Source organism: Filicampus tigris, chromosome 3, assembly GCF_054856515.1.
Source record: "Filicampus tigris isolate MCC_2025a chromosome 3, RoL_Ftig_1.0, whole genome shotgun sequence".
NCBI lineage: Eukaryota > Metazoa > Chordata > Actinopteri > Syngnathiformes > Syngnathidae > Filicampus > Filicampus tigris.
In genome coordinates this window covers 31,247,926-31,386,577 of record NC_141219.1, presented here as the reverse complement: position 1 = coordinate 31,386,577, position 138,652 = coordinate 31,247,926, and the positions used below count along the sequence as shown (strand labels likewise).

The 138,652-nt window shown below is 44.6% G+C and overlaps 2 protein-coding genes and 4 pseudogenes across 3 annotated transcripts; 5 read left to right on the top strand and 1 right to left on the bottom strand.

Annotated features, from left to right (window-relative positions):
* Positions 1-20,112: 20,112 nt before the first annotated feature.
* On the bottom strand, positions 20,113-110,181 carry abhd17c (abhydrolase domain containing 17C, depalmitoylase). Its single transcript, XM_086026416.1, has 5 exons — positions 110,141-110,181; positions 95,087-95,232; positions 54,057-54,231; positions 22,479-22,531; positions 20,113-21,779 (listed from the first exon to the last, which is right to left on the bottom strand). Exons 1-5 carry the CDS (start codon positions 110,162-110,164, stop codon positions 21,716-21,718), a joined length of 462 nt encoding a protein of 153 aa, XP_085882542.1. The 5' UTR covers positions 110,165-110,181; the 3' UTR covers positions 20,113-21,715.
* On the top strand, positions 22,879-24,222 carry LOC147150646 (uncharacterized). The gene has a single exon (XM_086026415.1). The coding sequence runs from the start codon at positions 23,477-23,479 to the stop codon at positions 24,218-24,220; it is 744 nt and encodes a 247-aa protein (XP_085882541.1). The 5' UTR covers positions 22,879-23,476; the 3' UTR covers positions 24,221-24,222.
* On the top strand, positions 24,526-26,677 carry LOC147150645 (uncharacterized; annotated as a pseudogene).
* LOC147150644 (uncharacterized) lies at positions 25,927-29,599 on the top strand (annotated as a pseudogene).
* LOC147150643 (uncharacterized) lies at positions 76,971-80,675 on the top strand (annotated as a pseudogene). The gene is made up of 5 exons (XR_015086283.1): positions 76,971-76,992; positions 77,518-77,643; positions 77,830-78,143; positions 78,371-78,511; positions 79,669-80,675. The product of XR_015086283.1 is annotated as an uncharacterized LOC147150643 (transcript).
* LOC147150642 (uncharacterized) lies at positions 81,076-82,351 on the top strand (annotated as a pseudogene).
* Positions 110,182-138,652: the final 28,471 nt, after the last annotated feature.

Genomic DNA, 138,652 nt, shown 5'->3' with positions numbered 1-138,652 from the left:
CTAACAGTAGAATGATGGTACAGCTAATAGCAACAACTAGCTTCAGGCAGTTAAAACAAAAGGCGTTAGCACAACAACATTAGCTCCTTACTGTCCGTGCAGCTTGTGGAGGTGATTATGAGCCTGCGTCTTCATGTCGCGGGGTTGCCTCCCAAGCAGTCGCGTGCGTTGTCCGACACCGCTTGCAGCCGCAAGAGTGAAGCGGCGTCAGAGTGAGGTAAGACCTCATCCAACACCGGGGGTGTCTTGAACGTGCGCGTCCGACTCCACAGCCGAGTGTGGCCGCATTGGAATGCACCATTTTGGCTGTTACGTTCCATTGGACGGCGTGTTGTCGGTCGAAAAATTGTGGCCATTCCTCATCCAAATAAATGTGCACATCCACTCATTCCCACTTCAGTCTCTGTAAATATCCTGACTGGTGTTAAATGCCTCGCTCGTCCTAACTGTGATCAGCAGTGTTTTTTTTTTTTTTTTTTTCTATAGCAAAGAAGAGTGTACGCTCGTCGCAGCATAAATCTATGTTCGTTGCATCGTTTCACTTCCAAATTTCCTCATTCTCATATAAATCAGCCACGGAGAGGTTAATCCTTTTGATATGTTGAAGTGGTCATTAGTATCAATCAATCAATCACATTTTATTTATATAGCACTTTTCATACATAAAAATGCAACTCAAAGTGCTTTAAAACATTCAAAGCAAAACATAGAATTATCTTCAATCAAAAGAAAAGATAAATTATTTAAAAGTTGTTGAAAGCCAAACTAAAAAGGTGTGTCTTGAGCTTCCTCTTAAAAATATCAACAGTCTCTGCAGACCTGACATCCTCTGGCAGGCTATTCCAAAGGTGAGGACCAAAATGGCTGAATGCAGCCTCGCCATGCATTTTGGTCCTCACCCTTGGAATAAATAAAAGGCCGGCGCCAGAGGACCTCAGGATCCGCGAGGGCTGGTATGATAAAAGCAAATCAGATAAATAAGATGGCCCAAGACCATTAACACATTTATAAACTAATAAAAGTACTTTAAAATCGATCCTGAAACACACAGGGAGCCAATGCAGCAATTTCAAAACTGGCGTAATGTGCTCCCGCCCTCTGGTTCTCGTCAGCACCCGAGCGGCTGAATTCTGCAGTAGTTGCAGTGGTGAAATGCTCTTTTTCGGGAGGCCAGAGAGCAGGGCATTACAGTAATCTAAACGACAGGAAATAAAGGCATGCATCAGCACTTCCGTGTTAGCCTGAGAGAGAAACGGGCGGACTCTGGCGATATTCTTAAGGTGATAAAAACCAATCTTGGTTACATTTTTAATATGAGGAATAAACTGAGCTCAGAGTAAAAAATGACGCCAAGGTTCTTCACACAGTGTGAGGGATTAAAAATGTGTAGTTTTGGTAAAAGCTTCTCTCTCTGACCTTCGGGACCGATAACTAAAACCTCAGTCTTGTCCTCATTGAGCTGTAGGAAATTATCTGCCATCCATGACTTGATATCTAAAATGCAATTTAAAAGGGTATCAATGGGTCCTGTGTCATCAGGAGACACGGCAATATACAGCTGCGTGTCATCAGCATAGCTGTGAAAGCTGAAGCCATGTCCCCTGATGACATCCCCGAGGGGAAGCATATAAAGATTAAAAAGTAAGGGGCCTAAAATCGAACCTTGAGGAACCCCACATTTAATTTCATGAATTTTAGAGGAACAAGTATCCATACTTACAAAGAAATATCGGTCTGTGAGATAGGAATAAAACCAGTCAAAAACAGTACCAGAGATGCCCACTAGATTTTTAAGTCTATTTAATAAAATTTGGTGATCTACTGTATCAAAAGCAGCGCTTAGATCCAGTAGCACCAAAGACTGTGAGTTTTCTCACGTCTGCAGTGCACCTAATATCATTTAAGATCCTTAAAAGAGCAGTCTCCGTACTGTGGTTCATCCTAAAACCAGATTGATATTTCTCCAAAATATTATTTGTATTTAAAAAATGATTCAACTGGATGAAAACCAGTTTTTCTAAAATCTTACTTAAAAACGGTAAGTTGGATACGGGTCTGTAGTTATTAAAAACGCTCGGGTCAGAACCGCTCTTCTTCAGAAGGGGCTTCACCACCGCCGTTTTAAAGGCAGCGGGGAAGACGCCTGTCTGAAGAGAGCAATTGACTATATTTAAAATTTGTTCTTCAAAAAATCCATAAAATGTCTTAAAAAGAAATGTGGGAATTGGATCCAAAAGGCAGGTTGTTGGGTTTACCTGGGAGAAAACTCGAACAAGTGTCCTTGCATCAACCAGGGCAAAACTTTCCAGTGTTTCCTCATGTAAATATGATTGTCCGGGTTTATTAAAACTTGTGTTTTGACGGGCTAAAAGACTGGATCTTATGTCATCGATTTTACTTCTGAAGTGGTCTGCAAAGTCCTCACAGAGAGCATCTGTTGGTCTCTGTGGGGACTTATTAAAATCAGAACTAGTTAAAAGTTCAAAGGTGGAGAAGAGAACCCTGGGGTTGTTTTTATTGACTGTAATGAGGTTTGAGAAATAGGAAGATCTTGCCAGTTTTACTGTTTTATTGTAAGATTTCAGTTGTTCGCATAAAATTTCATAGTGTACTGTAAGTTTACTTTTTCTCCACCTCCTCTCTGCACTCCTGCATTTTCTCTTTGATATTTTGATAGCATTGTTTCTCCACGGGGGTACAGTCTTTGTTTTTGTTGTTTTAATTAAAAGTGGAGCTACTGAATCTAATGATGATTTAAGATGTAGGTTAAAATTGTCAACAATAAGATCACAGGGTGCAGGTAAAATGTCAGCAGGAGTGTTTTTTAAGATCTCGATAAAATTTGCTGCCACCTCAGAAGATAGGTAGCGTTTCTTCACTGTTCTGACCGGGACTGCTAGATGGTTAAAACTGGCGATGTTAAAATAGACACAGTAGTGGTCTGACACTGCCAAGTCAACAACAGAGGACACACCAGCAGACAAGCCATAGGTTATAACCAAATCCAGGGTGTGTCCTCTGTTGTGAGTTGGCTGCAAGACGTGCTGTTTAAAATCCAAGCAGTTTAAAAGGTTTGAAAAATCTCTGGATAGTGGGTCCGAGATGTTGTCCATGTGTATATTAAAATCGCCAGTTATTAATATCCTGTTATAACTGGAATATAAAATGGATAAGAATTCTGAAAATTCTGTAATAAAAGAAGTGGAATGATGGGGAGGTCTATAGACGGTAATGCAGAGAATAGGGGGACTGCTAAAAACAAAGGCATGGTGTTCAAACGATAAATAGCTGCTAAAAATGATCTCCTTTGATAAAAGAGTATTAATAAAAATTGATGCAGTCCCGCCTCCTCTTTTGCCATCCCTTGTAGAAAATAAAAAGTTAAAATTCGGTGGGCAAGCCTCGTTGAGAGCAACTGGAGCATCTGTACCAAGCCATGTCTCAGACAAAAGTATACCATGTAAATTATTGTCTAAAATCAGGTCGTTTATGATAAAAGTTTTGTTTAAAAGGGAGCGCACGTTCAGCACGGCCAGATTAATTATTGTGCTGGACGTGCGCTCATGGTGGTACGAATGAGCAGTATTAACATATACTAGATTACCACTGTTAAAACCACGTTGTTTGTGTGTGCAAGGGAAGCGTCTGCCGGTGATGGTTTCAATGGGAAAATTGTCCGATAGTGGTAATGAAAATGAGGGCCTGCAGGGGGAGCTAGTGAGGGTGGTGGTACTGTGAGCAGCTGGTATTGGCCTGTAAGTGATGGTAGTGACATTGTCATTGCAGCGTTTATGAGTAGAAGAAGAAATATGATTGGTAAACAAGAGTCAGCTGGGAGTGGAATTGGTTACGACATGGTGGATGTTAGCGGCTAAAATCTTGCTACCAAGAGAGTTCGGATGAACACCATCCGGCTGGTAAAAAGACGGGCGATTCCAGAATAGGTTAAAGTTGTCAATAAAAGCAAAGTCAAGGTGGCCACAAGTGCGTAGGAGCCACGTGTTCAAGCTTAAAAGGCGGCTGAAGCGCTCGGCTCCGCGAGACAATGCCGGCAAAATGCCACTCACCCAGACCGAGAGACCGCAGGTTCTTAACAAGGCAAAGAGGGCGTGAAAGTCTCTCTTCGTCTGCTCAGACTGTCGGCGTATTGTTTGTCCCAACGTGAACGATGAGCCAGGTAATGGATGATGGCAGAGAGTCAAGAACACCCGGCAGGATGTTAACTATGTCCATGACTTTCGCTCCGGGAAAACAGCGGGTGACGCAGCCGGGATAGTGAGTACGTCTAATGGTGCTGTCGCCAATTATAACGGTGGTCGGTGGGTGACGTGAGGAGGGAACGCCAAGGGACTCACCACCGGCGGAAGATTCACGACCCCACTGTCCAGGATGGCTCCGCCGAGGCCGAGGGAAGACGGTGGATGACACCGATGAGTGTAGCCGATGATGCTGGTGATGACGACCACCCTTGTACCGGGACACCGCGTCCCAGAGCAGCCCGACGCGTGAGTGGACGGCCGTGTCACCGGCGGACCCGCCAAACATGGGGTTCCCGGCCGAGGTCGTCGCCGTGGGTGGCGGGGAATCCGAGGGAGCACCTGGGAGCACAGCCCCAGCGTCGGACGCAGCAGTCGGTGTCTCCGACTGCTGTAGTGCAGTGATGGGAACAGGAGACTCACTCGCCAGGGCGGCGAACCGATTCCCCAGGACCAGTTGGGGGCGGTGGGGTTGCTCCCCGGCCCTCCGGCCGCGGGACACCACCTTGACCCAGGTGTCACTCTGCAACGGTGTCGAGCAGGATGGCCCCGGGCAGGCAATTGGATCCCACTTCGCCGTGTCCGAGAGGCCAGCCGCCTCAGCCGTCATTGTCGCCGACAGGATTTCACGAGCGCGCCTTCTCATGACCACCGCGGAGAGTTCGGGGAAACGGGTCGCGAAGCAAGAGATGACCGATTCCTTCTCATGGAGCTCCTCTGAGAGACGACGAATATCCCTTCTTAGGTCAGAGATTGTCTTATTTGCCTTCTCCAGCAGGCCATTGTGTTCGTCGCTGTCGTCTGAAGGCATTTTAATACACTAGCTCCAAGCTAGCCCCAAGCTAGCCCGTTTCCGTCTCACGCTAGCTGTATGCTAGTCCGCGAGATCAAGCGACCCAGAGATTAACAAAAATTTAAATAAATAAAAAATAAGATAAAAATAGTCTCCAAAAATTAAAAAGAGTAAAAACGCAACGCGCAGGTGAGGTAGATTCGAAGGCGAAAGTGCAGAAGTGCAATCGATACCATCCACGTCCAAACTCTGACGTGGCAGGAGAAACGCAAACGGAAGTGACGTTTTTTTCTAACCTGCAACCTCAACCTCAATATGTGCTCATCAAAAGCATGAACTCCTGACAATCCATTTTATTACAATAATTCATGTAAATATACATTTCAATGATTATTTTATTTCTAATGGCTGGAACTAGAACACAGAAGTGCTACACACCATCGAGTAGGGATGTCCAGATAAATTTTGGTGCCAATTAATCACCGTTTTTGGACGTTATTAGCAATGAAAGTACAATGATTTCCAATGGAGGGTTTGTAATTGGTTCCTCCAGTGACTCCGGCCGAACAAGGATACAACGTTAGGGGGCGCGGCCATTCTCCTCATTAACAAGGGGCGTTATTCATGAAGTCACGTATTTCCTAATTTCTCCAAAATGAATGGATAAAATAGAAAATGACAACTCTTTTCATTTTCCTGATCAAAAAATGTATCAAATGAACTTGTTAGTGAAAACATGGCCATCTGTAGGGCCTTTAACCATCCCTTTAAGTGTGTCACTTACGCATCTTCATGGAAGGAACACGGTGTGGAGCCGTCTTGAAATGAGGGTGTTTCCTTTTCATACAATACCGCAGAGCTGCACTTACCAACGGGCTTCTTGAGCCAAGGGGCCTATGGAAGTCGGGGGCCTATCAGAATTTAAAAAAAAAAATGATGCTGCTTTTTCTGTCAATTGCTTTACATTCTGGTCATGAACCCACTCCAGTTTGCATACCAGACTGGCATCAGTGTGGATGATGCCATCATCTACCTCCTCCACACTTCACTCTCCCCTCTCCCACCTGGAGAAGGCGGGGAGCACTGTGAGGATCATGTTCTTTGATTTCTCCAGTGCTTTCAACAACCCACCCTATTGGGAGACAAGCTGGAGCGGGCGGGGGTTGCCCACCATCTCACCACATGGATCCAGGACTACCTCGCAAACCGGCCACAGTATGTGAGGACTGTGTGTCTGACGTGCTCCTCTGTAGCACGGGGCCCCCGCAGGGAACTGTCTTGGCTCCCTTCCTGTTCACCCTCTACACCTCGGACTTCAATTACAGCACCCCTACCTGTCACTTGCAGAAGCTCTCTGACGACTCTGCGATTGTCGGCCTCATCACAGGCAGAGATGATCGGGAGTACAGAGACCTTACTCAGGGTTTTGTGCAATGGTGCCAGCAGAACCGCCTCCTGATCAATGCGGGGAAATCCAAAGAAATGGTGGTGGATTTCGGTAGGCGCCATCACTCTGCACCTGCACCAGTGAATATCCGGGGAACAGATGTTGAGAGGGTCTCAACTTACAAGTACCTGGGTGTTCATCTGAACAATAATCTGGACTGGAGCGACTCTTCCTCTATCGGAAGAGTCAGAGCAGACTCTTCCTACTCAGGACACTGAGCTCTTTTGGGGTTCAGGGGACACTCCTCAGGAACTTTTATGACTCGGTGGTTGCATCGGTCATTTTCCAGGGAGTGGTCACCTGGGCAGGCGGTGTCTCGGCCCGGGACAAGAAGCGGCTGGACAAACTGGTCAGGAGGCTGCTCCCTGGACTCGGTGGACTAAGTGGGGGACAGGAGAAAGATGGCCAAGCTGTCATCAATGCTGGACAACCAGGCCCACCCCCTCCAAGACACCCTAACAGCACTCCACAGCTCCCTCAGTGACAGACTGTTACACCCTCACAGTGCAAAGGAGAGACTCCGCCGCTCCTTCTTGCCTGCTGCTGTCAGACTCTTTAACAAGAACATTGTGTAGTCCCTACAAACTGGCGGACATTAGTGCAACCGTGCAGTCCTGCACCTGAGCTTATATCGTGCAATACTCAACATTCCCCACTACTGTTAGTCTAGTTTTATTTTTATCCAATGCTGTTCCTTACATTTCACTGCAGCACTGCAGCACTGTCACTTACTAGTATTTTTCCTCTGTACTATGTACAGGCTAAAATGAGTGTTCCTCATACTTTTTATGTAGATGTATGTTGGTGTGTATATACATGTGTATATACACATAGTTACTGCGTATATTTACATAGGTTTGATCCTTAATGTTTGCCGTTAATGTTATACATGTTATATAATGTTATACCTGTGTGACCTATATCTTTGCTGTAACACTGAAAATTTCCCCACTGTGGGATCAATAAAGACCTTCTTATTCTTATTCTTATTATTGACCAAGCCGCAGGCGATTCTGTGCAACGCTGTGACTGTAGAGAGGGTCACTTGCTGCTGCAGTACACAAAGTCCGCTCTAGGGGGCCTTTCGGTATGGAGTAAGATAGATGTCAAAAAGGCATATGCATGATTAACGATTCGTATCCGTAATAGTAATAATTTGTGAGTACAAATTAAAATTGTGAGGGTTTGACCTCTTTTCTTGAGAGTACGAATCAAAATTGTGAGGGTTTGAATTCAAAATTGTGCGGGTTTGACTTCTTTTCTTATGAGTACAAATAAAAACTGAGTGTGCGTTGTTTTTTGAATACAACTCTCGCTTCTACGACTATGAATCTTCAATACGCACAAATTGCCAGCTGAGGATACGAATCACATTGTGAGAGGACGAATCTGCACAACATGCAAATTGGATGACCTCACGCAGGCCACAGGCAGGTCCCAAGGGGACCTAATCGAGCCACGATTCCTTCCCCTGCACATGCGTAGAGAAGAAAACAAAGATGGCAAACCAGAGTGGATCGGACGGCACTTTTTTACAGCTGGTAAAGTCAGCAATGTGCATATCCAATTTATTAATATTTATTTCAAAAGGTTGTTCTATTTCAAATAATTGCTTTGGACTCACAGGCTTACGGCGATATACTGCAATCTAATTATGCGTTTCACTGTTAGTATTAGTACGTGGGTATGTAGCTTTGTTTTCAACGTTTAGTCATAATTGTCACCATACTGTAGCTTAGTCACATGTACTCACAATTCAGCACGTCAACAAAAATGTATGTATTGTATGGATGCTGTTAATAGCTCTTGCTAAATTGGTCGCTCCATTTTTATTGATTAATTTAAGTAGTCTCACAGAACACACAAAAAACAAGGACATTGCAGTGTTTAATGCAAAAGAAAAAAACTTAAGCAAAATGTCCCATAATTTGTCCTGGTTTGTAGACATGTCACTGAGTCCGATTGTCTTTGAGCTATCTTTAACAGATTTGTAGTGACACAAGAGGGGAGTGAGGTTTATCTTCGAACAAATTATTGATTGCCATTGATATTTTTGTGGTACAAACTTGTAGGTGGGGGTACTTATATATATTTGTTGGTTGTATATAGAGCTGTCCCGACTAGTCGGCATAGTCGACGTGGCCGATGACGTAAATACATCGGGATGCACAACATACCGTCGACGTCAAGTATCGATGACGTAAAATATGTTGGCACGTACGTACGCTTTTGTGTCGATTACGTAAATACGTCAACGCGTGCGTTGCGTCAGTTGTAAACAATTGCGCACAGTAGAAATGGCGGAGGCGCCGGATACCAGCGTCCCCGCTAAAAAAGCGGACAAAAACGTCCAAAGTATGGACATACTTGAAAGGTCGAGCGTGCTGGACGTCTGCATCCTCTGTAAAGCTGATTTGGCGTACCACACATCATGGTACATCAGCCATGAAGAGCACTTTAAGCGACGTCACTCAAGAGTACTACTGGATGACGAGAGAAAGCAGAAAGCTGGAGTATCGTAAATCCATCTAACTAATTAACTAATATCCCCTGGTTTTACTGAAATTGCTGTTATGTCTGACGTATTAACGTGCATCGTTAAGTTTCATTTCTCGAAGCAGCGGGTTGCAGTCAAAGTTACGCCGTGTTGTGTTCTAACTTTGTGCATTATGTAGCTAGCGTTCGCGGAGCTATTTCACTCCAGTTCAATTTTGTGTTGGTGCTTGTAGGTAAGATACGTTGGTTCCACTGCGTTATGTACCTATAAACAGTAACACGCGACATCAATTGATCCGGAAAGCAACACATCACACTCATTCAACTTCATTCAGCTCAATCAACTCACATTACACATCACACACAATTCCTACTTCCCCAAAATTCTAATTATTCAACCTTAAAAAACAATGACAAAATTCACCATTCATTCCCAATGGCACATTTAACACTTGACATTTAAACCATTCAAATTTTCAACTTTATTCAGTATCATTCAACTTTATTCAGTCTCATTCAACTTTGTTCAGCATCATTCGATTTTATTCCACTTTATTCTACTTCATTCAAGTTCATTCAATATCATTCAACTTTATTCAGTATCATTCAACTTTATTCAGTATCATTCAACTTTATTCAACTTAATTCAACTTCATTCCAAAGCATTGCATAGTTTCTTTTCATCTTACTTCGCCTTCACACGCAATTTCTCCAGAAATTGCATTCGCTAGTTATAGATTCTATTTTATTCCTCGCACTTTTTGGCGTCCTTCTATTTCCACAGTTTCCACCCGATTCTCGCCATTCCAACTTTAATGGATTCCAAAAATTCACGGCTTCCGGGGGTCCATTTCACCCCTCACATTTACGGTTCCCCTCAAATTCTCAGTTTTTCACCCCAAAAAAACCATTCATTTACGATGGGAGATTCAACACTTCCCATCTGCTGCACTGGTTCGATCCCCGCTCAGTCCACAAATTTTCATAGAGGTCATACATTTTCATTCAGCTCATTCAACTCACATTACACATCACACACAATTCCTACTTCCCCAAAATTCAAATTATTCAACCTTAAAAAACAATTACAAAATTCACCATTCATTCCCAATGGCACATTCAACACTCAAATTCACAACATTCAGCTCATTCAAATCACATTCTACATGACACACAATTCCTACTTCCAAAAAATTTCAAATTATTCCAACTTTAAACGCATTAAAAATTCCCAATGGCACATTCACAGCCTTTAGCTCATTTAATTCACAATCCAGTATTAGAGGTTGCATAGCTCAGTGATAGAGTGGTGGTTTCCCAACCAGGAGGTTGTGGGTTCTATCCGCCGGCCATCCATGTTTCAAATTTTTTTTCAGTCCAATTTATTCAACTTTATTCAGTCTCATTCAACTTTATTCAGCATCATTCGATTTTATTCCACTTTATTCAACTTCATTCAGTATCATTCAACTTTATTCAACTTCATTCCAATGCATTGCACAGTTTCTTTTCGGCTTCGTTCGCCTTCACACGCAATTTCTCCAGAAATTGCATTCTCTAGTTGTGTGAAGGCGAATATGTTATTGTACACCTTCAACTTTATTATTATTATAGATTCTATTTTATTCCTCACACTTTTTTTTGGTGTGCTTCTACTGCCACAGTTTTCACCCGATTCTCGCCATTCCAACTCTAATGGATTCCAAAAATTCACGTCTTGCGTGGGTCCGTTTGTTTTCCCCCCTAACCTTTATGGTTCCCCCAAAATTCCCTGTTTGTCACCCCAAAAAAAACATTCATTTTCAATGGCAAATTCAAAGTTCTAATACTTCCACATACTTCATCCGATTCCCCCTTCACACATATGTTATTGTACACCTTAAACTTTATTCGCCTTCACACATGTTATTCGACACCATTTACCATTCACCTTTCTTCTTCTTCTTCTTAAGATAAGATAAGATAAGATAAGAAGGCCTTTATTGATCCCACAGTGGGGAAATTTTCAGTGTTTCAGCAGCAAAGATATAGGTCACATAGGGACGGCGGCATAATGTAGCCATTAATGTATAACATTAACGGCAAACATTCAGGATCAAACCTATGTAAATATACGCAGTAACATGTGTATATACACATGTATATACACACCAACATACATCTACATAAAAAGTATGAGGAACACTCATTTTAGCCTGTACATAGTACAGAGGAAAAATACTCTAAGTAAGTGACGGTGCTGCAGTGCTGTAGTGAAATGTAAGGAACAACATTGGATAAAAATAAAACTAGACTAACAGTAGTGGGGAATGTTGAGTATTGCACGGTATTACAGTAGTGGGGAATGTTGGGTATTCTTCTTCTTCTTCTATTATATTCTTCACACTTTTTTGGCGTTCTCCTATTTCCACATTTTTCAACCGATTCTCGCCATTCCAACTTCAATGTATTCAGAAAATTCACAGAGTCCGGGGGTACTTTTCTTTCATCCAAAAAATTTACGGTTACCCCAAAATTCCCCATTTTTCACCCCAAAAAACACTATTCATTTCCAATGGCATATTCAACATTTTCCATTTCCACCATTCCAATTTAAAATTCACAAGATTCAACTCATTCAACTACATTGGTCAAGCTTTTCAACACACCCCAAATTCCCACGAAAATTCAACTATTCACCATTCATTTCCATTGGCAGATTTAACTTTTCACATTTACACCATTCCAATTTCCACAAATTCATGTCATTCAACTCATTCAGCTCACATTCAGCTTTTAAACAACCCCAAAATTCCTACTCCCAAACATTCAACTCATTCACTTAAAAAACCCATAAAAATTCAACTATTCGCCATTCATTTCCATTGGCAGACTTTTCGCTTTTACACCATTCCAATTTCCAAAAAATCAAGTCATTCAACTCATAGTCAACTTTTCAACACCCCCAAAATTCTTACTTCCCACACTTTCAACTCATTCACCATTAAAAAACCCACAAAAATGCCACTATTATCCATTCATTTGCATTGGAACATTTAACTTCTTACATTTACACATTCCCAATTTTCGCATATTCAAGTCATTCAACTCATTCAACTCATTCAACTCACATTCAGCTTTTCAACACCCCCAAAATTCATACTTCACACACATTCAACTCATTCACACTTAAAAATCCCACAAAAAATAAACTATTCACCATTCATTTCCATTGGCAGATTTAACTTTTCGCATTTACACCAGCTGCTGCTTAGCGTAGAGTCAGCTGTCATTTTCCACTCAGCAGCCTCGGCGACGGTGTGCTCTCGATTGTGTTTTCATGTAAATTTAAAAGGACTGTGACCGCAACAGCTTCTCGTTGGATTATTCGTCCTTGCTTGCAACTGCTCCAAGAGATTGTTTGTCTAGACTTCATAGTTCTTGTTCCTAGATTTTTGTTTGTGTGTTTTCGCTGTGTATAGCATCTTTGGTTTAGCATCTTTCAGCGGTTAGCAGAGTTAGCCGCTAGCCGCGCCAGCGCACCATTGGCTAGTACGCTAACCAGCCCAGCCGGCTAACTTGCTAACCGCAACGAACTACCCAGATCCCGTTCCAAATCATCAGCACAGTAGTACTAATATCGATGAAACATATACGCCTTCTCTGCCTTCCTCCACACAGTCCAAATCTAAAGCTCCTCAGCTCCCTCCTGAAAATCATATGCGCTCCTTTTCCTCCATAGCCCATGGTCGCTCCCTACCTCAGCCCACTCCGGCAACACAGTGCACTCTCCTTGGTCTCTCCTCCAACATTCCTCTCTCCACCTCACTGTCACCGAAACCGACTCCTAGATCCACTCTCCCGTCACCCAACCCCGTCTTCCTACCCTGCCCCCTTTTTCCCCCCACCACCCTGATCATTGGCGACTCCACCACCCAAAATCTTAGATTTTTTAACGCAACAACACACTGTCTCCCCAGAGCCACTGTCCCCGACATTCTTGCAAAACTTCCTCATCTGCTTCACTAACTCCCACCATCTGTCCACAGAATTATTGTCCATATCGGCTCCGTTGATGCATCCCGCCGACACTCAGAAATTACCAAAACTCACTTTATCAAGCATTTTCAACTTCTTAAATCCACCGGGAATTCCAGCTTCATCAGTGGCCCGCTCTCTCCGCACCGAAGCATGGGCATTTTTAGCCGCACCCTCAACCTGCACACCTGGCTCGAAACAGCCTGCAGGATGCACAATGTGGGGTTCATTGACAACTTTAATTTATTTTGCGGCCATTCATCCCTCTTAAAGGCGGACAGTTTTCACCCCAACAAACTGGGCAGCAGCATACTGGCAGCAAACATCCAGCACGTTGTTCATCACTCCACATGACTATCTTCAAATCACACACCTGTAACTTCCCCCTCCTCCACTCCATCTCTGCACAGTACTTCCCCCTGCCACCCCCCCAGGATACACCTACATTGACCAGCCTCGCCTCACTGGCCGAGATGGTGGAGTGGTCTCAGTCCACAAAACAGATTTCAACATCAACCAACTGCAACTATGCCTCTGAGTTCCTGGTCCTTCTGGATTGCCTTAACTTCACTCAACACGTCAACTTCCCCTCCCACAACCATGGCCATACTCTGGACTTGGTCTGCTCTACCGGTCTCAGCATTCAAAATCTCTCCAGCACCAACCTCAACATTTCTGACCACCTGGCTATCACTATGGACCTCCACCTCCCCTCCCCCCTCCCCAAGGAAAAGTGCACTATATTATTCAGAAACCTTAAATCCATCTCCCCACTTGACTTCACTACCTCCATCCTTACCCACCTGTCCACCTCACCTCCTCCTGTACCCCACGGCCCCACTGTCCTTACTAACTACTACAACAGCACTCTCTCCACCTGTCTGAATCAAATTACCCCTGTCAAAACCAAATTTGTCTCCTTCACTCACTCAGCCCCCTGGTTCGCTCCGGAACTCCGCATACTAAAAACCCGCAAGCGCCAGCTTGAAAGACTTTACAACAAAACAGGTTTAACGGTCCATCACATTGTAGTCTCTACAAACTGGCGGACATTAGTGCAATTGTGCAGTCCTGCACCTGAGCTCATATCGTGCAATACCCAATATTCCCCACTACTGTAATACCGTGCAATACTCAAGATTCCCCACTACTGTTAGTCTAGTTTTATTTTTATCCAATGCTGTCCCTTACATTTCACTACAGCACTGCAGCACTGTCACTTACTTAGAGTATTTTTCCTCTGTACTATGTACAGGCCAAAATTGAGTGTTCCTTATACTTTTTATGTAGATGTAGGTTGGTGTGTATATACATGTGTATATACACATGTTACTGCGTATATTTACATAGGTTTGATCCTAAATGTTTGCCGTCAATGTTATACATTAATGGCCACATTATGCCGCCGTCCCTGTGTGACCTATATCTTTGCTGCTGTAACAATGAAAATTTCCCCACTGTGGGATCCATCCTACTCTCTCGCCTGCAATCTGGCAATATCAACGACAAAGTCCTCAACTGGCTTCACTCCTACCTCACACAGAGGAAACAATTAATCCACATCAACAACTGCTCCTCATCCACTGCCCCCTTGTCCCATGGTGTCCCCCAGGGTTCTGTGCTTGGTCCTCTTCTCTTCATCCTCTACCTTCTCCCCCTCGGTCAAATTATCCGTCACCACGGTCTTCGCTTTCACTGCTACGCCGATGACGTCCAATTGTACATCTCCACTAAATCCATCACCTCTTCTACGCACTCCACTCTGTCCAACTGTCTTTCTGATATTAAATCCTGGATGCAAACAAACTTTCTTTTCCTCAACTGCTCCAAATCCCACCTGCTGATAATTGGCCCTAACTCCCTCACACAGACTGCCTCCAACTTCAACCTTACTCTTGACAACTCCACCCTGTCCGCCTCCTCTCACTGCCGGAACCTTGGTGTCGTCTTTGACAATAATCTTTCTTTTGATCAACACATCACCCACATCACCAAAACCGCTTTCTTTCACCTCAGGAACATTTCTCGCCTCTGACCCTCACTTTCCTTCACTGCTGCTCGACCCTCATCCATGCCTTCATCACCTCCCGTCTTGACTTCTGTAATAGCATCCTCTACGGCACAAGTTCCAAACTCCTCAATAAATGACAATACATCCAGAATGCTGCTGCCCGCCTTCTCACTCACACCCGTTCCCGTGATCATATCACTCCCATCCTTAAAAACCTCCACTGGCTCCCTTCACAACCAGGCCCCCTTCTACCTCTCCGATCTTCTCCACTCATACACTCCTTCCCGCACCCTCCGCTCCTCAAATGCGACCCTCCTTGCCATCCCCCCGACCAAGTACAAAACCTGGGGGGACCGAGCTTTCTCTGTTGCCGCCCCCACCCTCTGGAACAACACATTCGCAACTGCACAGACCTCATATACTTCAAAACACTCCTCAAGACTCACCTATTCCGCCTTGCTTTTTAACATCACTTAATCTTTGCTATTTTTTTCTACTTCTGTTGGTTTTAACTGTTTTTGATTTAACAGCAGGTTTTATTTTACTCACTTATTTTTGCTGTGAAGCGACTTTGAGTGATATGAAAAGCGCTTTACAAATAAAATATATTATTATTATTATTATTCCAATTTCCACAAATTCAAGTCATTCAACTCATTCAGCTCACATTCAGCTTTTCAACACCCCCCAAATTCCAATTTACCACACATTCAACTAATTTACACTTAAAAAACCCACAAAAATTCAACTATTCACCATTCATTTGCATTGGAACATTCAACTTTTCACATTTACACCTTCTCAATTTCCACAAATTCAAGTCAACTCATTCAACTTACATTCACCTTTTCAACATTCCCAAAATTCCTACTTTCCACACATTCAACTCATTCACACTTAAAAAATACCATAAAAATTCAACTATTCACCATTCACTTCCAATGGAACGTTCAACTTTTCACATTTACACCTTCCCACTTTCCACAAATTCAAGTCATTCAACTCATTCACAATTAAAAAACCCACAAAAATTCAAGTATTCACCATTCATTTCCAGTGGACCAGTGTTATTGCCCCTTGGTCTCCCCAGTGCGGTGGCCATCTTGGACAGGGACATTAGCTAGACTGGGGATACTCACCCCGAGGTCTCCCCAATGCGGCGGCCATCTTGGAGAGGAACATTAGCTAGACTGGGGATACTCACCCCGAGGTCTCCCCAGTGCGGCGGCCATCTTGGACGGGGACATTAGCTAAACTGGGGATGCTCACCCCGAGGTCTCCCCAATGTGGCGGCCATCTTGGACAAGGACATTAGCTGGACTGGGGATACTCACCCTGAGGTCTCCCCAGTGCGGTGCCATCTTGGGCAGGGACATTAGCTAGACTGGGGATACTCAGCCCAAGGTCTCCCCGGTGCGGCGGCCATCTTGGGCAGGGACATTAGCTACACTGGGGATACTCACCCCGAGGTCTCCCCGGTGCGGCGGCCATCTTGGGCAGGGACGTTAACTAGACTGGGGATACTCACCCCAAGGTCTCCCCGGTGCGGCGGCCATCTTGGGAAGGGACATTAGCTAGACTGGGGATACTCACCCCGAGATCTCCCCGGTGTGGCGGCCATCTTGGGCAGGGACATTAGCTAGACTGGGGATACTCACCCAGAGGTCTCCCCGGTGCGGCGGCCATCTTGGGCAGAGACATTAGCTAGACTGGGTATACTCACCCAGAGGTCTCCCCAGTGCAGCGGCCATCTTGGGCAGGGACATTAAGTAGACTGAGGATACTCACCCCGAGGTCTCCCAAATGCGGTGGCCATCTGGGTGGAGGACCCAAAACGGGAAGTGACCCAAATGACCCGGAAATGGACTGGAAGTGACCCAAATGATCCTGAACTGACCCAAATTAACTGGAAATGACCCAAATGACCCAGAAATGAACTGGAAGTGACCCAAATAACCCGTAAATTAACCGGAAGTGACCTAAATGACCCGAAAATGAACCGGAAGTCACCCAAATGACCCGGAAATGAACCTGAAGTCACCTAAATGGCCCGAAAATGAACCGGAAGTGACCCAGAAGTGACCCAAATGACCTGTAAGTGACCTGGAAGTTAAGTATTTCCTTACTTCCACTTTTCTTGCTCCCCTTCTGTTTTTTATGTCCTCAGTCCAGGCCATTGTACATCATTCGAGATCATTTAACTTCGTTCAACTACATTCCACTTCTTTCAGTATTATTAAACTTCATTCCACTTTATTCAACTTCATTCAACTTCATTCAACTTCATTCCACTTCATTCAACTCACATTGGTTCAGCTTTTCAACACGCTGCAATTCATACTTTCCAAAAATTCAAATTATTCAATCTTAAAAAAAAACATTACATTCGCCATTCAGTCCCACTTCCACATTCAACATTTCAGTTTTACAGCCTTCCAGTTAGGTCCTTGATGGTCTTGTGGTACACACGCTGAGTTGGATCAATTTCCCCTCATTCCAAAACATTCCACAATTTTTCATAGAGTTCATTCCCACTTTATTCAACTTTATTCAGTATCATTCAACTTTATTCAGTATCATTCAACTTTATTCCACTACAACTTAATTCATTATCATTCAACTTTATTCAACTTCATTCCAACGCATACCGCAGTTTCTTTTCAGCTTTCTTCACCTTCACACAAGTTTGCTCTTATTATGCATATTAGATGTTATATAGAGACTCTGAACAACTAGGTACTGGGTGCTGGTGCTCGTTTACCCAGATCCCTTGTGTTTTCTCTCCCTCTATACACTTTGTGCCTTGTTCAGTGTTGCATCATTGTGTTGCTCATTGCCTTGTGTATTTGGTTTATTGTTTTCTTTCAGTCTTTGTTGGTTCATTGTCTTTGTCGGGTCTAAGTGCTGTTTGTTTGCTGTCTTGATCCGAGTACAGCTGGTTTCCTAGTGTTTGTAAAGTTACTTTAATTCTTGTTGTTTTATACTTAAGTTTATTTGGTGTTTTTCTTTTAAGTTTTGACCTTGTTTCTGTTGTTGTTTTAGATTCTGGGCACCAGGTGGTGCCCTTTGGGTGGGGGGGTACTGTTATGACTGTTGTTTACGTGATGTATTTGTTGCTCTGCAGTTGCTATCATCCTTTTATGCTTTGTCTTTTATGATGTTATATAGGATTGGCCAAATCAGGGTGTCCCCCGCTTACTGCCCGAAGACAGCTGGGATAGGCTCCAGCACGCCCCAGGACCCTTGTGAGGAGAAGGGGTATAGATAATAGGTGGATGGATGTCATATAGGCGGTGAAGTCTGACAGTTTAAATGTTTGAGCTAGACAGTGACTCATTGTGAGTACGTCAAACCTTCTTCAAGTGAGGATGCAAACTCTCTTCCAGTCCTGATCTCTGTTGTTACTTTGTATTTTTGTGGATAAAGACTTTTTACTCTTGAACTTCCGTGTGTGGGTCCAAATCCTGATCCTCACATGACACTAATGGCACTCAAAGGGAATCTATGACTACAATGTGGCCTGCGACAAAAATGAGTTTGACACCCCTGGTGTAGGGTGTTACGGAGTTTTTCTTCTCTTCACCGAACCGTTCAGCTGCAATGCTGACTACGATTGTTGTCACCACTTTCAGCTTTCCATTGAGTTTCCCTTTGCCGTCGCCTCCAGTATTTGGTTGACATGATCATTAAACTGCTGCCATTCATCTGTCTTGAAAAAATCTAATCAAAGTAGTTTAATCAGAATGTGTTGCTCATGATGCAGGTGCATTTAGGGTTGCACGGTATACCGGTACCAGTATAGTATCACAATACTGGAGTTTTTAAAACGGTACTATACCAGCATTTAAAAACAAATGGTACTTTTATTTCATTTTATTGAATGTGGTTGAATTGAGAAATTTGAACCCTTTAAGACGGCGGGCCAGCGAGTGTGACGTAGTTGCCCAAGCCTCCTTACATGCAAAGAAAGAAAGTAATGTCGACCGGACAAAGCAGGTGGAAGCAACGAGGAACAGAGATGCCAGCTGAAGACATTTTGTGGATGTCTGGCAATAGTTCAGGGTGTAGTGTTGATAATGTTGATAAAACGGGGGCCCGAAATACGGTATGGAAGTACTTTGGCTTCAAACCGAATGACAAAGGCGATCCACTGAACACAAAAACACCGCAGTGCAAGCAGTGCTATAAAGTCTGCCTCGATCGCGAAGGGAGGCAAACGTCAATTTCCTCCAAACATTTGAAGGACAACCATGCGGATTTGTTCCGCGACTTCTGTCAAGAACGACAGGTGACAAAGTTGTTCACTAAACTGTAATGTCGATGCATACATACATACATACATACATACAGAGAGCTAAAACATGTCAAGGGGTTGAAATTAAGCTGTTCTATTTGCCAAATGTGAGAGATTTTTGTATTTGTTTAGTAATTTATGAAGACCAGTGGTCTTAAAAAAATAAGGTCCATCTTTTTTGTGTAGAAGCTTTTAATAAAATATTGTGAAGAGAAGAGACGCGATGTGATTGCTTTGATTGAAAATCAATTTAGACAGACCAAAATGTGGAGAATGAATTCTAAAAAATTACAATTTTATATTACTTTATATATTACAATTGTATATCTTTTTTCTGATAAAACCCCTGAACATGTCCATGGTTAATAAATAAATATATTTGTAAAAAAATTTAATGACATTCTTAAAATATTTAACCAACCAATTTAGGCATAAAGGCAGTGCCATCCATCCATCCATTATCTATACCGCTTATCCTCACAAGGGTCGGGGGGCGTGCTGGAGCCTATCCCAGCTGTCTTTGGGCAGTAGGCGGGGGACACCCTGAATTGGTTGCCAGCCAATTGCAGGGCACACAAAGACAAACATCCGCACTCACAATCACACCTAGGGGCAATTTAGAGTGTCCAATCAACTTACCATGCATGTTTTTGGAATGTGGGAGGAAACCAGAGTACCTGGAGAAAATTCCACACAGGGAGGCCGGAGCCGGGATCAAACCCACGACCTCTGAACTGTGAGGCGGACGTGCTAACCAGTCGGCCACCGTGCAGCCCTAAAGGCAGTGCATTAAATAAATTAAATAATATATTGAAACACGTGTTTGTAAAACATGTTATTAGCCCACAATATAATATACATAATACATAATCCTAACCTAGATGATATAATGAGCCTCAATTTAATGTTTCATGTATAGTTTCAAAACACAAACCCTTTGATAATAACACCAAGAAAAATAAAGAAGTCATTCAAAATAAAATGATCATGTTAATTAAAATACAGTACCTTCTCCCTCCACCAACAACAGAAGTCTCATGCTACTGGCTCAGAGAGGGTGACACTACCCACTCAGAAGCAACCTACCGTATTTTACGTATTATAAATAGTGGTTTTTTTCATAGTTTGGCCGGGGGTGCAATTTCTACTCTGGAGCGACCTATGTATTATTAACACGGTATTACTGTCATGGCTTGTTAGTGCTGACTTATATTTATGATGTTTTCTCTCCCTCTGCAGGCGCTTTAGCGTAATTGACTGTCCCCAATATTTCTAACTTGTCTTCTTATTGGCAGATCTAATCATGCCACCTCGAGTTCATAGTTCACGTAGGCTGCTAAGCGACATGTTGGCTTGTAAAATGGCTGTAAACACGTCAATTACGCTAAAGCGCCTGCAGAGGGAGACACAACATAAATACAAGTCAGCACCAGGGTTATTATAGTTTTGGATTTTTATTTTAGTTTAGTTTTTATTGCGTTTTGACTTTTTATTTCTAATTAAGTTAGTTTTAATTAGTTTTTAGAATAGATTTGTTAGTTTTTATTAGTTTTAGCTTTGGGGAAAATGCTTAGTTTTACTTTAGTTTTTATTAGTTTTAGTTTTAGTTTTTTAGAATTTGATGTATTTGTCAGGTGCGGCTTTTTTTTTTTTTTTACAGTAACAAGTGTTATTTATTCAAATAAAGGTAACATTTGAAATATGTATTAACTTACTAAAAAAGTATGAATAACCATCAACAAATAAAACATAACAGTCCACTTAAACCTAAGTGCAATAAGGCCAATAAAAGTGCAGTGCATTAATGCTGCTTCTAAAGTGAAAATGCAGATGAAATGAGCAACATAAAACATAACATAGAAACTTGGCAATTGAACATGAGAGTGCAGACTTGTAACATCAGAATATGTCAACAAATTTAAGTCCTTCCATATTGAAAGTGTGTGTGAGTGTATCTGTGTGTGTGAGAGAGAGAGAGAGAGAGAGAGAGAGAGAGAGAGAGAGAGACAGAGGTTTTTCCCCTTGAGCAATATGCCGCACGAGACCCGTCTCTGTGACAATGCATCTGTTTTGTCCGAGACACAATCATAATCAAAATAATCCCAAATGGGGCTCTGTTGTTTTCTCCCAACTTTCGCCATTATAATGTTGTTTTAGTTTTGTTTTATACCCATCAGACCTAATTGTAAACGTGTTAGGTCACTTCAGACGTCGAGGTGCCGTACGGCTGTACAACTGTCGTAAAACCAGCAGCCCCGTGTTTTACATTTTAAATGATCACAAAAGCAGGGTCACTGATGGTGTAGTGGTACACACGCCTGAGTTGTGTGCAGGCAGAGTGGGATCGGTTCCCGCTCAGTGACGGTGTCTGCGTGTCCCCTGTGACTGGCTGGCAAGCAGTTCAGGGTGTAGTTCGCCTTTCGCCCATTGTCAGCTGGGATAGGCTCCAGCAACTCCCCGCGACCCTGTACAGGATAAGCGGTTTGGAAGATGACACATGACATGATCACAAAAGCTTACAAAGACGAAAACGAATGGTATTTTCGCTACAATTATCGTTCATTTTAGTTAGTCTTGTGAGCAGACAATGTTGTTTTAGTTAGTTATCGTTTTTCAAAAAACATTTTCGTTTTTATTTTATTTCATAAACAAAAATGTTTTTTTTATTTTTACTTTCGTTATTTTGTTCGTTTTCATTTACGATAATATCCTTGGTCAGCACAAACAAGCCATGATAATCCTGAAAGCTATTAAAATGCATGAACAATTTAAACGGTTAAAATCAAAAGTTTTGTTAAATAAGTAATTAAAATAGTATGATAAAAAAGACAATTTGACTGCAAAGGCCTTGCTAGTCGAGGAAGCTAGCTTATCCAAACAGCTAAACATTCACAAACAAACTCCACAGACTCCAGGTGTGCAGCGAAGTTGCTTGTTTATATTGTGAAACTGCACAAGAAACAGAAAATACTATCAATCTATGCATTACATATACATGTATTTTCATAGATATGAACAAGATGAGCCTATGCAAACGATTAGCGATCGCGATTAGCATTAGTGATAGCGATGAGTATGTTCAGTCAACAACCCACAATCATCCACACTTCAGCTCGTATATAAATGTTGCATGCTCATTGCACACAATTGTCTAAGTTACTTACAGACGATGGTTGAACAAGAATGAACCACAAACAGGCAGTTGCTGTGCGTCTGGCTGTGGTGCATCGTGGAGCCACACATGTAAGGAGTAGAGCATGGAGGAGACGAAGAGATAATTACGACCGAATACATAAATACTTTTGGAGACTTGGAAACATTCTACATGGTCGGGGATAAATAAAAGACTTATTTGATCGATCTACAACCCTTTTGGTGAGTTTAAAGTTATCGTACCGTCACATTCTTGTATGCTACATGTGTGAATGTTAGCTAAATGTTACCATCGTAGCTCGGTGGAAATTATGTGTACTAAGTGCACAATTTCCACCAAAAAAATGCGATTTATACTCCAGTGCAACATACATGTTTTTTCTTCTTTATTATGCATTTTATGGCTGGCGCGACTTGTACTCCGGAGCGACTTATAGTCCAGAAAATACGGTAATGTCTAAGATGTCTTTCGACAACATATGAGGTAGGACAGCAAAGATGCCTAATGGCTCAACAGGGCAGTTGCAGAGCTTATCTGTATGGATCAAGTGCCAATATATTCAGTAGAGAAAGCTATTAAAGTTATTGTTCCCAAAGTCTGTTTTAAAATAAAGGAAAATATTAATATAACCTGTTTGCAAAAAGAATTGAAAAGTATCGAAATATGTAATGTTATCGGTATCGAAACAGAAATTTGGTATCGTGACAAGGGTCGGTATGTGTGTGTCTGTGTGTGTGTGTGTGTGTGTGCATGCGTGCATTAATAGTGCATAATACATTCAGCCGCCGCGCCGACTCACCGCAGATTCGCCAGAGAGAAGACCGACGAACGAGCGAGTCTTTTTCCCCCGCATCCTACGACTTTCTTCTTTTTTGAGACTACTCTGAAGATTTTTTTGGAAGCAGCGGATGGCTGATTCCATCAGTCTCGGCCACACAACAACTCGGACACCGGCGGACGTCCTCGGCTGCTCAACTGCCTTCATCCACCGGGCGACTACACGCAACTATGTCTTCGTGCACCACTTGCACTCGTCTCATTGAAAGGCTTTCCCTGCTAGAGGGACATGTCCGTCAGCTAGAGCAGAATAATGCGGTAACCGTAGATGTGGCAGACACAACTGTTAGTATGGGTTGTAGCCATCCTGCTAACCCGGTTAGTATTAGCCCTAAGCGGCCTGCTAATCACGGTGAGCCTGTTCAGACGCATAACAGATTCAGCCCAATAGCTAGTCCCATTCCACTTCGGTCTACTGGCTCCTGCACTTTAGTAATAGGTAACTCCATTACCCGTAACATTAAGCTAAAAAATCCAGCCACCGTAATGTGTATTCCTGGTGCCAGAGCACCCGACATTGAAGCTAATCTTAGGGAGCTGACTCGCAAAACGACTAGACACCAGCACAGGGCAAACAACACTAGGTACTCCGACATAGTGATACACGTCGGCTCCAATGACACTAGGATGAGGCAATCAGAGATCACAAAGAAGAACATAGCTAGAACTTGTGATCTCGCTAGAAAGATGAGTCGGCATCGAGTAATTGTCTCTGGCCCCTTGCCTGCGAGAGGCAATGATGAGAGGTTTAGCAGATTATTCTCGCTTAACCGGTGGCTGGCTAGCTTTTGTAGTGATGATTGGCCTTCTTTCTGGGGCCGACCCGGCCTGCTTAAGGTGGACGGCCTTCACCCTAACTGGGAAGGCGCCATCACTCTTTCTAGAAATATAGATTACTGTTTGAGCCTTCCATGACGGTTCACATCAGAGCAGGTCGGGTTACAGGTGATTAGCGAGCCTGAACAGGTATGTAGTCTGTAAGGCTAGAGTTAGCTAGCGCTATGCTAGACTCTGACAACACACATAGTTTTTTATTTAGATTAGAGCCGTACACACCACATATTCCTGCATCAAATGGCGATATTGTTTCTACTGAGGTGGTGCAATATGATAATACCTGGTACTCGAGAGCCGATAGATAATTACCATATTCCGACAGTCGCGCTTATAGTTGTTCGAGGTACAATACAGGATTCAGGGAACGCAATCTTATTAATATTATGATTAGGAATCCTATTATGGGCAACTATCCGGATAAACCTATTTTACTGAAACTCGGTCTGTTTAGTATTAGATCACTCTCTTCAAAAGCCCTGTTAGTTAATGACCTCATAAGAGACGATAAAATTAACCCGATTGGGCTTTGCAAGACCTGGTTAAAACCTGATAATGTTTTACCGCTAAATGAGGCCTCGCCTCCAAACTTCGTTAGTTCACATGTTGCACGCCCTCATAAGAAAGGTGGGGCTGTAGCCCTTATTTATGAATCTGATTTCAAACTTAGCACGCATTCTAGCGACACCTTTAAAACATTTGAATTGCTCACTATGCGATCTATAGCTTCATTGCCGTTTTTTTCTTGCAGTTATTTTTCCGTCACCCCGGCTCGTACGCTGGATTTTTATATGAGTTCTCTGAGTTTTTGGCTGATTTGGTAACTCATGCAGATAATATAGTGATTATGGGTGACTTTAACATTCATATGAATCTTCCGTTGGAACCACTTACAGCGGCATTTCATACAATAATTGATAGTTTTGATTTCACGGAGATAATTGACGAAGCGACGTATAAAAATATGCTTATATGCTTCCCCTCGGGGATGTCATCAGGGGACACGGCATCAGCTTTCACAGCTATGCTGATGACACGCAGCTGTATATTGCCGTGTCTCCTGATGACACAGGACCCATTGATACCCTTTTAAATTGCATTTTAGATATCAAGTCATGGATGGCAGATAATTTCCTACAGCTCAATCAGGACAAAACTGAGGTTTTAGTTATCGGTCCTGAAGGTCAGAGAGAGAAGCTTTTACCAAAACTACACATTTTTAATCCCTCACATTGTGTTAAGAACCTTGGCGTCATTTTTGACTCTGAGCTCAGTTTTATTCCTCATATTAAAAATGTAACCAAGATTGGTTTTTATCACCTTAAGAATATCGCCAGAGTCCGCCCGTTTCTCTCTCAGGCTAACACGGAAGTGCTGATGCATGCTTTTATTTCCTGTCGTTTAGATTACTGTAATGCCCTGCTCTCTGGCCTCCCGAAAAAGAGCATTTCACCACTGCAACTACTGCAGAATTCAGCCGCTCGGGTGCTGACGAGAACCAGAGGGCGGGAGCACATTACGCCAGCTTTGAAATTGCTGCATTGGCTCCCTGTGTGTTTCAGGATCGATTTTAAAGTACTTTTATTAGTTTATAAATGTGTTAATGGTCTTGGGCCATCTTATTTATCTGATTTGCTTTTATCATACCAGCCCTCGCGGATCCTGAGGTCCTCTGGCGCCGGCCTTTTATTTATTCCAAGGGTGAGGACCAAAATGCATGGCGAGGCTGCATTCAGCTGTTTTGGTCCTCACCTTTGGAATAGCCTGCCAGAGGACGTCAGGTCTGCAGAGACTGTTGATATTTTTAAGAGGAAGCTCAAGACACACCTTTTTAGTTTGTCTTTCAACAACTTTTAAATAATTTATCTTTTCTTTTGATTGAAGATATTTTTTTTTTCCTAATTATCTATGTTTTGCTTTGAATGTTTTAAAGCACTTTGAGTTGCATTTTTATGTATGAAAAGTGCTATATAAATGAAATGTGATTGATTGATTGATAGTCCGCTGATAGTGTAGTGGTACACACGCCTGAGTTGTGTGCGGGCAGCGTGGGATCGATTCCCGCTCAGTGACAGTGTCTATGTGTGCCCTGCGACTGGCTGGCGACCAGTTCGGGGTGTAGTCTGCCTTTGCCCATTGACGGCTGGGATAGGCTCCAGCAACTCCCTGCGACCCTGTATAGGATAAGCGGTTTGGAAGATGACATGACATGATTGATTGATTGATTGATAAAAATGGTAATACTTTAGATTTGGTATTAACCCAAGGTTTAGCATGCTCAAATGTAATGGTGTTACCGTATACTACTGTTATGTCTGACCATTACTTTATGAAATTTGAAGCACAGGCTCATTACCATCGCCCTGACCACAATCAAAGCTTTAGCAGCCGAAATATTAGTTCTTCAACCACCGCTGCGCTGTCTGAGCCCCTGGCAACTGCTTCATTTCTGAGCTATATTGGTTAGCTTGACAAAGCCACAAATGACTTTAATGCTCTGTTAAATGCGCTTGACTCCCTTGCACCATTAAGACATGAAACTCGTCCTAAACGGCCTACTCCGCGGTTTACTGAGGAAATCCGCTCACTTAAACAATCATGTAGGAAGCTAGAGTGCAAATGGCGTGCGACTAAACTTGAGGTCTTCTATCAGGCATGGTGTGACAGCTTACTAATATATAAAGAAGCACTCGCCTTAGCCAAAACTAATTACTTTTCCAGATTAATTGTTCTAAATAAAAACAATCCTAAATATTTATTTGATACAGTGGCAATGCTAACGCAACAGCTGCCGACCTCCAATAGCTCCTCTCATTCAGCCCATTACTTCATGCAATTCTTTACGCTGAAGATTGAGCGCATTCGGGACGAGATTAAGGACACCATTCCTCAAACCCTGTTGAATTCCGTGAATACCGATGTTAGTAGGGTTATTATGGCTGATAACTGTCTGACAACCCTATCTCTTTTTAAAATAGTATCTCTTGAAAGCCTAACAAAATTAGTTGGTGAACAGACAACTTGCGTGCTCGACCCGCTTCCTGGTAAACTCATCAAAGAATTGTTTACAACCCTAGGACCCTCCTTCTTAAATATCATTAACTTATCACTCATCTCGGGCACTGTACCAGCAGCCTTTAAAACCGCTGTTATTCGACCTCTGCTTGAGCGGCCAAACCTTGATCCAGAGAACCTCAGTAATTATAGGCCGGTTTCAAATCTCCCGTTTATTGCAAAAATTCTCGAAAAAGTTGTAGCGCAACACCTTAGTGACTATATGGCCGCTAGTAATCAATTTGAAATTCTTCAGTCAGGATTTAAAGCCCATCACTCTACTGAGATGGCTCTTGCTAAAGTGACTAATGATCTTCTCTTAGCTATGGACTTCGACACCTCATCAATACTCTTACTTGACCTTAGTGCTGCTTTTGACACCGCTGATCATAACATACTATTAAAACGCCTAGAAGGATGAATTGGTATCTCAGGCTCAGCACTTTCTTGGTTTAATTCTTACCTCTCAGAAAGGACGCACCGTGTAATTCAAGACAACGCGACTGAGTTTTGTAAAGTTACATCTGGAGTCCCGCACCTATTTATGAACACCACTCTGAGGCTCGATAGATGTACTATTACCCAATGTGATTCAACAAAATGTCTTGGTGTTATATTCGACCCAGCTCTGTCTTTTCAAATGCACATGAAGAATATTACTAGAACCGCATTTTTTCATCTCCGTAATATTGCTAAAATTCCTCCAATTCTGTCAAATAGTGATGCAGAAATTTTAATCCATGCGTTTGTTACGTCTCGCCTCGATTATTGTAACGTTTTGCTCTCTGGTTTTCCCATGTCTAGTTTTAAAAGTCTGCAGTTAGTCCAAAATGCCGCAGCAAGACTCTTGACAAGGACGAGAAAGTTCGATAACATTACTCTGATATTAACCAATTTGCATTGGTCCACTTTCGATTTCAAGATTTTGCTTCTTACCTACAAAATACTGCACGGCTTAGCACCTTCCTATCTCGTCGACTTAGTGATACCGTATGTTCCCATCCGAAACCTTCGGTCACAATATGATCACCTTTTAGTGATCCCAAGAGCCAAAAAGAAGTTTGCAGGCTCTAGAGCACATATGTCATAGTCAAGGCCCGCGGGCGGCGGGAGGGTTTTCTACGGCCCCTGGGATGATATTGCTTTGTTATTAGATCTAGCCCGCAGCCTGCAGAAAGCCGGTGTGTAGCAGATGTGATCGAGTCCTTCGCGCCTACCAAAGACGTCACGCTTTAAAATATATTGTAGCCACTTCAAAGAACACGCCATCGGACGTAGTTTCATTATCATGTTTTTATTAGTCCAACCTTCTAGTGTGGGCCACAGCCGACGCCAATACAGTACGACAACTGTTCAGTATAAAAAGAGCAACGGCTCTCCTGTTCGTCCTCCGCTACTCTCGCTCGCATGCCCTCCCATCCGGCGAGCCGCACGATGCATTCATTAATATCGGAAACAAAACAACTTGGCAAGACACAAATTCGACCACAACACAGATAACCCAGTTCGTTACACTATTTCTGTAATATATTTCTTTGCATGCGGCACGGTGGTCGACTGGTTAGCACGTCCGCCTCACAGTTCAGAGGTCGTTGGTTTGATCCCGGCTCCGGCCTGCCTGTGTGGAGTTTGCATGTTCTCCCTGTGCCTGCGTGGGTTTTCTCCGGGTACTCCGGTTTCCTCCCACATTCCAATAACATGCATGGCAGGTTAATTGATCACTCTAAATTGCCCCTAGGTGTGATTGTGAGTGTGGATGTTTGTCTCTGTGTGCCCTGCGATTGGCTGGCAACCAATTCTCTTTTCCCCCGCCTACTGCCCGAAGACAGCTGGTATAGGCTCCAGCACGCCCCGCGACCCTTGTGAGGATAAGTGGTATCGATAATGGATGGATGGATTTCTTTGCATCAATGTTTGCCACCCCATGGCTGTTCTACATGCTGACTGAAGACTTCACGTAACTTTTCATGGCTTTCAGAATCGGATTGTGGTGAAGCCGGGGGCCCGGCCGGGCTCAGCCCGAAAAGGATACGTGGGTCCCCCTTCCCATGGGCTCACCACTGGTGGGAGGGGCCAAAGGGGTCGGGTGCCGTGTGAGCTGGGCGGCGGCGGAAGACGGGGACCTTGGCGGTCCGATCCCCGGCAGCAAAAACTAGCTCTTGGGACATGGAATGTCACCTCTCTGGCAGGGAAGGAGCCTGAGCTGGTGTGTGAGGCTGAGAGGTTCCGATTAGATATAGTCGGGCTCACCTCCACGCACAGCTTGGGTTCTGGTCCCAGTCCTCTCGAGAGGGGTTGGACACTCTTCCACTCTGGAGTTGCCCAGGGTGAGAGGCGCCGAGCAGGTGTGGGCATACTTATTGCCCCCCGGCTTGGCGCCTGTACATTGGGGTTTACCCCGGTGGACGAGAGGGTAGCCTCCCTCCGCCTGAGGGTGGGGGGACGGGTCCTGACTGTTGTTTGTGCTTATGCACCAAACGGCAGCGCAGAGTACCCACCCTTTTTGGAGTCCTTGGAGGGTGTGCTGGAGGGCGCTCCACCTGGGGACTCCATCGTTCTGCTGGGGGACTTCAATGCTCACGTGGGCAATGACAGTGAGACCTGGAGAGGTGTGATTGGGAGGAACGGCCCCCCCCGATCTGAACCCGAGCGGTGTTCGGTTACTGGACTTCTGTGCTCATCACGGATTGTCCATAACGAACACCATGTTCAAGCATAAGGGTGTCCATATGTGCACTTGGCACCAGGATACCCTAGGCCGCAGTTCGATGATCGACTTTGTAGTCGTATCATCGGACTTGCGGCCGCATGTTTTGGACACTCGGGTGAAGAGAGGGGCGGAGCTGTCAACTGATCACCATCTGGTGGTGAGTTGGCTCCGATGGTGGGGGAAGATGCCGGTCCGACCTGGCAGACCCAAACGTATTGTGAGGGTTTGCTGGGAACGTCTGGCAGAATCCCCTGTCAGAAGGAGTTTCAACTCCCACCTCCGGCAGAACTTTTCCCACGTCCCGGGGGAGGCGGGGGACATCGAGTCCGAGTGGACCATGTTTCGTGCCTCCATTGTTGAGGCGGCCGATCGGAGCTGCGGCCGCAAGGTGGTCGGTGCCTGTCGCGGCGGCAATCCCCGAACCCGCTGGTGGACACCAGCGGTAAGGGATGCTGTCCAGCTGAAGAAGGAGTCCTATCGGGCCTTTTTGGCCTGCGGGACCCCGGAGGCAGCTGACGGGTACCGGCAGGCCAAGCGGAATGCGGCTCTGGCGGTTGCTGAGGCAAAAACCCGGGTGTGGGAGGAGTTCGGGGAGGCCATGGAAAATGACTTCCGGACGGCTTCGAGGAAATTCTGGTCCACCATCCGGCGTCTCAGGAGGGGGAAGCAGTGCACCATTAACACTGTTTATAGTGGAGATGGGGTGCTGCTGACCTCAACTTGGGACGTTGTGGGTCGGTGGGGAGAGTACTTCGAAGACCTCCTCAATTCCACCGACACGCCTTCCACTGAGGAAGCAGAGCCTGGAGACTCTGAGGTGGGCTCTCCTATCTCTGGGGTTGAAGTCACCGAGGTAGTCAAAAAGCTCCTCGGTGGCAAAGCCCCGGGGGTGGATGAGATCCGCCCGGAGTTCATAAAGGCTCTGGATGTTGAGGGGCTGTCATGGTTGACACGTCTCTTCAACATCGCGTGGACATCGGGGACAGTGCCTCTGGATTGGCAGACCGGGGTGGTGGTCCCCCTTTTTAAGAAGGGGGACCGGAGGGTGTGCTCCAATTACAGAGGGATCACACTCCTCAGCCTCCCCGGCAAGGTCTATTCAGGGGTGCTGGAGAGGAGGGTCCGTCGGAAGGTCGAATCCCGGATTCAGGAGGAGCAATGTGGTTTTCGTCCTGGCCGTGGAACAGTGGACCAGCTCTACACCCTCGGCAGGGTCCTCGAGGGTGCATGGGAGTTTGCCCAACCAGTCTACATGTGTTTTGTGGACTTGGAGAAGGCGTTCGACCGTGTCCCTCGGGGAGTTCTGTGGGGGGTGCTTCGGGAGTACGGGGTACCGAGCCCCCTGATAAGGGCTGTCCGGTCCCTGTACCACCGATGCCAGAGTTTGGTCCGAATTGCCGGCAGTAAGTCGGATTCGTTTCCTGTGGGCGTTGGACTCCGCCAAGGCTGCCCTTTGTCACCGATTCTGTTCATAACCTTTATGGACAGAATTTCTAGGCGCAGCCGAGGTGTCGAGGGGGTCCGGTTTGGTGGCCTCAGTATTGCATCTCTGCTTTTTGCAGATGATGTAGTACTGTTGGCTTCTTCAAGCCGCGATCTCCAACTCTCGCTGGAGCGGTTCGCAGCCGAGTGTGAAACGGTCGGAATGAAGATCAGCACCTCCAAATCTGAGACCATGGTCCTCAGTCGGAAAAGGGTGGCGTGCCCTCTCCAGGTCGGGGATGAGATTCTGCCCCAAGTGGAGGAGTTCAAGTATCTTGGGGTCTTGTTCACGAGTGAGGGTAAGATGGAACGGGAGATCGACAGGCGGATCGGTGCAGCGTCTGCTGTGATGCGGACCCTGTATCGGTCTGTCGTGGTGAAGAAGGAGCTTAGCCGAAAGGCGAAGCTCTCAATTTACCGGTCGATCTACGTTCCTACTCTCACCTATGGTCATGAGCTGTGGGTCATGACCGAAAGAACAAGATCTCGGATACAAGCGGCCGAAATGGGTTTCCTTCGCAGGGTGTCCGGGCTCTCCCTTAGAGATAGGGTGAGAAGTTCGGCCATCCGGGAGGGACTCAGAGTCGAGCCGCTGCTCCTCCGCGTCGAGAGGAGCCAGTTGAGGTGGCTCGGGCATCTGATTAGGATGCCTCCTGGACGCCTCCCTGGTGAGGTGTTCCGGGCATGTCCCACCGGCAGGAGACCCCGAGGACGACCCAGAACACGCTGGAGAGACTATGTCTCCCGGCTTGCCTGGGAACGCCTTGGGATCCTTCCGGAAGAGCTGGAGGATGTTGCTGGGGAGAGGGAAGTCTGGGCTTCCCTGCTGAAGCTGCTGCCTCCGCGACCCGACTTCGGATAAGCGGGAGATAATGGATGGATGGATGGATTGTGGTGAAAAATTATTTGGAGTAAAACACACTTTATTAGAAATACTTCATGTTCGAAATCTCACATTTTAACCTAGGAAACAACACAACTTGGCAAGACACAAATTCGACCACAACACAGATAACCCAATTCGTTATACTATTTCTGTAATATATTTCTTTGCATCGGGCGGCACGGTGGTCGACTCGTTAACACGTCCGCCTCACAGTCCAGAGGTCGTGGGTTCGATCCCGGCTCCGGCCTCCCTGTGTGAAGTTTGCATGTTCTCCCCGTGCCTGCGTGGGTTTTCTCCGGGTACTCCGGTTTCCTCCCACATTCCAAAAACATCCATGGTAAATTGATTGGACTCTCTAAATTGCCCCTAGGTGTGATTGTGAGTGCGGATGTTTGTCTCTGTGTGCCTTGCGATTGGCTGGCAACCAATTCAGGGTGTCCCCCGCCTACTGCCCGAAAACCGCTGGGATAGGCTCCAGCACGCCCCGCGACCCTTGTGAGGATAAGCGGTATCGATAATGGATGGATGGATTTCTTTGCATCAATGTTTGCCACCCCATGGCTGTTCTACATGCTGACTGAAGACTTCTCGTCACTTTTAGTGGCTTTCAGAATCGGATTGAGGTGAAAAATTATTTGGTGTCAAACACACTTTATTAGAAATACTTCGTGTTAGAAATCTCACGTTGTTTTATTATTAGTAATTGTTGGCATTTAATAAATTCATTGAGTTTCTACATAATGCTGAGATGTCCCACACTGTGAGCAGGCATTGAACGCTATTCGAGCGCTCAGTGTTGATAGTGAGTGACTTTTTTTTTTCTCTTTCCTCCTTCGACACAGCTCGTAGTTTGTTCGTGCCAGCAAACTCAGTAGTTGCAGATTGCCTGTGTTTCACCACGTTTGTTGTGTGTAAATGTTAAACTGTGAGTTTAATCATTCAAGTTCGTGTCAGGTAACTGCTGTGAGTGATGTCACGTTGATGAACACTAGTTAGTTAGTTTGGCTCATTTGCTAACTATTCTAGTGATAAAACGTGTGAATGTGTATTGTATGTATTGTTTGGCTGATTAATTTCTTAATACAGTGAATTGTAATGTTTAGGCATATTGTTAACAAATGGCTATGCATTGGATGATGGATGAGTCAAAAAAGAGCAACCGCTCTCCTGTTCATCCTCCGCTACTCCCGCTCGCATGCCCTCCCATCCAGCGACCCGCACGATGCATTTATTAACCTCGGAAACAACATAACTTGGCAAGACACAAATTTGACAAGAACACAGATAACCCAATTCGTTACACTATTTCTGTAATATATTTCATTGCAGAATCGGATTGTGGTGAAAACTTATTTGGAGTAAAACACACTTTATTAAGAAATACTTCATGTTAGAAATCTCACGTTGTTTTATTCTTAGTAATTGTTGGCATTTGATAAATTCATTGAGTTTCGATGTAGTGCTGAAATGTCGCACGCTCCTCGAGCGCTAAGTTTTGAGACGTGGTTTCTTTTCTTTTTTCCTCTTTCGACAAAGCTAGCTAGTAGTTTGTACGTGCTAGCAAACTCAGTAGTTGCAGATTTCCCGTGTTTCACCACGTTTGTTGTTGTGTGTAAATGTTAAAAGGTGAGTTTAATCATTTAAGTTCGTGTCAGGTAACTTCTGTACATAATAGCCTAGATATGTTCTCGTGAGTGATGTCATGTTGATGAACACTCGCTAGTTATTTCGGCTAGTATGCTAACTATTCTAGTGATGAAACGTGTGAATGTGTATTGTATGTATTGTTTGGCTGTTTAATTGCTTAATACAGTCAATTGAAATGTTTAGGCATATTGTTCAGTAATGGATATGCATTGGATGATGTTGCTAGGTTATTCTTTGTCTGTGTTGTTGCAGACCACAATAAATAGGCGTGTCAAGTGGAATACGGGCCTGTTTTCTGACAGGATCACCCACATTCATACCTTGCCACTTAAAATAGGGTCAGCTGGAGACATCATACCAATCATATGATCCTCTCCGTTTTCATTCACATTATGTACAGTTCATACAATCTTGCAGCCCGAGTCAACCAGAAAATGGTTTCCAGTTTGGCAGGAGAAACGCAAACGGAAGTGACGTACGAGCTGCCTCGCAAAAGTAGCAGTAATATACTTTATTTTATTTTTTATTTAGTAACTCCAAAGATAAAAACACAACAGCCAGGGGGGTGACAAACATAGACGCAAAGAAATATATTACAGATATATAAATCAGCAGGCGCGAAGGACCCAATCCAATCTGGACATTTAAAAAAAATTTAAATGAACATTCTATCAGTCCGGCCCTCGGCTTGTCGCCAAATTTTTTATTTGGCCCTCCGTCCATTTGACTTTGACACCCCTGCTCTAGAGCGTTTTCTATTCGGGCACTGATGCTTTGGAATGCCCTACCCACGGATATTAGAGGCACTACCTCAGTAGAAATGTTTAAAACACGACTTAAGACTTATTTGTACGATTCTGCATTTAGTTGATTTGTTTGTTTTGGCCTCTTTACTGCCGCTTCTATTCTTTTCTTTGCCCCCTTTTCCCAGGCTTGGGAACTAGGTGGTGACGACCAAATTGGAGGTTGCTGTTTCGATCCAACAGCAACTGACTGCTACAAGATTGTAGGCTGACCACATCCTCGGAGGCGCTGTTCTGGAGATTTCTACATTGACCATTGGGCCCCTGCTCACTTCATCGATGTCATCTTCCTGCAGCACTTCATTTGATTAACTTTCACATCACTTTAGCAAACACTGTATTGTACTATAATGTGTGTTCATTGTTGCCCACTCGGCATCCATTGCAGCCTGATCATCCTGGAAGGGGGATTTCCCCATCTGCGGTCCCTTCTCAAGGTTTCTCACTTCCCCAGATGTTTTTTTTTTAGTTTTTCCTTGCCCTCCTGGGGGCTAAGATCAGGGGATGTCGTGTATATGATCTGGTGCATATGTGAAGCCCTTTGAGACTTTCCTGTGATTAAGGGCTATATAAATAAATTTGACTTGACTTGACTTGGATCGAAAAGCAAGTGAGTGTTAATCATGTGTTGCCCATCAACCATGCTTGCATCGTGAAACACGTGAGCAAGGCACGACCACAATTCAAAATCTTTGTTTTTGTTGTCTTTCTGCTCAATTCAGATCGGAGAACATTTGTATTCATATTATATTGTTGTTTCTTCTTCTATAAATGAATAAAATAAATGAAAAAGAAATTAAATCTAACTCACAATGCCATTACAATGTCTGTAGTTGTTTGTGATCTACACTTTCAAACGCTAAGGTCTCCTCAGCATGCACAAATGCTCCTCGAAACTGTAAGAGTAAGAGCTGGGCATTGCCTAACCGCCACAGCGTTCCATCCTGCGTATTTAATCGACCACGTGGTCCCAGTCCATCCCTCGTCGGCGACAGCCAATAAGCATCGAGAACGTAATCTTCACGTCACAAGCAGGCGCCGCACGAGCAGACATGCCGCCAAACAAAGAAAAAATATCAAACAAAAACAACAGACACACACACACCCACAGCGTGGTGATTGGTGAAATAAAAACAATATGGGGCACATATCATTGCGTCTGTGGGACCGCAGTTACACAACACTGTTTTATTTTTTCCTTACTTGGCCGATGTCAACAGTGCGGCACCTGCGTGTGACGTGGTACAGGTAAGGTCCATTCTCGACGTCGTTTGGCTGACTCGGACCGACTGGGATCACGTGGCTCAATTAAAAATATGCAGACGGGAAATAGGCGTTGCCCAGCTCTGGCAATTTGGACACATTACAGCCATTGGGCAGTCAGTGTGCGTAGATAAGTCAGGTGTGTCACCCCAGCTGTTGAAGCCGCTGAAATGAATCAAAAAGTACAATATGACATTTCACCTTCACGAGGCTCTGGTCTTGTTAGAGCCTCTACAGCAGAGGTGTCCACACTGTTTCAACATACGATGCTAGTTATAAAATGACCAAGTCCGAACGATGACTTGCGCTGAATGGAATAAGCCAGGGATGGAGTCCAGACAGGAGCTGCTGATAGTGAGCCACGCATACACTTCCCAGTGAAACCATTTGTCATGTTGGAACGGTAAGGACTTAATGTTTTTAATCAATGACTCGAAAATGCCACTCCAATGTCCATATTTCCCTCCTTCGGTCGGCCAGCAAACGCCCCTGGCAGACTGACCGGCGAGAAGCACAGGCCAGCCGGTAGCTTCAGTCCCCACCACCACCACACCAACCGGCATCCGCAGCACGCCATCGGAGGGCCCCCAGCCTCGGGATGCTGTTTGGGTGGAAGGCTCCACCATCCCGCGGGTAATTCTCCAGCGCTGGGGAAACCACAAGCGTATTCCCGGGCACATCACCTGCTTTCTCCCGGTCTCCCTGCCACTGAGCCCACCGCCCCCCCCAAAAAATTCCTCCTCTAACTCTGTATGGAAACACTTTGCTTACTTGGACCCCTAATTATCTGTATTCTTTATTATTATGTTTGGAGCAGACGGAAAAAAATGGAAACGGTTAGTTACCTAGTTTTGCCAGATAGTGCCCTTGTAAGCACATGCACAGTGAGGCATGTGACAGGTGCCTCAAATGGTAAAATGGGCTGTCACTTGTATAGCACTTTTTTACCTTTTGGTACTCAAAGCACTTCACACTATACCTACTATCTACCTACTGATGACACAGCATCAGGAGCAACTGGGGGTCTATTATCTTGCTCAAGGATACTTCGACATGGTCACAATGGCCAGGGATTGAACCCACAACCTGTGGGTTGGGAATACCCTGAGCCTATGCCGCTCTCACATCAGTCAATTGATAAATTTCCGGGGTGATAGGCGAGAGTCTATTTTATTTTTTTACTCATTCAATTCCATTGACAGGCAACTACATTATATTATATTAATAGCATAAAACTTAGAGGACTGGCAGTGATTCAGTTATTGTCATGAGAGCTGCCGACACTCCCTTTGGGATCAACCGGTAACTCACAATCGACGTAATAGGCACCCCTGCTTGATAGACTCTGGAGTGTGCAAGAGGAAAGCTGCTTAAGTCTGTGCTTGAGGCAAGATTTGACAGGGAATGCTATCGTGTAAGGGTTGTTCCACTCAGGGTGCGTACATTCCATGAACTTAAAGTGTATGGGACACGATTCTTACAAATTTGAATATGTATTAAACAATTAAATAGTCATGTCGCAATGAACGGTTTCTCAAATTGATATACATCAACTGAGTACTCCCTTGATTTAGCATTATGCTTTGAAAATCTTCCAGGTGGGCAGAAATTGTGAAGAAGGCAGATAAAACCTGCCGGTAGGAGTGATATCTTAATTATGGGAATACTTGACGGCGCCATCCGGCATTTTCATAGCACAATATACTGGTAAACAAGTCCAAAATGAACAGTCTAGTGTACAGCATGCGTAACGTCACAGGGATTATGTGAAGCGGTCCAAATGGCTGCATACAGGGTATGTCATTGTTTTGATACTTAAACGTCTTAAATTTCTTATTCAAGAAATCAGATCCCATTGATGTTTGCACTTCTATTCCTTATACATCAGGGGTCTTCAATGCTGTTACCCGAGGGCCGGTGTCCTACCTGTTTTCCATCTGTCCATGTTGCAGCACACACCTGATTCAAATGATCAGGATCGTTATCCAGCTTCTGCAGACCTTTGGTAAATATCTGTAGCAGGGAGACATGGAAAACAGGCAGGACACCGTTCCTCGAGGAACAGGATTGAGGACTTCTGTTATACATAATGACTAATTGAATGCTCGAAAATGAATTTCAAATGGTCTGTTCCTTTAAGTACGGTGAAACCTCTAGTTTTTACGTCCAATTCTGGTTACGTACAAAAAAAAAAATGTTTTTGTAGAAAACTTGCATCTACTCATGTACTATTTTCGATATGCGGTCTTGGCACGGACGAGTGGATGTATTTATGTTGTAATTCTTGTTGCGCTGGGTGACCATCATTGGTTACGTGCATAACGCATTGGTGTGATCTGAAAACTAGTGATGTGACGTCCCTTAGCGGCTAAAGGCGGAAGATGTTGCATATGTAGGCTGAAGTTCCACCTCCGTAGTCATGGTCAACCAATCACAAATTGCCGTTGTGTTTGTGATGTTCAAAAATAATTTTCGTCCCCCCAAAAAAAAAATCTAGCATGTTTTAGATGTCTCCCTCCTCCAACACACCGAGAAACTGTATTATGCTGCTCAACAAAATAATCACATACTTTTATTTTTTTCCAGTGCAAAAGGCTCTTTTACATGAAAAATACCATTCAAGGATGGCAGAAAACTGCTGAACAGCAAACCAACATTAAGTGGAAGAACTAATATTTCTTCCCAAAAATAAGACCCACTGTAAGGGCACCTAAGCCACATCTGCCATCTTGTGGTTAATGGAGATATTACAATTTAAAACTACAGGTGATGCATATTCGCGGTTTGGCACCTGCAAATTCATATAGTTGCCATTTTTCCCCCATATTTGTCATTATCTTTTTGTTTTTGGTAAGTGCGGTGTGAGGTGGTTGGTTTTTCCGGCATTTGTTTTCAACATTTAGCCCCCGTTTCCCATGAAAAACCTATATTGATTTTTTTTTTTTTCAGGATTAATCTTGGGAACACTCAGTGTGTTGTCAGGGGCCGCCAGTTGCCCATCCCTGAGTTATACACTGTAAATGCTTTGTAATGCAACTGGGGTGGGTGGGGGAAATGGGGTGAATCAGCAAGTATAACAGTTTACTATAATACAACTCACAATGATGCAGCAACCCTCCATAGGGATCCCATCTGGAAATGATGGGATTAGAGTGGAAGTCAACTCCAAACATGTTTTTCAAGAATATGTTCTATGCAGGCCCACTAGTTGAAACAAGGCATTCTGATAAATATTGTGATTGTGGAATAAGAGTTAATCCGCATGTTTTTAGACATCTCTGTGGGGGACCATTTTGTCACTTCTGTCGACTGAAAATGACATCACAGTTGCTCAGGGCTAAGGTAACGACCAATCACAGCTCACCTGTTTCCTGAAGCTGGGCCATGATTGCCCAGATAGCAAAAGATGTTAAATAAAATGTTGAATTAGGGTTAAGAAGGTTGATTTTTTTGTTTTTTTTGTTTTAGTTGAAGACTGATGAACGTTGGTTCAACAACATCTCAGCATTGAAGTTTGTGATGAAAAGATGCAGTTGAATCAACATTGTATTTTGGTTGAATTAAAACATATCCATGTTTGCCCTTCTCTATTTTTCTACTCCAGCGGAGGGAGGTGGGAAGGGGTCATATTCTGAGGGGCACAGGCCTTTTTCACAAAAAGTCTCTCTCTCTCTCTCTCTCTCTCTCTCTCTCTCTCTCTCTCTCTCTCTCTCTCTCTCTCTCTCTCTCTCTCTCTCTCTCTCTCTCTCTCTCTCTCTCTCTCTCTCTCTCTCCATAGATACTTTTTTTTTTTTTTCATTTCTTAGCCATTTCCGCGCAGGGCTCTAACACTCAAAAATGGTCCATTCCCCCAAAAAAGACCATCTTTTAGTTAAAGATGTAAAGCTCACCAAGATAAACATGTCATGTCATGTCATCTTCCAAACCACTTATCCTATACAGGGTCGCGGGGAGTTGCTGGAGCCTATCCCAGCCGTCAACGGGCGAAGGCAGACTACACCCCGAACTGGTCGCCAGCCAGTCGCAGGGCACACATAGACACTGTCACTGAGCGGGAATCGATCCCACGCTGCCCGCACACAACTCAGGCGTGTGTACCACTACACTATCAGCGGACCAAGATAAACATGTGAATATTTGTATCATTTCTGTGCGACACTTCAATGAGAAGTCCTCTACTTTGTCATTTGGAAGGCTCTTATACTGTACGTAACCAGATACGTATTTAACGTTGAGCATAAATGAGCCTTTAGAGGTGTGTTGGACTTCCCACATAAAACTAAATTGTGTGACGTATTGACTGTTGTGACATGAGGTAGCACCAGCAACCTGCGGGGGACAGTAAGCGTCTCCTCTGCCGGAAATGCAACAGAAGAAAAAGAAGACCCAGCACCGCATGCGCTATTGCGCACTTAACTTCATCGCGCCCTTTTCCGTACAGAAAACCAGCTCTGCCTGCTTTTTCAGTAAGTTTGAGGAAATTATCTTTCTTGGGTGCTGTGCTTATGTTTGATTTAACTGTACCTACATTAAGCTAAATATGTGTAAAGATTCTGTTCGTTTGTTTTAAATATGGGCCTGTTCCCAAACCTTTAACGGTTATAGTATGACCAATGTATCATTTAATACGGACATGTCGAGCTACCGTCCTCAATGGCCACTTTTCTGCCTATTTTCCATCTGTGCCTGCTACAACACACCTGTTTCAAATGATCAGCTCATTAGCTTGATAACTTTTTAATCATGTGTGTTTCAGCTGGGATAGAAACGGGCAGGACACCGCCCTTGAGGACCGAGTTTGGAGAGACATGGTTTAATATCACGATTTTGTTCTTTTTTTCATTTTTATCATTATCTGTTCACGGTAAGAAACGAATTGACCAATTGCATGCATCGTAACTGAACGACGTGGTGATAGTCAGCCAATCAGAACGCTCTTACCAATACAGTCCCGAACGATGACGTTACGCATGCAATATAATGTGCCAAACGTTCACACAGCCATAAAAAATAAAATAAAATGAAAAAAAAATAAAATAAAATGAAAAAAAACACACAGCCATTTTGGCATGATAGAAAACGCGTCAGCTACTTGTAGTAAACATTTTTACAATCATGGTAGACAATCTGTTGTGCACCAGGGTGCCACAAGAAGAGGCAAAACAAGGGGCGAACATTGTACAGGCTACCAAAAGAGAAATCAAGGCGTAATCAATGGATCATAGCATGCATAAATAAATAAATAAGACCATTCTAATCACTTCGCCATGAACTGTCCCAAAGTGCAAGACTTTCGAGAAGGTGCTAGCTTTGATAACATGATCACATAAATTGGAAACAAATCTGGATTGTACAAACTTGTAATCTTCCAAGCCTTTGTATTCTGTATAACAATTGTGATAGACTGTACTGATTTCAAGGATATTGTACCCCTAAATAGTATATACCTGACACTTTACCTATCAATTTTAACACTATACAAGTTGTGTGGTTTGATATAATTGTTTTTTATTGCGAAACTAATTTGAAGAGATATATTGCAGCACACTCATTTTGACTTTTTTTTCTACCTTTCTTTCAGGATCTCATACCAGTATCAAGCCTAGCAGAATTGGAAACTGATCAAAATAATGGTAAGTGAACCAAAATCAGATGTTTGTTCTGAGGAGGTAGATGGCATCATGCATACTGCAGAAGACACATTGTCTAAATTATGTGCATGAATTTCAGGTATAACACCACACTGGAAAACTCCCAAGACTCCACAACATGGTAGGAATGGTATATTAAATATGAGTGTGTCATGCTTTTAGATGGAGCACTTTGTATCATGTTTGGGTCACAACTTGTTTTCCAATTGCCCCTTTGTAGTTCTGTTTTTGTCTGTTAGTTTCTGGTGCCTACCGGCACTCTCCATCCAAGAAAATCGGTGAGTCAGTCAGGCAGCAGTCACAAAACATAATATTCTGGCATGTTATATTCTGGTGTTTTTGTTCCTTACTATTATTCTACCTCATACCTTTTTCACATAGCAATGGACACCTAAATTGCGGTATTCTTGCTGCTGCTGGTGGCTTTTTTTTGCGAGATCGTGTCCGGAGACTTGGCTCTGAGCCGTGCCCCCATTGTTTACAGCTGTTAGCACTCCGTGCTAACCCCGCGCCGGCTCACGGGGCGAGACCCGATATCCTCCGTGAGCTGAGGAGGAAGGGGATCTCGTGCGGGGGTTAAACGCCGGGAAAGGAGGAGACGATACCATCCTGTCCTCCCGTCTGTTATCAAGGGGAATGGTAGATCTCTCCCCAACAAGATTGACGAGCTAACGGCGCTTCCGGGAGGCTAGCCTGATGCTATTCACGGAGTCATGGCTAACGCCGGACGCAGTCGTAGAATTGGACGGCTTCCAAATCATACGCGCGGAAAGCACGCTGGAGAGTGGTAAGAGGAAAGAAGGAGGGCTGGCTGTGTTTGTGAACGATAGATGGTGGAATCCTGGGCACATCACGATTAAGGAGCAGCTTTGCAGCAGGGATATTGAGCTGTTAGCTGTTGGCATGAGGCCATTCTACATCCCGCGAGAGTTTAGTCATGTGATCGCGGTGACCGTCTATGTCCACAGCCTGTGATGTCTTGACTGCAGCCGTGAGCAGGCAACAAACACAGCACCCAAATGCCCTGCTACTCATCTCTGGTGACTTCAATCATGCCTCCCCTTCCTCCTCTCTGCCTTCATTCACACAGTATGTTACCTGCCACACCAGAGACAGTAAATCACTGGACCTTTTCTATGCCAACACCAAGGAGGCATACACATCACTGCCCCTCGTCCCGCTGGGCAAAGCTGATCACAACCTGGTGGCTCTCCAGCCTGTGTACAAACCTCTGGTCCGCAGGTATCCAGCTGTGGCCCGCACGGTTCAGAGATGGTCTGGCGAGGCAGAGTAGGCCTTAAAGGACTGCTTCAGTATGTGGGAAGTATTCAGCGATGCTCACGGGGAAGACATTAGTAGTCTAACGGACACTTTTACAGACTATATAAATTTCTGCATGGAGAACACAATACCCACTAGGACAGTAAGGTGTTTCTCCAACAACAAACCCTGGATCACACCAGACATAAAAGCTCTGCTGAAGGAGAAGAAGAGGGCTTTTACGTCAGGCAACAAGGAGGAGCGGAAGATTGTGCAGCCCCAGATAAGGAGGAGGATTAGAGAGGGGAAAGGTTCCTACAGGAAGAGGATGGAGGAGCAGCTGCTGCAGAATAATGCCAGGGCAGTCTGGAGGGCCTGAAGACCATCTCAGGCCATGGACAAGACCCGGACTGGGGGGTACCTGCAGTGGGCAAATGAGCTGAACCTCTTTTTCAATAGGTTCGATCAGATGCTTGCCCCCACTCAGTCTCTCCTGCTGCAGCCTCCACCTACTTGTCGGCATCATCACAGGCGGAGATGATCGGGAATACAGAGAAATTACTCAGGGTTTTGTGGACAGGTGCCAGCAGAACCACCTCCTGATGCAATGCGGGGAAATCCTAGCTGAATGGAAATCATACATTTACTCACTTTTGACGTTAGCATCATGCTAATATCTGATCCTGGGATATCAGGACGTGGCAGTAGCACTGGTGCCCATTACCACAATCAGAAGACTCCACAGTGGCATAATCCGCAGCGAGAAACCCAACAACAAGCAATCGCATTCTCTGGTATTATACCATAGTTTTGCTGTACTCTTTCACTACATAAAGTTGGTGACAGGGACACAGGAGTAGTATTGTTTTGCATAGTATGGTTTACAATTCAGATTTTGTGATCAGGATCCCGAGCTACACAACAACAATATCAGAATTTGTTGCTACTTTTGAGGATTTTGTTTCCATAGGGATATCAGAATACGGTGCGATGCAGTATTACAACTCACATGGTGCCCCACAACATACACCAAATGGTATGTCATGTATTTGTCTAATTTGCTTCGACAATGAAATGTCTTTCTAGACAAATTTAAATCGCACTAGTTGCCATTTTTATAAATGTTACGGAATTTGTTTTTCTCTATGATGGAAACTACCAAATGTTTGATCCGAAAGAGACAGCATCGTTCCAGCGGCAAGAAGGCGTTCAAAGAGACAACGATTCAAGACTGTATGTTTGGTGAGTTATCTCACAAGTAAACTACTTACTATGACAACACAGTTGTTTTTAAGCACAATGCTCTGAAGTAGTTTCTTTTGTGGCGTAAAATCATTCCTCCTCGTGCCTCCCGGCAGTCCATTTATCTTAAAAATCTCCACAGCCACCGATGCAAAAGCATGAGGAGACGGCCAGTGGTTGTGGGATTTACAATATATTAAAATGAAGTGTTCACATTCACCAATTTTTTTTATTACCTCAATATATAAATATGGGCGGCACGGTGGTCGACTGGTTAGCACGTCCGCCTCACAGTTCAGAGATCGTGGGTTCGATCCCGGCTCCGGCCTCCCTGTGTGGAGTTTGCATGTTCTCCCCGTGCCTGCGTGGGTTTCCTCCGGGTACTCCGGTTTCCTCCCACATTCCAAAAACATGCATGGTAAGTTGATTGGACTGTCTAAATTGCCCCTAGGTGTGATTGTGAGTGCGGATGTTTGTCTCTGTGTGCCCTGCGATTGGCTGGCAACCAATTCAGGGTGTCCCCCGCCTACTGCCCAAAGACAGCTGGGATAGGCTCCAGCATCCCTTGTGAGGATAAGCGGTATGGATAATGAACATAATGAATGAATATATAAATATACTTCAGAAGTTAATGAGATCGTCTCATTTTCTGCACTGTGACGTGTGACAGGCAAGCGCGTTCATGTTTGTGGGCATGTGGGATTAGTCGAATCAATGGATGGAGTAGGAGGTGTTTAGAGGGGGATGAGTTGAAATGCATATTTCAAATCTTGCAATCCAGCATCGTCAACTCTAGCTTTAAATCTTACAAAAAGATGAGACTAGAATTAGGTGATGGTAAAATTGCAAGCTATAAGATTTAAGTATTTTTAGAGGTGCTTGGATGGAACCAGGCTTGTCATTTGCACTTTCCAGTCAAGTGTTTTAACTTGCTGACTCCTGGTTATTTATTTATTTTAATCTTGTCTTTCAGTTGCTGCTCAACAGTTTGACTGCGCCCTGACCCAGAAAGATTTTTGTACACCTGGGAAGCATTGCCTTCATTTCGCTCATGAGCATAAAGCGAGCATCCCAATGCATGCTACTGCCTCGGACCCAAGTCAACCTTAGTTTACTGTGGTATTGTTCTTTATTGGGAGGATTGTTATGTTATGTGTTATGTTCGAAAAATATTTTTTCACAGCAATATGGACTGTTGTTCTTACAGTCAATCACTTTAGATTTAGTCGATTTAAATCTTATGATACGTGGTTGACAAGCAAACATTTCAGATTACTAAAATATGACTAAAACTAAATGATCTTATTTGAAACACTCACTATAATTTTGTGTATGGCCAAATACAGAGGCTGGGGTTTACTGAAAGTATTTTGATCTCTTCTAATACATTTTTTTAATATCTAACATGTTTCATAGGTTTTTCATACATTTGGGTAAGTAATGAAAAAGCTAACATTTTGTAGTGGGTGAACCCAAGATTTGTGTTAGTCTTATTTTAAGCTTTATTGTCACATTTAATTCCAATTTAGATGACGGCTGAATTAATGTTGTTTCCTTAACATTGATTTAACAACAAATCAACAAAAAGTACATGTAGGTTCTGGTTTAGATGATGGTTGAATCAACATTGATGTTGTGTGATATATGGTTGAAAAGCAAACGTTGACCCAACATTTTATCAACCTTGAGCTTTCTGTATAATTTCTACTTTAGGTTTCAACGTAGATTCAACAAGCCAAACTGTATTTCAACATTGATTCACCCATATTTTGCTATCTGGGTGGTCATTACCTGAGCCATGAGCATTTGTGATGTGATTTTCAATCGACAGAAGTGACAAAATGGCTGCCCCCTGAGATGGCTAAAAACGGGTGCATTTTGCTGCTCAACTCATATTCCACAAGTGCAACATTAATCAGAATGTCATGTTTCAACTAGTGGGCCTGCATAGAACATATTCTTGAAAAAAATATGTTTGGGTTGACTTCCACCTTAACTATATTTGTAAGTGTTAATTTTAGTCTGAAGGGAGTCAATTGCTCTTTTTTTCATTGCTCAGATTTACGTTTCATAGCGTTAAAAAGCAACAGCTATAAATAAAGATAGTGCAGAGGACATCAGCATTTAAAGGAGGGTTTGAACCGAGTTTGAACCGGTGGGTTTTGATTCAGAAAACAGGTCAGCCGTGATTGGTCGTTGTGAGCAGTTGTGATGTCATTTTCAGTCGACAGAAGACAAAATGGCTGCTCCCAGAGATGGCTAAAAATGAGTGGATTAACACTTATTCCACAAAGGCAATATTTATCAGAATGCCCTGTTTCCACTAGTGGGCCTGCTGGGAACATATTCTTGAAAAAAATATGTTTGGGTTGACTTCCGCTTTAAGAACAAATTTAACTCCTTTCCACTTCAATTTGCACACACATACACTCAACAGCTTGGCATGCTGATATTTTTTTTAAACAATTCAAAAACTATAACAACGATTTTCCCAGCCAAGCAACGTGTGTCGACCGTTCTTTTGCACCAATTATGCACGTGCAGCTTTTCATGATGTAGAATATAAAGGGGTGTGTTTCATGGCCCAGAATTCTCGGTCGCTTGATACTGTCATTGCGCTCTGCTGGAGAGATTGCGGGAGAAGGCACGTGGGTGCATCTAAACATCCTTAAGCAGTCGTTGGGAGAGCATGGCCCCCACTCCCGCCTCAAAAGCGTCCACCTCCACAGTGAATTGACGTGACTGGTCCGGATCAATGAGAACAGGAGCAGATGTAAATCGGTTCTTGAGGTTGCTTAAAGAGACACTTGGGTGAGCTGAACATTGGCACTTATACACTTTGCATGTAAAAATGGCATTGGTATCAAAATGCCCACCTCAAAAGACTCTGTAATGATTTAAGGGCTTTTTTTGTGATTAGGTTAACGACAAATTTCCCCGCCCCTTTTTGGGGCGTGGCTTATGTTGTGTTTTCGGTCTCAGCTGTCCACGTCACGCGAGGGAGCCAAGCGTGGTAATATTGCTCGCTTTGTCAGTTCTGTTGTCTAAAACGGTGACCGCTCGCGCCACCAAAATGCAAATGCACATTACTACTCTTGTCCACTTCAACCTGTGAAAGTATAAAAATGTTCTGCACAATAGTAGATTTATTGACAAAAAACGTGATCTCATTATAATCACCTCCACAAAATCCAAAATACCGTGGCGAATGCTCCTCCACTTTCACAAGCTCAAGTGGACAAGAGCATGAATGCGCACACGAACCCCGACTGGTTATGTTTCGGACATATAGCGACGCTAAACTCGTGTCTCTGGAGGGAGAGAGCTGGCGGCTTGCAGCAGCAGCATGCAGATTGGAACTTTACGCCCCCTTCTTCCTTCCCCGGCTAAAGGTAGGATAATGGGACGGCTAATAGCAACAACTAGCTTCAGATCGTTAAAACAAACAGTGATTTTTCGAGTGTATGAATAACCACTGTTATGGAGCTAGCTGGCTATGAAGCAACCCAGTCAAATTTAACAGTATTTCTTCAAACTTTGCACTCTTTCGTTGCTTGCAAAATAATTGAACACTTCATCCTTAATATCAATAACCTTTTTTTGTTTTATTATACAGCTTCATTGGAGAGTAGATGACTGATAAGAAGATGTGCAGTCTTGAATGGCAGCAAGTTATTTAAAAAAAACACTCAGGAGCAGTCACATGGATGTTGGTGAGGAGGATATTAATCAGGCCGGCCTAAGCCAATGTGGTGCCCTTGGCAAGATTCTTCTATGGCGATCCCCATGTTGGTAGCCTTTTATTGTGGGCAGTCTAAGGCACACCTGTGCAAAAATCATGGTGTCTAATCAGCATCTTGATATGGCACACCTGTGAGGTGGGATGGATTATCTCGGCAAAGTAGAAGTGCTCACTATCACAGATTTAGACTAGTTTGTTAACAATATTTGAGAGGAATGGTGATATTGTGATTATGTGGAAATTTTTTTAGACTTATCTCAAAAAATTGGAGCAAAAGCAAAAGTGTTATTTTTGTCTTTTATATAGAAAAAGACTCAGGCTTTTCAAAAAAAATGTAAGCACAACATTCAACAAATACTGCATTCTCACTACATCCGGTTACCATCAGGACATAGTATAGGCCTCTTCTATCCCTACTGTTCTCCCCACCTCGACCCTCCTCCTAAATGGCTGATGACTGCTCTTGATTCTGATCTAAAATACGTTGTTGCCCTATAATTGCCGTTGCTTTTAATTCCATTGATTGATTTATTCATTTTTTATTTTCTGTTATGATGAAAAATGTGTGATTGGTCATGTTTAGTTGCTGGACCTCTCTGTCTGTCAAATGAAGTTCCAACCGGATAAATAAAGTGATTTGATAGATTAACACATACACCACATACAGTACTATTTGTAGTGGCAGAGAGAAATTATTTTGTATTTCCTTCCTTCCTAAACAGTTTATATTAATTTTCCTATTTTTAAAATTCTGTCAGGAATATTACAGGACTGCATGTGTTAGACTGTATACATATTTGATATCAATGCTGAGAGAATAAATCACTCACAGAATTATTTACTTAGCAGTGACCGTTCAACAATGCACGTTGCACACATACATGTGCACACATATATTTTAAAATAAATGCAGACCCCCAATCTTTTTAGTTCGAAAGGTCATTTTCATGTAAAAACATTTTCAATGATGATTAAAAATATCACTTGCTGCACTTCATCAAGCCGTGGCTGTTTGTATTACAACAAGTATTAATTACCAGAGCTGGGAATTTTACTACAAATTGAGCGTCCGTTAATCGTCATCCGTCTGCAGCATGGGTACCCTTCCGTCGTCCGTCATTCGCCTTTTTTTTCCCGGGGTAAAAAAAAAAATAGCATATACTATAGGCCGGTCCGCTTCTAATTTTAAACGGCCGTCCATCGCCGTTTTCGACTAAACTTTCACAAGCCCCATCCCCCACCCTGGACAATATTTGAACAGAAATAGTCACTCACTGCGCTTTGGAAGCCTGGTCCCTCACTGAAATCTGTCCCGTACGCAACAGCAACTCATTATTTTCCTCACCACGCTCGCCGCGGCTATCGAAGCCTAACCGCAAAATATAGACTAATGACGGTCTGCAGACGAATGGCGGACTAAATAAAGGGGTTTCCGTCTATGCTTAATCCATATACCTTCAAATTTTTCCCGTCATTCGTTAACCGTCAGCAAAACGAGCGTCCATCAGTGACGGATTGACAGAAATCTTGGTCAAATTCATTTTTTCCCCCATAAATCGACACTAATGGTCCGTTCCCACTTTTTTAGCCAATTTAAAGCGGTGAAAATAGCAAATACACAAATACACTGTAGCTCTTGAACAGAACTAGTGTTTAAGAAGTGTTACTAAATCGTGGCAAAACTGCTTCAGTTTCCTTGTTTTGCAGAAGCTGTGTGGCATAATTGTCACCTGTATTTAATGTCAGGGTGTGTTTTTTTTTTTAGACAATAATTGAAAATATTAAGGTTAGCTTGTTTGGTTAAAATTGATCCCTGTGATGCTTCATTGTAGAAGGACTCTCGTGTGTCATGAGGTCTCCGTTTCATATTAATATCCACTTAATAGATGGGGTTAGTTGCCTCATTTGTTTTATTTATTGCATCACTCATGGCTTGAGACCAATCACGGCTCAACTTCAGAAAAGAGGTCAGCCGTGATTGGTCGTTACCTGAGCCCTGAGTAGTTGTGATGTCATTTTCAGTCGACAGAAGTGACAAAATGGCCGCCCCAGAGATGGCTAAAACTGAGTGGATTAACTCTTATTCCACAAACGCACTATTCAGAATGCCTTGTTTCAACTAGTGGGCTTGCATAGAACATACTGCATACGGTACTTGAAAAAAATTTATTTGGGTTGACTTCCGCTTTTAGGTGTTTGTGAAGATGCAGGGCAGACTTTTGCTTTTGTGACGTTTTCAAAGTGTTTTTGCACAGTGGGGGCTTCACATGATCGCAGATCGCCACCGGCTTTGTGTTTGTACTATCTTAATCAAATGCCAGTGTTAAATTAGCGATTCAATGTATTTTATTAGGTGGTATTATGTGGGCTGAGTGTGCAATATAATATATAATACAACTTAAATAAAGAGATGCCTGGTAACTCAAACAAGCTGGTATTCTTTTGTTTTGTTTTTACTTCCTGTAAAGTTGTCATTTTGACAGTACTAGGATTCCGCTCGACAGTGACAATATACATATTGTATATGTATATATACATGTATATAATGATGACGATAATAATAATAAAAATAACCATAGATTCCCCAAGTAATCGAATGGAATAATTGATTCCAAAAAGATTAATTTGTGACAGCCCTACAATAGTGCAGCTAATGCTATGGCTGACCACAATAATCTGGCTCACAAACCTAAACATTTAATAATGGTTTTATAATGGCCTACAGTTTGACGTAATTTCGATAATAGGTTTCACAGTACCATCTCAGTGGTGTCAAACCCAAGGCCCGGTGCCAGATCCGGCGCACCACATCAATTTATGTGGCTCCTCAAAAGCAAATTATGTGCATCAACTTCTTTTTCTTACTAAAATATCAAAATTGCAAATCGAACGTTGAGATATAAGTTAAGCATTTTTTCTTGCCAATGTCCCTTTTAAAATAAATGAAACAATATTTTAACAAACCGTTTTTACTAGCCTCTGATTTCAAAACGAGACATCCATCCATTTTTTGTGATACATATGTAACATGTGATCATACATTTATTTGGGTTCAGACAATGGCCCCCCGAAGGAAACCATAACAACAATGTGGCCTGCAGCAAAAACGAGTTTGACACTGCTAATCTAAGGTGAAGTGATATTTTTCATAATCAGTTGGTTAAGTTCCTTTTAAGGCCCTGATACATCAAACCGACGTTGGAGGTCGTTAAGCGTCGTTGTGTCTTTAAGCGCTGTCTGATTGGTGTAGTGGCCACCGTCGTAGTGTCGTATCCTGTCTGTAAGCGTCTTGGGGGCGTTTACGAATGTTGAATCGGCGTCGCCAGTTGTGACATTTGGTTACTCTGATTGGCTGTTAGCTAGTAAAATCAACGCGCGGAGCACCAACGTGAAGTGACAAAGGCGGAAAAACAGTGAAGCACGCCTCTGCTGCCTTAATCTTCTTACAAGTACAAGAGCGAGGGTTTTTCACAAGTATTTCACAATACCGTGTCAAGAACGTGATGTTTTACTTCGCGTGGGAGTTCATTGTGAGCGAAGAGTAGAGCCGAATCCATTGTTTACGTTGTTGTAATCAGCCCCCAGTAAACATCTTTCCGGTTGGAGTTTTCTAACCATGAGAAATGGTGACTACCGCCGCCGATGGTATGGAAGGGTATTACATCTTATAGAAGGTACTTTAATGGTCAGCGTCGCTGTCTATCGTTGTGGTGTGTTTTGCCGGCTTTGATATTGCCGACAGCCGGCCGGACGCCATAGGAGGTAAGCGTCCGTCACTGTTGGTGAACTTCGTTTTGTCATCATTTCAAAAACAATTAAGGCATATTACATTTGATATGACCAAAATCTGCTCTTTCTAGTGTCATTTGCTTTATACTTGCATAAGTAATTCCAGTGTCAGTGAGACTACGCAGCACAATGTACACATAATAATGATGTGTGATTTTATAGACTAACAATCTAGCATCATTCAAAATACTAATTATAGAAATATCAAGTATCAAAACAGCTACTAAAACTAAAGTGGGGGAATGAAACGGAATGAAATTTAAAATGGCAAAAAAAAGACTAGTCAATCAGATACCACGAACATGAAAAAAAAATCACTTCACAATCATCACAATTGCTTTATTTCCATCAAGCATGATGACTGCTCTCATTTTCAAATGTTTAGCATTATACTCCATACTCAGTGTTTGACTTTTTGGTGTAATCATTTTAATTCCTAGTTTTGTGGGCCTTTTTTTTTAGTTTTTTCTCATGCTAGGGAAAAAAAATAACGCTGTCAGTACAAATTGGCCTCATCTCATAATATTCTGCTCTTATGTCTTTGGAGTTCCATCCTAAAAGAAACAGCAAACTTTCACAGGGGGTCAGCGAGCAACATTTTTTTCGGAAGTTACAGCTGGACTGCTGCCCACCCAGTGGGAGTCTGGGATGCATGTTGGTGGACAGAGTAACATCCTTGGTGTAGTACCAGTAGCTTACAAATATTTAATTGTTTTTCCCAGCTTTCACAGTGTTTGACTGACTGCATCTCAAAAGTCTGCCGAGACATCGCAAGAGCCCCCCCCATAATCGACAACTTTCTGAGAGCAAAGCTTGATTTGGACTGTAAAAGTAGAAGAGGTACACCCAAAAAAGTGACATGTTTGACATGGATCACACGTTGCAATTCAGTGAAGGAAAATGTAACAAGCAGGTACCGTTAGCCTTTAAAAGATCAGGAAACAGACTCCCTTCTTCATTCTCATAAGCTGTAAATCTTAACAAAAAGGTGTCCCTCATACTGCTCTATTTTGTTAAGGATAGCATTTTCAAAATCATGGGAGCTGCAATGTTGATGACTGAATTGTTTGTTAACATACAATATTTATATGTACTGTACCTTTTCTTGGACCAGAGAGCGGTCATTAGGGCAACAAAAATCACAGCTATAGAAGTTCAGATATGTAAGAGATCCCTTTGATTTAGAAAAGGGGTAAAAGGGGGGAAAACTACTCTCAAAAGAAAGAAAAAAATGTAATGCTTGTAAGAGGGCACAGACTATACAATTCCTGAAAGTAGCTGCACAATCACAGTGCATTTGTTTGATCAGTCCTGAAAATAAAAACATGAATACAAAAAAAATGCACATACTTAAATTGTTACTTAAGGTGAAGTTTGAACATGTCAGAGACTCTCAGAGTATAAAGTGAGAAAAATGAGTAAATGTGACACACTGGAGTTCTTGATTCGACAAAATAGATAAGGGGAATCAGACAAAGGGAAGGAAATAGAGCTGGAGTGGAAAATGGTCTGAGAGTGACAACCGGTGTAAAGAGTGTCTTGGCCCAGGCTAGCTGTCAAATTGTGTCCACGTGTACAGATGCAAGCATCAGGTTTGGTGACAGTATCACAGTCTAAACCGCAAGCCTGAGCTGGCCTAGCTTGACCGATGCCTTGCACTTAACACATGCTCTGCCAGCGTACCTTTCATTCCATCTCTAAAGTATCACCAAAGACACAGGAATGCTATGTGATCTGTTTACTACAGCGCTGTCAACCTTTGGGGATGAAGTTGGCCGCTGATAAGGAGAAGACTGTTGAAGTGAGCCACTCAAGATGTAGAAAGCTCAAAGGGAACAAACTGCTTATGTCTCTCCAGGTATTGTACATAGAGTTCAATGTCATTATGGCCTGCTCCCACCCACCCAGAGGGGCTCGACGGCACGTGGGCAGCACTCGTACATGGCTAAGCCATGGGAGAAGTCAATCACTTCATCCTCTGTACCATGAATCACTAGCACTGGGGATGCCACCTTGGACACTTTATCGATACTATGGAGACCAAAGAGGCAGAGATCCATGGTTAGACCTTTAGCAAAGGAGACATAAGTCATCCTTCAATATTATCCATGTGCACTACATGATCAGCTATTATCAGCGATGGGTCTCTCAATTCAATCTCAAATGATCAAATGATGTACAGCATTAGTTCCTGCCATTCGTAATAATTCAACACCACCCTTGTAAGTGTAACAGTTCAGCCACTAACAATACTACAGTGGTTAGCTTGAAAATGAACACTAAGATATTATTGTGAGTTGCTTTAATTCCAGACTATACAAGAAGTTAGTAGGCGAGAAATGTTTGCATGTGCAAATGCGCTCACATGGGTGTGTGAAAGAGACTCACCTGGGCATCAAAGCAGTAGGTTTTGCGCGTGTTAGGGAATGCCACTCGAAGCCCCGACATGAGCGGTGAGTGCAGGATGATGGCCGCACATTCATAGCGAGCTGCCAGATCAATGGTGGGCACAGTGCCGATACTCTGACCATAGAGGACGATGTTCTCTGGTGTTACCCCATACCTGTGTTAACAAACCACAGACTAAGAACATTCAATAAAATCTCATCAAGAAATAAAGATGCATCCATCCATCCATTATCTCCCGCTTATCCGAAGTCGGGTCGCGGAGGCAGCAGCTTCAGCAGGGAAGCCCAGACTTCCCTCTCCCCAACAACATCTTCCAGCTCTTCCGGAAGGATCCCAAGGCATTTCCAGGCAAGCCGGGATACATAGTCTCTCCAGCGTGTTCTGGGTCGTCCTCGAGGTCACCTGCCGGTGGGACATGCCAGGGAGGCGTCCAGGGGGCATCCTTATCAGATGCCCGAGCCACCTCAACTGGCTCCTCTCAATGCGGAGGAGCAGCGGCTCGACTCTGGGTGCCTCCCGGATGGCCGAACTTCTCACCCTATCTCTAAGAGAGAGCCCGCACACCCTGCGAAGGAAACCCGTTTTGGCCGCTTGTATCCGAGATCTTGTTCTTTCGGTCATGACCCACAGCTCATGACCATAGGTGAGGGTAGGAACGTAGCTCGACCGGTAAATTGAGAGCTTTGCTTTTCGGCTGAGCTCCTTCTTCACCACAGGGTCCGCATCACAGCAGATGCTGCACCGATCCGCCTGTCGATCTCGCGTTCCATCTTACCCTCACTCGTGAACAAGACCCCAAAATACTTGAACTCCTCCACTTGGGGCAGAATCCCATCCCCGACCCGGAGAGGACACGCCACCCTTTTCCGACTGAGGACCATGGTCTCAGATTTGGAGGTGCTGATTTTCATTCTGACCGTTTCACACTCGGCTGCGAACCGCTCCAGCGAGCGTTGGAGATCGCGGCTTGAAGATGCCAACAGCACCACATCATCTGCAAAAAGCAGAGATGCAATACTGAGGCCACCAAACCGGACCCCCTCGACACCTCGGCTGCACCTAGAAATTCTGTCCATAAAAGTTATGAACAGAATCGGTGACAAAGGGCAGCCTTGGCGGAGTCCAACCCTCACTGGAAACGAATCCGACTTACTGCCGGCAATGCGAACCAAAGTCTGACATCAGAGGTACAGGGACCGGACAGCCCTTATCAGGGGGCTCGGTACCCCGTACTCTCGGAGCACCCCCCACAGAACTTCCCGAGGGACACGGTCGAAAGCCTTATCCAAGTCCACAAAACACATGTAGACTGGTTGGGCGAACTCCCATGCACCCTCGAGGACCCTGCTGAGGGTGTAGAGCTGGTCCACTGTTCCGCAGCCGGGACTAAAATCACATTGCTCCTCCTGAATCGACCTTCCGACAGACCCTCCTCTCCAGCACCCCTGAATAGACCTTGCCGGGGAGGCTGAGGAGTGTGATCCCTCTGTAATTGGAGCACACCCTCCGGTCCCCCATCTTAAAAAGGGGGACCACCACCCCGGTCTGCCAATCCAGAGGCACTGTCCCCGATGTCCACGCGATGTTGTAGAGACGTGTCACCCATGACAGCCCCTCAACATCCAGAGCCTTTATGAACTCCGGGCGGATCTCATCTACCCCTGGGGCTTTGCCACCGAGGAGCTTTTTGACTACCTCGGTTACTTCAACCCCAGAGATAGGAGAGCCCACCTCAGAGTTTCCAGGCTCTGCTTCCTCAGTGGAAGGCGTGTCGGTGGAATTGAGGAGGTCTTCGAAGTATTCTCCCCACCGACCCACAATGTCCCGAGTTGAGGTCAGCAGCACCCCATCTCCACTATAAACAGTGTTAATGGTGCACTGCTTCCCTCTCCTGATACGTCGGATGGTGGACCAGAATTTCCTCAAAGCCGTCCGGAAGTCATTTTCCATGGCCTCCCCGAACTCCTCCCACACCCGCGTTTTTGCCTCAGCAACCGCCAGAGCTGCATTCCGCTTGGCCAGCTGGTACCTGTCAGCTGCCTCCGGGGTCCCGCAGGCCAAAAAGGCCCGATAGGACTCCTTCTTCAGCTGGACAGCATCCCTTACCGCTGGTGGACACCAGCGGGTTCGGGGATTGCCGCCACGACAGGCACCGACCACCTTGCGGCCACAGCTCCGATCGGCCCCCTCAACAATGGAGGCACGAAACATGGTCCACTCGGACTCGATGTCTCCCGCCTCCCCCGGGACGTGGGAAAAGTTCTGCCGGAGGTGGGAGTTGAAACTCCTTCTGACAGGGGATTCTGCCAGACGTTCCCAGCAAACCCTCACAATACGTTTGGGTCTGCCAGGTCGGACCGACATCTTCCCCCACCATCGGAGCCAACTCACCACCAGATGGTGATCAGTTGACAGCTCCGCCCCTCTCTTCACCCGAGTGTCCAAAACATGCGGCCGCAAATCCGATGATACGACTACGAAGTCGATCATCGAACTGCGGCCTAGGGTATCCTGGTGCACATATGGACACCCTTATGTTTGAACTTGGCACGGCTCAAATGTTAATTTTTCGTCAGGGTTCGTTGAAGGTCGCAAACAGTCGCTAAGATGTTCGCCTGATGTTCGCAACAGTTTTAACGGTCGCAAATAGCTTTTCTTGTCGCAATGAAATGTTGAATTGTTCAACATCTTTACGGCCGTTCACAACCTTGAATGAACCCTGAAGAAAAAACAACACTTGCTACGTGTGCACACACTCGCAAACCTGCACTGCTCAATGAGATACAGAGTTTTTGAACGTTTTCTACAAACAAATTTCCAATGAATGTTAGGACATTGTGTTAAACATAAATGAAAACAGAATACAATGATTTGCAAATCATGTTCAACCTGTATTTAATTGAATACACTACAAAGACAAGATATTTAATGTTAAAACTGATAAACTTTATTGTTTTCAGCAAATAATCATAACACGTTCCAAAAAAGCTGGGACTGGGTCATGTTTACCACTGTTTTACATCCTGCTTATTTCAGCAAGACAATGCCAAACCACATTTTGCACGTGTTACAACAGTGTGGCTTCATAATAAAAGAGTGCAGGTACTAGACCTGTTGAAAATGTGTGGCGCATTATGAAGCGTAAAATACGACAACGGAGACCCCAGACTGTTGAACAGCTGGCTCACAGTAAATATTGTGTAGTTAAAACTCAACTAAAATATTTTAAGGGCTCTCACTTGTATAGTGTTTTTCTACAACACAGTAGGCCTGTGCAATTAACCGAAATTCAATTACGATTTACATTATTACACTCCACAATTACAAAATTGGCATATTCGTAAAAAAACTATTATTAACACTAATTTTGAGTTGTTTTGAGGCATGCGCACACGAGTTACTCCGCCGCGCCGCCCTCTCCAAGCCAGCCTGCCCGCACCCCACAAGTCACACAGCACACGCTCCTACTCAACGTTTTAACAGAGTAACAGACCTAAAAATGGCACAAGACTCGCCACATGAATGACTTGTAAACAAGCAATGCAAGTCAAAATCGCTTATTTGGTTACATTTTGGGTTTGCCATGGAAGATGGCGAGCAAAGAAGTCCATCCATCCATTATCAATATCGCTTATCCTCACAAGGGTCGCGGGGTGTTCTGGAGCCTATCCCAGCTGTCTTCGGGCAGTAGGCAGGGGACACCCTGAATTGGTTGCCAGCCAATCGCAGGGCGAGCAAAGACGTATAAAGTGCAAGTTGTCTTTGCATCCACCGGCAACAAAACAAATCTATTCAACCATCGTTTAGTTTACAACGACGTTATGATACACCAAAGCAAGAAAACACAGAGTTAGATTTGGCGTCGTCCGCAACGCAAATTTCAGGTGTTGAAACACGGTACGCAGCACACCCCACCCAGAGATAACAGAATCTATTGCCCGGACAAGGCTTCCAAATGTTTAGGGCACAGACTCCACTTCGCAATCGGCACGAGGGATTTATTTTAAATAACATATCTTATGCAAATATACACTACTTTTACTAGCACAAAAATAGAAACAATGCTAAACATTATTACTGTGACTTAAGTTAAATTTCTTGTGTAGTCTATAATATGAAGTCAATTTTTTTGGTTCATTTTTGTTTCAAATTGCTTAAAATGCAATTTGCAAACATATTATTGTAAGACAGTTTATATATGATTACGTACTAGTATGTAACAGTCAACATTTAAATTAGTTTGACGCAATCAGCATATTAAATTTATAATTTATCAGAAGCAAATTACTTTAACTTTGTTTACTATGTGTAAATATTACTTTAAAAACAAAAAGGCTCCAGACAAAGGTCTAAATGTAGAGATGAATAGCATGTCCGTTTTTCGAAATTGGCATTTTACTCCAAGCAGTTTACTACTTTGGCAATTTATAAATGCATAGCAAGTTAACTAGTTTGCTTATACAAGGAAATCATACTTTAATTTATATTTGCACTTTATTTTTATTTTTTTAATAATTAATTTAATAAATGTTGTTGGGTCCAAAACTAACTTAAATTATTATAGCGTTTCAAACAATTTTGTCTTAATATTTTTTACATGTTTAATCCTGTTCTTGTTTTGTAGCAAAAAATAATCATTTGAATAATCGTGATTAATATTTTATTCAGAATCGAGCAGCCCTACAACAAAGTACTCGAAGTGTTTTAACACTGTCTCCTCATTCACAAGCCACAGAACTAGGGTGCTAAATTAACACCTGCCAACCTGCCATATGAGAGTTAAAATTAATTTTGGTGGGTGATGATAAAAACTTAGCAGCCAGTTTGGTCGGTGATGCATGAGGCAATCGTGCCCAACCAAACAGAATGTCTGATACTTTGGGTTGCGTGACAAGTCTCGAGAATCGATTGAAGCCAGGGACCTACATCACATACACCTACTATCCTGTTTGTGGACTTCAGCTCTGCGTTCAATACCATCATCCCAGAACTCCTCTCCTCCAAGCTTCGTGAGCTCATGTGTCTGCGGCAAGCTGCCAGTGGATCCACAGCTTCCTGACAGGCATTAAACAACAAGTGAGGCTGGGAGGGACAACATCAACACGCACCATCAGCACTCGGGCCCCTCAACGATGCGTCCTCTCTCCGCTGCTCTTCTCCCTCTACACGAACGACTGCATCTCAACGCACCCAGCTGACTAACTCCTGAAGTTTGCAGACAACACCACAGTGATCTGCCTCATCAAAGACGGTGACGAGTCTGCGTACAGACAGGAAGTGGAGCAGCTGGTGCTCTGGTGCAGCCAACAACCTGGAGCTGAACACGCTCTACACTGTAGAGATGATTGTGGACTTCAGGAAACATGCTTTACCACAGCTGCCCCTCACATTGTCCAACTGCCCTGTGTCTGCCCTCCCAAGACCTGAAATGTGAGGCTAACATCAACTCCATTCTGAAGAAGGCCCACCAGAGGATCGGTACCCCCCTACCCACTCTTAATGACTTGCACACATCAAGAACCAAGACAAGGGCACATAAAATTCTGCTGGACACTCCCTGGGAACCACCTCTTCCAGCTCCTCCCCTCAGGTAGGCGCTATTGAACTATGCGTACCAAAAGCAGCAGACATTCAAACAGCATTTTCCCTCTCGCCATTAACTCCCTAAACAGTTGACTGAAACTCGATAGTGGCACTTTGCAAATGTTTGCCAATTTTTGCACACTCCTGTGGGACAGTATTAACTAGGGATGTTTCGATCAGGGTTTTAGACACCGATTCCAATACTAGTCATCCATGAGTGAGATTGGCCGATACCGATTCCGATCACATGGAATATCTGTATACTTTTCCATTTATTTATGGTGACTGCTATTACGCAATATTATCTGGGAAAAAAGCAGCCAAATTATTGCCGTAATTTTGACAAAAATATCTCTATATATATTCAAAAGCATGAAAAAATACAAAACCGTTGCTGGCACAATACAACAATTAGTCACAAAGATAACTGAAAAACTTTAATTTACCAGCTTTTAGTAATAATTTTTAACAGATGAACATAATCAGCAGTCTCACAAGCCATCCATCCATCCATTATCCATACCGCTTATCCTCACAAGGGTTGCGGGGCGTGCTGGAGCCTATCCCAGCTGTCTTTGGGCAGTAGGCGGGGGACACCCTGAATTGGTTGCCAGCCAATCGCAGGGCACACCGAGACAAACATCCGCACTCACAATCACACCTCGGGGCAATTTAGAGTGTCCAATCAACTTACCATGCATGTTTTTGGAATGTGGGAGGAAACCGAAGTACCCGGAGAAAACCCAGGCAGGCACGGGGAGAACGTGCAAACTCCACACAGGGAAGCCAGAGCCGGGATCGAACCCACGACCTCTGAACTGTGAGGCGGACGTGCTAACCAGTTGACCACCGTGCCGCCCAAACAAATAACTTGCCAGCTAAACATTGTACAGTTCAGAATATATTTAATGTAGAAAAAAATAGTAAAATGCAGGCTTCACTCAAACTATTCAATGAGTTCCTAAATTAGTTTCGACCATTATCAATAAAAGCGGTATGCGAGCGAAAATCTCCCTTAGAATTAAAGTCAACATTGACACAGGACTGACATCGGAGCTCCATTTAATCCTTGTAAAAATTAAACAGGATAATATGCCTTCTTTTAGAAAACTTTTGATGCGACAATACACTTTCGGGTGGAGCTCATGCAGGGCTACGTCTGTGAAGTATTTGCGTTCCGGTAGCACGTAGCGAGGCTCTAGTGGGCGAGCAGACACTGCGGTCAAGCCAGCCTCCATTCGAAAAGATGAAGTCAAGCCAGCCGCCCCTAATTTTCTTTATATCAGGCATTACGGTAATAGGTCGCCGACGAGCGGCGAAAGCCCCCTTCAGAATAAAAACACTCCATTGCGCTGAACTGGACGTCAATCCTTCAGGTTAGAAATAAGTATTTTCTATGTTATCTGTATTGTGGTTGAATGTGTGTTTTGCCACGTTGATGTTTCCGAGGCTAAATGAATGCATCGCGCGGTTCGCCATATGGGAAGAGGTGCGGGCGAGAGAAGAGCAGCGGAGGACGAAGGAGAGGGAGCCGTGACACTTTTTGAACTTAACGTTTGTTGTACTGTATTGGCGCCGGCTACGGCCCACAGTAGTCGGTTGGACTAATAAAATGTGTTAATTATACTAATTATACTACGAGCCCAGCTGGGGCCCGGCCGGGCTCAGCCCAAAAAGGAAACGTGGGTCCCCCTTCCCATGGGCTCACCACTGGTGGGAGGGGCCAAAGGGGTCAGGTGCCGTGTGAGCTGGGCGGCGGCAGAAGACAGGGACCTTGGCGGTCCGATCCCCGGCAACAAAAACTAGCTCTTGGGACATGGAATGTCACCTCTCTGGCAGGGAAGGAGCCCGAGCTGGTGTGTGAGGCTGAGAGGTTCCGACTAGATATAGTCGGGCTCGCCTCCACACACAGCTTGGGTTCTGTTACCAGTCCTCTCGAGAGGGGTTGGACACTCTTCCACTCTGGAGTTGCCCAGGGTGAGAGGCGCCGAGCAGGTGTGGGCATACTTATTGCCCCCCGGCTTGACGCCTGTACATTGGGGTTTACCCCGGTGGACGAGAGGGTAGCCTCCCTCCGCCTGTGGGTGAGGGGATGGGTCCTAACTGTTGTTTGTGCTATGCACCAAACAGCAGTGCAGAGTACCCACCCTTTTTGGAGTCCTTGGAGGGTGTGCTGGAGGGCGCTCCACCTGGGGACTCCATCGTTCTGCTGGGGGACTTCAATGCTCACGTGGGCAATGACAGTGAGACATGGAGAGGTGTGATTAGGAGGAACAGCGCCCCCGATCTGAACCCGAGCGGTGTTTGGTTACTGGACTTCTGTGCTCATCACGGATTGTCCATAACGAACACCATGTTCAAACATAAGGGTGTCCATATGTGCACTTGGCACCAGGATACCCTAGGCCGCAATTCGATGATCGACTTTGTAGTCGTATCATCGGATTTGCAGCCGCATGTTTTGGCCAATCGGGTGAAGAGAGGGGCGGAGCTGTCAACTGATCACCATCTGGTGGTGAGTTGGCTCCGATGGTGGGGGAAGATGCCGGTCCGACCTGGCAGACCCAAACGTATTGTGAGGGTTTGCTGGGAACGTCTGGCAGAATCCCCTGTCAGAAAGACTTTCAACCCCCACCTCCGGCAGAACTTTTCCCACGTCGGGGGACATCGAGTGGACCATGTTTCGTGCCTGAAATTCTGGTCCACCATCCGGCGTCTCAGGAGAGGGAAGCAGTGCACCATTAACACTGTTTATAGAGAAGATGGGGTGCTGCCGACCTCAACTTGGGACGTTGTGGGTCGGTGGGGAGAATACTTCGAAGACTTCCTCAATTCCACCGACACGAGGAAGCAGAGCCTGGAGACTCTGAGGTGGGCTCTCCTATCTCTGGGGTTGAAGTAACCAAGGTAGTCCAAAAGCTCCTCGGTGGCAAAGCCCCGGGGGTGGATGAGATCCGCCCGGAGTTCATAAAGGCTCTGGATGTTGAGGGGCTGTCATTTGTTGACACGTCTCTACAACACCGCGTGGACATCGGGGACAGTGCCTCTGGATTGGCAGACCGGGGTGGTGGCCCCCCTTTTTAAAAAGGGGGACCGAAGGGTGTGCTCCAATTACGGAGGGATCACACTCCTCAGCCTCCCTGGTAAGGTCTATTCTGCTGTCCACCAAAGCAAGTCCGATCCAAATCTGATGTGGCATTTCAAAATAAAAGCCCATTGAAATATGCACATTTCACTGTCATCAGGCCTGATTTTAAAAAAATCATTAAAAATTAAATTTTCCTTTAACTATCGTGATACTAGACCAATTCTGGAGGACAACTAGACCACCCTAGCTATCCACCAAACAGGTCTCATCCAAAGCTGATGTGGCATTACAAAATAAAAATCGCCTGAAATATGCACATTTCACTGTCATCAGGCGTGATTTAATAAAAAATATTAACAATGATCCTTTAGCTATCATGATACCAGACCAACTCTGTATTACACTAGACCACCCCAGCTATCACCAAAACAAGTCCCATCTAAATTTGATGTGGCATTTCAAAATAAATGTCCCCTGAAATATGCATATTTCACTGTCATCAGACCTGATTAAAAAAAAAAAATCGTTAAAAAATATCCTTTAGCTATCATGAAACCAGACCAGTTCTGGAGGACACTCGACCACCCCTGCTGTCCACCAAAGCAGGTCCGATCCAAATATGATGTGGCATTTCAACATAAAAGTTGGCTGAAATATGCAAATTTCACTGTCATCAGGTGTGATACAAATCATTAAAAATTTTCCTTTAGCTATCGTGATACCAGACCAATTCTGGAAGACACTAGACCACCCTAGCTGTCCACCAAAAAGGTCTCATCCAAATCTGATGTGGCATTCAAAATAAAAGACGCCTGAAATATGCACATTTCAGTGTCATCAGGCTATCCTGATACCAGACCAGTTCTAGAGGTCACTTTCAGTCGACAGAAGTTTTGGAGTCAGCCAGTCCTCTCTCAAACGTCTCCAGTTGGTCCAAAATGCTGCTGCCTGTGTACTAACTGGAACTCGGAAGATCGAGCACATAACTCCAATTCTGGCCTCCCTTCACTGGCTCCCAGTGCATTTTAGGGTTCAATTTAAGATTCTCCTATTTGTCTTTAAATCATTAAATGGCCTCGCCCCGGCGTACATCTCTGAGCTCCTCCACTCCTATGCACCTTCCCGCAGCCTTAGATCTGCGGACCAGGCGCTGCTCGAGGTGCCGAGGACCAAGCGCAGCCTCAGAGGGGATCGAGCCTTTTCGCCTGCTGGTCCTTCCCTTTGGAATGACCTCACATTGGTTGTTAGGCAAGCCCCCTCTCTGTCCATTTTTAAAACCAGGTTGAAGACACATTTATATTCTATGGCTTTTGATTGGATCTTTAATTTTTGGCTCTTTTCAAGTGTCTATTGTATATAGTGTTTAATGTTCATTTATTGATTACATTTTGTTGTTTGTATGTCAAGTATTTTGTTACAGCTCTAGCTGCTATGAAATGCGCAATATAAATAAAATTGGACTGTATTGTTTAAAATGCCCCCCGCCTGAGATGGATAAAAAAGGGTGGATTATGCTGTTTAACTCATAATCCACAAACACAATATTAATCAGTATGCCGGGTTTCAACCAGTGGGCCTGCTGGGAACATATTCTTGGAAAAAAATATGTTTGGGTTGATTTTCTCTATATGTATATAAAAAAATATAATATTAATATTGGTTTATTTTATAGAGTTATTTTTCAGACATTTCAGATTGCTCATCATTTCCATTGACGTGTCATCTGTAGTCATGCAGACTACACCCTGAACTGGTCACTAGCCAGTTGTAGAGCACACACACAGACACAACTGAGGGGGAAGCGATCCCACGACACACCGAATTACTCTTTGACACTATGCAATACCGATCACAAGCAATATTATAAATAAGTAGTCCAAGATTAATCTCCAAGGCTCTAATTTTTCTTCACAGAGCAGTTTGTGAATGAACAACTTTATTTGAGGAGCAACTTTCTAACTTCCATCCATCCATCCATCACCTACCGCTTATCCGGTGTCAGGTTAGAGAGGCTGCAGGGAAGCCCAAACTTTCGTCTCCCCAGCCTATTCTCCCAATTCTTCTGGAGGATCTCAAGATGTTCCCAGGCTGCCCGGGATATATAAGTGTCCTTGGTTGTCCCAGGGCCTCCTGCCCCAACTTTCTAACTTGATGGAGCTATTTTTTTTTTCAGGTTAATCCTGGAGAACTGAGGCAAAGGTTTATTAAACAATAAAAAAAAGACAATATAATTAAAGAATGAACAATTGCTTTTTTAAAATTTGTTTTTCAAAAACAGTTGTATTTCTTAAATACACATTGTGAATAACCGCAAACATTATTTTCTAATCTCAAAGCAAAGAAAATTGGATTTTGAAAAAAAAGCTCTGCTGTAATGTAATTTCTCATAAAATAAAATTTTGGTGAAATGTGCATATTTCAGGGGACTTTTATTTTGAAATTCCACATCAGATTTGTATGGGACTTTCTTGGTGGACATCTGGGGTGGTCTAGTGTTCTCCAGAACTGGTCCGGTATCACGAAAGCTAAAGGATATTTTTTAATGAAGTTTGGAAAGCAGGCCTGATGACAGTGAAATGTGATTATTTCAGGCGACTTTTATTTTGAAATGCCACATCAGATTTGGATGGGACTTGTTTTGGTGACAGCCACCGGGTGGTCTAGTGTCCTCCAAAACTGGTCTGGTATCATGATAGCTAAAGGATATTTTTAATGAAGTTTTACAATCAGGTCTGGTGACAGTGAAATGTGCATATTTCAGGCGACCGTTATTTTGAAATGCCACATCAGATTTAGAAGGGACTTGTTTTGGTGACAGCTCGGGTGGTCTAGTGTCATCCAGAACTGGTCTGGTATCACGATACCTAAAGGATATTTTTTAATGAAGTTTTAAAATCAGGCCTGATGACAGTGAAATGTGCATATTTCAGGCGACTTTTATTTTGAAATGCCGGATCAGATTTGGAAGGGACCTGTTTGGTGGAGAGCTGGGGTGGTCTAGTGTCCTCTAGACCTGGTCTGGTACCACGATAGCAAAAGGATCATTTTTAATAAAGTTTTAAAATCAGGTCTGGTGACAGTGAAATATGCATATTTCAGGGGGCTTTTATTTTGAAATGCCACATCAGATTTGGATGGGACTTGTTTTGGTGACAGCCCCCGGGTGGTCTAGTGTCCTCCAGAACTCGTCTGGTATCACGATAGCTAAAGGATATTTTTTAATGATTTTTTTTTTTAAATCAGGCCTGATGACAGTGAAATATGCATATTTCAGGGGGCTTTTATTTTGAAATGCCACATCAGATTTGGATGGGACCTGTTTGCTACAAGCTGGGGTGGTCCCGTGTCCTCCGGAACTGGTCTGGTATCATGATAGCTAAAGGATATTTTTAATGAGTTTTTTTAAATCTGGCCTGATGACAGTAAAATGTGCAATTTCAAGGGGCTTTTATTTTAAAATGCCACATCAGATTTGAATGGGGCTTGTTTTGGTGACAGCCGGGGTGGTCTAGTGTCATACAGAACTGGTCTGGTATCATGATAGGAAAGGATATTTTTTTTATGAAGTTTTAAAATCAGGTCTGGTGACAGTTAAATATGCATATTTCAGGGGACTTTTATTTTGAAATGCCACATCAGATTTCAATGGGACTAGTTTTGGTGGAGAGCGGTGGTTGTGTAGTGTCCTCCATAACCGGTCTGTTATTACGATAGCTCAAGGAATATTTTTAATGAATTTTTGAAATCAGGCCTGATGACAGTGAAATGTGCATATTTCAGGGGACTTTTATTTTTAAATGGAACATCAAATTTGGATCAATCAATCAATCACATTTTATTTATATAGCACTTTTCATACATAAAAATGCAACTCAAAGTGCTTTAAAACATTCAAAGCAAAACATAGAATTATCTTCAATCAAAAGAAAAGATAAATTATTTAAAAGTTGTTGAAAGCCAAACTAAAAAGGTGTGTCTTGAGCTTCCTCTTAAAAATATCAACAGTCTCTGCAGACCTGACATCCTCTGGCAGGCTATTCCAAAGGTGAGGACCAAAATGGCTGAATGCAGCCTCGCCAGATGGGACTTCCTTTGGTGGACAGCTGTGGGGGTCTAGTGTCATTCACGACTGAACTGTTTTTCAATGTCAATTGGATTAGTTTGAATAAAAAATTAATACAAATTATACTTGCAGACATATCCATATTTCAAATCCAGTACACTATTTTTCAATGCATCCCAAGATTCAAATGAACCATTCTACATTCTCTCAGAATGGACTAGCTGCATTATAACAGAGAGCTTATTTAATACATATTTCCAAGAACAAGCTGCCAGACGTAGTATGATTTACACATTTTATTAGTCCAACGGGCTACTGTGTGCCGCAGCCGACGCCAGTGCAGTACAACAACCGTTAAGTTCAAAAAGTGTCACGGCTCCCTCTCCTTCGTCCTCCTCTTCTCCTCTCTCGCCCGCACCCGCTCCCATACAGGAGCCGCGCGATGCATTCATTAGCCTCGGAAACAACAACTCGCTCGGCAAAACACTATTTCAACCACAACACAAATAACCCAATTCCTTACAATGTGTATTTCTTACCCGAATAATTGGCGTCCAGTTCAGCGTAATGGTGTGCATTTATTCTGAATGGGGGCTTTCAGCGGCGGCACGGTGGTCGACTGGTTAGCACGTCCGCCTCACAGTTCAGAGGTCGTGGGTTCGATCCCGGCTCCGGCCTCCCTGTGTGGAGTTTGCATGTTCTCCCCGTGCCTGCATGGGTTTTCTCCGGGCACTCCGGTTTCCTCCCACATTCCAAAAACATGCATGGTAAGTTGATTGGACTGTCTAAATTGCCCCTAGGTGTGATTGTGAGTGCGGATGTTTGTCTCTGTGTGGCCTGCGATTGGCTGGCAACCAGTTCAGGGTGTCCCCCGCCTACTGCCCAAAGACAGCTGGGATAGGCTCCAGCACGCCCCGCGACCCTTGTGAGGAGAAGCGGTACAGATAATGGATGGGGGCTTTCAGCCACCTATTACCGTAATGCCTGATATAAAGGAAAATTAGGGGTGGCTGGCTTGACTTGATTTTTTCGAGTGGAGGCTTGCTTGACCGCAGTGAACAGACGGGGGGATCCGGTGTCTTCCACCACCGAGAATGGTCGGTCATCAAGTCCGATAAATTTAATTATTTTACTGGTTATTTGCGTTGCCTTTTGGCTGTTGCGCTGGTATGGGTTTGAGTTGGTCAGCATGGGCTGAGTTAGCTGCCGTTGCATTGTTGCTGCTGCTGCTGCGCCTGCCTTTACGTCATTCAATGCAGTGAGCCTCGCAAACTCACCATAGTCTTCCAATTGCTTGTTGCTTGCTCCTGCCAAACTGGAAACAATTTTCTGGTTGACTCGGGCTGCAACATTGTATGAACTGTCCATAATGTGAAGTAAAACGGAGAGGATCATATGATTGGTATTATGTCTTCTGACTATTTTAGAGTGGCAAGGTATGAATGTGGGTGATCCTGTCTGAAAACACAGGCCCGTATTCCACTTCCACACTATTTATTTTCTATTTTCTATTTATTGTGGTCTGCAACAACACAGACAAGAATAACCTAGCAAGATCATCCAATGCATAGCCAATTGTTAACAATATGCCTAAACGTTACAATTCACTGTATTAAGAAATTAATCAGCCAAACAATACATACAATACACATTCACACGTTTCATCACTAGAATAGTTAGCATATGAGCCAAAATAACTAACTAGTGTTCATCAACATGACATGCACTCATGAGAACAAATCAAGGCTATTATGTACAGCAGTTACCTGACACGAACTTAAATTATTAAACTCACCTTTTAACATTTACACACAACAACAAACGTGGTGAAACACGGGCAATCTGCAACTACTGAGTTTGCTGGCACGAACAAACTACGGGCTGTGTCGAAGGAGGAGAGACAAAAAAAAAGTCACTCGCTGTCAACACTTAGCGCTCGAATAGCGTTCAATGCCTGCTCACAGTGTGGGACATCTCAGGACTACATCGAAACTCAATGAATTTATCAAATGCCAACAATTACTAATAATAAAACAACGTGAGATTTCTAACATGAAGTATTTCTAATAAAGTGTGTTTTACTCCAAATAACCTTTCACCACAATCCGATCCTGAAAGCCACGGAAAGTGACGTGAAGTCTTCAGTCAGCATGTAGAACAGCCATGGGGTGGCAAACATTGATGCAAAGAAATATATTACAGAAATAGTGTAACGAATTGGGTTATCTGTGTTGTGGTCGAATTTGTGTCTTGCCAAGTGTTTAGTTTTCAAGGTTAATGAACGCATCGTGCGGCTTGCTGGATGGGAGGGCATGCGAGCGAGAGGAGCAGATTACGAACAGGAGAGCCGTTGCTCTTTTTTGACTGAACGGTTGTCATACTGTATTGGCGTCGGCTGCGGCCCTTATTAGCCAGTAGGTCTAATAAAAAACATGATAATTCAACTACGTCTGACGGCATGTGTTCTTTGAAGTCGCTACAATATATTTTAAAGCGTGACGTCTTTTGGCAGGCGCCAAGGACCTGATCAGATCTGCTACCCACACCGGCTTGCTGCGGGCCGGATCTAATAATAAAGCAATATCATCCCAGGGGCTATAGAAAACCTTCTCGTGGGCCGGATGTGGCCCGCGGGCCTTGACTTTGACATTTGTGCCTTAAAGCGTTCAAGGACTTTCTGCAAAATTTTACACCGAAAGTTGAATAACATGTACTGCTTCTGGCCACTTAAAAATGGGGCAACAATTATCTGCATCATCTGCACAACCGTCATAGTAATGAAAGTACCACACCACTGATCACTTTATCTCTGCTCTCGTGACTCTCTACTTTGTTGCACAGCTGTCATTGGGTGGTACTACTGCACAACAGTAACCTTACATTATGGAAATATTTTCGAAATTTATATGCCATGTCTTTGTTTATCGTAGGTGCTTGTTATTGCATTACTAGTGTGCCATACCACCGGAGACAAATTCCTTGTTTTCTTTTACATGGTCAATAAAAACGATTCTTGTTCTGATATTTCCGGAATTGTTTGCATTTTAAATTTTCAGTTTCCCATTACAGAGCCTCGTCCACAAACTGGAAGCAGAACTTGCTGATACCAAAACAAAGTGCTCAACTGGCACGTCGCCCATCAGTATTGCTTAACTTTGTTAAATGGAATGATGAGTCGCCTAAGGGCAACGTTTCCAATATGATGATATTGTGCAAAGGAAGTTAAGGGAGTTAACAGAGTGTCATGTCTGACAAGCTTGGTGCTCCCTCCCTCTCAGAGTCAAAGCCTACAGCGCGCTGAAGTTCAGAGTCATAATCGGATGAGTTAAACAATAAAATATGCCTATTGCCAACATTGACACATGTAACAACTAAATGGTGGGTCAAATCATATGTAAATAACCAGCTAACAATAGCATGTGCACAATATTTTCTGTACCAAGTGAGCGTGCGTGTCCAAAACAGGTACATTGTAAACACACACTGTACCTGCAGAAGAATTATGAACTACCGGTAGTTCATTTTTGGAAAAATTAACCATTTTGGGAAAAATGCACTTAGTTTAAAAAAAAAGGTAATTATGAACTATAACTAGTTAATTTTAAGAGATGTGAGATGAACTTTGACCAAAATTAGTAGACGAATCATGATGACGTCCATTAATTTTAATCATCGAAGCGTCGTTTATTTATATATTTATATGGCACATTTTTTTTCTCGAGCCTGCCGCGTCTCGCTCTTCTCCCGCTGGCTGTTTTCCTGCAAGGCACATGCGCAGTGGTGGTAATGCGGGTCCTATCTAATGTAAACAGAAGCATTGTGGGTAAAGTAGTGTCAGGGCTAATTCATGTTGGCAACAGAGTCCGAAAGTTACGGCGCATTTCACCAAATATACTCAATACAATGCAAACCTGTCTTTCATGGCAGCACGATGGTGATACCGGCTCATTTAAAAAAAGAAAGCAAGTTATATCTTATGCCTGATTTCATATCTGACATAGGTACAGTTGTGTCTAGAAGCTAGCTCCAGTTAGCTGACACGTGTTATGGTGTGTGTTTGATGCAAAGCTGTAACACAATGTCCTATTTGGTACGCTGACACATCGTAGCATCTTCTATGATTAAGCAATTATTCAGTAAACTTGCGTTTATTAACAACCAAAACTCTGTGTGTTCATGCGCGTGGTGGACATCGAAGCGGGAAGCGCACGCTTGCTCTCTTTCTCTTTCTTTCTCACTTGCTAATGGAGTATGCGTTCATGAACTGGGAAATATCAGCACTCGACACAAAAAAACAACATATGTGCCACTTATCGGCATCACATACCAATAAAACCCAAAATTAAATAATTAAGTTTGTTGTAAGATACTACATTATAGTGCAAAAAAAAGGTCTTCCTTCTTTTGTTACAGGTGCATACCACATTTTGATTGTGTAGATCACATATGTCAAAGTCAATGCGGCCCACGGGCCTTGACTTTGAAGGTATTCTACGGCCCCTGAGATGATATTGATTTATCATTAGAACCGGCCCGCGGCAAGCTGGCAGCCCAGAGCTTTTACACGCAAGAAAGCTCCATTTCCCAGAATGCAACGGTGACACGGCGAGCAGTACGCTGCTTAATCGCCGAGCAGTACACCGCTTCATTTCAATATTTATTAGCACAGCAGTCTCTAACCGTAACAGTAAAGTTAACTTTCAGATAAACATAAAAAATGGCAAAACGGAAGGTGGACACTGAGAACCGGGGGTTTCAAACAAGGTTAGTAGTTGGAGTACATGTTCATGGAGGTAGCTGGAAAACCTGTGTGCCTTCTTTGTGGAGCAAGTGTGGGGGTACCGAAGGAGTATAATCTGAGACGTCATTATGAAACGAAACACGCGGACAAAAACAAGAACATGGATATGGAACAAAGGCTACAGAAGGTTGAGGAATTAAAACGAGGCCTCAAATCTCAACAGGATCTGTTCAAAAAAGCCAATTCACAAAGCCAGGCTGCTGTCAAGGCCAGTTTTATTTTGGCTGAAGAGATCGCTAAATCAGCCCGGCCTTTTACAGAGGGGGAATTCATCAAAAACTGTATGGTTAAAGTTTGTGACGAAGTTTGCCCAGGAAAAAAGCAACTCTTTATAAATGTGAGCTTGAGTAGAAACACCATTGCCGAGCGAGTAGACCAGTTGTACATCAATCTAAACGAGCAGCTTGTGAAAAAGGGAAAAGATTCTGGACGAGACCGCCGACATTTCTGACATTGCCCAGTTGTCAATTTTCATCCGCGGAGTGGACTCCAGCCTAAGCGTGACAGAGGAGTTTTTGGCTTTACGTCCTATGCATGGCACAACTACAGGGCATGATTTGTATGAAGAGGTGTCACGATGTGTAAATGAGATGGAGCTGCCTTGGGAAAAACTTGTGGGTTTGACAACCGACGGAGCACCTGCGATGTGTGGTCACAGGAGTGGACTGGTGGCGAAGATACGGGAGAAGATGCAGGAGGAAAACGCCACAGGTGAGCTGACAGCTTACCATTGCATCATACACCAGGAATGGTAAGCCTTGAAAATGGAACATATAATGAGGACCATCACGCGCGCAGTTAACTTTTTACCATTAACTATTAGAGCCAAAGGTTTAAATCACCGCCAGTTCAAGGCATTTCTGACGGAGTTAGAAACTGAGGTGATTTTCCCTATCACACTGAGGTGCGATGGCTAAGCCAGGTAAAGGTGCTGCAAAGAGCTTTCGAGCTTCGTGAGGAGATTTGTCTGTTCTTGGAGAGCAAAGGAAAAGACACAACACAACTCAGAGACGAACAGTTTTTGTGTGAAATGGCTTTTCTGGTTGACATTACGAGTCATCTGAATGCAATGAACTTGCAGCTGCAGGGTCGAGATCATGTCATCTCTGATATGTCCAGTACAGTGAAGGCATTTAAAACCAAACTGACTCAGTGGGAGGCACAGATGCCGGAACAAAACTTGAGTCACTTTCCTACCCGCCAGACCATGAGAAGCTCTCTACCAATGTGTTCCTGAGCGCACAGTTTGCTGATAAAATTAGCATGCTCACTAACTTTGAAGCACAAAAAAGCAGGTTTGGACTGCTCAGTAATCCATTTGCTGTTGACGTGGAAAGCTCACCGTCAAACCTCCAAATGGAGTTGATTGACCTCCAATGCAATGGTGCACTGAGGGCAAACTATGGGTGCTGTGGAGTTTGCCCGTTTCCTCCCCGACACAATGCCCCAGCTGCGCATCCAGGCTGCTCAAACGTTGTCTATGTTTGGCAGCACATATCTGTGTGAACAACTATCTTCTTTGATGAAGCTGAACAAAACCTAACACAGAAGCCGACTTACAACTGAACACCTTCACTCAATTCTGAGTGTCGTTGTTATCGGACTGCACGCTCGTGGAGGGAAGCAGAAATGCAGAGGAAACTACGGTGGCTTAGTTACACCAAAAATAAAAAAATCGAACTTGCCGATTTGGACGTTTTTAAAATCGTTTTATCCAGAAAATTCGGTGATGGTTCAAAATCGCTTAATCAAGCAGCCCTACAAGAAAGTTACGGTAAGGGAGTACAGAGAACTTACTCAGGGTTTTGTGGACTGGTGCCAGCAGAACCGCTTCCTGATCAATGCAGGGAAATCCAAAGAGATGGTGGTGGATTTCTATAGGCGCCAACACTGCACCTGCACCAGTGAATATCCGGGGAACAGATGTTGAGAGGGTCTCAACTTACAAGTACCTGGGTGTTCATCTGAACAATAATCCTGGGCACATCACGAATAACAGCTCTGCAGTAGGAATACTGAGCTGTTACCTGTCAGCATGAGACCACACTAAACTGACTGTTTGCCGTTAATGTTATTTATACATTAATGGCTACATTATGCCGCCGTCTCTGTGTGACCTATATCTTTGCTGCTGTAACACTGAACATTTCCCCACTGTGCGATCAATAAAGGCCTTCTTATCTTATCTTCTTATCTTATATCATACAAGAGTTTAGTCATGTGATCGCGGTGACCGTGTACGTCCCACCCGCCGCCAACAGCGATAAAGCCTGTGATGCCTTGACTGAAGCTGTGAGCAGGCTACAAACATAGCACCCTCCTTCCTTCGCTCTGCCTTCATTCACACAGTATATCACCTGCCACACCAGAGACAATAAAACATTGGACCTTTTCTATGCCAACACCAAGGAGGCATACACATCACTGCCCCTCCCCCCCGCTGGACAAAGCTGATCACAACCTGTGGCTCTCCAGCCTGTGTAAAAACCTCTAGTCTGCAGGCAGCCAGCTGTGACCCCACAGTTCAGAGATGGTCTGGAGAGGCCGAGGAGGCCTTAAAAAACTGTTTCAGTATAACTCTGTGGGAAGTATTCAGCGACGCTCATGGGGAAGACATTAATAGTCTAACGGACACTGTTCCAGACTATATAAATTTCTGCATGGAGAACACCATACCCACTAGGACAGTAAGGTGTTCCTCCAACAACAAACCCTGGATTACACCTGACATTAAAGCTCTCCTGAAAGAGAAGAAGAGGACTTTTGCGTCGGAGAACAAGGAGGAGCGCAAGATTGTGGAGCGCCAACTGAGGAGGAGGATCAGAGAGGGGAAAAAGTCCTACAGGAAGAGGATGGAGGAGCAGCTGCAGCTAATTAATGCCAGGGGAGTCTGGAGGGGCCTGAAGACCATCTCAGGCCACTGACAACCCAAGACCCGAGCTGGGGGGACCTGCAGTGGAAAAATGAGCTGAACCTCTTTGAACGCTCCTCAAATCCTGCACAGACCAGCTGTGTGGAATTGTCCAGCACATGTTCAACCTGAGCCTAAAGCTGGGCAGAGTCCCCCAGCTGTGGAAAACATCCTGCCTAGTCCTGGTGCCAAAGACCCCCACCCAAAGGAGCTCAACAGTTTCAGACCAGTGGCGCTGACGTCTCACCTGATGAAGACCCTGGAGGGACTGGTCCTCGTCCACCTGCCGCCCCTGGTGAGCTCCTCAGTGGACCCACTACAGTTCGTATACCAGCCTGGCATCAGTGTGGATGATGCCGTCATCTACCTCCTCCACACTTCACTCTCCCACCTAGAGAAGGCTGGGAGCACTGTGAGGATTATGTTCTTTGATTTCTCCAGTGCTCTCAACACCATCCAGCCCAACATATTGGGAGACAAGCTGGAGCGAGCGGGAGTGGCCCACCACCTCACCACGTGGATCCAAGACTACCTCACAAACCAGCCACAGTATGTGAGGACACAGGACTGTGTGTCTGACGTGCTCCTCTGCGGCACGGGGGGCCCGCAAGGAACTGTCTTGGCTCCCTTCCTGTTCACCCTCTACACTTGGGACTTCAACTACAACACCCCTACCTGTCACCTGCAGAAGTTCTCTGACGACTCTGTGATTGTCAGCCCATCACAGATGGAGACAATCGGGAGTACAGAGAACTTACTCAGGGTTTTGTGGACTGGTGCCAGCAGAATCGCCTCCTGACCAACGTGGGGAAATCCAAAGAGATGGTGGTGGATTTCTGTAGGCGCCAACACTCTGCACCTGCACCAGTGAATATCTGGGGAACAGAGGTTGAGAGGGTCTCAACTTACAAGTACCTGGGTGTTCATCTGAACAATAAACTGGACTGGAGCGATAACACAGTTTCTATAGGAAGGGTCAGAGCAGACTCTTCCTACTCAGAAGACTGAGGTCCTTTGGGGTTCAGGGGACACTCCTCAGGAACTTCTATGACTCGGTGGTTGCATCGGTCATTTTCCAGGGAGTAGTCTCCTGGGCAGGCGACGTCTCGTCCCGGAACAAGAAGAGGCTGGACAAACTGGTCAAGAGGGTGTGTCCTGGGCTGCTCCCTGGACTCGGTGGACTCAGTGGGGGACAGGAGGATGATGGCTAAACTGTCATCAATGCTGGACAACCTAACCCACCCCCTCCAGGGCACTCTAACAGCACTCCACAGCTCCTTCAGTGACAGACTGTTACACCCTTGCTGTGCAAAGGAGAGATTTGATATATATATTCCTGGGATGCTCCCTGGACTCGGTGGACTCAGTGGGGGACAGGAGGATGATGGCTAAACTGTCATCAATGCTGGACAACCCGGCCCACCCCCTCCCGGGCACTCTAACAGCACTCCACAGCTCCTTCAGTGACAAACTGTTACACCCTCGCTGTGCAAAGGAGGGATATATATATATATATATGTATATTAGGGGTGCAACGGTACACGTGGTACACTTGGGTGTATTAATATGTTTCGGTATGGCATGTTCGGTTCAGTCCACCTTGCGTACTGTTTCTGATCAGTTTTTATTATTAATGCGATCTTACGCACGGCTATTGATTGTTGCATGCGGGAGAGGAGGGCGGCGGCACTAAAGAGGAGCAAACGAATACGCAAAGAAGCCAGAGGTCGAAGGTCCCCCGTACACTGTGGTCTCCTGTTTGGGAACATTCTGGCTGTCCTGTTAAAATGGGTAAAGGTACGCGTATAAGTCCCAAAGTTCTGTCCCGACATTGCTACATGAGATGCTGTAGGCTATGCTGTAGGTAGCACGTCTAACATAGTAACACTTAAAACGACATCATCCGACTTTGAATGTTTCTTAGACGAGGAAGAAAGCAGTCTTTTTAGCCTAAAACAAACTACAACAGCTCTCTCCTTCGTTCTCCTGCTCCTCTCAATAACCGTACAATGTATTCATGAACCTCGGAAACATCACAACTCAGCAAAACACAAATCCGACCACAACACAGATAGCCCAATTCGTTACAATATGCTGTTGAACATTCAAAGATTTTAATACCTAAAAAAATTTCATAAAGACTTTAAAGTTAGTATATTTCATTATAAAAAGAGTTTTAATATAGTTACCAATAATTGTAACTGTAATTGTACACTCTAAGCCCTATTATCTCTACTTAAAAATGCATGTACAATGTACATAAATGTTGAAGGACTACTACTACTTTTCATTTTAAGTATATTCCACCAAATTGAGTCAATTTTCGAACGTACTAATAAATATAAGCTGAAATAACAAAGCCGAAATAAAGAGGGGCTCAGTGATTGGTTGGTACTTGGGCCAATGAAAGCCTTGGAAAAAAAGTTATCTGCCACCTTGAATTGATTACCCGGGCAGCGTTTTCTCACGGTGGAGTGCTTTTTATTTGGCAGTGGGGTTTTTTTTCTTCAACATATTGGAGACTAAAATATCTCTGTGTGGGTTAATTTAAGTGTTAATCTATCGTAATTTAAATTGACGTTGCTAACAAAGGACAGTTATTTTTAAGTAAATATAATTTATGGACATCCACCAACCCCCCCGCCTCCGACCCCCAGCTAACCTGGATTAAACCGTGTTAGTTTCGCCGTGTTAAACACGACCAAATACTTGTACGTTCTAACACTTTATTTTATTCTTATTTATTGTTAATACTATTTTTTTCTTGGTTTGAAATACCGTGTTTTTGTTGAGTTTTGTGAAGTAATAAGCCAATTCGTTTCGTCATCCACCTGCGCCCCCCGCCCCAACCCCTCTCCCTTTGTTAGCTAACCTGGATGAATCCACGTTGGTTTCGCTGTGTTAAACACGACCAAATATATAGTTTTACATCCTAACACTCGATTTTATTTCCATTTATTGTTACTACTATTGTCTCTGCTTGCTTTGAAATAGAGTGCTGTAGACAAATACGCCACTTCGGGTCGTCGTCCATTTGCGTCCTCGTCGCCATTTGACGAGACCTTGGTTCTCTGAGCGTGCGCTGCGGCGGCCTTCGACAGCGGCGAGACCAAGGATCGAGTAAGTGCTTAATTTTTTTTACTTGTTACACTTTACACATAATTACGTTTGATTTGTATTGGCAGTCGCGCTAATTATATGGCACAGGTGCCTAAATGTGATTGTAAACAGCAGTTATTGAGGGGCAATTAAGTGTTCATTTGAAAAGGAAAAATACACGTTTTTGTCATCTTGTTTCTTTTTCAGATGTAATTTTTGAAGCCTTCCCCTGCCACAAAGAGGACATTGAAAGCACCAAGAGCTCACTCCAAGAGAGACCTCAATGGCCAGATCTTGGCTGAACTTCTGCGGAAGATTAAACTCCTTTTTGTGCTCTTGTTTAGACCAATAGTTTTGTTTAATTTATGACAATTTCTCGTAAAATGGTTGGCGAACTGCATTATGATCCTCTGTCTTTTGTTTTGCAGACCACTGAACCGACTGACATGAGATGCATGTGCTTTTGAGGGCAAGCTATCATTTTGGGTGATGATCCTGCTGCCTTTTTCAAGTTGTGCCATGTAAGTAATCCATCCATCCATCCATTATCTATACCGCTTATCCTCACAAAGGTCGCGGGCGTGCTGGAGCCTATCCCAGCTGTCTTCGGGCAGTCGGCGGGGGACACCCTGAATTGGTTGCCAGCCAATTGCAGGGCACACAGAGACAAACGTGCGCACTCAATCACACTTAGGGGCAATTTAGAGTGTCCAATCAACTTACCATGCATGTTTTTGGAATGTGGGAGGAAACCGGAGTACCCGGAGAAAACCCACGCAGGCACAGGGAGAACATGCAAACTCCACACAGGGAGGCCGGAGCCGGGATCAAACCCACGACCTCTGAACTGTGAGGCGGACGTGCTAACCAGTCGACCACCGTGCCGCCTGTAAGTAACCAAATTTGTTTTAATTAATGTAACTGGAAAGTTGTTTTTTTAACTGATAGGTTAAACCATGATTTGGCTACTAGTTTTTTCAGTTTTTTTTTTTTTTTTTTTTTTTAAATAATTTTTGCACCGGTAACTGTAGTCTTGAGTTGCAAAACAGAAAAACAAATGTCAAAATACCAGTCACTGATAGTGTAGTGGTACACAAGCTTGAGTTGTGTGCGGGCAGCGTGGGATCGATTCCCTCTCAGTGACGGTGTCTGTGTGTGCCCTGCGACTGGCTGGCGACCAGTTCGGGGTGTAGTCTGCCTTCGCCCGTTGACGGCTGGGATAGGCCCCAGCACCTCTCCGTGACCCTGTATGGGATAAGCGGTTTGGAAGATGACACATGACACATGAAATTTCAAAATACTATAAGCTTGTTGAACACCATGTCATGTCATGTCATCTTCCAAACCGCTTATCCTATACAGGGTCGCGGGGAGTTGCTGGAGCCTAACCCAGCCGTCAATGGGCAAAGGCAGACTACACCCCGAACTGGTCGCCAGCCAGTCGCAGGGCACACATAGACACTGTCACTGAGCGGGAATCGATCCCACGCTGCCCGCACACAACTCAGGCGTGTGTACCACTACACTATCAGCGACCTGCGTTGTTGAACACCATATAAATGAAAAAACACAACAAAAAATGAAAGAGAAAAATCTACGGCAGAACAGAAAACCAGAACAACAAAACATAAATGACCCAATCCATAGATTGGCAAGCATCAGAACAATTAACAACGCACTATTACAAATCCTCAATTTATAATGGGAATTCAGAAAAACAAAAATTACAATACATAACTCAAGCTGAAAGTAGCTCTAAAGGGCCCTCACAACCCTGGACATGTTGGGGGATTAGCAGAAAGGACAATAAACCTCAACAATATGGATTTCATGCCAAGGCTGATGTGTGTGAAAAGTTTAATGAGATTTGGCCCAGGTTTAGAACCTCAAAAGCAGCATCATGTTTCTTTGCAAATCGCGCATCGCCACGGCAATACGAAATGAAATGAAAAGTTTTCAATAACTTTTCACCTCACCTTGCGTACTCACTACTGTATTGCTACGTTTCAACGCGCCGTGCTGACTCGCCGTGCTGACTCGCCGCAGATTTGCCGGAGAGACGAACGACGAATGAGCGAATGTTTTTCCCCCCGCATCCTACCAGTTTCTTCTTTTTTTTGAGACTACTCTGAAGATTTTTTGTAAGCAGCGGATCGCCGATTCCATCAGTCTCGTCCACACAACAACTCGGACACCGGCGAGCTTCCTCGGCTGCTCAACTGCCTTCATCCACCGGGTGACAACACGCAACTATGTCTTCGTGCATCACTTGCACACGTCTCATTGAAAGGCTTTCCCTGCTAGAGGGACGTATCCGTCAGCTAGAGCAGAATAATGTGGTAACCGTAGTTGTGGCTGACACAACTGTTAGCATTGGTTGTAGCCAACCTGCTAGTCCGGTTAGCATTAGCCCTAAGTGGCCTGCTAATCGCGGCAAGCCTGTTCAGACGCATAACAGATTCAGCCCGTTATCTAGTCCCATTCCACCTCGGTCTACTGGCTCTCGCACTTTAGTAATAAGTGACTCTATTACCCGTAACATTAAGCTTAAAAATCCAGCCATCGTAATGTGTATTCCCGGGGCCAGAGCACCCGACGTTGAAGCTAATCTTAGGGAGATGACTCACAAAAGGACTAGACATCAGCACAGGGCAAACAACACTAGGTACTCAGACATAGTGATACACGTCGGCTCCAATGATACTAGGATGAAGCAATCAGCGATCACAAAGAAGAACGTAGCTAGGACTTGTGATCTCACTAGAAAGATGAGCCGGCATCAAGTAATTGTCTCTGGCCCCTTGCCTGCGAGAGGCAATGATGAGAGGTTTAGCAGATTATTCTCGCTTAACCGGTGGCTGTCTAGCTTTTGTAGTGAGCAGAGACTGCAGTTTCTAGATAATTGGCCTTCGTCCTGGGGCCGACCCGACCTGCTTAAGGTGGACGGCCTTCACCCTAACTGGGAAGGCACCATCTAGAAATATAGATTACTGTTTGAGCTTTCCATGACAGTTCACATCAGAGCAGGTCGGGTTACAGGTGATTAGCGAGCCTGTAAGAACGGGTATGGAGTCTGTAAGGCTAGAGTTAACGAGTGCTATGCGAGACTCTGACAACACACATCGTTTTTTATTTAGCTTGGAGCCGTACACACCACATATTCCTGCATCACATAGCGATATTGTTTCTACTGAGGTGGTGCAATATGACAATAATAGTACTCGAGAGCCGATAAATAACTACCATTTTCCGACAGTCGTACCCTCCCGCCGCTTATTGTTGTTCGAGGTACAATACAGGACCCAGGGAACGCAATCTTATTAGTATTATGATTATGAATCCTGCTATGGGCAATTATCTGGATAAACCTATTTTACTTAAAAAATCTCGGTCTGTTTAATATTAGATCACTCTCTCCGAAAGCCCTGTTAGATAATGACCTCATAAGGGACCATGAACTTAACATGATTGGGCTTTGCGAGACCTGGTTAAAACCTGTTAATTCTTTACCGCTAAATGAGGCCTCGCCTCCAAACTTTGTTAGTTCACATGTTGCGCGCCCTAACAAGAAAGGTGGGGGTGTAGCCCTTATTTATGAATTTGATTTCAAACTTAGCCCGCATTCTAGCGACGCCTTTAAAACATTTGAAGTGCTCACTATGCGATCTACAGCCTCATTGCTGTTTTTTCTCACAGTTATTTACCGTCCCCCCGGCTCGTACGCTGGATTTTTAGATGAGTTCTCTGAGTTTTTGGCTGATTTGGTAACTCATGCAGATAATATAGTGATTATGGCTGACTTTAACATTCATATGAATCCCCCGTTGGAACAACTTACAGCGACGTTTCAGACAATAATTGATAGTTTTGATTTCACGCAGATAACGAAGCGACGCATAAAAATGGTAATGCTTTAGATTTGGTACTAACCCGAGGTTTAGCATTCTCAATTGTAATGGTATTACCGTATACTACTGTCATATCTGACCATTACTTTATAAAATTTGAAGTGCGGACTCATTACCATCATCCTGACCACACTCAAAGCTTTAGCAGCCGAAATATTAGTTCTTCAACCACCGCTGCGCTGTCTGAGCTACTGCCCCTGGCAAATGCTTCGTTCCCGAGCTATAGTGGTTCGATTGACAACCTCACAAATGATTTTAATGCTGCTCTGTTAAATGCGCTTGACTCCGTTGCACCATTAAGACCTAAAACTCGTCCTAAACGGCCTACTCCGTGGTTTACTGAGGAAACCCGCTCACTTAAACAATCATGTAGGAAGCTAGAGCACACATGGCATGCGACTAAACTTGAGGTCTTCTATCAGGCATGGTGTGATAGCTTACAAATATACAAAGAAGCAAGATTAATTGTTATAAATAAAAACAATCCTAAATATTTATTTGATACAGTTGCAATGCTAACGCAACAGCTGCCGACCTCCAATAGCTCCTCCCATTCAGCCCATGACTTCATGCAATTCTTCTTTACGCAGAAGATTGAGCGCATTCGGGATGAGAACAAGGACACTGCTCCTAAAACCCTGTTGAATTCCGTGAATACTGATGCTAGCAGGGGGAGTATGGCTGATAACTGTCTGAGAAAACCTATCTCTATTTTAAAATAGTATCTCTTGAAAACCTAACAACATTAGTTGGTGCGGCAAAACAGACAACTTGCGTGCTCGACTCGCTTCTGGTAAACTCATCAAAGAATTGTTTACAACCCTAGGACCCTCGGTCTTAAATATCATTAACTTATCACTCACCTCGGGCACTCTACCAACAGCTTTTAAGACCGCTGTTATTCGACCTCTGCTTAAACGGCCAAACCTTGATCCAGAATACATCAGTAATTATAGGCCGGTTTCAAATCTCCTGTTTATTGCGAAAATTCTCGGAAAAAATTGTAGCGCAACAGCCTATTGACTATATGGCCGCTATTTGAAATTCTTCAGTCAGGATTTAAAGCCCATCACTCTACTGAGACAACTCTTGCCAAAGTGACTAATGATCTTCTCCTAGCTATGGACTCCGACACCTCATCAATACTACTTTTACTTGCCCTTAGTTCTGCTTTTGACACCGTCGATCATAACATACTATTAAAACGCCTTGAAGAGTGTGTTGGTATCTCAGGCTCAGCACTTACTTGGTTTAATTCTTACCTCTCAGAAAGGACGCACCGTGTAATTCATGGCAATGCGACTTCTGAGTTTTGTAAAGTTACATGTGAAGTCCCGCAGGGATCCGTACTAGGACCTCTATTTTTGAGCATCTACATGCTTCCGCTTGGTGATATACGTAAATATAACATTAGTTTTCATTATTATGCTGACGATACCCAATTATACATGCCGCTCGAGATAACAAACCCGGCTAATTGCTGTAATTTAGAGGCGTGCCTTGCCGAGATTAAACAATGGATGTCTGTCAATTTTTTGCTTACTCCGATAAAACTGAGATGTTGATTATTGGCCCTGTTCGTCATCTGCACCTATTTAAGAACACCACTCTGAGGCTCGCTAAATGTCATGTCATGTCATCATGTCATCTTCCAAACCGCTTATCCTATACAGGGTCGCGGGGAGTTGCTGGAGCCTGTCCCAGCCGTCAACAGGCGAAGGCAGACTACACCCCGAACTGGTCGCCAGCCAGTCGCAGGGCACACACAGACACCGTCACTGAGCGGGAATCGATCCCACGCTGCCCGCACACAACTCGGGCGTGTGTACCACTACACTATCAGCTCGCTAAATGTACTATTACCCAAAGTGATTCAACAAAAAATGTTTGTGTTATATTCGACCCAACTCTGTCTTTTCAAATGCACATTAAGAATATTACTAGAACCACATATTTCCATCTCCGTAATATTGCTAAAATTCGTCCAATTCTGTCAAATAGTGATGCAGAAATTGTAATCCATGTGTTTGTTATGTCTCGCCTCGGTTATTGTGACATTCTGCTCTTTGGTCTTCCCTTGTCTAGTTTTAAAAGTCTGCAGTTAGTCCAAAATGCTGCAGTAAGACTCTTGACAAGGATGAGAAAGTTCGATAATATTACTCCGATATTAGCCAATTTGCATTGGCTCCCAGTGAGGGGTCCCCCTTGAGATGCGATTTCAACGTTTTGCTACTTACCTACAAAATACTGCACGGCTTGGCACCTTCCTATCTTCGTCGACTTAGTGATACCATATGTTCTGATCCGAAACCTTCTTTGTGATCCCGAAAGCCAAGAAGAAGTTCGCAGGCTCTAGAGCGTTTTCTATTCGGGCACCGATGCTTTGGAATGTCTTACCCGCGGATATTAGAGGCACTACGTCAGTAGAAATGTTTAAAACACGAATTAAGACTTATTTGTACGATTCTGCATATAGTTGAACTATTTGTTTTCAATCAATCAATCACATTTTATTTATAGAGCACTTTTCATACATAAAAATGCAACTCAAAGTGCTTTAAAACATTCAAAGCAAAACATAGAATTATCTTCAATCAAAAGAAAAGATAAATTATTTAAAAGTTGTTGAAAGCCAAACTAAAAAGGTGTGTCTTGAGCTTCCTCTTAAAAATATCAACAGTCTCTGCAGACCTGACATCCTCTGGCAGGCTATTCCAAAGGTGAGGACCAAAACGGCTGAATGCAACCTCGCCATGCATTTTGGTCCTCACCCTTGGAATAAATAAAAGGCCGGCGCCAGAGGACCTCAGGATCCGCGAGGGCTGGTATGATAAAAGCAAATCAGATAAATAAGATGGCCCAAGACCATTAACACATTTATAAACTAATAAAAGTACTTTAAAATCGATCCTGAAACACACAGGGAGCCAATGCAGCAATTTCAAAACTGGCGTAATGTGCTCCCGCCCTCTGGTTCTCGTCAGCACCCGAGCGGCTGAATTCTGCAGTAGTTGCAGTGGTGAAATGCTCTTTTTCGGGAGGCCAGAGAGCAGGGCATTACAGTAATCTAAACGACAGGAAATAAAGGCATGCATCAGCACTTCCGTGTTAGCCTGAGAGAGAAACGGGCGGACTCTGGCGATATTCTTAAGGTGATAAAAACCAATCTTGGTTACATTTTTAATATGAGGAATGAAACTGAGCTCAGAGTCAAAAATGACGCCAAGGTTCTTCACACAGTGTGAGGGATTAAAAATGTGTAGTTTTGGTAAAAGCTTCTCTCTCTGACCTTCGGGACCGATAACTAAAACCTCAGTCTTGTCCTGATTGAGCTGTAGGAAATTATCTGCCATCCATGACTTGATATCTAAAATGCAACTTAAAAGGGTATCAAGGGGTCCTGTGTCATCAGGAGACACGGCAATATACAGCTGCGTGTCATCAGCATAGCTGTGAAAGCTGATGCCGTGTCCCCTGATGACATCCCCGAGGGGAAGCATATAAAGATTAAAAAGTAGGGGGCCTAAGATCGAACCTTGAGGAACCCCACATTTAATTTCATGAGTTTCATGAGGTACAAGTATCCATACTTACAAAGAAATATCGGTCTGTGAGATAGGAATAAAACCAGTCAAAAACAGTACCAGAGATGCCCACTAGATTTTTAAGTCTATTTAATAAAATTTGGTGATCTACTGTATCAAAAGCAGCGCTTAGATCCAGTAGCACCAAGACTGTGAGTTTTCTCACGTCTGCAGTGCACCTAATATCATTTAAAATCCTTAAAAGAGCAGTCTCCGTACTGTGGTTCATCCTAAAACCAGATTGATATTTCTCTAAAATATTATTTGTATTTAAAAAATGATTCAACTGGATGAAAACCAGTTTTTCTAAAATCTTACTTAAAAACGGTAAGTTGGATACGGGTCTGTAATTATTAAAAACGCTCGGGTCAGAACCGCTCTTCTTCAGAAGGGGCTTCACCACCGCCGTTTTAAAGGCAGCGGGGAAGACGCCTGTCTGAAGAGAGCAATTGACTATATTTAAAATTTGTTCTTCAAAAAATCCATAAAATGTCTTAAAAAGAAATGTGGGAATTGGATCCAAAAGGCAGGTTGTTGGGTTTACCTGGGAGAAAACTCGAACAAGTGTCCTTGCATCAACCAGGGCAAAACTTTCCAGTGTTTCCTCATGTAAATATGATTGTCCGGGTTTATTAAAACTTGTGTTTTGACGGGCTAAAAGACTGGATCTTATGTCATCGATTTTACTTCTGAAGTGGTCTGCAAAGTCCTCACAGAGAGCATCTGTTGCTCTCTGTGGGGACTTATTAAAATCAGAACTAGTTAAAAGTTCAAAGGTGGAGAAGAGAACCCTGGGGTTGTTTTTATTGACTGTAATGAGGTTTGAGAAATAGGAAGATCTTGCCAGTTTTACTGTTTTATTGTAGGATTTCAGTTGTTCGCATAAAATTTCATAGTGTACTGTAAGTTTACTTTTTCTCCACCTCCTCTCTTCACTCCTGCATTTTCTCTTTGATATTTTGATGGCATTGTTTCTCCACGGGGGTACAGTCTTTGTTTTTGTTGTTTTAATTAAAAGTGGAGCTACTGAATCTAATGATGATTTAAGATGTAGGTTAAAATTGTCAACAATAAGATCACAGGGTGCAGGTAAAATGTCAGCAGGAGTGTTTTTTAAGATCTCGATAAAATTTGCAGCCACCTCAGAAGATAGGTAGCGTTTCTTCACTGTTCTGACCGGGACTGCTCGATGGTTAAAACTGGCAATGTTAAAATAGACACAGTAGTGGTCTGACACTGCCAAGTCAACAACAGATGACACACCAGCAGACAAGCCATAGGTTATAACCAAATCCAGGGTGTGTCCTCTGTTGTGAGTTGGCTGCAAGACGTGCTGTTTAAAATCCAAGCAGTTTAAAAGGTTTGAAAAATCTCTGGATAGTGGGTCCGAGATGTTGTCCATGTGTATATTAAAATCGCCAGTTATTAATATCCTGTTATAACTGGAATATAAAATGGATAAGAATTCTGAAAATTCTGTAATAAAAGAAGTGGAATGATGGGGAGGTCTATAGACGGTAATGCAGAGAATAGGGGGACTGCTAAAAACAAAGGCATGGTGTTCAAACGATAAATAGCTGCTAAAAATGATCTCCTTTGATAAAAGAGTATTAATAAAAATTGATGCAGTCCCGCCTCCTCTTTTGCCATCCCTTTTAGAAAATAAAAAGTTAAAATTCGGTGGGCAAGCCTCGTTGAGAGCAACTGGAGCATCTGTACCAAGCCATGTCTCAGACAAAAGTATACCATGTAAATTATTGTCTAAAATCAGGTCGTTTATGATAAAAGTTTTGTTTAAAAGGGAGCGCACGTTCAGCACGGCCAGATTAATTATTGTGCTGGACGTGCGCTCATGGTGGTACGAATGAGCAGTATTAACATATACTAGATTACCACTGTTAAAACCACGTTGTTTGTGTGTGCAAGGGAAGCGTCTGCCGGTGATGGTTTCAATGGGAAAGTTGTCCGATAGTGGTAATGATAATGAGGGCCTGCAGGGGGAGCTAGTGAGGGTGGTGGTACTGTGAGCAGCTGGTATTGGCCTGTAAGTGATGGTAGTGACATTGTCATTGCAGCGTTTATGAGTAGAAGAAGAAATATGATTGGTAAACAAGAGTCAGCTGGGAGTGGAATTGGTTACGACATGGTGGATGTTAGCGGCTAAAATCTTGCTACCAAGAGAGTTCGGATGAACACCATCCGGCTGGTAAAAAGACGGGCGATTCCAGAATAGGTTAAAATTGTCAATAAAAGCAAAGTCAAGGTGGCCACAAGTGCGTAGGAGCCACGTGTTCAAGCTTAAAAGGCGGCTGAAGCGCTCGGCTCCGCGAGACAATGCCGGCAAAATGCCACTCACCCAGACCGACAGACCGCAGGTTCTTAACAAGGCAAAGAGGGCGTGAAAGTCTCTCTTCGTCTGCTCAGACTGTCGGCATATTGTCTCGTTTGTCCCAACGTGAACGATGAGCCGGGTAATGGATGATGGCAGAGAGTCAAGAACACCCGGCAGGATGTTAACTATGTCCATGACTTTCGCTCCGGGAAAACAGCGGGTGACGCAGCCGGGATAGTGAGTACGCCTAATGGTGCTGTCGCCAATTATAACGGTGGTCGGTGGGTGACGTGAGGAGGGAACGCCAAGGGACTCACCACCGGCGGAAGATTCACGACCCCACTGTCCAGGATGGCTCCGCCGAGGCCGAGTGAAGACGGTGGATGACACCGATGAGTGTCGCCGATGATGCTGGTGATGACGACCACCCTTGTACCGGGACACCGCGTCCCGGAGCAGCCCGACGCGTGAGTGGACGGCCGTGTCACCGGCGGACCCGCCCAACATGGGGTTCCCGGCCGAGGTCGTCGCCGTGGGTGGCGGGGAATCCGAGGGAGCCCCTGGGAGCACAGCCCCAGCGTCGGACGCAGCAGTCGGTGTCTCCGACTGCTGTAGTGCAGTGATGGGAACAGGAGACTCACTCGCCAGGGCGGCGAACCGATTCCCCAGGACCAGTTGGGGGCGGTGGGGTGGCTCCCCGGCCCTCCGGCCGCGGGACACCACCTTGACCCAGGTGTCACTCTGCAGCGGTGTCGAGCAGGATGGCCCCGGGCAGGCAATTTGATCCCACTTCGCCGTGTCCGAGAGGCCAGCCGCCTCAGCCGTCATTGTCGCCGACAGGATTTCACGAGCGCGCCTCCTCATGACCACCGCGGAGAGTTCGGGGAAACGGGTCGCGAAGCAAGAGATGACCGATTCCTTCTCATGGAGCTCCTCTGAGAGACGACGAATATCCCTTCTTAGGTCAGAGATTGTCTTATTTGCCTTCTCCAGCAGGCCATTGTGTTCGTCGCTGTCGTCTGAAGGCATTTTAATACACTAGCTCCAAGCTAGCCCCAAGCTAGCCTGTTTCCGTCTCAAGCTAGCTGTATGCTAGTCCGCGAGATCAAGCGACCCAGAGATTAACAAAAATTTAAATAAATAAATAATAATAAAAAATAAGATAAAAATAGTCTCCAAAAATTAAAAAGAGTAAAAACGCAACGCGCAGGTGAGGTAGATTCGAAGGCGAAAGTGCAGAATTGCAATCGATACCATCCACGTCCAAACTCTGACGTTTTGGCCTCTTTAGTGCTGCTTCTATTCTTTTTCTGCGCTCTTTTCCCAGGCTTGGAGGTTGCTGTTTCGATCCAACAGCAACTGACTGCTACAAGATTGGAGGCTGACCACATCCTCTGAGGCGCTGCTATGGAGATTTCTACATTGACCATTGGGCCCCTGCTCACCTCACCGAAGTCATCTTCCTGCAGTACTTCATTTGATTAACTTTCACATCCCTTTAACAAACACTGTATAGTACTAGGGTCACTGATAGTGTAGTGGTACAAACGCCTGAGTTGTGTGCGGGCAGCGTGGGATCGATTCCCGCTCAGTGACAGTGTCTGTGTGTGCCCTGCGACTGGCTGGCGACCAGTTCGGGGTGTAGTCTGCCTTCGCCCGTTGACGGCTGGGATAGGCTCCAGCACTTCCCCTGCAACCCTGTATCGGATAAGCGGTTTGGAAGATGACACACATGACACATGTATAGTACTATGATGTGTGTTCAATGTTGCCCACTTGGCATCCATTGCAGCTTGATCATCCTGGAAGGGGGATTCCCCCATCTGCAGTCCCTTCTCAAAGATTCTCACTTTTCCCCAGATGTGTTTTTTTGAGTTTTTCCTTGCCCTCGTGGGGGTTAAGATCAAGGGATGTCGTTTATATGATCTGGTGCATATGTGAAGCCCTTTGAGACTTTCCTGTGATTAAGGGCTATATAAATAACTTTGACTTGGCTTGACTTTTCATTTAAAGATTAGAGAAAATGTTCTAGATTAAACACCCGAAGTTTGAAGACGATCGGATATGTTTTCTGTGAGGAGTTCGTTAAAATAAAAATTCTATAAAAAGTCCAAAATGGCACCAAATTCCAAAGTAAAATCAAAATGGAGGCCTTCCTGTTTAGGGTATGACTCTTAAGTATTTTTTTGGAGGTCTTAGGCAGTTACAACAGAGAATGCTTTGTTTAGAGGGGATTATGAAACACAAAATTTGATGACCCACTCCCATCATATAGCACGTTGAAAACGTGATTTTTCTCCCTGTTGTTGTCCCAAGTGTTGTAATGGTACAGCCCATGTATGAAGTCAATCAGGTTAACCCTCTAGGACAAGCGGGAAAAAGTTGACCCCTGTAAATGTGCAAAAATGGGCCAAAGTTGTATATTCAAATACTCATAGCTAATTTTCTGTATATTTTATGGGATAGCTACCAAAGTAGTTTTTGTATGTCTTGGAACGGTCTTAAAAGAACACAGAAATGGGAAAAAAATAGTTAATATTTGTTAAATTCTACTGATTTTTGTCTTGATTTTTTTTAATATATGTATTTGATTTGTTTAAAATTCGCACTCTCTGTGCCTTGTCATGTCTTTTTAACACATTTTATCAGGTTGTGCACTTTGTGTGGGTGTGTGTGAATGATTGCTGATGTACTAATGGATATCTGTCTTGGGTTTGTTGGGAGGGAGGACATGAACGGATTTTTTTTTTTTTTTCTAATTATCTATGTTTTGCTTTGAATGTTTTAAAGCACTTTGAGTTGCATTTTTATGTATGAAAAGTGCTGTATAAATAAAATGTGATTGATGATTGATTGATTGCTAAATTAAATTGCATACTTGTTGTTGCTGTGATTTTAAAAAATATATATTTTATGACTGTGATATGGACAAATAACCGGTACTTTATTTTCCTTGTATTATTTGATACAAACACTAAACCTAACTTCCACTGATAGTGTAGTGGTACACACGCCTGAGTTGTGTGCGGGCAGCGTGGGATCGATTCCCGCTCAGTGACAGTGTCTATGTGTGCCCTGCGACAGGCTGGCGACCAGTTCGGGGTGTAGTCTGCCTTCGCCCATTGACGGCTGGGATAGGCTCCAGCAATTCCCTGCGACCCTGTATAGGATAAGCGGTTTGGAAGATGACTAAACCTAACTGTTACAGTCAATATAAAGGCTCTCATTTTTAATTTTTTTTTTTGTGTTAGGATGAAAATGGCATTGGCTCCTACCACCAAACATCTGTGTGAATACTATGCGTTGAAAATGAAGACACTCCAGTTAACCCATCCACAGTTGGGATTAAGCCTGCACGATGTGTCTTTTGAACATCGCGATTGCGATGTGCGCATACGCGATAGTCACATTGTAGGACGTGCGATGTTTTAACCTTTTTTTTTTTCTTAGAACACGCAAACTTTTGTTTTGCCTCAAAAAAGCAGCAAGCTTCTCCGTGCTCTGCCTGTCTCGCCCACCCCCTCCTTTCTGTCACTGGCCCCTCCCCCTCCACTCTGCTGTCTGCTCTGAAACCACTGTTAGGCTAGGTTCACACCGCAGGTCTTAATGCTCAATTTGGATTTTTTGAAAAAATCTGATTTTTTTTGTGTAAGCGTTCATATTACATTATAAATGCGACCTCGGTCTTGTCTGCTGTATGAACACATGCAAAGTGGCCCGCATGCGGCAGAAGAATGGACGACGTCACACCCGACGTTGTATTTGCGGGAGTAAATGTGGTCCAGCGTGTCGGGGCATTTATACAGTCAAGCGATTAGGTAGCAGGTAGACATGAATGCAGTATTTGGGGGAAATTATGAGGCAAGGCCTTAATATTTCATTTCATGGAGACATCACTAACGATGACGTCACGTCTTAACTATGCGTAAAAAATGAATCTATCTGAGCAGTGGCTGAATTACTACGATCGCATTGGAAAAGATTGGCTACGTATCTGATTTAGGACCACATATGAAAGCGACCCAGGTCGCATTTGAAAAAATCGGAATTGAGCCGTTCAGACTCTCATAAAAAAATCAGATACAGGTCGCATATGGGCAAAAAAATCCGATCTGGGTCGGATTTGCCTGCGGTGTGAACCTAGCCTGCGTTGTGAACCTAGCCTAGGCATATGCGACCTGTATTTGAAAGGCTATGAACCCCTTTAGTCTGGATTAAACGATATTATATGAATACAATGATGTCATGGTGAGTTAACCAAATTATTCCCAAACAAATCTATTCAAGTCATCTGTGAAAATTCTATTTTTAACAATACAATATATATCGCAAACCCCCCCAAAATTGCAATGTCATTTTTTTCCAACATCGTACAGCCCCAGTTGGGATTGTGTTGGAAGGTAGAGTGGTAGAGAAAAAGCTTGCCAACCTGCCCCAGGCCTTTTGCCTCCTTGTGGGACTCATTTATGCCCTTCATTTGGACTACCCAAAATACATGAAGAATATCTTCATCTTTGTTCAACATGCTATGCTCAAGCTTTTGAGATGGTCAGTTAGCTCCATAAGACAGTGCTCTACCTTGCCTTGAGATATAATTTTAATGTGTTGTGTGACCATGCTCATACCTCAAATCGCCAGAGCTGGGTACTTGACGCTTTTTGCCCATCCGGCCGCGACCCTCCACCCTTGATCTGGGTACCCTTCCGGCCACAACCCCCCGCCCTTATTCATAAACATTATCACCCCCCGCCCCGTTCCGCCCCCCGGGCCCCAAAAAAAACAACAAAAAAAGTGTCCGTGATTGACGCCGCCGCGGGAGAAATGCTAACGGCAGAGGCTTTTTAAGGATCATTAGCTAGCTAATTTACTATTCGAACCCGCTGTGGACACGCTTCAAAATGCGCCACCAGTACTTTACTACTTACCCAACTGGTTACTTCCATTGCGAGCCCCGGGGTTGGTTTTGTCGTATTGTTATAATTATTTGTGTCCAACATGTGTTGGTAGCTGTTAGCGCAGGCTCCACTAAATAGACGAGACTGAGACGGCTCCGAATTGAAGGGCTTGCAATCGTTTATTTTACAACCTCAAAACAGTAACCCTCCTGGGCCACAAGATGGGCGCTCAGGGTTAGCGCATGCAATGTGTCTCTACCATAACATCCCCCTTTCTGAGTACATTATGAACAATAATGTAAATTTGAAATGTTTGAATGTAGAATTTAGAAACAAAGACTTTTCATGTAATTGTAAACCTTGTACGATGTCTCACTCTGTAATAACAATTTTCTTAATGGACGGATCAAAGCAGCAACAATTCCTGATGGGTGCATGATATGTGTTGCAGACCTGTCGCCACAGCACAATGCGTCGGTCACGTGAATCAATGCGGCACTTGTCGCTCGCGCCGACGCGGGAGTAGGAAGAAGCCTAAAAAGAAGCCTTTCACTGAGTAGGCTGAGATGAAATTTGGTCGCCTCGCGACCACGTCAAACGCATGAGGGCCGATTAGTGGGCCTGACTAAAATCCACTTCCGGCCATGCTTAGACCAGCAATGTTTTTAAATTTGTCACCAATCACCAACCCCGCCTCCCCCACCCGCCCCAAAAATGGGCATCCGGCCGGGCCGGAGGGTCCGACCGGTCCGGCCCAGGGACGGACTGCCCAGCTCTGCAAATCACCCGTAGCTCAAATAATCTTTCCCCATTCAAAAGAAACAGAAATGCCATTAATCTGTTCCAGCCTTCTCAAAATTAAAAAGCAAAAAAGTGTTTTTAATCTTAAAAAGTATGATATTGTGATTGATTTACTTATTAATTATGTAGTCCTAATTATTTTATGTTTCTCAATTAAAATCAGAGTACACAAGAGACTGGCAGACGCATATACAGAACTATAGATGCATATACAGAATTTTACATGGATGTCCTCTTAGTTTTCTCTGTTATATTGAATGTCTAAATGTATTACTATAACATTGTGCTTAAATACCAGTTGCTTAAAGTGTTATGCATTTCACATTATCAATAGCATTAAGCATATGCACTAAAGTCTAAACGACAAACAACGACAAATGTCATCCATCCATTATCGACACCGCTTATCCTCACAAGGGTCGCGGGCGTGCTGGAGCCTATCCCAGCTGTCTTCGGGCAGCGGGCGAGGGACACCCTGAATTGATTGCCAGCCAATCGCAGGGCACACAGAGACAAACAAACATCCGCACTCACAATCACACCTAGGGGCAAGTTAGAGTGTCCAATCAACCTACCATGCATGTTTTTGGAATGTGGGAGGAAACTGGAGTACCCGGAGAAAACCCACACAGGCACGGGGAGAACATGCAAACCCCACACAGGGAGGCCGGAGCCGGGATCAAACCCACGACCTCTGAACCGTGAGGCGGACATGCTAACCAGTCGACCACCGTGCTGCCCCTAGACAAATGTCAATGTAATATAAATTTAATTCTACTTTTCCTTTTGATGGTAAACTTAAAAATGGTGTGGCCTTAGGCCTCTTTTTGATCAATTGTTTAGTTCTGTGAATTGAGTTCACTTTCACCATACAATGCTGCTACCTCAATTTTGAGTTTCAGCAAAAATAAATACAAATAAATAAATCGTCCAAATGGCGGCATGTATCTCAAAACTTACAAGTCGAGTCACTAGTACAATGTAAAATATAATATGTTGACTTTACTCCCAAAAAATATGCAAAGTCGGTGCCTCAAAAAAAGTAATTCACTTGAACTTAGATAAATTAGATTTCACCAACTTATTCGTTGTGAGTAACATTTTTAGTTTGCAGTACTCAATTTAACTTAAATTAATTAGTATAACAAACTTATTTATTCTGAGTTTGCCTTACTCAATTAACATTGTATTTATTTATCAATCTATTTTAGTAACTCTAACTTAAAATGTGCGGATTGTGAAAGCTTAATTCTCAATAGTTTTACTCATACGGGTGAATTTAATTTTATTTTATTTACCTACATCAATTCTACAATATACAATAGGCCGATTAAAGAAATGAAAGAAAATCTGATCATTAAACCTGTAATGAGCCCCAAAAAACAATGAATGCAGAACACTCAGTGTATTAACCATTAACATTTATTTGCAGTGTATTTCTTTCATGTTTGTTAAATAGCGCTCATAAGATTAACATAGAATACATCACTGTCTCACAAACACCAACTGTCAATGAACAAATCACTCATACAAGTACTATAAAAGTTTCGCTTGAACATTAAACAATTGCTTGGAACATTAACGGTTTTTTTTTGTCTTGTTTTGTTTTGTTTTTTTCACAAATTCTGCAAAGTCTACCGTAGGCCAGGTCTGGCTTGTTCTGCAGTGTGATTAATTTGGGAGGGAGGTTTTTGTTTCCCAATCCAAGCATCACTGCCTGAATGAATCGAAATGTGTTTCGCATGGACTTCGGGTAATCTAAGTTAAGGGCAAACATGAGTTCAAACAGAAGACAGACTGCCTGGGAAAAGACCTCCACTTTAAGATTGAGATTGATACTACAAAAAGTAATGTCAAAGTAAATAAGTACATTTGTTTTAGATGCATATTTTTGAATTAATATGTACAATCATGAGGTCGCCGATGGTGTAGTGGTACACTTACCTGAGTTGTGTGCCAGCAGCGTGGGATCGGTTCCCACTCAGTGACTGTCTGTGTGTGCCCCGCGACTGGCTGGCGACCAGTTTAGGGTGTACTCTGCCTTTCGTCCATTGGCAGCTGGGATAGGCTCCAGCTCCTCCCCCGCAACCCTGTACAAGATAAGCGGTGTGGACGATGACACACATGATATGATGTGCAATCATTTTTTCAACAGACCCCCCCCCCAAAAAAAACTGCAATGAATGAATTTTAGATCCCAAATTACAATGTATAGTGTGTATGTTTGTCAACCCTTCAAGCGCCATGATTTAAAAAAAAACAAAAACATTTTTGATATCATGAATTCAAAAGGCTGCATTTTTTGAAACTTTAAAGTGGTAACAGATAAAACTATTCCATAAATCTGGAGATGGATATTGATTGATCACTTTCTAAGATCTTGTGGGCACATTTGGTTGATTTGTGATGAGGCTCCACAATTCACCCTACTGTGCAAGAAATACAGGAAATCAGCGAGCTCAGACAATGTTAGGTTTCTGTTAATAGCCGACAAGTTTAAGCGTCAGATTCAATCTGTCCCATCTCCCACACAAAACCAACCAGAGTAACCGACGCTGCTCTAATAAGAGAAAAGCAAAAATTTTTACAACTAAAACAGCGTTTAATTCAGCGACGTACTCATCGCAAAATAGTGCAACTTTTGGCGGTTAAAGGTATGGACAAGCATTGAGCAGTCTTAGTTCGGAGAAGCCAAGCTATCAAGTTAAATGAATACTCCAACGGTTAATTGGAATTTCGCAATTATTTTCACAATTCCTCCGGGTTCTCCGGTTTCCTCTCACATTCCAAAAACATGCATGGTAAGTTGATTGGACTCTCTAAATTGCCCCGAGGTGTGATTGTGAGTGCGGATGATTGTCTCTGTATGCCCTGCGATTGGCAGGCAACCAATTCAGGGTGTCCCCCGCCTACTGCTCGAAAACAGCTGGGATAGGCTCCAGCACGCCCTGCGACCCTTGTGAGGATAAGCGGTATCGATAATGGATGGATGTTCCCCAACCCAAAAGTTCTACTTACTTATTTAAGATTTGTGTTCATAAGTTAATGAGGTCACTGATGGTGTAGTGGTACACACGCTTGAGTTGTGTGCGGGCAGCGTGGGATCGGTTCCCGCTCAGTGACGGTGTCTGTGTGTGCCCTGCGACTGGCTGGCGACCAGTCCGGGGTATAGTGTGCCTTTCGCCCATTGTCAGCTGGGATAGGCTCCAGCACCTGCCCGCGACCTTGTACAGGACAAGGGGTTTGGAAGATGACACATGACACAAGTTAATGATTTTTGAGTTAGGTTCACTAATAGTTTTCTATTAATTTGAATTTTTGTTTTTACAGTGTATTTTAAGGTAACACTGTATTGAAATTTGCACAAGTACATATTTATAAATAGACTAACAGTGGTTTTACAAAGACAAAGTATTTATTTTTTATTGTTATTATATGTATTTAAGTTTCTGTTGCAAAATATAAAACTCTAAAAATGGCTTTGATTCGTACTGTGGCTCCTGTGGTCTTTATCTACTGTATGTCGGCTCTGGGAGTGGTCAAAGGGGTTGTGTGCACTGAGAGCTGGGCAGTGGCTAAAGATGGACTCTTGGGATGTGGAATATCACCTCCCTGAAAAATTTATATAGGTATATAGATAGACGGATATATATATATATATATATATATATATATATATATATATATATATATATATATATATATATATATATGTAGAGAGAGAGAGAGAGAGAGAGAGAACATTCCTGGTCACTTCTTGCTGATTTGGGGGCACTTCCGGTTGAGTTTGGGTCACTTCCGGTTGATTTTAGGTTACTTACGGGTCACTTCCTTTTTAATTTAGGTCACTTCTGGTTGATTTTGAAGCACTTCTTGTTGATTTGGGTGACTTCCGGTTTATTTAGGGGCACTTCTGGTTGATTTTAGGTTACTTCCGGGTCACTTCCTGTTTAATTTGGGTCACTTCCGTTTCACTTCCTGTTGATTTTGGGGCACTTGCAGGTGACTTCCCACTGTTTTGGAGGCACTTCCGTAATAATAATAATAATAATAACAACAATAGCAACAATAAATTTGCTAATAGTGATAACAATAATCATAATAACAATAATAATAATAATAATGAAGGTAGAATGCCTGTTGCTATTACTTAATGTTTAGATATTCTGTAGTATCATCTTCCATACCATCTGTAACTACTAAAGGTATTGATTAAATGGCTGTAAGTTTTACCCTTTCATTACTTAGGTTTTTCAAGGTAACCGGTTTACTGTTTTCACGTAAACTCAACTGGTCCGGGTTTACAGGGCATGTATTTTTTTCATCAAAAAAGTGTATATATGTACTGTAATGGCAACTTGTCTTTAACTTGAATACTTAGATGTGTCATTGTCATAGGCTTTTGCTGCTCAGTGTTTAAAGATTTTTTTTTTTTGTGCCAAAAATATACCGAACCGAAGTTTCCAAGAAACCAAACCGAAATGTGATTTAGCGTACTGTTACACCCCTAATATATATGTATACACACGCACACAAATGACCCCCTATGAAGAATAAAATGAATGGATCACGTTTTCCCTTGCCTGGACGCGGGTCACCGGGGCCCCCCTCTGGAGCCAGGCCTGGAGGTGGGGGTCGTTGGCGAACGCCTGGTGGCCCGGCCTACACCCATGGGGCCCAGCCGGGCTCAGCCTGAAAAGGAAACGTGGGTCCCCCTTCCCATGGGCTCACCACTGGTGGGAGGGGCCAAAGGGGTTGGGTGCCGTGTGAGCTTAGCGGTCTGATCCCCAGCAACAGAAACTAGCTCTTGGGACATGGAATGTCACCTCTGTGGTGGGGAAGGAGCTCGAGCTGATGTGTGGGGCTGAGAAGTTCCGACTAGATATAGTCGGGCTCACCTCCACACATAGCTTGGGCTCTGGTACCAGTCATCTCGAGAGGGGTTGGACAATCTTCCACTCTAGAGTTGCCCAAGGTGAGAGGCGCCGCGCAGGTAGGGGCATACTTATTGTCCCCCGGCTTGGCGCCTGTACATTGGGGTTTACCCCGGTAGACGAGAGGGTAGCCTCCCTCTGCCTTAGGGTGGGGGGACGGGTCCCTGACTGTTGTTTGTGCCTATGCACCCAACAGCAGTGCAGAGTACCCACCCTTTTTGGAGTCCTTGGAGGATGTGCTGGAGAGCGCTCCACCTGGGGACTCCATCGTTCTGCAGGGGGACTTCAATGCTGGGAGGAACACCGATCTGAACCGAGTGGTGTTCTTTTACTGGACTTCTGTGCTCATCACAGATTGTCCATAACGAACACCTTGTTCAAACATAAGGGTGTCCATATGTGCACTTGGCACCAGGACCTCGTAGGTCGCAGTTCAATGATTGATTTTGTAGTCGTATCATCGGATTTGCGGCCGCATGTTTTGGACACTCGGGTGAAGAGAGGGGCGAAGCTGTCAACTGATCACCATCTGGTGGTGGGTTGGCTACGATGGTGAGGGATGATGTGGGTCCAACCTGGCCATAAACGTATTGTGAGGTTTCGCTGGGAATGTCTGACAGAATCCACTGTCAGAAGGAGTTTCAACTCCCACCTCCGTCAGAACTTTTCCCGGAGGAGGGGGACATTGAGTCCGAGTGGACCTTGTTTCGTGCCTCCATTGTTGTGGCGGCCGATTGGAGCTGTGGCAGAAAGGTGGTCGTTGCCCGAACCTGCTGGTGGACACCAGCGGTAAGGGATGCTGTCCAGCTGAAGGAGTCCTATCGGGCCCTTTTGGCCTGCGGGACTCCGGAGGCAGCTGACAGGTACCGGCTGGCCAGGCGGAATGCAGCTTCAGCGGTTGCTGAGGCAAAAACCTGGGTGTGGGAGGAGTTTGGTGAGGCCATGGAAAATTAGTTCCGGATGACTTTGAGGAAATTCTGGTCCACCATCCGGCATCTCAGGAGGGGAAAGCAGTGCACCATCAACACTGTATATTGTGGAGATGGGGTGCTGTTGACCTCCACTCGGGACGTGGGTCGTGGGGGGAACACTTCAAAGACCTCCTCAATTCCACCGACACACCTTCCACTTAGAAAGCAGAGCCTGGAGAATCTGAGGTGGGCTCTCCTTTATCTAGGGTTGAAGTAGCCGAGGTAATTAAAAAGCTCCTTGGTGGCCCCAGTGGTGGATGAGATCCGCCCGGAGTTCCGAAAGGCTCTGGATGTTGTGGGGCTGTCATGGTTGACACGCCTCTACAACATCGCGTGGACATCGGGGACAGTGCCTCTGGATTGGCAGACCGGGGTGGTGGTCCCCCATTTTAAGAAGGGGGACCGGTGGGTGTGTTCCAATTACAGAGGAATCACACTCCTCAGCCTCCCTGGTAAGGTCGATTCGGTAATGCTGCAGAGGAGGGTCCGTCGAGGGAGTTCAAATCAAATCAAATTTATTTATATAGTGCTTTTCATACAAAAAGAATGCAACTCAAAGTGCTGTCCAGTAAAAATGTCCAAAAAACAACATAAAAAGGAAGACCGGCTCCGGCACTCCCCCCCAACAAACCCAAATATATATATTCGCCAGTACATCAGCACTTGCACCTACACACACACACACACACACACCACATATACACACAAAGCACACAACCTGATGAACTTAGTTAAAAAAGACATGACAAGGCACAGAGGAACCATATGAGGAAAGGGTCCCCAAGGGGGGCTCGTTCATGCTGAGGGGAATGACAGCCACCGGGCCACAGGGAGTGGCGCCATCACAGAGACCCCCGGCCCGGATCAGCCGGGTGGACCCCACACAAAGTGTAGAGGCCCCCGGCCACCCGGACCCAAGGAGCCCCTGCGATGACGGCCCCTGCGGGGCGACCATCGCAGCAAAGAACAACAAAGAACAACAAAACTACAAAACTAAAAAACAAAACAGTAATATAATTTTATAACCAAAATCAGTAAAATAAGAAAAGAATAATACTCAGTCAAAAGAAAAGATACATTATTTAAAATTAGTTAAAAGCCAAACTAAAAAGCTGTGTCTTGAGCTTCCTCTTAAAAATATCAACAGTCTCTGCAGACCTGACGTCCTCTGGCAGGCTATTCCAAAGTTAAGGACCAAAATGGCTGAATGCTGCCTCGCCATGCGTTTTGGTCCTCACCCTTGGAATAATTAAAAGACCGGTGCCAGAGGACCTCAGGATCCGCGAGGGTTGGTATGATAAAAGCAAATCGGATAAATAAGATGGCCCAAGACCATTAAGACATTTATAAACTAATAAAAGTACCTTAAAATCGATCCTGAAACACACGGGTAGCCAATGCAGCGATTTTAAAACTGGTGTAATGTGCTCCCGCCCTCTGGTTCTCGTCAGCACCCGAGCGGCAGAATTCTGGAGTAGTTGTAAAGAAAAGTACTCTTTTTGGGGAGGCCGGAGAGCAGGGCATTACAATAATCTAAACGACTGGAAATAAAAGCATGCATCAGCACTTCCGTGTTAGCCTGAGAGAGAAACGGGCAGATTCTGGCGATGTTCTTAAGGTGATAGAAAGCTATCTTGGTTACATTTTTAATATGAGGAATAAAACTGAGCTCAGAGTCAAAGATGACGCCCAGGTTCTTCACACATTCTGAGGGTTTAAAATCTTGTAGTTTTGGTAAAGGTCTCTCCCTCTGACCTTCAGGGCCAATAACTAAAACCTCAGTTTTGTCCTGATTAAACTGTAGGAAATTCTCTGCCATCCCTGACTTAATATCTAAAATGCAATTTAAAAGGGTATCAATGGGTCCTGTGTCATCAGGAGACACGGCAATATACAGCTGTGTGTCATAAGCATAGCTGTGGAAGCTGACGCCGTGTCTCCTGGTGACATCCCCAAGGGGAAGCATACAAAGATTAAAAAGTGTTGGGCCTAAAATTGAACCTTGGGGAACCCCACATTTAATTTCATGGGTTCTCGAGGAACAAGTATCCATACTTACAAAGAAAGATCGGTCTGTGAGATAGGAATAAAACCAGTTAAAAACAGTACAAGAGATGCCCACTTGGTTTTTAAGTCTATTTCATAAAATTTGGTGATCTGCTGTATCAAAAGCAGCACTTAGATCCAGTAGCAACAAGACTGTGAGTTTTCTCATGTCTGCAGTATACCTAATATCATTTAAAATCCTTAAAAGAGCAGTCTCAGTACTGTGGTTCATCCTAAAACCAGATTGATATTTCTCTAAAATATTATTTGTGTTTAAAAAGTGATTTAACTGGAGAAACACCAGTTTTTCTAAAATCTTACTTAAAAATGGTAAGTTGGATACAGGTCTGTAATTATTAAAACGCTGGGGTCAGAGTTCCTCTTCTTCAGATGGGGCTTCACCGCCACCATTTTAAAGGCGGCGGGGAAGACACCCGTCTGGAGAGAGCAATTGACTATGTTTAAAATTTGTTCCTCGAAGAATCCATAAAATGTCTTCAAAAGAAATGTGGAAATTGCATCCAAAAGGCAGGTTGTTGGATTTACCTGGGAGAAAACTCGACCAAGTGTCCTTGCGTCAACCAGGGCAAAACTTCCTCCTTTGAGAAAAGTGTATTATTAAAAATTGATGCAGTCCCACCCCCTCTTTTCCCATCCCTAGTAGAAAATAAAAAGTTAAAATTCGGTGGGCAAGCCTCGGTGAGAGCAACTGGGGCATCTGTACCTAGCCATGTCTCAGATAAAAGAATACCTTATAAATTGTTGTCTAAAATCAGGTCATTAATAATAAAAGTTTTGTTTGTAAGGGAGCGAACGTTCAGCACGGCCAGGTTGATTTTTGTGCTGGACGTGCGCTCACGGTGGCACGGAAAAGAATAGTTAAAATTTCCATTACTAAGACCTACTTTATTGTGTGTGCGAGGGAAGCGTCTGCCAGTGATAGTTTGGATGGGGAAGCTGACCTGGTGGTGATGCTAATGGGGGCCTGCAGGGAGAGCCGGTGAGGAGGGTGGTCGTGTGAGCAGCTGAGATTGGTCTGTCGGTGGCTGTATTGAAATTGTTATTGTGGTGTGAGGAAGCGGTAACAGGTGCTGGGTGATTAGCAATCATTGAGAGTCAGCTGGGAGTGGAGTTATTGACGGCATGGTGGATGTTAGCAGCTAAAATAGAGCTGCCTAAAGAATTAGGATGCACACCGTTCGGCTGATAAAACGACCGACGATTCGAGAATAAGCTAAAATTGTCAATAAAAGCTAAATGAAGATGGGCACAAGTGCATAGTAGCCATCTGTTAAGGCTAAAAAGGCGGCTGAAGCGCTCGACCCCGCGCGACAGCGTTGGCAAAATGCCTCTCACCCAAACCGACAGACCACAGGTGCTTAGCAGGGCAAAGAGGGCATAGAAGTGTGTCTTTGTCAGTTCCGACTGTCGACGTATTGTTTCATTTGTCCCGATGTAAACAATGAGCCGGGTTATGGATGGTGGAATAGAGTGAAGAACGCCGGGCAGGATGTCAACTATGTCCATGACTTTGGCTCCGGGAAAACAGCGGGTGATACTGCCGGGGTAGTGAGTGCATCAATGGTGCTGTCGCTGATTATGACGGTGGTTGGTGGGTGATGTGAAGAGGGAACGCCAGGAGACTCACCACCGTGGGAAGATTCCCAACCCCGCTGTCCAAAATGGCGCCGCGGCGGCCGAGGACGACATCGGTGAGTGTCGCCGATGATGTCGGCAATGTCGGTCACTCGTGTACCGGGACACCGCATCCCGGAGTAGCCCGACGCGCGAGCGGGCGGCCGCGCCACAGGCGGATCCGCCCGTTTTGGGGTTTCCGACCGAGATCATCGCCGTGGGCAGCGAGGAATCCGAGGGAGCCCCTGGGACCACAGCCCCAGCGTCGGACGCAGCAGCAGGTGTCCCCGACTGCTGGAGTGCAGTGATGGGAGCGGGGGACTCGTTCGCCAGGGCGGCAAACCGATTCCCCAGGACCAGCTGTGGGCGGTAGGGTGGCTCCCCGCCATTCTTGCCGCAGGACACCACTTCGGCCCAGCTTGCACTGTGAAGCAGAGTCGAGCAGGATGGCCCAGGGCAGGCAACCGGATCCCACCTCACCGTGTCCGAAGATCCAGCCGCCTCAGCCGTCATTGTCGCTGTCAGGATCCCACTAACACGCCTCTTCATGACCATGGCGGAGAGCTGGGGGAAACAGGTCGTGAAACAGGCGATGACCGACCCCTTTTCCTGGAGTTCATCTGATAGACGGCGAACAGCCTACCGCAGGTCAGAGATCATTTTATTTGCCTTTTCCAGCATGGTTTTCTGTTTGTCGCTGTCGTCTGTCGGCATTTTAATATGCCTGTCTTAGCCCCAAGCTAGGCTATTGCCGGCGGCGTAAGCTAGCTAGCCCGTGAGTCCATACGCAGTTTACTATATTCATAAAGTTAAAAAACAAGATAAAATAGTCTCAAAAAAGTAAAAACGCGAGAGAGCGCAAGGTCCAAAATCGTTTCCGTGGTGCAAGTTCCGTGGTGCACCACCTACTCCACAAGTCACATAAATTAATAATCTAAAATAAAAATATCGGATTCAGGAGGAGCAATATGGTTTTCGCCCTGGCCGTGGAACAGTGGACCAGCTCTACACCCTCAGCAGGGTTCTCGAGGGTGCATGGGAATTCACCCAACCAGTCTACATGTGTTTTGTGGACTTGGAGAAGGCGTTCGACCGTGTCCCTCGGGGAGTTCTGTGGGGGGTGCTCCGGGAGTACGGGGTACCGAGCCCCCTGATAAGGGCTGTCCGGTCCCTGTACCACCGATGTCAGAGTTTGGTCCGCATTGCCGGCAGTAAGTCGGATTCGTTTCCAGTGAGGGTTGGACTCCGCCAAGGCTGCCCTTTGTCACCGATTCTGTTCATAACTTTTATGGACAGAATTTCTAGGCGCAGCTGAGGTGTTGAGGGAGTCCAGTTTGGTGGCCTAAGTATTGCATCTCTGCTTTTTGCAGATGATGTGGTACTGTTGGCTTCTTCAAGCCACGATCTCCAAATCTCATTGGAGCGGTTTGCAGCCGAGTGTGAAGCGATCAAAATGAAAATCAGCACCTCCAAATCTGAGACCATGGTCCTCAGTAAGAAAAGGGTGGCGTGCCCTCTCCGGGTCGGGGATGGGATTCTGCCCCAAGTACAGGAGTATCTTGGGGTCTTGTTCGCAAGTGAGGGTAGGTGGGAGATCGACATGCGGAATCGGTGCAGCGTCTCATGTGATGCGGACTCTGTATTGGTCTGTCGTGGTGAAGAATTTACTGGTCGATCTACGTTCCTACTCTCACCTATGGTCATGAGCTGTGGGTCATGACCGAAAGAACAAAATCTCGGATACAAGCGGCCGAAATGGGTTTCCTAGGCAGGGTGTCCGGGCTCTCCCTTAGAGATACGGTGGGAAGTTCGGCCATCAGGGAGGGACTCAGAGTCGAGGCGTTGAGAGGAGCCAGTTGGGGTGGCTTGGGCATTTGATGAGGATGCCTCCTGGACACCTTCCTGGTGAGTTGTTCCGGGCATGTCCCACCGGCAGGAGGCCCCCTCAAAGGGCAGAAACTTGCAGACCTGCAGGCGAAGTTGAAATTAAAAGAACAGGAGGATATAAACAACACAAATCCCATTGCAAAGCAGGAAATCAGGAAATTAAAAGGGGAAATTGATGATATTTACACACAAGAGGCCCCGAAAAATCACATTTTTCTAAAACAGAAATATTATGAGTTGGGTGGGAAATCTGCAAAATACCTCGCTTACAAATTGCGTAGACAGCAAGAGGATTATTCAATATACAAAATTAAGAATCCAAAAACTAATATGCTGGAAACTAAATTGGATAAAATTCAGGAATGCTTTGAAATATACTATAGGGATTTGTACTCACAGCCAAATGGAAGAGAATTACATAGATGCCTTTCTTGGCTCTCTAGACTTACCCTTGCTCTCTAATTTGCAAAACGAGAATCTGCTGAAACAAATTACAGCAGAGGAAGTTCATGCAGCAATCTCTAGGTTGAAGGCAGGAAAGGCAGTAGGACCTGATGGCTATGACTGTCAATGTTATCATAGTTTTAGACAAATTCTACCCCCACTAATGTTGAGAACATTTAATTATGTTTCACGAGAGGGGAAAACCCCACCCTTGTGCAGAGAAGCAACTATATCGGTTATTCCAAAAGAAGGGAAAGACAGGAAAGAATGTGGGAACTATCGACCGATTAGTGTTCTCAACCTAGACTACAAACTGTTCACATCCATCCTTGCCCGAAGATTGGAGAAATTGCTACCTTACCTCATTAATCGGGACCAGACCGGATTTATTCGTCACAGACAAACAACTGACAACATTAGAAGAATATTGCACATTATGAATGATGTCCAGAAGAACAAAACACAATCAATTATAGGGAGTCCGGATGCCGAGAAGGCCTTTGATTCGGTTAGATGGGCCTTTCTGTACAAGGTGTTGGAGAAATTTGGTTTCGAGGACAAGTTTATTAGAGTAATCCAGGCGCTGTATGACAAGCCATCAGCCCGGATCAAAATCAATAGGGATCTTTCTAGAGTCTTTCTTTTGAAACGAGGGTGTAGGCAGGGCTGCGCAATTTCACCTCTTCTATTTGATTTATTTATAGAGCCACTTGGCCAAATGATAAGACAAAATATAAATATCAGAGGTATAAATATGTTAGGAGTTGAACACAAAGTGGCAATGTTTGCTGATGATGTACTGGTCTGTCTGGGGGGGGGCAGAGAGCTCATTTCAAGAATTGATGTCAACCCTGACCAAACTTGGTCAGCTTTCAGGTTACAACGTTAACATCTTAATAACACAGGTGATGACTCTAAATTTTACGGCCACTGAGGCGTTACGGAGAGGTTTTAAATTAAATTGGGAATATGAGAACATTAAATATGTTATGGGATACGACTGGCTAAGGATCTCCCAGGGCTCTTCCAGGCAAACTATCAACCAGTATCACTCAATATTAAAGCAGATATACACAGGTGGAATCTGGTCCCCTTCCTGAGCCTTAGCTCAAGGATAAGCACAGTTAAGATGACTGTACTCCCTCGCCTGCTTTATCTATTAAGGAGTTTGCCTGTTGAGGTGAGCGAGAATCACTTTAGAGAATGGGACAAGTGGATCTCCAGGTTTATTTGGCAGGGCCAGAAACCTAGGATCAGATATGCCACCCTTCAACTCCCGAAGGAAGGTGGAGGTTTGAGCCTTCCCTCATTAAGGAATTATTATTATGCTGCTCAAATAACTCCTCTTCTCTATTGGTATAATGACACATACACAGCTACATGGAAAATGTTGGAATGTGCTCTATCATCTCAATTTCCTATCCAAGCTGCAATAGCAGATAGAGGTTTGATGGAACATTTAGAAAAAGAAGGGAACCCATGGTTAGCCCACACGCTTCGGGTTTGGCAGAAGGTGGTGAGTTTTTGTGGGACACACAAGATATTTAGATGGTTTGCTTACGACTTTGCCCCCAATAAACATGGCCCTGGCTTTAAATTATGGGAAAAGCAGGGCCTCACAACGTTTTTTTCACATACTCGAGGCCTTCCGGGAAAAATATGGTTTAGCGCAGAGTGAATTTCACAGATATTTGAAATTGCGGTCATATATTACACACAAATGTAAGCAGACCAACTTCTCAGCCACCGAATCTGATTTTTACCAAATACTAAAAAACACGATGTTGTGATTCCCACAAAAATTATTTCTCAATTGTACATGGCTTTATGCCGTGCCACTACTGACAACACTTTGTACATTAAACAAAAGTGGGAGAGGGAGTCTGGGTTGAGGATCTCAGATGAGACGTGGGGCAATATCTTGTCCTACCAATGCTCTTCAACAAGCTCTATGGACTGGAGGGAGCATTGCTGGAAGAATATTATGAGATACTTTCGGACCCCATACCAGGAGAAAAACAAGGGGGTGGACATGCTATGCTGGAGGGACTGTGGCTCGACAACTGTCAACCACTACCATGTATTTTGGGACTGTCCTAAGGTGAAAGATTTTTGGAAGGGTGTCCAGACGTCTTTAAATGTTGTATTTAATTTGCAAATTCCTCTAAATTTTGATGTCTTATATCTTGGTCATGTTACTATTTTGGAACAAAGGAGAGGGAGGAAGTTACTGCAAATGCTCCTGGTAGCGAGTAAGAAGTCAATTAAAAGACGATGGATGAGCCCAGTTCAGCCCACATTAGATGATTGGTTTGGGATCATTTTGGAGATATTTAGAATGGAGAAGTTGACTTATCAAGTTAGAATCCAGAAGGACAAATTCTACCAAATTTTGGGCAGCTGGATAACTTTCATTTCTCCCAAAAGATTTGACTTTATTTGATTTTGAAGACTCTGGGCTTAACGTTCCAAACTTTGCTGTGCATTAAATGTACTTATCTTTGTTTTCTAGTTGTGTTTGCGAGACAGTGGCGACGGACGGCATCCGCGCCCCATCCTCTCAGACTTTGTTCGTAGTTCTAAGTATTCTGTTTTAAACTTGAAAATGTGTTTGACTTTTGTATTATGCAAATCTGGATCGTAATATATCACCTCATTTCAATGGTAAATTGGTATAGCGGTATTTTCTCAAGAAGAATGGACATTACTAGTGATGAGCAAACTGACTTTCTTGCAGTGGATGCACGATATATGATTGACTGGTTAATGGACACGTAATAGACAAGAAAAGTGAAGGTGTTTTGTTTTGTTTCTTATGTGAATATGTTATTCCAGAGTTGAAAAATAAAGATACAATAACAAAAAAAAGAATTGTAGTTTAGTTTACTTTATCACACATAACTTCTGACCTTTTTTTTTTTTAAAATCTTGCACACAACAAATCCAAATCCAAATCCAAATATATATATATATATATATATATATATATATATATATATATATATATATATATATATATATATATATATATATATATATATATATATATATATATAAGAAAAATAAAACTAATACTAAAACTGCTAATAACTAAACTAAAACAAAGCATTTTGAGTACCAATGATAGGAAAGCGCTATACTAGTGACAGCCCATTTACCTTTTGACAAAATAAAAACTAACAAAACTTTCTAAAAGGTGGTCGACTGGTTAGCATGTCCGCCTCACAGTTCAGAGGTCGTGGGTTCGATCCCGGCTCCGGCCTCCCTGTGTGGAGTTTGCATGTTCTCCCCGTGCCTGCGAGGGTTTTCTCCGGGTACTCCGGTTTCCTCCCACATTCCAAAAACATGCATGGTAAGTTGATTGGATACTCTAAATTGCCCCTAGGTGTGATTGTCAGTGCGGATGTTTGTCTCTGTGTGCCCTGCGATTGGCTGGCAACCGGTTCAGGGTGTCCCCCGCCTACTGCCCAAAGACAGCTGGGATAGGCTCCAGCACGCCCCGCGACCCTTGTGAGGAGAAGCGGTACAGATAATGGATGGATGGATGGAAAACTTTCTAAAAACTAATTAATTAACTTTTAAAAAATAAAAGCCCAAATGAAATAAAAACGAACTATCAGGAACAATTCCAAACTATAACAACACTACGCTCCACTGAAAATTCTTTGCATTCTGTGTCAAGTCAAAGCAGAAAAGCACAAAACCAAAATACATTTAATCAATTTGCATTTACAATTTCCATACAGGGTGTTTGATAAAAAATATAGCATGAATGATTTGGTACAATCTGTGCGTATGAAGCTAAAAACAGCGTTTGTTATTGACCCAATTAAGGTACCCATTTTACATTACCAAAAAAAAGTACTTAGAATAATTATGATCTGACCTCAGTTTACTCAAACTGACTTACCTACTCAGTGTGAAATCTGTGCTTGTTTATTTGAACGCTAAGATGATACACTCACATAAAGTTATGGCAACAGATGGATAGAAGGTACAATGAAGCTTTATTGAATGTACAATAAACCTTTGTTGTAGCTTCCTCCATCAAATCAAGGAGCATTTCGTCGCTGTCATGTGAAAAAACATATGTCAATTTTTTTCAATTTACTTATTTTTACGTGAATAGTGTTTCCACGTTACAGACATGGCATTAATGTGATTTTTTTTTCTCCCAAATTAGACATAAGTGTTTTTTTTTTATAGGACGGCGACGATTTATTAATAGTTCTGCCTTTCACTATACATCGCTGGCATAGTTAGCAAAGATGTATTTGCAATTAAGTCATTTTAGAATAAAATATATGTGAAATTGGATGCGGGCATGGTGGTCAATTGGTTAGCACGTCCGCTTCACAGTTCAGAGGTTGTGGGTTCGATCCCGGCTCCGGCCTCCCTGTGTGGAGTTTGCATGTTCCCCCCGTGCCTGCGTGGGTTTTCTCCGGGAACTCCGGTTTCCTCCCACATTCCAAAAACATGCATGGTAAGTTGATTGGACACTCTAAATTGCCCCTAGGTGTGATTGTGAGTGCGGATGTTTGTTTGTCTCTGTGTGCCCTGCGATTGGCTGGCAACCAATTCAGGCTGCCTGAAGACAGCTGGGATAGGCTCCAGCACTCCCCGCGACCCTTGTGAAGAAAAGCGGTATAGATAATGGATAGATGAAATTGGATGCTATCCTGCAGCCACCCTGATCTGATTATATTTATACAGTGATCCCTCATCTATTGCGGTTAATGGGGACAAGAACCCGGCGCGATAGGTGAAAAATCGCAAAGTAGAGTCGGTTTATTATTATTATTATGATTATTATTATTATTTTAGAGTATATTTATTTTAAAGTTTTATAGTGGGGGGATTTACGCCTCTGTTTACGCTGTTGCGAACCCCAGACATGGTTCCCACACTTATAATTACTTGTTTAACAATAAATGTAACTTTAAAAATTAAAAATGAAGAATAAATACCAAGCTGCAGGGTGTGAGAGGAATTGTGCTTCAACCGCGGCAGTGGGCAATTACGACGGAACGTTCGCTAATAACTACGTTAAAGTTTTAATTTCTATCATAAAATTGACTTACCTTAACTAGAATGCTGTAGTGCATTTTAACCAAAGATACAATTCTGCACTTTTAAACGCTCGTCGTTGTCATTGCTGTGCAAAGCGAAAGTAAAAGTTCTTCTTTGTTGCCTCATACGAAGTCGTTGCCTCCTACTTATTTTAAAAACGAAGAAGAAGCACGGCCCACGGGTGCAATCATGCCTTAACTTTCTCATTGCACAACAACATCAACAAGGTCCTTTTGATAAAATTTAAGACAAAACTAACAAACACTTTCACACTTTATTTGCCGATGTCTCATCGTCCTTGCCACTTGTAAACTATCCTGTGTGTTGTGCTCAGCGCGCTCCCCTCACAACTTATGAACACAGCTGTTTCCTATCCTCTTATTCGGTTTGACTCGACTAAATGATCGTCACATTTGAATAACATTAAGAGTTTCCGAACGCTTGTTTCATCATCATTGTCACGCTGAGCACATTCGTGCTTGCAGGGTGGCTGAGCGCGCTCTGCTCACTACATGTCAAGTCAAGTAAAATTTATTTATATAGCCCTTAATCACAGGAAAGTCTCAAAGGACTTCACATATGCACCAGATCATATACACGACATCCCCTGGTCTTAACCCCCAGGAGGGCAAGGAACAACTAAAAAAAAAACATCTGGGGAAAAGTGAGAAACCTTGAGAAGGTACCACAGATGGGGGAATCCCCTTTCCAGCATAATCAGGCTGCAATGGATGCCGAGTGGGCAACATTGAACACACATTATAGTACTAAACAGTGTTTGTTAAAGTGATGTGAAAGTTAATCAAATGAAGTACTGCAGGAAGATGCCATCGATGAAATGAGCAGGGGCCCAATGGTCGTCAATGTAGAAATCTCCATAACAGCGCCACCGAGGATGTGGTCAGCCTCCAATCTTGTAGCAGTCAGTTGCTGTTGGATAGAAACAGCAACCTCCAATTCGGTCGTCATCACCTAGTTCCCAAGCCTGGGAAAAGGGGGCAGAGAAAAGAATAGAAGCGGCAGTAAAGAGCCCAAATCAAACAAATCAACTAAATGCAGAATCGTACAAATAAGTCTTAAGTCGTGTTTTAAACATTTCTACTGAGGTAGTGCCTCTAACATCCGCGGGTAGGGCATTCCAAAGCATCGGTGCCTGAATAGAAAACGCTCTAGAGCCTGCGAACTTCTTTTTGGCTCTCGGGATCATTAAAAGGCCAGCATTTTGTGACCGAAGGTTTCGGATCGGAACATACGGTATCACTAAATCGACGAGATAGGAAGGTGCTAAGCCGTGCAGTATTTTGTAGGTAAGTAGCAGAACCTTGAAATTGCATCTCAAATGGACTGGGATCCAATGCAAATTGGCTAATATCGGAGTAATATTATCAAACTTTCTCGTCCTCGTCAAGAGTCTTGCTGCGGCATTTTGGACTAACTGCAGACTTTTAATACTAGACATGGGAAGACCAAAGAGCAAAACGTTACAATAATCGAGGCGAGACGTAACAAACAGATTAAAATTTCTGCATCGCTATTCGACAGATTTGGACAAATTTTAGCAATAATACGGAGATGGAAAACTGCGGTTCTAGTAATATTCTTAATGTGCATTTGAAAAGACAGAGTTGGGTCGAATATAACACAAACATTTTTTGTTGAATCACACATTTAGCGAGCCTCAGAGTGGTGTTCTTAAATAGGTGCAGATGACGAACAGGGCCAATAATCAACATCTCAGTTTTATCGGAGTAAGCAAAAAAATGACAGACATCCATTGTTTAATCTTGGCAAGGCACGCCTCTAAATTACAGCAATTAGCCGGGTTTGTTATCTCAAGCGGCATGTATAATTTGGTATCGTCAGCATAACAATGACAACTAATGTTATATTTACGTATAATATCCCCAAGCGGAAGCATGTAGATGCTAAACAATACGGGTCCTAGTACGGATCCCTGCGAGACACCAGATGTAACTTTACAAAACTCAGAAGTCGCATTGCCATAAATTACACGGTGCGTCCTTTCTGAGAGGTAAGAATTAAACCAAGAAAGTGCTGAGCCTGAGATACCAACACATCCTTCAAGGTGTTCTAATAGTATGTTATGATCGACGGTGTCAAAAGCAGCACTAAGGTCAAGTAAGATTAGTATTGATGAGGTGTCGGAGTCCATAAGAGTCCAGCTAAGAGAAGATCATTAGTCACTTTAGCAAGAGCTGTCTCAGTAGAGTGATGGGCTTTAAATCCTGACTGAAGAATTTCAAATCGATTATTAGCGGTCATATAGTCACTAAGCTGTTGCGCTACAACTTTTTCGAGAATTTTCGCAGTAAACGGGAGATTTGAAACCGGCCTATAATTACTGAGGTTGTCTGAATCAAGGTTTGGCCGCTTAAGCAGAGGTCGAATAACAGCGGTTTTAAAGACTGCTGGTACAGTGCCCAAGGTGAGTGATAAATTAAGGATATTTAAGACGGAGGGTCCTAGGGTTGTAAACAATTCTTTGATGAGTTCACCAGGAAGCGGGTCGAGCACGCAAGTTGTCTGTTTTGCCGCACCAACTAATTTTGTTAGGCTTTCAAGAGATACTATTTTAAAAAGAGGTTGGGTTGTCACACAGTTATCAGCCATAATAACCCTACTAACATCAGTATTCAAGGAATTCAACAGGGTTTTAGGAGCGGTGTCCTTAATCTCATCCCGAATGCGCACAATCTTCAGCGTAAAGAATTGCATGAAGTCATGGGCTGAATGAGAGGAGCTATTGGAGGTCCGCAGCTGTTGCGTTAGCATTGCCACTGTATCAAATAAATATTCAGGATTGTTTTTATTTAGAACAATTAATCTTGGAAAAGTAATTCGTTTTGGCTAAGGCGAGTGTTTCTTTTTATATTAGTAATCTATCACACCATGCCTGATAGAAGACCTCAAGTCTAGTCGTACGCCATTTGCGCTCTAGCTTCCTACATGATTAAGTGAGCGTGTTTCCTCAGTAAACCACGGAGTAGGCCGTTTAGGACGAGTTTTATGTCTTAATGGTGCAACGGAGTCAAGCGCATTTAACAGAGCAGCATTAAAGTCATTTGTGAGGTTGTCAATCGAACCAATATAGCTCAGAAACGAAGCAATTGCCAGGGGCAGTAGCTCAGACAGCGCAGCGGTGGTTGAAGAACTAATATTTCGGCTGCTAATGCTTTGATTGTGGTCAGGGCGATGGTAATGAGCCTGCACTTCAAATTTGATAAAGTAATGGTCAGACATAACAGTAGTATACGGTAACACCATTACATTTGAGCATGCTAAACCTTGTGTTAATACCAAATCTAAAGTATTACTACAAACTTAGCTGCCGAACGGCACATTTGAATAACGTTATGAGTTTGCAAACAGAACATTGTTCAAAAGTGCTGTTAGTTTGTTAGCGTGGACGAGGCTAGCGAGAGGCTGCAATGATGCGCAGCCATCAGATCACGGGATAAATCCACTTGTGCTCTAGTTGGTCATCTCGCGCTGGGAACCATCAAACATCCATCCATTATCGATACCGCTTATCCTCACAAGGGTCGCGAGGCGTGCTGGAGCCTATCCCAGCTGTCTTCGGGCAGTAGCACTTTTATGAGTGCCTGCAGGTATGTACAAAGCCTCCGAGTCAACTCATATGTTTGAAACAATGCGTCTTTCTGCAATATAGCTGCTGACATGGCTGTGTTGTTTCATTTTTAATTTGTTATGAATGCTTCTGAAAAATCTGCAGTGCACTGAGGGCGTGAAAGTTGAAGCGCAAAGTAGCCAGGGATCACTGTATATATATATATATATATATATATATATATATATATATATGACTGCTGTCAATTGATTAAAATATTTAATCATAATTAATCAAATTTTTTCATAATCAACCCATAGTTGGACATTTTATTTATTGTAAAAAAATCCCTTGATTTTTCTGTCCCATTATGTTCTTGAAATTTAATACCCTTAACCTGAATAAGAGGATTGATTTTCTCATGCAAATATTATTAAAGGGAAGTCAACCCAAACATATTATTTTTCAAGATTATGCTCTATGCAAGCCCACTAGTTGAAACAAGGCATTCTGATAAATATTGCGTTTGTGGAAGAAGAGAGAAGAATTAATCCACCTGTTTTTAGCCATCACTGGGGCCATTTTGTAACGTTTGAGGGCTGAACATGACATCACAGTTTCTCAGGGCACAGGTAACGACCAATCACAGCTCACCTGTTTTCTGAGACTGAGCCATAGTTGGTCGTAATTTGAGCCCTTAGGGAATCTGTGATGTCATTTTCAGTCAACAGAAGTGATAAAATAGATTTTACTGCTTGCATAGGACATATTTTTGAAAAAAAATTGTTTGGGTTGACTTCCCCTTCACTTGAAAAAACAAGCATTGGATTCAACTCACACAAACAGCCCCTCAGCACTTCCAAACACACACGCAGGCACACACACGTCCGCACACATGCAGTCACGCACACACACAATCATTTACATTGATATTGTTCTGACAGCTATAGTTATTGCTTCTTGAGAGTGACTTGTTGCTCAAGCGCTGCATAGTTTTCTGGACTGTGCTTAAAATTGGACTATTAGGATTAGAACTACGAGAGCACTCATACGAATGTCGCTTTTATTGCGCTCTGGCAATGACTTCGACTAAAATCATTATTACTCGCTGCTCGAGTGTCTAATAGAGGTATTTTGTTTTTAAAATTCTGTTGTGGGTATATTTTAATGTAAATTGTGTCAGATAAATGAATGAGAAACAGTTGGTGGACCGCTGAGATTGTCCCGTGCAGCTCTCGAGTCCGGTAAAGTCACCACCAGATTGGCACATTCGGAGTTGTCACACTTTGGGATCCCTCCGGAAGAGCTGGAAACGTGACTGGGGAGAGGGAAGTCTGGGCTTCCCTGCTGAAGCTGTTGCTGAAAGCGGCATATAATGGATGGATGGATATACACATACACACACACACGCGCGCGCACGCACACCCACACACACATCTTGTCTTTCATATTCCTATCAATTCACTCCAAATAGAAACTGTAGACTGTTTATTGGTAATTGGAGAGAAAACGCACTGCTCTCTACAATAGTCTTCTGCTTGTTATCAAGTTTCACTCTTACTCTTGGGGTCATGATTTGGGTATTTGGGTTTGTGTTGATTTTGGTTTTGATTAGATTTTAGTTTTGCCATGTTTTTGTGGTGTCCCTTTTGTCCATGCCTGTCTCATTACATTGTAACCTCATCAACCCCTTGTGTTCACCAATCAGCTCCCTCAGCTGTTCAAATGTCCACCCTTAACCTCGAACCTCTCTTTTACTATGTATTTCCATACTATATAGAGGCCTAGATAACAGTAGCTCCATTCTATTTGGTCATTCAGACAGCCAGCTACAGTGACTACTTGTTCCTCGTCGCATATCACGTGACCACCGTAAATGTCATAATGCACCGGCACTTTATTTGTGTATAAACAATTATTTATTTGAAACTGTATTTTATTTCCTTTCTTACATATTTTGAATTAAATAAAATGAATCAGGTCGACCGGTTAGCATGTCCACCTCACAGTTCAGAGGTCATGGGTTTGCCCTTCCTGTGTGGAGTTTGCATGTTCTCCCCGTGCCTGCGTGGGTTTTCTCCACGTACTCTGATTTCCTCCCACATTCCAAAAACATGCATGGTAGGTTAATTGATCACTCTAAATTGCCCCTAGGTGTGATTGTGAATGTTTGTTTGTCTCTGTGTGCCCTGCGATTGGCTGGCAACCAGTTCAGGGTGTACCCCGCCTACTGCCCGATGACATCTGGGATAGGCTCCAACGCGCCTGTGACCCTTGTGAGGTTAAGCGGTTAGGATAATGGATGGATGGATGAAATTAATTAATTATTTCGTGGTGTATAGGTAGTTACTGTATCGCTTTGATGTTCGCGCTTGCACTGTCGCTCGCTTTAACTTAGCATTGCAACAAAAAAGAAGCCTCGCCGCATTTAAAGGAGACACCAGCCTTTGAGTCTGCCATGTCACGGTGAGCCTTTCGTTTCCTATTGCCCAGCGGGGTTGGGGCCGAGGGTGGTGCGAAAATAGACGATTACATGATGTAAAAAAATGGTCTTCCGACTAGGCGGATCATTCTGTCACATATGTGTTATGTCCAGCTCTGGGCAATAGTGTGCATATCCGGACACACATTGTATCGTCAGTTTCTTGTATTTACGTTTCCTGGTTTTCTGCCTGTCCTTGTCGGTTCATTGTTTGTTTGCTGTCTCAGTCCTTGTCAAGACAAGACACGTCTTATTCCTACTGTTTGTTTTGGTGCTGTGAACCTTGTTATTTTGGACTTCTGTTTTAGTAGTTTTGATCAATCCAAGTGCCATGTTTTTTTTTTTTTAATTCTTTTCAAATGTTTTCATTGTGCCCTGTCTTGCCTCCCTGCTTCCCTGCAATTCTGTCCCCAACCCTGCTGTACCATAACAAATTGATTATGATCTTTGATTTGGCATGTATCAAATAGCAAAACAATATACTGTACATTGTAGCAATGTTAAATTAAAGTCATAGTTCATAGCCTATGAAAGCAATATAACCTTAGTATCTCCTTTTAGAATGAAGAAAACTCTATTACATGAGATAGCTGAGGGTTGATTTCCATATTTATTCACTGTTAGATCTCAGGCATGTTGTGGCTTTATCCATCTCACTGTTTTTACTTCATCACTGTTTTAGAGCCTCAGGGAACATTTTTGAAGATAATATTTTGAGATTAGACCTTTCTAATCATATTTTCTAGACAGGACAGAGTGAGGCAGCTTGCTGGGTGGCCCGCATGCTTTTTCTGGAAGCAAAAACCCGAGTGCCAGAGACTGGCTGCAGGTTTACAAGACGCAATATATAATGCTTCAATTTGTGCGTCTCACCAACATTTACATGATAACGGATGTGAACTCAGTGGGCAATGTCAAATGTGTTTAATCATAATTCTCAACAAATGTTCTTTTAACTTATTATTGTATTCAAACAGTCTTCATCAAACTTTCAGAATTTGCATTGTGGTGCCTGAAATTGGCTGGCGACCAGTTCAGGTGCACTCCATATTTTTGCCTGAAGTCAGTTGAGATAGGCTCCAGCACACCCACGACCCTAAAACATCGATGAATGTATGACATTGTGGTGCTTCTGGTTTGCCTCACAGTTGACTCGTTCCTTTCAATGTGAATTGGCATGTTTTTGCTGTGCTTAAGAGGATTCTATTTGATTCCCTCCTATAAAATAACATGATTGTTAAACACCTAAATGTCAAAAAAAGGACTGTTTTGATAGACTAAATGATATTGCCTATCTAGCACAAGATAGGTTCCAGTTTCCATGTAACCTCTTAAGATGTAACAATATTTATCTTCTTCCTGCTTTCATGGATTATTTCATCTGGCCAGAGCAAGCGCCCTATTTGAATTTTTCAAGATACACTACACATTAACTTAAGGTAGCTTGGGTCAAAGGGTAGGGGCATCTTACATCACTATTTACCAGTGATCACAGTGGAGCGATTACACACACTGCAACAGTTTTCTACATTATGACTAAGTTTCAGCGTTTTTAGTCATGGCTTCTGGGATCTTTAAATTGGCATCAGGGCATATTAAAAAGAATAATTGTAGTACGTAAAAAGTACTGTTGGTGATGTGAAAACAAGATGACAGGAAAAGCATTTTCTTTGGTCCGGTTCTTCATAAATATACAGTACCTCCTCTATTCATCTTAAATTCACCCTATAGGAACATTTATGGTTCACTTTTTGATCATAAATAATATTGGATTTGAGATGAAAAAGGTCTCTAGTACACTAGTCTCTTAATTTGAAATCTGTAACAGAGTAGTCACTTGATGGAGATAGTCTCATCCTGGAATAAAATATTTATTTTTTATCTTTCTTACCGTATCAACAGGGCGTGAATGTTCAGAAAATGAAAGTGTGTCACTCAAATTTTTAAGAATGGTTGCACAATTAACATCTAACTCACTCATCCTGTTAGATACAGTAGCCTACAAAGCTATAAGCACCACCATTGCCATAATCTCATTTTCCTGAATTATCTTGAAGCCTGACATTGCAATACAGTAAGATTTGCACCATCACTCTCCCCGAGACACAAACATGAGTCAAAAACATTGGAACAGTTTAGAGCAACAGTTTGGGGAAGAGGAGTGTACATGTTGAGTCAGTCATTCTGCTATCAGAAACACACCACATTTTTAGGGAATCGTGCTGTGTGCATTTTATTTGTTTTTGCTCACAGGTTTGTTTGAATTTGAACCAGGTTTGACAGCCTTCAATGATTTCCTTTTAAGAAGCTTTGTCTAGCACTGAAAAAGGAATTATAGGATGTTTGGTGTTATTAAATCCTTGTAAGCTTTGATGATGAAATTTGTGATGCATGACTGTGATGCTGTTGGACTTGTTAGGTTTGGGTCACCAGGGCGAATTATCAATTCACAAAAACAACTCACTACGTGTTTGTTTTATCTTTCAAGAAGGCATTCAAATATAAAAATAATAATAAAGACTCACACAAGTTGAGTGAATTTTCCGTCTGTTTCTTTCAGTCTCTGAAGTTCAGCAATCTGACAAAAGTCAAGATGGGCTGCTTTCCTTAACCTCGCGAGGGACTCGTACCCCTGACGGGCACAGTCAGAAAAGAGCGCTATCTAAAATGCAGCCTTCGCATATATGTCATACTGCCCTAACAGAGGAATCTAATCAGAAATGTCGGTAGACTCAAATCTTCTCCCTACCTGGCGTGTCACTCCAAGTCTTCGGTCATCTTGGCGCTTCGAGTCCTGCCCTTGGCTGGCGGCTCTAGAGTCCCAAGCACTCAGCCTTGTGAAACACTCGAGGCCACCTTCCCCCCGATAAGCTTCTATGTTTTTGCGTGTACAGATAAAAGTGTGCATAACAATGAATGCCTGTTGGTGTGTGTGTGCGTGTGTGTGTATCTGTGATCTTACTCAAGACACCGTCTTATGACTGCTTATGTGTAAAGATATTTAGCTAATTGTGTATGATGACCATAAATGTGTGGTGCCATTACCAACAATGTATAACACAATAACTATCTGATCCATATATCACTAAGATATTAATTCACATGAAACCATGATTGTCTATCTGCAATACAATAATCACCTGACTATATCTAGCTATCATACCGGCTAATCTTAAATCCCCCATATCCTTCAATCCCTTTCACGGCCTCATTTACTGAGGCCGACATAATTGTGGAAGTTGATATTTTGTATTTTAAGAAAGAGCTACCCCCCTTTCACGACACCACCAAAGTGGTGTTGCCCAGATTAGTATTACCTTTTTCACAATATAATTCTACTTGTAGAGTAATGTGTTACTGTTACCTTTAAAATACCTTTTTCTTTGAAAGCAGAGGTTAATTTATTCAATAATGACTTTGACACTCTAAAAAAGAAAATCTGAAATTTGTTACCATACTGTAGCTGGTAAAATTAACTCATAATGAGGAGCATAATTAACTCTAAAGTGGGTTTTAAATATTTTGACTGTATGGTGGAAGATAGGATTAGGATACATAATATTGGGACTTGATCAATATTCGTATCAATAAGATTTTTACAGGCGGCACGGTGGTCGACTGGTTAGCACTTCCGCCTCACAGTTCAGAGGTCGTGGGTTCGATCCTGGCTCCGGCCTCCCTGTGTGGAGTTTGCATGTTCTCCCCGTGCCTGCGTGGGTTTTCTCCGGGTACTCCGGTTTCCTCCCACATTCCAAAAACATGCATGGTAAGTTGATTGGATACTCTAAATTGCCCCTAGGTGTGATTGTGAGTGTGGATGTTTGTCTCTGTGTGCCCTGCGATTGGCTGGCAACCAGTTCAGGGTGTCCCCCGCCTACTGCCCAAAGACAGCTGGGATAGGATCCAGCACGCCCACGACCCTTGTGAGGATACGCGGTACAGATAATGGATGGATGGATAAGATTTTTACATATTCGAACTGATATTTTATCCATTAAATAAATCATCTCAGACTGTAAAGCATCATATTTAAAATTATCAACTTTCTCAAATTAATCTGGGTGTCAAACACTTTGATCCTTGGGGGTTGTGGAAGCATTTTAGGTTCACCTTGTTCTGTCTTATTTAATTTGAATTTTAGAATTCCCAATGGGTCCTTTCCTGTTACATTAGCACCAATCAAAACATAATAGCCGTTTGGGTCCCCCCTGCATGCATCCCATTTTTCCACTTGTTTGTAATTAGAAGGCCCACTAAATGAGGTCATCGTGAGCAAGAGTTGGGTGTTTGTTCTAGAAGCGGCCAATCGTCCCTTCACTAGTTGAACATTTTTTAACTAGTTGTGTGGGGCCCAAGACCCTGTATACGCAATTACAGACCTCCACCCATCACAATCGGACTGATCGTATACACACAAATACAGCGCGCTCGACTTCCGGCGCCGCGCGAGTGGCAGCCCGCTACAGTAGCTCCGGCTCATCGGTGAGCCTTTTCGTGTGTTTTTGTTCCTTAACATTACTCTGCCTCATACCTTTTGCATATAGTTGATAGTCGTAACTTGCGTAGCAATGGACACCCAAACTGCGGTATTCTTGCTGCTGCTCATGGCTATTTTTTGCGCGATCGTGTCCGGCGACTTGGCTTGGAGCCGCGCCCCCATTGTTTACAGCCGGAATCAGCTGTTAGCACTCCGTGCTAACCCTGCGCCGGCTCCCGGGGCGAGACCCGATATCCCCCGTGAGCTGAGGAGGAAGAGACGGGGATCTCGTGCAGGGGTTAAACGCCGGGAAAGGAGGAGACGATACCATCCCATCCTCCCGTCTGTTATCATGGGGAATGTTAGATCGCTCCCCAACAAGATGGACGAGCTAGCGGCACTTACCCGGCATGAGAGGGACTTCCGGGAGGCTAGCCTGATGCTATTCACGGAGTCGTGGCTAACAGCGCTAACGCCGAACGCGGTCGTAGAATTGGACGGCTTCCAAATCATACGCGCGGACAGGACGCTGGAGAGTGGAAAGAGGAAAGGAGGAGGGCTGGCTGTGTTTGTGAACGATAGATGGTGTAATTCTGGGCACATCACGATTAAGGAGCAGCTTTGCAGCAGGGATATTGAGCTGCTAGCTGTTGGCATGAGGCCATTCTACATCCCGCGAGAGTTTAGTCATGTGATCGCGATGACCGTCTACGTCCCACCAGCTGCCAGCAGCAACACAGCCTGTGATGTCTTGACTGCAGCAGTGAGCAAGCTACAAACACAGCACCCAAATGCCCTGATACTCATCTCTGGTACTTCAATCATGCCTCCCCTTCCTTCTCTCTGCCTTCAGTCACACAGTATGTCACCTGCCACACCAGAGACAATAAAACACTGGACCTTTTCTATGCCAACACCAAGGAGGCATACACATCACTGCCCCTCGTCCCGCTGGGGAAAGCTGATCACAACCTGGTGGCTCTCCAGTCTGTGTACAAACCTCTGGTCCGCAGGCAGCCAGCTGTGACCCGCACAGTTCAGAGATGGTCTGGAGAGGCCGAGGAGGCCTTAAAGGACTGTTTCAACACAACTGTGTGGAAAGTATTCAGCGATGCTCACGGGGAAGACATTAGTAGTCTAACGGACACTGTTACAGACTATATAAATTTCTGCATGGAGAACACCATACCCACCAGGACAGTAAGGTGTTTCTCCAACAACAAACCCTGGATCACACCAGACATAAAAGCTCTCCTGAAGGAGAAGAGGAGGGCTTTTGCGTCAGGCAACATAGAGGAGCGGAAGACTGTGCAGCGCCAGCTGAGGAGGAGGATCAGAGAGGGGAAAAGGTCCTACAGGAAGAGGGTGGAGGAGCAGCTGCTGCAGAATAACGCCAGGGGAGTCTGGAGGGGCCTGAACACCATCTCAGGCCACGGACAACCCGAGACCCGGACTGGGGGGGACCTGCAGTGGGCAAATGAGCTGAACCTCTTTTTCAATAGGTTCGATCAGATGCCTGCCCCCACTCAGTCTCTCCTGCTGCAGCCTCCACCTACTCCTCCTGCTGGGCGTGTCACCCCCTTCCCCCTTTTCTCCACAGTCTCCAGCTCCCAGCTACACCAGATAGCCACCACTTCCTCCTGCCCAGCCTTGGCCTTCACAACATCTCAGGTGAGGAACCAGCTGAAGAAGATGAAGGCAAGGAAGGCAGCGGGTCCAGATGGCATCAGCCCCCAGCTCCTCAAATCCTGCGCAGACCAGCTGCGTGGAATTGTCCAGCACATGTTCAACCTGAGCCTGAAGCTGGGCAGGGTCCCCCAGCTATGGAAAACATCCTGCCTGATCCTGGTGCCAAAGACCCCCCACCCGAAGGAGCTCAACAGCTTCAGACCAGTGGCGCTGACGTCTCACCTGATGAAGACCCTGGAGAGACTGGTCCTTGTCCACCTGCGCCCCCTGGTGAGCTCCTCAATGGACCCACTCCAGTTCGCATATCAGCCTGGCATCAATGTGGATGATGCCATCATCTACCTCCTCCACACTTCACTCTCCCACCTGGAGAAGGCTGGGAGCACTGTGAGGATCATGTTCTTTGATTTCTCCAGTGCTTTCAACACCATCCAGCCCACCCTACTGGGAGACAAGCTGGAGCGGGCTGGGGTGGCCCACCACCTCACCACATGGATCCAGGACTACCTCACAAACCGGCCACAGTATGTGAGGACACAGGACTGTGTGTCTGCGTGCTCCTCTGTAGCACGGGGGCCCCACAGGGACCTGTCTTGGCTCCCTTCCTGTTCACCTTCTACACCTCGGACTTCAACTACAACACCCCTACCTGTCACCTGCAGAAGTTCTCTGACGACTCTGCGATTGTCGGCCTCATCACAGGCGGAGATGATCGGGAGTACAGAGAACTTACTCAGGGTTTTGTGGACTGGTGCCAGCAGAACCGCCTCCTGATCAATGCGGGGAAATCCAAAGAAATGGTGGTGGATTTCGGTAGGCGCCAGCACTCTTCACCTGCACCAGTGAACATCCGGGGAACAGATGTTGAGAGAGTCTCAACTTACAAGTACCTGGGTGTTCATCTGAACAATAAACTGGACTGGTGCGACAACACAGAAGACTATAGGAAGAGTCAGAGCAGACTCTTCCTACTCAGGAGACTGAGGTCTTTTGGGCTTCAGGGGACACTCCTCAGGAACTTTTATGACTCGGTGGTTGCATCGGTCACCTTCCAGGGAGTGGTCACCTGGGCAGGCGGCGTCTTGGCCCGGGACAAGAAGCGGCTGGACAAACTGGTCAGGAGGGCCGGCTCTGTCCTGGGCTGCTCCCTGGACTCTGTGGACTCGGTGGGGGACAGGAGGATGTTGGCCAAGCTGTCATCAATGCTGGACAACCCGGACCACCCCCTCCAGGGCACCCTAACAGCACTCCACAGCGCCTTCAGTGACAGACTGTTACACCCTCGCTGTGCAAAGGAGAGATTCCGCCGTTCCTTCTTGCCTGCTGCTGTCAGACTCTTTAACAAGAACATTGTGTAGTCTCTACAAACTGGAGGACATTAGTGCAATTGTGCAGTCCTGCACCTGAGCTCATATCGTGCAATACCCAATATTCCCCACTACTGTAATACCGTGCAATACTCAACATTCCCCACTACTGTTAGTCTAGTTTTATTTTTATGCAATGCTGTCCCTTACATTTCACTACAGCACTGCAGCACTGTCACTTACTTAGAGTATTTTTCCTCTGTACTATGTACAGGCCAAAATGAGTGTTCCTCATACTTTTTATGTAGATGTAGGTTGGTGTGTATATACATGTGTATATACACATGTTACTGCGTATATTTACATAGGTTTGATCCTAAATGTTTGCCGTCAATGTTATACATTAATGGCCATGTCCCTGTGTGACCCATATCTTTACTGCTGTAACAATAAAAATTTCCCCACTGTGGGATCAATAAAGGCATTCTTATTCTTATTCTTATTACTTAATTGATTCAGTATCACAACGCAAAGCGCCACAAACATCAAATTGTGTGTTTAGTGCCGATGGTGTAATTCAAAGTCAAACCTCTAGAATAAGTTGCCATACAAATGTCTGTACCGGCGCGTAATGGGCCCCACGTCGACCCCTGAACATTAAGCGATTGTCTTCTCCAGCACGTTTGGATGCATTCTTAGACACAGGGTGGTGATCAAGGCAAAACAAAAGTGGGAAAACAATCATCACTGTTATCGCAGCCGCGACACAGGATGTTATTTCCCAACGGATTACTCTCCCTCTGGTTCCTCCTGATGTGCTGGGGCGCACTGTCCCACATGGAACCAGGTTGCTCCTTTCCCCTTCAGGCGGAGGGTGTGGGATGTCCTCTCGACAACCTTGAAAGGCCCAGTCCACCAAGGCTCTGTCCACTTCCTTTTCAAGGCTTTCAAGTACACCCATGGTGCCGTGAAGATATTGTTGTCGGATTGGTCACCTCCTTTCTCCTTGTCTGCTACTTGCTTGGAGAAGTATTGGACAAGGCGATTGAGCGACTCAAAGTACGGCTTATACCTGAGTGGCTCCATATCTTCTTCCGTGCCGTTCACGGCCGTCAGGCCTCGGAACTGGTGTCCCCTCAGCAACTCGAATGGAATGAATTGCTGTGAGTTCACTGAGCTGAGAATGGACATTAACACGAGCGGTAGCGCCTCCACCCATGTTAATTTGTTTCCGACCATGATTGCGGCAATTTTAGACTTCAAATTTTGATTCATCCGTTCCACCTTCCCTTGTGACTGGGGGTGGTAAACGGCGCCAAAGGTGTGTTTCAGGCCGAGCACTGTCTCCACTTTTTGAAGGTGTTCATTTTTGAAGTACCGGCCGTTATCGGAGCGGATGCGCCTGGGAAAGCCATGAATCGGAATGTACTGATTGACTAGGGCCTTGATGACAGAGGCTGCATCCTCCCTTTTGCAGGGATATGCCTCAGGCCAGCGCGTGAAAACATTGACAATTACCAATAGGTAACGTTGGCCAAGAACCGGTCAATCATGTCAGTGAAATGAATTTCAATTTCTTCTCCAGGATGTCGAGGCAGAGGAAATGTTCCCTGGACAGACTTCATGGTGGGTCAAATATTGTACAATTGACACACTTCACAATTGTTGACTACGCTCAATGGTGTCACGCATGTGTGGACGTCACCAGTGTGCGAGTGAGCGTGTGATCTGTGATTTACCTACATGGGCGGCGCCGTGCGCTTCCTCCACCAGGACACGGAGCCGGCGGGCCGAGGGAATTGGTCGTCCGTATGAAAAATGCCACAAGCCTGTGGCGTCCTGGGAGGTTTTGTTAGCCTTCTAGATTGTTTTCTCTTCAGGTGACGCGCACTTTTGATCATCCAATAATGTTTGTAGCGTGATTTTTGGAAATAACGTGATAGGCTCTATTTCCGCACTCACCATTTGACATGCGAGATGATACCCAGCGGTTTGTTTAGCTGCCAAATTTGCTGCTTCATTTCCTTTTTCCACCCGGCCTTCACCTTTGCTATGTCCCTTGCATTTTATCACTGCCACTTTAAGTGGCTTCATCAACACTTCCCGAAGACGCATCATCCCTTCTTGATGTTTTATTGGAGTCCCTGTTGCTGTCAGGAAGCCTGCCCTCAGCCACTGAGTCAATTCAACATGCACTGCAAATGTATGCCGACTCTGTAAAAATGTTGACAATTTTTCCTTCGGCTAGCTCTACTGCCCTTACCACTGCCTTCAATTCTGCCAAATGTGCTGAGTGCTTCCCTTCCATCTTTTCTGCCTCCACCACTTCCATGCGTCCCTGAGCGTCCTGGCTCACCACTGCATAGGCCCCCTGTAAAATGCCAGTGTCGGGATCTCTGAAACAACAACCGTCTGTGTACAATGTGATCTCAGCGTCTGGGTATGGGGTACCTTGCAAATCTGGCCTGATCCTGGACTGCTCTACTGTTCTTGCTGCACACTCCCTCATGGATAGTATTGTCATGTTGATTCCTTCATGTGTGTATGTGATGTGTGGTGCATTTAAAATTTTCTCCAAGCGACTTTGTCTCAGAAAAGAAAGTGAATGCGGTCGAAGCGATGAATGCCATCACGCCGTGTGTTGTGAGAACAATCAACGGGTGTGACATCAAGATGTGCGCTGTTTTTTGCAGTATTTTTGCCAAGCCCGCTATGTAACGAGTACATGGTGGGTGTCGCTTTTCAGTTTGATTGAGTTGTACACTTATGTACATTAACACGTGTCTCCCTCCCCCCCCTTTCTGGAAAAGGACACCACACATGATGGTGATCTTTTCAGAAACATTGAGTTAAAAGGGTTTGGTGTAATTTGGACGGTGCAAATCCGCAGCAGAGGCGAGGTCTCGCTTGAGCGAAATGAAAGCGCGCTCTGCTTCTGTGTTCCAATTCAAAACGGCCGTCTGGTTACGCATTCCAGGAACCGCAACCAGGGCGCGCAGGGGAGTTGTCAATTCCTCATAGTCGGCGATGTAATTGCGACTTTAACCCGTGAGTCCCAAAAATGACAGTTTTTCTTTGACTGTGCACGGTTTTAGATGTGACAGAATGGACTCACGGTGAGCTGGTGAAACAGCAGTTCCAGTCCGTGACACCACACGGCCCAGAAATGTGACCGTGGGGCGACACATTGCTCTTTTGCCCTGGAGACGTTGAAGCCGCAAGTGTACATGTGGCGCAAAAGCAAGTCGGTGGCCTGCAGGCAAACCGTGTCATTGAGCGCGGCTAACAAGAAATCGTCCACATATTGGATGAGAAGCGCGCCGTCTGGGAGGGCAAAAGGAGAGAGCTTTTTTTTTAGTTCATAATTAAAGATTCCCGGTGACAAAAAAAAGTTTTGGGGCAGCCGTGTGTAACGAAGCTGTTCGCCGTTATATGTGAATGAGAAGATGTTTCGCACTTCTTCAGCCAGCGGCAGGCAGAAGAATCCATTTGCCAAATCAATGACGGTGAAAAATGTGTGCGTGTGGTCGAGAAGACTGAGTGCTGTGAATAGGTTTGTCACGGGAATAGTAGGTGTGGTGACGATAGCATTTATGCGCCTGAGATCATGTGCCATGTGATACTCCCCAATCACTTTTTCCACGGGTAGGACAGGAGTGTTCCAGGAGGACGACGACGGCTCTAAGACACCCGCAGCCTTCACTGACTGGGAGGTGCGGAGGCAGTTCACACAGGCTTGAGCATCGTGCCCCCGTATCGATCATCATGGATAGTTGTTGTCCATCCACCATCACCGTAACACAGGGGTTCGCCATACCCTGCGCATTGAGGCTCCCCGGGCACCCCTATTGGCGGGCAGGGAATTGTCCCGAATATTGCGGCAGCAGATCAGCGTTAGGAGGCGTGTGCACGGGCGCCAGCAGTGCCAAGCGAACTGGTGGTGCAGGCAGCTGAGGCAAAGATGGCTGCTGCTGAGATGGCATCATTATCTGTGGCACAGGTTGAGCTTGGATGTAGACAGGCATGGTGCCTGGCTGTGGTTGGGCCTGCCATGTCGCCACTTGGTTGGGACAGTCCCTCGCCCAGTGCCCCCAACCACCACAAGCGTGGCAGCACCCACCTCGTCCCCCTGGTCTGACCCCACTCCTACCTTTATATCTTTGGTCCCGTCCTCGTTGTGGGGCCTGCTGTGTGTAGGGGGATTGGGCAGGCACAGCGCCGCCAGAACCTTGGGCCGGAGCAACCACAGGTGGAGCAGGAGAAGCAGAGTGGACGGATGCAGTCTGGGCTCCTGCTGCACCATTTGTTTTTTATTTTTTATGTTTGCAGTTGCACGTTTCGCCTCCTGGACCTGTAAATGCAACAATTCCCTTTTTAACATTTCGTCTTTATCTTGTATAACTTTTTCTCTTTCTAAATGTCTGGCATAATGGTGCAAAAAGTGTGTGCGCCACTTGGCTGGATTTGCAGTTGTCATTGACGGCTTATCTCTCTTGGCATCTGCCACCGGCCGAGGAACTCTTTTTAGCACGGCCGTTCGGAACAGTTGAGTCATAATGAGGCTAACGGATGGGTCACCCCCAGACGCTTCAGTCCACTCACTCCTGGCACAAGATAAATAAGCCAAGCCAGTCGCCCCCTCCCCTATCTGGAAAACACAGTTAGACAGTGGCCCCAGGGGCGCTGGGTACATTTCACGCACGGCACGGCCGATCCCACCAAAAAGGTCCGCCGTCACGGGCCGGCTGTCGGCCAAATCCACGGTGTCAGACATGGACTCTAGGCTTGTCAGATCTTGGAAGGACAGCTTGGTTCCGAAAATGGCACGTACATCCCCCAACGCCAAACTCATGCCTTGAGTAGCTTCTGTAAATTTTTGCATGAACACAGAGCCGCCACTAGATGGGGGCGGGAGTTTTTCCGCCAAGCAAACATGATCTGTTGTACTGAAAGGTGTATAAACACGAATATTGGGATCATTAGTGGATGGTAGTAGTGGTGCTTGAATGGATGAATGTGTTTGTGAGGGGGCATGAGCAGCATGTTTTGTTTGTCTGGTTTGATAAGGTTCCCTAGCAACTCCTTCTCCAAAGGTGGGGGCTGCTGTGGCAGTGTGTGTGAGTGTGCCACCTGCCCTGTGATCAAATCTTCCTCAGACTCGTCTTCTGCCTCCGCTCCCTCCCTGAGCGGGGCAGATATATGTGCAAAGGTCGTGTTTTTAGAAAGCGAAGTGTTATCTTTTTGTGTGTGTTGTCCGGCCTACGGTCGCCCCTTCGCTGCACTCTGAGATTCTATGCGCTGCTCATTACGAGCAAAGGTTGTACCGCAATCACCTAACTTCACCCCTACGCGGTCCCTAATTTGCGTGTGGACTTCAGCCCTTACGAGGTCCTGCATAATGTTCTCCATTCGTCCACAACAAGGTGGATGAATGTTCCCCGTAGGGAGGTGAGAGTGAGGTATTTCTCTGGCCTCCCTCTCCTGCCAATGAGACATCAACGCCTTGTCGTTTGCCGTGAGATTCCCACGGCCGCCCAGCTCCGCGCCTGTAAGAGAAGACACACTCACCATTGAATTATCATGGCCTGTAACTAGCCTTGGACACGGCCTGCCACCCCTGGGTGGCTCGTCTTGGACTTGATACCTTACTGTGCCGCTTATTATCTCAGCCATGGGGGCCTGAACGCGCGCTTGTTGGTCAATTTCAATTATGGGGGCCGTGGGCCTTACTGGTCCACCTCCCGCAGTGGGGGCCACAACCGGCCCGCACTCCTCAGTTTGGATTTGCTTGTTTTTATTTCCTCCTTGACAGCTGCGCTGAACTTTAATTGCTGCTCTCAGCTGATAATAAGCGGTAATGCAGTTAGCCACGTCACGGCTTCGTTTTTCTAGTATATGTTTTTGAACACATACTTATTTGCCTTTTGCTCGTTATCTGCAACCTCTGCTAATTCATGAAATGCAGCCAAAATCTTTAACAACACCTTAGATTTAGATAGATTAACGTTTTCTTCATCTCGAGGGAAAAAGCCACAGTCCTGTGCCTCTTTCAGAAGGACCTGCGCATTCTTTATCGCTTTTAATTTTTGGTCTGAATCCCCTCCAACTCCCTCAAATATGCCCATGAGAGCATATTGAGACACAAAGCATAGTTCATATCTTGAATGGCTATCGTCTCTCCTCTCCAAGAGAACCCCCTGCGCCCGCTTCCCACAGCTGTCTGACTCATGTTTTCGGCTGCGCTGAAAATTGTACTAAATATGAAATCTGTCCAAGCTTCGTCAAGTAGCCAGGTATAAGACACCAACTGTATATCAAACGTTCCACAGTTACAGGAATAAAAGTTATGTACACAACTAAATTAATCAGGCGACCATACGTCGATCCTGAGCCTCCGCTGTTCTTACACTATGCGGGGAATCTTTTCACCCGACCGCTCAGTGGAAACAATAATCTAATATCCCACGGTTCACAGACAAGTTACCAAAAATCAAACTCATGCGAAACAATTACACATCGCCAAACAGTCCACAATCAAATAAAACTCCATCAAATGACACCCCATATGCATGCGGAATCCGCACGCAAAAGGCCACTCCAAATAGACAATTTTACATGCAAGATCCCAATTATTGACAAAAGCAGATAATCTTCAAACACTTAAATGTTGATTATAACTGGCGACTCGGACAATCCCTGATTGCCCTATCTCGTGAACTCTGTATATACGTCACAAGCCGTAGTTATCGAAGTCGCTCCCGCAACACGCTGCTAATCAGCTGTGCGTTCCTCCAAGGCCCAGTCGGGTGCCCTCTTGGCACAAGGCTCCCAGGCTTTTCTGGTGGCTACCGTTGACCAGACGGTCACACCCTCATCTTTTCTAAACTATGTTAAACATACTGTACAGCAATCGCACCAACAAGCGCTAATAGAACAATTAAACAACAACACTGCTTAAGTAAATAACACCAATAACAACACGCAAGCAACAAAAAATATCAACACAGCAAGAAACACTTAAAGCACTTTTTACAACGCTGCTTAAGTAAATAACACCAATATCAACATACAAGCAACAAAAAATATCAATCAGCAATAAATTCCTGTATTTATCGCTATTTTTCGGCAGCGTTCTTCAACTCTACAATATGATAGAATCAGCATTGGGAGCTTTTGTGTCAACAGGCACTCCCTTACCTTTTGTTTTTTGCCGGCGCCGGTCTAAAGAATATTGTAGAGTTAAGAGCAATGGACTCCCTCCTTGTAAGATCACGTTGGGGTCACCAATTTGTTGGAGTTGTTAGGTTTGGGTCACCAGGGCATAAGCCCAATTATCAATTCACAAAAACAACTCACTGCGTGTTCGTTTTATCTTTCAAGAAGGCATTGAAATATAAAAATAATAATAAAGACTCACACAAGTTGATTGAATTTTCCGTCTGTTTCTTTCAATCTCTGAAGTTCAGGAATCTGACAAAAGTCAAGCTGGGCTGCTTTTCTTAACCTCGCAAGGGACTCGTACCCGTCCGTGATGGGCACAGTCAGAAAAGAGCGCTATCTAAAATGCAACCCTCAAATATATATCATACTGCCCTAACAGAGGAATCTAATCGGAAATGCCTGTTGGTGCGTGCGTGCGTGTTTGTTTGTCTGTGAGCTTGCTCAAGACGCTGTCTTATGACTGCTTATGTGATATTTAGCTAATTGTGAATGATGACCATAAATGTGTAGTGCCATTACCAAAAATGTATAACACACGAACTATCTGATCCATGTATCACTACTATACTAATTCACATGAAACCATGATTGTCCATCTGCAATACCATAATCACTTGACTATATCTAGCTATCATACCGGCTAATCTCAAATCCCCCATATCCTTCAATGCTTTTCTGCCTTTGTGGGAAAATGAAGGTGACTCCTTCACTAATTTCTGTACACTAGCAACCGGTTCAAAGTCATTACCCACCTGCACTGTGAAGCGTATTCTTTTTGATAGCATTTGAATGAATGTCTAAATGTAATCTGTTGGCAGCAAGCACCTTATAAATAAATACATGTTCGATTAGCAGAGGCGAATAGGTGTTCTTAAGATCACAAGCATCTTCATTCTGAATACTATTCTGAAACATGAAAAAGTTAAAGGAGGTAAATTGGTTGTAACAGAGAGTAAAAAAAAAGAAAGACAAGAAAAAAAGAAAGTTTTGTAAAGCTTAATAAAAATGAGAATCCTTCACTCACATCCTGACTATTTTAATTTGGATCCATTATGGTGGTATAAAAAGACCAAATTATCATAACTGTCTTTGTCTATTTACTCCTGGATCTACAGACCTACTTGGTGGAAAAGTTCAACACTAACAATGAACAAATACAAAAGGGATTTGAGATGAAACAGGTCTCCAGTAGTGCTGTCTAGCAATTAAAATTTTTAATCGTAGTTAATCGCATTTTTTCATAGTTAACGCATAATTAATCCCTTTTTTGCTTTATTGAAAAAAAATCCCTTGATTTTTCTGTCCCATTATTTTCTTGAATTTTAATACCCTTAACATGAATAAGAGGATTGATTTTATTATGCTGTGCCCTGCGACTGGCTGGCGACCAGTCCGGGGTGTAGTCTGCCTTCGCCCGTTGACGGCTGGGATAGGCTCCAGCAACTCCCCGCGACCCTGTATAGGATAAGCGGTTTGGAAAATGACATGACATTTTATTATGCAAATAATTTATTAAAGCGAAGTCAACCCAAACATATATATATTTTTTAAATATGCTCCATGCAAGTCCACTAGTTGAAACAAGGCATTCTGATAAATATTGCGTTTGTGGAATAAGAGTTAATCCACCTATTTTTAGTCATCACTGGGGGCGGCTATTTTGTCACGTCTTTCAACTGAAAATGATATCACAGTTGCTCAGGGCTCACGTAACGACCAATCACAGCTCACCTGTTTTCTGAAACTGAGCCATGATTGGTCATTTTTTGAGCACTCAGCGCATCTGTGATGTCATTTTCAGTCGACAGAAATAATAAAATGGCCGACCCCTGAGATGGTAAAAAATGGGTTGATTTTACAACTTAACTCATGTTCCACAAACATAATATTAATCAGAATGCCTTGTTTGAACTAGGGGGCCTGAATAGAACGTATTCTTGAAAAAAAAAAAGGTTTAGGTTGACTTTCCCTTCATCCATCCATCCATCCATTATCTCCCGCTTATCCGAAGTCGGGTCGCGGAGGCAGCAGCTTCAGCAGGGAAGCCCAGACTTCCCTCTCCCCAGCAACATCCTCCAGCTCTTCCGGAAGGATCCCAAGGCGTTCCCAGGCAAGCCGGGAGACATAGTCTCTCCAGCGTGTTCTGGGTCGTCCTCTGGGTCTCCTGCCGGTGGGACACGCCCGGAACACCTCACCAGGGAGGCGTCCAGGAGGCATCCTAATCAGATGCCCGAGCCACCTCAACTGGCTTCTCTCAACGCGGAGGAGCAGCGGCTCGACTCTGAGTCCCTCCCGGATGGCCGAACTTCTCACCCTATCTCTAAGGGAGAGCCCGGACACCCTGCGAAGGAAACCCATTTCGGCCGCTTGTATCCGAGATCTTGTTCTTTCTGTCATGACCCACAGCTCATGACCATAGGTGAGAGTAGGAACGTAGATCGACCGGTAAATTGAGAGCTTCGCCTTTCGGCTAAGCTCCTTCTTCACCACGACAGACCGATACAGGGTCCGCATCACAGCAGACGCTGCACCGATCCGCCTGTCGATCTCCCGTTCCATCTTACCCTCACTCGTGAACAAGACCCCAAGATACTTGAGCTCCTCCACTTGGGGCAGAATCCCATCCCCGACCCGGAGAGGGCACGCCACCCTTTTCCGACTGAGGACCATGGTCTCAGATTTGGAGGTGCTGATCTTCATTCCGACCGTTTCACACTCGGCTGCGAACCGCTCCAGCGAGAGTTGGAGATCGCGGCTTGAAGAAGCCAAAAGTACCACATCATCTGCAAAAAGCAGAGATGCAATACTGAGGCCACCAAACCGGACCCCCTCGACACCTCGGCTGCACCTAGAAATTCTGTCCATAAAGGTTATGAACAGAATCGGTGACAAAGGGCAGCCTTGGCGGAGTCCAACCCCCACAGGAAACGAATCCGACTTACTGCCGGCAATTCGGACCAAACTCTGGCATCGGTGGTACAGGGACCGGACAGCCCTTATCAGGGGGCTCGGTACCCCGTACCCCCGAAGCACCCCCCACAGAACTCCCCGAGGGACACGGTCGAACGCCTTCTCCAAGTCCACAAAACACATGTTGGGCAAACTCCCATGCACCCTCGAGGACCCTGCTGAGGGTGTAGAGCTGGTCCACTGTTCCACGGCCAGGACGAAAACCACATTGCTCCTCCTGAATCCGGGATTCGACCTTCCGACGGACCCTCCTCTCCAGCACCCCTGAATAGACCTTGCCAGGGAGGCTGAGGAGTGTGATCCCTCTGTAATTGGAGCACACCCTCCGGTCCCCCTTCTTAAAAAGGTGGACCACCACCCCGGTCTGCCAATCCAGAGGCACTGTCCCCGATATCCACGCGATGTTGAAGAGACGTGTCAACCATGACAGCCCCTCAACATCCAGAGCCTTTATGAACCACGGGCGGATCTCATCCACCCCCGGGGCTTTGCCACCGAGGAGCTTTTTGACTACCTCGGTTACTTCAACCCCAGAGATAGGAGAGCCCACCTCAAAGTCTCCAGGCTCTGCTTCCTCAGTGGAAGGCGTGTCGGTGGAATTGAGGAGGTCTTCGAAGTACTCTCCCCACCGACCGACAACGTCCTGAGTTGAGGTCAGCAGCACCCCATCTCCACTATAAACAGTGTTAATGGTGCACTGCTTCCCCCTCCTGAGACGCCGGATGGTGGACCAGAATTTCCTCGAAGCCGTCCGGAAGTCATTTTCCATGGCCTCCCCGAACTCCTCCCACACCCGGGTTTTTGCCTCAGCAACCGCCAGAGCTGCATTCCGCTTGGCCAGCCGGTACCCGTCAGCTGCCTCCGGGGTCCCGCAGGCCAAAAAGGCCCGATAGGACTCCTTCTTCAGCTGGACAGCATCCCTTACCGCTGGTGTCCACCAGCGGGTTCGGGGATTGCCGCCACGACAGGCACCGACCACCTTGCGGCCACAGCTCCGCTCGGCCGCCTCAACAATGGAGGCACGAAACATGGTCCACTCGGACTCGATGTCCCCCGCCTCCCCCGGGACGTGGGAAAAGTTCTGCCGGAGGTGGGAGTTGAAACTCCTTCTGACAGGGGATTCTGCCAGACGTTCCCAGCAAACCCTCACAATACGTTTGGGTCTGCCAGGTCGGACCGGCATCTTCCCCCACCATCGAAGCCAACTCACCACCAGATGGTGATCAGTTGACAGCTCCGCCCCTCTCTTCACCCGAGTGTCCAAAACATGCGGCCGCAAGTCCGATGATACGACTACAAAGTCGATCATTGAACTGCGGCCTAGGGTATCCTGGTGCCAAGTGCACATATGGACACCCTTATGCTTGAACATGGTGTTCGTTATGGACAATCCGTGATGAGCACAGAAGTCCAGTAACCGAACACCGCTCGGGTTCAGATCGGGGGGGCCGTTCCTCCCAATCACACCTCTCCAGGTCTCACTGTCATTGCCCACGTGAGCATTGAAGTCCCCCAGCAGAACGATGGAGTCCCCAGGTGGAGCGCCCTCCAGCACACCCTCCAAGGACTCCAAAAAGGGTGGGTACTCTGCGCTGTGGTTTGGTGCATAAGCACAAACAACAGTCAGGACCCGTCCCCCCACCCTCAGGCGGAGGGAGGCTACCCTCTCGTCCACCGGGGTAAACCCCAATGTACAGGCGCCAAGCCGGGGGGCAATAAGTATGCCCACACCTGCTCGGCGCCTCTCACCCTGGGCAACTCCAGAGTGGAAGAGTGTCCAACCCCTCTCGAGAGGACTGGGACCAGAACCCAAGCCGTGCGTGGAGGTGAGCCCGACTATATCTAATCGGAACCTCTCAGCCTCACACACCAGCTCAGGCTCCTGCCCTGCCAGAGAGGTGACATTCCATGTCCCAAGAGCTAGTTTTTGCTGCCGGGGATCGGACCGCCAAGGTCCCTGTCTTCTGCCGCCGCCCAGCTCACATGGTACCCGACCCCTTTAGCCCCTCCCACCAGTGGTGAGCCCATGGGAAGGGAGACCCACGTGTCCTTTTCGGGCTGAGCCCGGCCAGGCCCCATGGGTGCAGGCCCGGCCACCAGGCGCTCGCCATCAAGCCCCACCTCCAGGCCTGGCTCCAGAAGGGGGCCCCGGTGACCCGCGTCCGGGCGAGGGAAAACGTGGTCCGTTAATTTTACTCATCATAAGGGGTCATTTTGAGCCGTGCTTAGTCTGGTCCCTCACCTAGGACCTGTTTGCCATGGGTGACCCTACCAGGGGCATAAAGCCCCAGACAACGTAGCTCCTAGGATCATTGGGGCGCGCAAACCCCTCCACCACGATAAGGTGACGGCTCACGGGGGGCCCTTCAATAAAAAAAAACAAGCATTGGATTCAACTCACGCAAACAGCCCCTCAGCCCTTTTTAAACACACACACATACACTTTCAGCTGTTACTGAAAGCATGCTACTGAACACCAATTGATTGGCTAGTGTTGTCTTGCCTTAGAGAGAAAATATATATGACAAACACAACGCTGCATTTTAAGGGCAAGCAAGGAAAGTCTATCTAATCTAAGCAGTCCGTCATGGTCTGTTCTTCTTGTGGTTATGTTTTGTTTTTGTTGTTCCCGGTTGCTCCAGTAGGGGATCGTCTGCAGCGCACCTGTTTGTAATCTTAATAAATGGACTATTTAAGGACTGCCAAGCAGACAACTCCTTGTGGGATTATTCCTCTGCTTGCTCGTGACCATAACACCACGTATTGAATTTTCTAGATGTCCTCTCATGTTTTCGCCATGTGTTTTGCTCCTTTTGTTGCCTCAAGTTTTTCGCCATAGTAAGTATTGTATCTTGTGTTATTAAAGCTACCCTTGGTTGAACTTTTTGGAATTGGTGTGATCTTGTCTTTTTACGACAAGCAATTTTCGTTATTTCTTTCCTTGCCTTTTGCAAGCGTTTTCGGTTGTTCTCGTTTTGTCATACCAGCGCCTTTCATTGCACTTTGTCGGTCTTGTGTATTTGTGCCTAATAAACCCTTTTTGCTCAAAACACTTTCTGAGTCCAAGCTTTTAGAGTCTGCTTTGGTTTCGGGTCCTCCCGGAGCCCTGACAGAATAATCCGACCATGGACTCTGTGGACTCAGATCGGTTTATGAAAGCACTGGCCAGTCAAGGACAGCTGGTGACAGACCTCCGCGGCACTGTCACCCTGCTAAACAACCGGCTAGGGGAGTTAGGGACGTGGGTAGAGCAGCCAAGCCCCCAAGCTTTGCCTACATTCACGTCACCCACATCTCCTACCGGGGTGTACCCACCCATGGGTGGGAACCGCGAACCCTCCCTACCTCACCCGTCTCATTATGGTGGGGAACCTGGGTTGTGCGGTCAATTTATACATCATTGCAGTCTAATCTTTGATCAGCAGCCCTTTACTTACGCCCAGGATAGCACCAAGGTGGCTTTCATGATTAGTTTATTGACTGGCCAGGCTAGTTCTTGGGCCATGGCCATGAGCAATTTCCGTCCTGAACTTCGGTCTTCCTTCCCGGACTTCCTTGCTGAGTTTCGACGGGTGTTCCACCATCCAGTCTGTGGGAAGGAGGCCGGAGGTCAATTATTGGACTGTTATCAGGGTAGTCGGTTAGTTGCTGACCATTCCATTGCCTTCCGTATCTTGGCGGCAGAGAGTGGTTTTGGTGACTGTGCGTTACGTGCCATCTTCCGCCGTGGCTTGAGTTCCTCTCTGAAAAATAAACTGACCATCCATGATGATACCACGACTTTGGGGGAACTCATCAGTCTTGCCATTAGACTGGACAACCGCCTTCGAGAGAGACACTGGGAGCGTGGAGAGGGAGCAGCTCGATGCTCAGCTAAGTTCCAACCATATCGACCAGATGCCTCCGAACCACGAGACTGCGCAATCCCGCCATCCCGAGCGCCACTTAATTCCAGGGGCGGCCACAACGGTTGAGGACCCGATGCAGCTAGAAGGAGGACATCTGGGACTGATGGAGAGACAGTGACGGTTCCATGCGCATGCCTGCTTCTACTGTGGTCAGCAGGGTTATCACGTCTCCACGTGCCCAACCAGACGTCCACACCGAGCCGAGCCATCTACTTGTATGGGCAACTGTGAGTCAGCCACTCCGCTCAGCATTGACCGCCGGGATCAGGGTGAGATCGACTCTGCGCAGACTCTGGGGAGAGAGACTGAGGTCGGTGCTCTCCGAGGGAACAGACTCCAACTCGAGGGAGAAATGATCAGCCCTAACCAAGGCCTTGTTATCCGTGCACTCGTTGACTCTGGGGCGGATGATTGCTTTATTGACCCAGCTTGTGTTAAGGAATTAGGTTGTCCGGTCGAGTCGTTAAAAGAGGTCAAGCGGGTGAACGATCTTGATGGGCGAATCCTGGCGGAGGTTGAGCATGTCACGGGGCCTTTGATCTTGAAAATTTCCGGCAATCATGTAGAGAATAGGCGCTTTTTCGTCATGCCTATACGAGGAGCCACACCAGTAGTTTTAGGAGGATTACCAGATCTTAAGACCCACAACCCGGTCATGTCATGGGACCACCCTGCCATTGTAAGTTGGTGTTCCTTTTGTTATGCTCACTGCCTGAGGTTGGCTGTCGAGGGCAGTAAACCTTCCCGGGAAATTACAGTGGAGGAGATTTGTCTCGACAACATTCCTGAGATATATCATGACCTACGTCGGGTATTCAGCATGGAGCGCGCACAATCGTTGCCTCCCCACCGACCCTATGACTGTGCAATTGATATAATA

What these genes read in the sequence shown, in the direction of transcription:
- LOC147150646 (XM_086026415.1), top strand. Translation starts at nt 23,477, where the DNA reads ATGTCTTCGTGCACCACTTGCACTCGTCTCATTGAAAGGCTTTCCCTG.
- abhd17c (XM_086026416.1), bottom strand. Translation starts at nt 110,164, where the DNA reads ATGCACTACAGCATTCTAGTTAAG. An exon ending in ACTACAGCATTCTAGTTAAG is followed by an intron (nt 95,233 to 110,140) that starts GTAAGTCAATTT and finishes TATCTTGTACAG; the next exon opens with GGTTGCGGGGGAGGAGCTGG. An exon ending in GCTGCTGGCACACAACTCAG is followed by an intron (nt 54,232 to 95,086) that starts GTAAGTGTACCA and finishes TTGTTAACACAG; the next exon opens with GTATGGGGTAACACCAGAGA.